Source organism: Natator depressus, chromosome 14 (assembly GCF_965152275.1).
Source record: "Natator depressus isolate rNatDep1 chromosome 14, rNatDep2.hap1, whole genome shotgun sequence".
Lineage (NCBI taxonomy): Eukaryota > Metazoa > Chordata > Testudines > Cheloniidae > Natator > Natator depressus.
This window is the reverse complement of record NC_134247.1, coordinates 35,724,638-35,858,620: the sequence shown is the minus strand read 5'-3', so window position 1 is coordinate 35,858,620 and position 133,983 is coordinate 35,724,638. Positions and strand designations below refer to the sequence as shown.

Below are 133,983 nucleotides of genomic sequence, written 5' to 3'. Positions count from 1 at the left end.
GGGGGCTGGGAGTCAGGACTCCCGGGTTCTGTCCAGGGCCCTGGGACGGGAGTGGGGTCTAGTGGTTAGAACAAGCGGGCTGGGAGTCAGGACTCCCAGGTTCTGTCCAGGGCTCTGGGACGGGAGTGGGGTCTAGTGGTTAGAACAAGGGGGGTGGGAGTCAGGACTCCCGGGTTCTGTCCAGATCTGGAGTCTGAGGGTTTGTCTACACAGGAAAGCTACTGTGAATTTAAAGCTTCCTCCATTGGGTGATTGTTTCCTGATGTACCGTATAGAGACTCAAACTAAATGTATACCCCTAATAATAATTAATAAAAACAGTAAGAGGATGAGAAAATGCCACCATGGCTACACAGCAGAGCAAAAGAGACAGTTAGAGGCAAAAAGGCATCCTTTAAAAATTGGAAGTCAAATCCTAGTGAGGAAAATAGAAAGGAGCATAAAACTCTGGCAAATCAAATGTAAAAGTATAATAAGACAGGTCAAGAAAGAATCCCAATAGCAACTAGCTAAAGACACAAAAACCAACTGCAATTTTATTTAAGTATATCAGATGCAGGAAGCCTGCTAAACACTCAGTGGAGCCACTGGAAGATCTCAAAGCTAAAGGAGCATTTAAGGACGACAAGGTCATTGTGGAGATGCTCAATGAATTCTTTGCATTGGTCTTCACTGCAGAGGTTGTGGAGAAAATTCACATACCTGAGCCATTCTTTTCAGGTGAGAGATCTGAGGAACTGTCCCAGATTGAGGTGTCAGAGAAGGTTTTGGAACAAATTGATACATTAAACAGGTAATAAGTCACCAGGACCAGATGGTATTCACCCAAGAGTTCTGAAGGAACTCAAAGATTAAACTGCAGAACTGCTAACTGTGATATGTAACCTATCACTTAAATCAACCAATGTACCAAATGCCTGGAGGATAGCTTATTTAACACCGATTTTTTTAAAAGGCTCCAGAGGTGATCCTGGCAATTACAGGCCAGTAAGCCTAACTTCAGTACCAGGCAAACTGCTTGAAACTATAGTAAAGAACAGAATTATGAGACACATAGATGAACATGATTTGCTGGGGTAAAGTCAACATGACTTTTGTAAAGGGAAAGCATGCCTCACCAATCTATTAGAATTTTTTGAGAGTGTCAAAAAGCATGTGGACAAGGGTGACCCGGTGTACTTGGACTTTCAGAAAGCCTTTGACAAGGCCCCACACCAAAGGCTCTTAAGCAAAGTAAGCAGTTATGGGACAAGAGAGAAGGTACTCTCCTAGATCAGTAACTGGTTAAAAGACAGGAAATAAAGGGTAGGAATAAATGGTCAGTTTTCACAATGGAAAAGGGTAAATATCAGGGTCCCCAGGGATCTGTACTGGGACCTGTGCTGTTCAAATATTTATAAATTATCTGGAAAAGGAGGTGGCAAAGTTTGCAGATGATACAAAATTACTTGGGATAGTTAAGTCCAAAGCTGACTGAAAAGATTTACAAGGGGATCTCACTAACCTGAGTGACTTGGCAACAAAATGGCAGGTGAAATTCAATGTTGGTAAGTGCAAAGAAACACACATTGGAAAAAACAATCCCAACTATACATACAAAATGATGGGGTCTAAATTAGCTGTTACTACTCAAGAAAGAGATCTTGGAGTCATTGTGACTAGTTCTCTGAACACATCTGCTCAATGTGCAGTGGCAGTCAAAAAAAAAGCTAACAGAATGTTATGAAACATTAGGAAAGAGATCATAGAATCATAGAATATCAGGGTTGGAAGGGACCTCAGGAGGTCATCTAGTCCAACCCCCTGCTCAAAGCAGGACCAATCCCCAGCTAAATTATCCCAGCCAGATAGGATATGCCAGATAGCTAATAGGAAAGAAAATATCATAATACTACTATAGAAATCCATGGTATAGATTCATAGATACTAAGGTCAGAAGGGACCATTATGATCATTAAACAGTATGCCCACACCTTGAATATTGCATGCAGTTCTGGTCACCCTATCCCAAAAAAGATATAGTAGAATTGGAAAAGTTACAGGAAAGGGCAACAAAAAATAATTAGGAGTATGAAATAGCTTCCATGTGAGGAGAGATTAAAACAATTGGGACTGTTCTGCTTAGAAAAGAGATGACTAAGGGAGGATATGATAGAGGTCTATACGGTCATGAATGGTGTAGAGAAAGTGAATAGGGAAGTGTAACTGACCCCTTCACATAACACAATGACACTAATAGGAAGCAGGTTTAAAACGAACAAAAGGAAGTATTTCTTCAAACAACACACAGTCAACCTGTGGAGCTCCTTGCCAGAGCATGTGAAGGCCAAAAGTGTAACTGAGTTCAAAAGAGAATTAGATAAGTTCATGGAGGGTAGCTCCATCAATGGCTATTAGACAAAATGGTTAGGAACACAACCCCATCCTCTGGGTGACCCCAAACCTCTGACTGCCAGAAGCTAGGACTAGATCATTTAATAATTGCCCTGTTCTGTTCATTCCCTCTGAAACATCTGGCACTGGCCATTGTGGACAAGATACTGGGCTAGATGGACCATTGGTCTGACCCAGTATGGCCGTTCTTATGCCAGAGTTGGGTGAGATGATGTGTGGTATTGCCTACACCAGACGTTCAAAAATCATGTCAGGCTCCAATCACAAGATTGATTGAAAATCACTAGATTTTTGAAATAATGATCATTGATACTTTCTAGTTCTTATGTAGCACTTACCATCCATAGGGTTCTTTACAAAGGAGGTCAAAATCATTGATTGCCCCTATGTTACAGAAATTTTGAGTTCTTTGTCTTTGCCTTCTGGGGTTTGAGTCCTCAGGATACACTTGAGTCAGGTTTCCACATTTGTCTTTGTAACCCTAAGGGGCAGAAATGTACTTTTTTAACAAAATGAGAGCTGAGATTTTCATGTAATCACTTGGATACTTTGGTAATGGGGGGGCCACATAAGTTTGATAAATAGCTAGACTTGTCCCCAAGAGCTGGGGCTTTCCATAAAACATCAATATCATGAGACTTGTGATAAACCCATGAGAGCTGGCAGCATTGATTATGGGATGTGCCTGATCTCATTTAAGTTCTTATTGCCCCTAGAACGTTACTCGATATTGTTTCAGAGTAACAGCCGTGTTAGTCTGTATTCGCAAAAAGAAAAGGAGGACTTGTGGCACCTTAGAGACTAACGGTTAGTCTCTAAGGTGCCACAAGTACTCCTTTAGCTTTTATATAGCACTTTTCATTAGCAGATTTCAAAGAGCTTACCTAGGAGGTCAGGTGCATCATCAGCTCCTGTTTCCCACACCAAGGCTGGGAAGGGCTGTGACATAGTGGGGATTTTCCCTTGTTATGCTGTATGTGAGCCCATGTGAGTCTACTGTTTTGCATGAATGCTGTGTGTGCCTCAGTTTCCCAGTGTATTGCACCAATGTCTAGGTGGTGGGAATAAGGGTGAGTGACTTTTGCAGGGGCTGCTCCAGCTGCCTGTATGGATGCTATGGCAGCCCCTTCGTAACCTGAGACCCAGGAAGGGGATGCAACCAGGTGACTCTTGGCCAGGGAGGCGAGAAAAAAGGCTGGAGGAGGAGCAACAGGCGGGGGGGCCGGGGCAGGTAGCTGGAAGCTCAGTCTCCGCTGGCTTGGGGTGCAGGGGGAGGGCCAGAGCCCTGGCTCTGGGCTCCCCTCCCCGAAGATGGACTTGGCTGAAAGTCACTGATTTCTGTGCTAACAAGTTCTGTCCTACGCTGAGTTCCTGTTGACTAATAAACCTTCTGTTTTATCGGCTGGCTGAGAGTCACATCTGACTGCGGAGTTGGGGTGCAGGACCCTCTGGCTTCCCCAGGAGCCCTGCCTGGGCAGACTCCCTGCAGGAAGCACACGGTGTGGAAGGGGACGCTGAATGCTCTGAGGTCAGATCCAGGAAGGTTGAAGCTGTGTAAGCTTCTTGCCCTGGAGACAGTATGCTCAGAGAGAGGAGGCTCCCCCAGAGTCCTGTCTGGCTTTGTATGGAGTAGTTCCAGAGCATCACCCCAGTGACTCTGTGACAAGGGCCAACATCTGTCGGTTTCTTTGGCTTTGGTGCCTCACCTGCCAGCCACCTCAAGTGTAGGCCCATTTTACAGATGGAGAACTGAGGCACTGAGGTGAAGTGTGGTCAGCCAGCAGTTTGATTGTAAACTGTTCCCAAGAGGGACTGTCTTTCACTGTGTGCCTCTACAGTCATCCAGCAACATGGAACCTGGAACTCTTGGCACTATGCCTTACCCTTGTATAATGCTTTTCATCAATCTGAAAGCATTTTACACTGGAGTTCAATATCATTATCTCCATTTTACAGATGGGGAAACTGAGGCATGGAGTGTGACTTGCCCAAAACTCACCCAGCAAGCTTGTGACACAGCCAGGGATAGAATCCAGGCCTCCTGCACCCCACTCCTCTTTGCTATCCACTAGGCCACACTGCAAATAGCGATACATCCCACCTCTGCCTCAACTCGGATTAAGGAGTGTGCTGGGCCACATCCAATATCCTATTCTTATTCCAAAATATGATTTTTTTTAAGGTCACACTTTCTTTCAAAAAATATTAAAAGAGGGGAAATTTTTTAAAAGAGGGGAAAGTGCACAAATAAAGTGATAACTATTTCCAGAGCCATTGGGGAAGAGATTCTAGAAAGAAACTGTAAGTATGCCAGGGGGGTGGGGGGGAATCTATTTACATCGCAACAAAGGCTGATGCAGGCCAGGCAGAAGCTGTGCCCACAGGTTAGCGTCACGGGATCGCTGAAATAGTCGAGGCAGAGGGAGAGGGTGACTTCGTCCTGGAGGCTTTGGAGAGGGTTTGCAATAGGCACCGTGTCTGAGACAGAGAAACAGGAAGGAAACGTTAGTGCTTCTGATACATTCCTAGACTGCAAGGCCGCAGCCCTTTATCTAGAGGCAAGAGGATTTCTCTTCCCCCGAGGATAAATTGACCCCCCCGAGCGCTCTCCCATCGACTCCTGTACAGTACTCCACCGCCATGAGTTATTGCTATTTTTCTTTTTTTTTGCCAAGCGCGTATAGTTGAATTCGCGTAAGTTAAATGCGGGTATGATGCGACTCCACTGAGTGGCTCTTCTATCTAGCAGACAAAGGTCTAACAACATCAAGTGCCTGGAAGCTGAAGCTAGACCAATTCAGACAAGAAATGAGGCACAAGTTTTTAACAATGGGGGTAATTAACCATTAGAATAATTTAATAAGGGTTGTGGTGAATTCTCCAACATAAGCAATTTTTAAATCAAGGTTGGACATTTTTCTAAAAGGTCAACTCTAGTTCAAACAGGGATTGATTCGGGGAAGTCTTATGGCTTGTGTTACACAGGAGGTCAGACTAGGTGAACACAATGATCCCTTCTGTCCTTGGAATCTATACATCTATTCAATCTATTTGGTGTTCCCATGGAACATTTAATTGGATGCTACAAAGAAGCATGTTCGTGCATGGGTTAGAAAAGAAAGTTTGTAGGAATAGTTGCTATAATAGGGAGTGTTACCTAGTGGCTATGACACCGGACTAAGACCCTAAAGACATTGGTTCTGTTCCTGGCTCTGACTTGCTAAGTGACTTTGGGGCAGTCACATTGGTCTATGCCTCAGTTTCCCTATCTGTAAACTGGGGTTAATGATCCTTTGTAAAAAAAAAACTCCCATTGAAAAGTACTATTATTATTAATCAAGTGATGACATTACAAGCCAAAGCATAACTTAAGTACCATTGCTCCCTTCCCTCAAAACTTCTTATTTTCTATTAACTCTCTCTACTGGAAGATTGCCCTCTTTTTGGAATCCCCCCCCCCCCCCCCCGCAGAATGCCTTTTGTGTCACTGGCCCTTGAAATTGGGCAAAGACAAACAGCTGATGCCCTAAAGTGATCATTTTGCAACAGGCAGTAGCTGTCTTTCACTTAGTCAGTGTGTGTAATGTTTCCTTGTGCTTGTTCTTGTGTCAAGCTATGTGTAATGCTTCTGAAACCTAGATCTCAAGGCGTGTTGTAAAGAGAGATATATGTAACATTGTTCCCATTTTACAGATTGGTAAGGCTGAGGCACAGTGAGGTGAAGTGACTTGACCAAGTTTGCAAAGTGACTCACTGGCTTGAATTCACTCCTTTTGACCCCTCAGTCCAGTGCTCTACCTGTTGGACTGGGCTGCTTTCCTTCACTTTGTTACTGACTGACAAAAATGTGTTGCAGATCAAGAAAATTAATCCTTACTGTTTGGTCACCGATTAATTTGCAAAGTGACTACTTCTAAGCGCTTGGGAGGCTGAAAGGCTGAGTTAAGGTGATTTGGGTTTCCTAACTGTACATTTCCATAGCACAGTATCCTGTCTTCCATCAGGGGCCAAACCTACCACCCAACGTGGGGCTCCAACCCATGACCCATGAGACTGAGTCTCATGCGCTACCAACTGAGTTAGCAGAGCTGTGCCTATGATCTAAACTACCCCTCAACTAGTTAACAGATTTACTTGAAAATTCTTAGAAAATGAATTCCCTGCTCCAAGTCACTGCTATCAATTTTGTGGGGGGATCCCTTGCATTTTTCATTTGTACCAGAGCAAAGGACTCATTCTCTTTAAGCATAATATGTAACTCAGCCTTCACCATGGAGCTACAACTGGTACCTCTGTAATAAAAACCCATCCAACTATATGCTGTTCACAGAGAGAGAGGATTAGACCTCATGTCCCTATACCTTTTCCCTCCCCTACCACTGTCGGTGACCTGCAAGTAGGGTGACCAGATGTCCTGATTTTATAGGGACAGTCCTGATTTTTGGCTCCTATTACCTCCCCCATCCCCTCTCCCAATTTTTCACATTTGCTGTATGGTCACCCTACTTGCAAGTGGCTTCTGAATTTTTCCCCACAGAGTCCCCCCACCACCACTTTTCTGTGCTAAACCCACATACCCGAGCCCAATGATTGCAATTCATTAATAAGCTCTTTGGATCAGAGGCTATCTTTTTGTTCTGTGTTTTTACAGCGCTGAGCACAACAGGGTTCTGGCCCATGACTGTGGCTCCTATGTGCTATGGTAATAAAATAATAAATAGTCACTAGCCTCTGAGAAGGGTGGCAATATTGTCCCACTGAACTCCTTCCGGCCTAACCCATCCTGATCCTCTGTCACTCTTCTCTTTCAAGACCTGCCTTCTGCTAATACCGCCTATCATCTGCTCTACACACACAGTGTGTGTTTCTCTGTCCCAGTGCTCCTCATTGTGTCCGTGTCTAATACCTGATGCCTTTGCCCAGAGCAGCTGGGTTATAAACACAGCACCAGAGTCTTCTGTGCATTACAGACCCTTCTCCAAAACCAGAGAAATTCCCTCCTTCCTGCCCAGGAGTTTGGATACATTTTCCCAGATCTGGGATACATTTCCTATCCCACTGTCCTGACTCTCATATTTGCTGTGGCTCAGAAGGAAACTCCAGGGAGCATCTCTCTCACACACACCCTCCCTACCTTCTACTTACTTGAGTCAGAGCCCTGTGGGTCAATAGCGATTTCATCACCCAAGGTGCAGTTCTGGAACAGTCCGGTGCCCCAGCTGCAGAGCTCAGCTGTTTGCAGGCCCTAGATGGATCCCCTGGCAGCCTGCGTCCCAAAGCCTCCCCCTCACCTTGTCTGTCGAGGTACTTTGTAGCTCCCAGTGCCTTCCCAAACTACTTCACACCAGCAGTGATAAGAACATAAGAACAGCCATACTGGGTCAGACCAGTGGCCCATCTAGCCCAGTATCCTCTCTCCTGACAGTGGCCAATGCCAGGTGCTTAAGAGGGATGAACAGAACAGGCAACCCTACAGTGATCCATCCCCTGTTGCCCATTCCCAGCTTCTGGCAAACAGAGACTAGGGACACCATCCCTGCCCAGCCTGGCTAATAGCTGTTGATGGACCTATCCTCCATGAACTTATCTAGTTCCTTTTTGAACCCTGTTATAATCTTGGCCTTTGCTACACCCTCTGGCAAGGAGTTCCACAGGTTGACTCTGCGTTGTGTGAAGAAATACTTCTTTTTGTTTGTTTTAAACCTGCTGCCTAGTAATTTCATTGGGTGACCTCTAGTTCTTGTGTGATGAGAAGGAATAAATAACATTTCCTTATTTACTTTCTCCACACCCAGTCATGATTTTATTGACCTCTATTATATCCCCCCTTAGTCGTCTCTTTTCCAAGCTGAATAGTCCCAGTCTTATTAATCTCGCCTTTTCTGGGAGCTGTTCCATGCCCCTCATCATTTTTGTTGCCCTTTTCTGAACCTTTTCCAATTCCAATATATCCCTTTTGAGGGGGGGCGACCCCCACATCTGCACGCAGTATTCAAGGCGTGGGCGTGCCGTGGATAGAGGCAATATGATATTTTCTGTCTTATTATCCATCCCTTTCGTAATGATTCCCAACATTCTGTCAGCTTTGTTGACGGCCGCTGCGCACTGCGTGGCTGTCTCTCCCCTGTCCAAAACAGCAGGAGAAATAGCCTGGGCTAGCTGAAGCTGAGAGTGGAAAACTGGCCTGCACTCCCAGGGGTGGATGGGAAATGTAGTTCTTTTTCCTCCTTGGGAGCTCTCGCTCCCCCTTGAAAACTGTAGTCCTTCTCCACAGCTGGGGTCATCAGACAGCCGGGCTCAGACAATCCTCAGGCAGTGCAGTGCAGTGCAGTTCCCCCAGTTCTGAGCCCAAGCTCAGAGGCCAGCTAGTTTCCTGCAGCATCACCAGGGATGTATGATTGTGAGCCTGGAGGAAGTGAATAAGCTTTTCCCCCATGCATGCTGAGCATCCCGCGTCGGCCCATTGGGCCCTGTTGTTTTCTTGCTCTCCTGCGGAGAGACCTTCATTAAAGCCCCCACTGTGCTCAGCCTATGAGTTGGACTTTCTCCAGTGGCTGGAACCACTCCTGAGCCGGAGCCTGCAGGTGAGGGGAGAGACCCGGGGGAAAGGGCTGGGCAGGAAAGTGACGCTGCACAAACAGCCCCTCCTTGCCCCACCTCTGCTCCCGGGGGTCTGTGAGTCCCAGAGCTGCTGCCCTCCCTGACCCCCCCTCTCCCCGCTTCAGGCTCTGCTCCCCTGAACACTTGCAGAAGTCGAGCCAGCTCTGGGGAAATTGTATAAACTCTGCACTTGGTCTTTCTCTTGTGTCTGTGCCCTGCTCCTGCGCGCAATAAATGTGCGTGCAGGATCCTAGGTGGGGGTGGGGATCACCTCAGTGTCATAGAGAGGGGCCACTCTGTGACAGGATTGCTATGCCTGTGTAATATGCCAGGTGGGGGGACGCACCAAGGCCATGGAATACTACTACCTCGCTCTCGTACAGGAGTGACACCCACTTACTATCTAGCACTTCTCATCAGTAGAGCTCAAAGTGCTTTACGAAGGAGGTCAGTTATCACTGACCCCTTTTTGCAGAGGGAGAAACTGAAGCAAGCTCCAGTCACTCATGCCTCCTCTTGACCACCTGTGTATTTTTCTTCTAATGACTTCTTCATTTGCCTTCACATCTCCTCCAGTGATGCCAGAGGGACTGGAAAAATGTATGTGGGGTGGGAAAGCCACCAAAAGTTGGGGGGCAGCTTGGGGAGTCCAAGAGGAGCAGAGGAGTGACTCCCAACAAGAGCCCTCCCCCTACCTGTGCCCGGATGCTGCTCCCCATCAGTGCCCGTCCCCCATTCTGGCTCTGCTCACAGCAGCTATTTCCCCATGGGCAAGTGTGACTACTGCGTAGAGCAGGACACCTGGGTTCTTCTGCCACTGGCCTGCTGCAGGACTTTAGCCAGGTAACTTCCGCTCTCCAGGCCTCCGTTTCCTCATCTGTAAAACGGGGGTTAATGATAGTGTCCCAGCTTCCTCTGTGCTCACCGGCCACCGAGCGCCTATGCTTTCCAAAGTGTGTGTTTGGGTGCAGAATAGAATCATAGAATCATAGAATATCAGGGTTGGAAGGGACCTCAGGAGGTCATCTAGCCCAACCCCCTGCTCAAAGCAGGACCAATCCCCAATCAAACCATCCCAGCCAGGGCTTTGTCAAGCCTGACCTTAAAAACTTCTAAGGAAGGAGATTCTACCACCTCCCTAGGTAACGCATTCCAGTGTTTCACCACCCTCCTAGTGAAAAAGTTTTTCCTGATATCCAACCTAAACCTCCCCCACTGCAACTTGAGACCATTACTCCTTGTCCTGTCCTCTTCTACCACTGAGAATAGTCTAGAACCATCCTCTCTGGAACCACCTCTCAGGTAGTTAAAAGCAGCTATCAAATCCCCCCTCATTCTTCTCTTCTGCAGACTAAACAATCCCAGTTCCCTCAGCCTCTCCTCATAAGTCATGTGTTCCAGACCCCTAATCATTTTTGTTGCCCTTCGCTGGACTCTCTCCAATTTATCCACATCCTTCTTGTAGTGCGGGGCCCAAAACTGGACACAGTACTCCAGATGAGGCCTCACCAATGTAGAATAGAGGGGAACGATCACGTCCCTCGATCTGCTCGCTATGCCCCTACTTATACATCCCAAAATGCCATTGGCCTTCTTGGCAACAAGGGCACACTGCTGACTCATATCCAGCTTCTCGTCCACTGTAACCCCTAGGTCCTTTTCCGCAGAACTGCTGCCTAGCCATTCGGTCCCTAGTCTGTAGCTGTGCATTGGGTTCTTCCATCCTAAGTGCAGGACCCTGCACTTATCCTTATTGAACCTCATCAGATTTCTTTTGGGCCAATCCTCCAATTTGTCTAGGTCCCTCTGTATCCTATCCCTGCCCTCCAGCGTATCTACCACTCCTCCCAGTTTAGTATCATCCGCAAATTTGCTGAGAGTGCAATCCACACCATCCTCCAGATCATTTATGAAGATATTGAACAAAACCGGCCCCAGGACCGACCCCTGGGGCACTCCACTTGACACCGGCTGCCAACTAGACATGGAGCCATTGATCACTACCCGTTGAGCCCGACAATCTAGCCAACTTTCTACCCACCTTATAGTGCATTCATCCAGCCCATACTTCTTTAACTTGCTGACAAGAATACTGTGGGAGACCGTGTCAAAAGCTTTGCTAAAGTCAAGAAACAATACATCCACTGCTTTCCCTTCATCCACAGAACCAGTAATCTCATCATAGAAGGTGATTAGATTAGTCAGGCATGACCTACCCTTGGTGAATCCATGCTGACTGTTCCTGATCACTTTCCTCTCGTGTAAGTGCTTCAGGATTGATTCCTTGAGGACCTGCTCCATGATTTTTCCGGGGACTGAGGTGAGGCTGACTGGCCTGTAGTTCCCAGGATCCTCCTTCTTCCCTTTTTTAAAGATTGGCACTACATTAGCCTTTTTCCAGTCATCTGGGACTTCCCCCATTCGCCACGAGTTTTCAAAGATAATGGCCAATGGCTCTGCAATCACATCCGCCAATTCCTTTAGCACTCTCGGATGCAACTCGTCCGGCCCCATGGACTTGTGCACGTCCAGCTTTTCTAAATAGTCCCTAACCACCTCTTTCTCCACAGAGGGCTGGCCATCTGCTCCCCATGTTGTGATGCCCAGCGCAGCAGCCTGGGAGCTGTCCTTGTTAGTGAAGACAGAGGCAAAAAAAGCATTGAGCACAGTAGCTTTTTCCACATCCTCTGTCACTAGGTTGCCTCCCTCATTCAGTAAGGGGCCCACACGTTCCTTGGCTTTCTTCTTGTTGCCAACATACCTGAAGAAACCCTTCTTGTTACTCTTGACATCTCTTGCTAGCTGCAGCTCCAGGTGCGATTTGGCCCTCCTGATTTCATTCCTACATGCCCGAGCAATATTTTTATACTCTTCCCTGGTCATATGTCCAACCTTCCACTTCTTGTAAGCTTCTTTTTTATGTTTAAGATCCGCTAGGATTTCACCGTGTGAATAGACCTTGTCCATCTCCCCGCCAAGTCTCTGTCACATCTGATCTCTCTAGACCAGCTTAGACTCCTGTTGGGTCTTTCCCTGACCTCCTCCCAGCGAACCCTGCTGCATGTCTCAGGCGCTCCAAAGGGATAGGAGTGTCTAGCATTCCATTCTGTGCACTGTGGTGCCCCCGATGAGCCCTAGTCATAGGCTAGGGTCCCATTGCGCTAGGTGCTGTACGAACAATAACAGGATACATGATCCCCCCTGGGCTGCCACTTCCACTCTAGTTTCCTGCTGGGCTGTTATGTGGTGTGGGAACCTGAACACATTTTTGGAGGGTCGTTCCTGTGCAGGACTCCTCGGTTCTGCTCCGGGCTCTGGCACTGACCTGGTGCATGATCCGGAGCAAGTCACAGCCCTTCCGTGTTTTTTTTTCTCTCCTGCTGATAATAGCTCACCTTAACTGATCACTCTTGTTATAGTGGGTGTGGCAACAAAAATTTTCATGTTCTCTGTGTATATATATCTCTCTTTTTTCCACTGCATGCATCTGATGAAGTGGGTTTTAGCCCACGAAAGCTTGTGCTCAAATAAATGTGTTTGTCTCTAAGGTGCCACAAGTACTCTGCGTTCTTTTTACAAATAATAATGAGATTTACCTTTCTTTGTGAAGCGCTTTGAGATGTCTGGCTGAAGATCCCCATGTAAGTGCTGAGGGCCAGAACCCCAGCGGGTGTAAATTAGCATAGCTCCATGGAGCTAGATTCCCAGCTGATGTAAATTAGAATCGCTCCATGGGAGTCAATGGGGACCAGATCCCCAGTGGGTGTAAATTAGCATCGCTCCCTGGAGGCCAGATCCCCAACAGGTATAAATTAGCATCGCTCCCTGGGGGTCAGTGGAGCCAGATCCCCAGCAGGTGTAAATTAGCATCGCTCCATTGGAGTCAATGGGGACCAGATCCCCAGCGGGTGTAAATTAGCATCGCTCCATGGGAGTCAATGGGGACCAGATCCCCAGCGGTGTAACCAGCCATAGCTTCCACAAAGTCAGCCGAGCGATGCTGATTTACACCCGCCAGCATCCGGCCTGACGCCTGGCTCCCGAGGCCGGCGGGGACCAGCCCCTCTCCCCGCGGGGCGCTGCGTGGCACAGGGGCATGGAGAGCCCGGCTGCCGAGCACGGCCCTGGCTGGACCCGGATTCCCGACACACACTCCCCGCAGGCGGCTGGGGTGGGGGCAGAATCCCTCTGGCCAGATCCGCCCCCTTTGGGCCATGTTCTGCCCCGGGGGGAGCGCAGCAATGCGGATCCAGGAGCTGGTGCCACCAGAGGGCTCTGGTTATTGCGGAGGGACGGGAGGCTGCTCTGGCTTATGCCTTTGCTCTCTTCCTCTGTATTTGCTGCTTCTTCTCCTTCGCTCAGGATATCAGGGGGCTGAGCTTCCTGGGTCAGACGCTGAGTGCCAGCAGCTGCGTCCATAGTGACCCAAGAGCCAGGACTGAGCAGCTGCTGCGCCAGGGAAAGACCTTCAGCAAAGCGCCCTCTGCGCCCAGCCCAGATTGGGACTCTCTCCGGTGGCTGGGACCTGCCCCGGGCTCTGCCCACACCAGCTCCGGAGCCGGAGCCTGCAGGTGATTGAGAGAAAGAGAGAGAGAGAGAGAATTCAGTCTTGGCTGTGGCCAGACTGTAAAAATGGCTCCTCCTTACCCTCCCCATAATCTCTGCTCCCCGGGGGTCCGCGAGTCCCCGAGCTGCTGCTGTCACGGGCAAGCCCGGGCTCTTGCTCCTGTTTGCATGAGTGGATCCAGAAGTTAGCATTCTCCTCTGTGTGTGTTTGTGTGTGATTTAACTTGCTGAAGGCGGCATGGACTGCGGTTGGCTCTGGGGGGACGTAAATTGGATTTCAAAAAGCCCCCGTATGATCATGCACGGAAAGGTAGGATTTAATTAGCCAGCGCTCGCAAAAGTGTCTTTGCTAGAGAAGGAGAAATATGATGCCAACACCAAAAGAAAATGCAATCAGACATGAGAATCAGCTGCTAAAGCATAGGATTGAAGGGTAGCGAATACATTTGTAAAGAGCTCTGGCCCTTGGAATTGCAGATGAGTGAGCCTGATTTCAGTATCTGGAAAATCTCTTTCCAGCAATATTTAAAGACGGTTATAAACCCTCAGCTTTATAGGCTGATAGGTCAGTATTATGTGATCGAGACTTACCAGCATAGCTTCTGCAGAGCAACATCATGTTGCTCTAAGCTATCAGAGTTCACTAACACAGCGGTTCTCAACCTCTCCAGGCTACTTACCCCTTTCAGGAGTCTGATTTGTCTTGCATACCCCCAAGCTTCACCTCACTTAAAACGGCTTACTTAAAAAAATCAGACTTGAAAATGTAAAAGGCTCCCAGCACAGTATTACTGAAAACCTGCTTCCTTTCTCATTGTTATCATGTCATGAGAAAACAAATCAATTGGAATATAAATATTGTACTTACATTTTGCTGTATAGTCTATAGAGCAGTATAAACAAGTCATTGTCTGTATGAAATTTTAGTTTGTACTGACTTCGCTAGTGCTTTTTATGTAGCCTGTTGTAAAACTAGGCAAATATCTAAAGGAGCTGCTGTGTCCACTGGAAGGCCTCTGTGTACCCCCCCAGGGTACGCATACTCCAGGTGGAGAACTACGGCAAATAGTGGATAATGGAGAAGCAGTAGACAGGTTTAATTTGGACTTTCAAAAACTTTGACAAAGCCCCTCACAAAAGGCTATTAAGAAAACCAAATAATGATGGGATGAGAGGTAAAGTTCTATTCTGGGTTGGAAATTGGCTAAGAGACAGGAAACAGTAGGTATAAATGGCTAGTTAATATAGATACAAAAGCTTAATAGCAGCTCCAGACTAGGAGGTTTAATATATTAGTGATTTGGAAACGAGGTGGCCCCCTTTGCAAATAACTAACTGCAAGAGTTTTGAGTCAACAGTTAACTCTTAACCATTAACTAACCCAGCTGGGCAAATGGGCAAAAGAACATCTGTGTCAATGAATGCATGGCAATGCACAATGGAGGGAATGATTTGAACCTGCTGCTGGGTTGTAAATTGGTAGAAGTGGGTGAAAATAAACGGAGGCAATTTTCAGCGACTCAAGGCATGTGTTACCGACTCCACAGGACGTGCTTTTGTGGTTGACTAAGAAGTTTTGTGTTGGCTGCCCAAGAAAAAGGGTTTAAAGAGTAGAAAATAGTTTAGCTTTGAAACATCGGCTAAAAACCAGAGACAGATGCTCAGCTGGTGTAAATTAGCAGAGAGACACTGGACAGGAGCGGCTCGGATTTACCCTCTGCATGTGGCCCAGGCTGGGTGGGACTGGCACATGGAAATCACATGGGATACACCATCAACACACAACCCCTCACGATGCCTTTTCCACCGAGTCCCTGCTTGGGACAGACCACTACTTTAACTCTTCCTTTCTCCTTCCCCCAGGCTTTTGCCTCTTTCCCCACCCTGACCCCATCCTGCCCCTCTGAAATCGTGGGGTGTAATTCTCCATCTGCCTCACATTTTGTTGCAGCTCGGTCGCATCCGTGCAAAGCAAATGCAAAAGCTCCAACGTTCTGATCTGGTTGACTTTTGCACCCACCCTGTGTAGGTGTAAATGATCCACCCCAAGGGGCTAATTGTAACAAACTTAAAGACCTAAATTGTATGGCCAGAAGGGATCTCTTTGGTCACTAGTCAGACCTCCTGTGTAGGATTTCACCTGGAGATTCATGTAGTGAAGGTGGGGATTTTATTCTTGACCCCTGTAAAGAGTGTGTGTGTCACAGCACCCTCTATCCTCAGAGAGGATAAGAGGCTACTACTGGCACCAGCTGCTGAAGTTCCTCCTTTAGCTCAAGAGGCTCAAATATGTGCTTTGATGGCAGAAGATTCTGTGTTCAAATTCTGCTACTGACCCTTCTCTGCACGTGGCTCTTTCACAAGGCTGTGGTAATCCTTGTACCCTTAATTATTGGGCTCAAAGGAGATTGTTGTTGTAATTTGGTGTCCACGTGGATCTGAAATTTAGCCAATGGATTAGGGCCATTTCATTGGGGATAGGCAAAATGGAGGCTTGAATACCATGCAGCAGTGAAAGAGGACTGTGTTTTGTATATTGCTTGAAAATCTCACACTGTTTCAGGACTGAAGTTATGTAAACATTTAAATTAAGCCCTTTTCTCCAAATTTCCTGCACCAAATGCCATGAGATAAAATCGCAAGAATACAACATTGAGTTTCCAGCCTCCTAAACTGCAGAGATGCTTGAAAATGTGACCCCTATAGGCTCAAAAACCAGAAAGAAAATACCCCCTACCCCCCCATCATTTATCGTTATTTTTTAAATCTCATTATTTTTTGGTTGGGGCCTGAATGCTTTGGGGTTGGCAATACTGTAGTTACCCTTACCTTTCTGCTACGCTCCCCTCACACACACTGATATAACTCATGCTTAGTGTGGCTTTCTCCCCTCTAGTGACAGAAACATGTAGGGCTTTGAGCTGGCTCCTGATGGTGGGGCACACCACCTGGGTCTCTTACGTCTGGCAATTGCAGCTCATACTGTTGGATCTAGAGGTTGCAGGTTTGAGTCCCACCCAGGAGCGGGAATCTTACCCTTCTGCTTCTAGCCAAGAGAGGGTGAGGGGTATGATGCCCTCAGTAGATGAAAGGGATCTGGTCTCTTCCCCTCCCTCCAGTCTCATCCTTGGCTGAGTCTGTTCCTGGCTTGGAATGCAGCACAGATGGGACCAGGGTGTGGGCTGCCAGGAGGATGCAGCCACCAGATGGAGAAGTTGAAGCTGGTTAGTATATACCAGTGGTTCTCAAACTTTTGTACTGGTGACCCCTTTCACATAGCAAGCCTCTGAGTGCGACTCCCCTTATAAATTAAAAACACTTTAAAATATATTTAACACCATTATAAATGCTGGAGGCAAAGCGGGGTTTGGGGTGGAGGCTGACAGCTCATGACCCCCTCCCATGTAATAACCTTACGACCCCTGAGGGGTCCCAACCCCCAGTTTGAGAACCCCTGGCATAGACCTTTCCAGATCAGCTGGTCTGTCTTGCATGCGCACCTGCTTCCCTCCAGCCCCTGTGTCAACAGCAGAGTAGCCCCTGGGTATGGGGGAGAAAGGGGGAGACCCCCCCCCAACACATTTTCCTGAGACTCCAGACTCCCCATTGCCCCTGCTCCACGCCTCCTGCTATCAGCCCCTTCCCCACTGAAATGAATGGGAATTGGGTCTCCTCGCTGTTTCTGAAAACTTCACCCCTTAGTTCTAGAGCTGGTCGGAGACACTGGGATGGAAACCTTATGCCACCGGAATATGCAGTTCTGTCATCAGATTGATTTGGGGGAAAAAAGGGAAGAAAACGTTTTGATTGTGTGTTTTGAAATGACTCGTTTTGAAATTGCCATCATATAATGCAAAATAGTAATGAAACAAGTCAAAACAAAACCTTTCAAATGCCCTGAAACGACTTTTTGAATTTTCCTTTGCCGAGAATTTCGAAATTTCCGGTGTTCGTGCCAACTCCGAACGCAGGTCCGTTTAGAAATCACGAAACCCTCTGTGACGTGGAACCTCCGTACTCTGCACAGCTGTGCTCGCTTACATGTCAGTGTTGGGCGCTTACATGGCCTTCGTTATTGTAGCACTTGTGCACTTTGCAATCACAATTTTTAACATCTATATTCATGCCCCTCCCCCAGTGCTATATGTTTGTCGGAGAAGCCAGGTCCAAGAATTGGGCTTTGCACTGGTGGTGGGGAGGTTTGTGAGGGTCCCTGCTTCCTTAGAGAGTTTATTCCACTGCCTTAGGCACCTCCAAGAAAGTTCTGATTCATGGAGGGCCACCAGCTGCTGTAATCAGGGTACCACCCACAGAGTCTACTTAATAACCAGGAACCTGATGCTGCAGCCTGGGCTGCTCCCAGGAATAAGAGGTAGGGGCTTAGCAGAAGCACATTAGGCCTGCACAGGGGAGGGAACGACAGTCCACCCCGGGAGGCAGAGGGCAGCCTGGCCCTGCGGCGCCTGCGCCGGCGGACTTACGGCTGGGGCGGCGGGTGCTGAGCAGGGGAGGTTTTGTTGTTGCAGAGGCCGGCGACCGGTGGAGGAGGCAGGAGCCGTGTCTCACCATGGAGCAGTACGTGCTGCTGGATCCCCGGCAGAGGGCCCTGTACAGGGATGTCATGCAGGAGAGCTACGAAACCCTGATGGCCCTCGGTAAGTAATCGCTTCCTCTTCTCCGTAGGGAGCCGCGAGTGGCCCCATTCAGGGGTCTTTCTTGCTGGGGAATCCACCCCCTGCTTCCCCCTATGCCCCAGAACTCAGGGATGTAGTGGAGAAGGGAGTGAATGAAGCCATGGGAGTGGGACAGTGGGTCCCAAGTGGTAGCTAGGGCTGGTGGTAGCTTGGGCACTACCAATTTCACGGCTGTGAAAAACATGTCACAGACCATGAAATAAGCCCTTCCCCATTCAATCTGATCTCCTCCTTCTGCTAGGAGAGCCCCAGCCAGCGGGCTCCTAGCTCCAGCTGCCCTGGGGAGGCACAGGACTTGTCCAACCCCTGCACAGCCGCTCGGGGGGCGGGGGGGGAGGAGAGCTCAGACCCACTTCTGGGAAGCTCCCTGATTGCTGCCTTCAGAGTCCAGCTCTGAAGGTGGCATGGAAGTGAGGGGGGCAATCCCGTGACACCCCCCCCCCCCAACAGATTTGTGACTCCTCCATGATCCCCTTTTGGGTTGGGACCCCCACGGTTACACCACCATGAAATTTCAGATTTAAATATCTGCAAACGTGAAATTTACCAGTTTTCAAATCCTATGGCTGTGAAATTTACCAGAATGGACCCTGAATTTGGTAGGACCCTAGTGATAACAGAGGGAGACAAAGGCGGAGGAAAAAGATATCCCAAAGGCAGGGCTGCAGAAGCCCGAAAAACAGGACAGGACATGTCCCAGGGTGCCAGAAGGGTCTGGGAGGGGAGGAGGTGGGTCCCTGCACTGGAGGCAGCAGAGGGTGTGAGGAGGATATGTCCAGGAGTGCGGGGGACAGGCCCCTCAGAGTTACTAGGAAAGGCAGCGGAGGGAGGCTGAATCTGAGTGGGAGAGCGGGCATCTGAGGGCTGGACACAGATCTCCCTTGAGGAGCTTTGGGGTGAGAATTGGCGGATGGGATAGCAGGGCTGAGCGAGAGGGGATCCTCTGGGGTGGGGAAAGGGAAAAGCAGCCTATTTAACAGGGGCAGGAGTAACGGGGTGGGGAACAAGCTAGTAGAAATGTGACTCCTCTCTGATGGGCTATGATGTCGTTGGGTTTCTTGAGCGGTGAGGAGAGAGGCTGAAGGCGGATAGGAGCTGAGGTCTCTCACAGAGGGGAGAAGGACGAAGGACCTGGTTGTGGCAGAGAGTAAGAGCCCCATGGGCTTCTGGGAAGGGGCCACTGAGGCTGAGGGAGGCGGGGGGGGGGCGTGGCAATGCCCAACCTGCTCTGATCTTGCTCGTTTTGTCGCTCGCCCTGTCCCCGAGCAGAATTTCCAATTTCCAAGCCTGACCTGCTCTCCCGGCTGGACCGAGGGGATGAGCCGACAGCCCTGGATCTTCACGTACCCAGAGGTGGCCGGGCAGGTGAGTCCCTCTCCAGGAAGGAGAGGATCCCTGCAATGTCACGCATGGCTACCCACCAACCCTGACTGAGCCCTGGCAGTAGCTCCCTCCCCGCGAGCGTCCGGATGGGATGCAGAGGCAGAATCGGTCCCCCTCCTTTTTGGGGTCGGGTTCTGGGGGGAGATGTGGCTGCTGGCCGTTCAATCTCCCTGCTGAGGGCAGACAGAAAGCAGAAGACCAGGAGTCCAAAGTGCAGGCAACGTGATGTTTATTGGCGTTAATCAGGCAAGCATAGCCATAGCTCTGCACCCTGGCAGAGCCTGTTTCCCCAGTGTCCCCATTCCCCCCTCCATAGCAGGCATAATTATACCTGTAGTGCACGCCCTTTGTCCAACCCCTTACCATTTATGGTCATGTGCCATTTTGGAGGGACTTCGGTCTGGGGGCTTCGGTACCACCTCTTTTGTACCCCATGGGAGGGGTAAGGAGTGAGGTTATGCTTCAGTCAGGGACAAGCATTTCTTTGGCTTGTTAGTGTTTCTTATACCCCCCTGCCCCACTCCAGTCCCTTCGCCCCTCCCGACTGGTTGCCTGACCTTGCCTTGAGATAGGATTTGAGGCAGTCTTCAAGTGTACGCTCGTATATTACACCCCCACTCTACCCAGCAACATTTTAGCTCTATTTCTTATCTCTTCCTCCCCCTCCCCCCATCTCCTTGTGGGCAGATGTAACACACAGTGTTCTTTGTTCACCCATATTAGTAAGAATATAAAAATATCAAAAGCCAGAAGGGCCAACAAGACCCAAAATTCTATCTCCAGCAAATATAGAGGCCTGAATGCTGCATTATCATCACAACGCTCCTCGGCAGTTGTGGTTTGTTCCCCTCGCCATGCAGGGAATGACTCGTGTCTGGGTCTCTCTCCCCTAGCAGCAGACAGCACCGCCAGTGGGAAAGAAGAAGAGAAACCCCAGGAAGCGAGCCCAGAGGAGCCGGCCCCGGGAAAAGCCGACGGCGCTGGGAAGGCTCCCCAAAGCCCCGAGGCAGGGGAGAAGCCTCCGGCTAACAGCGGGGAGAGCCCCAACACCTGCGCCGAGTGTGGCAAGACCTTCAGCCACAAGTCGGCGCTGGCCAAGCACCAGAAGATCCACACGGGCGAGAGGCCCCATGAATGCCCCGACTGTGGCAAGACCTTCATCCAGCGCTCGGACCTGACCATCCACCGGCGGGTGCACACTGGGGAGCGCCCCTATGCCTGCCCCGACTGCGGGCGCCGCTTCAGCGTCAGCTCCTCCCTGCTGACCCACCAGCGCACCCATGCACCGGGCGGAGAGAAGCCCAACCGCTGCCCGCAGTGCGGCAAGAGCTTCGCCGACCCCAACGCCCTGGCCCGGCACCAGAAGAGCCACCTGGGCGGCAAGCCGTATGAGTGCGGCGTCTGCGGCAAGGCCTTTGCCTGGAGCTCCCACCTGGAGCGGCACCAGCGCATCCACACGGGAGAGAAGCCCTTTCAGTGCGGGGAGTGCGGCCGGGCCTTCGCCTGGAGCTCCCACCTGGACCGCCACATGCGCACCCACGCGGCAGCTGCGGAGGAGGAGGAGGCTGAGGAGGAAGCCCCGCCCCCACCGCAGAGGTGCGCCGACTGCGGTAAGCGCCTCAACCACCAGACGGACCCACAGCGCTTCAAGCACAAGGGGACGCAGACCCAGGACGGCGGCGGGGTGGGAGAGGGGCCCTGCCAGGTCGAGGAGAGTGGCCCCGAGCGGCCCCACCGCTGCCAACAGTGCGGCAAATGCTTCAGCCAGAGCTCGAACCTGCTCAAGCACCAGCGCGTGCACACGGGCGAGCGCCCCTACGCCTGCCCAGACTGCGGGCGCCGCTTCCGCTGGGGGTCGGCCCTGGCCAAACACCGGCGCACCCACGCCCGGGAAAGGCCCGCCGAGGACCTGGCGCCGGCCCCTGACACCGGCGCTGCCGGCAAGCCGTACCCGTGTGGGGCCTGCGGGAAGAGCTTCGGCTGGATCTCGCACCTGGAGCGTCACCGGCGCATCCACACGGGAGAAAAGCCCTACCGGTGCGGGGAGTGCGGGCGGGCCTTCGCCGTCAGCTCCCACCTGGAGCGGCACCGGCGCATCCACACTGGTGAGCGGCCCTACCGCTGTGGCGACTGTGGCAAGAGCTTTGCCGTCAGCTCCACCCTGCTGGCTCACCGGCGCACCCACGCCACCCGGGAGGGGAGGCCTCACCAGTGCCCTGACTGTGGCAAAGGTTTCACCTCTGCTGCAGCCCTGGAGCGGCACCGCCGGCTGCACCGGGGTGAGAAGCCTTACCAGTGCAGTGTCTGTGGCAAAGGCTTCGCCTGGAGCTCGCACTACGACCGGCACCGGCTCACCCACACCGGAGAAAAGCCCTTCCCCTGCGCCCACTGTGGAAAGTGCTTTGGCCGCAGCTCCCACCGCAACCGGCACCAGCGGGCCCACGCCCAGGCCGGCGCGGAGAAACGGCATGTCTGTCCTGACTGCGGCAAAGCCTTCAGCCTCAGCGCGGCCCTGGCGGCCCACCAGAGACTCCACACCGCTGGCACCGACAGCCCGCTGTCCCTGCTGCCGCCCGCCTGGTGGGAGGCCGAGAGGAGGACCGGGACGACCACGCCACCGCCCGAGGCCTGGGCTGAGGATCCGGCCACCCGCTTCCAATGCCCTGTCCCCTCCGCTTCTCCGACTGCTTCCCCCCGGGCCTGGGCGACCAAGTCTCTCTCAGCTCCCGGCGCATGGAGGCCAGGGGAACGGGAGGCCAGTGCTGCTGCCCCTCTGGAGAGCTGGGCCCAGCAGCCTCCTCCCAACTCCTAACATGGCTAAGCAGGGTGTGTAGGGGGAGGGGGAACCCCTGTGTTTGGAGAGAGCCAGAAACGCCCTCTGCCCTGGATGGGGCTGGTTGGGGGACTGGCATGTTCTCCCCCCCAGCCAGGGGATTCTCTGCGGGTGAAGGGGGGGTGGAAGTTTGCCCCCTCACACCAGCAGCATGATTCACTGCTGATGCAGAAAAATGGCCCTTGAGCCGCCTGGTAGCTGAGACCCTCTTCTCCTCCCCCCCCCCCCCCCCCCCCAGAATGCCATAGGGCTAGGGGGTTCCCCCCACCCACCCCATACCCAGGTGGAAATGAGAGCTAGAAGGGAAGAGGGTGGAGGGCTGGGTCTGGGATAGGGACTAGATATGGGGGGAGGTGGGGTAGACATCAAGCAGGGGGGATGAGAGTTTGGGGACTGGGGGTGTAGGAACCAGAGGGGGCAGCAGACATTGGGTGGAGGGAGGGTGGGAAGCAGAGCGAGGTGGTGGGGCTGAGTGTTTAGGGTTCAGAGGGTTGGATGGGAAGCAGACGGAGCTTGCAGCGTATGGGCGTGCTGGGGGCAGGGGGGTATCTAGCATCGTGGGGTAGAGATGGGATTACGGAGGTGCCGCCCACCAATACGACTTTTTCCACCTGCTCCACTCCGTTTGCTTCTGTGCTGTTGCCCGCTCAGAAGGAAATGGGGGAGACCTCAGAGCAGACAGGCGTGGGGGATGTGGGGCAGAGGTTGGGAGAGAGAGAGTGGCAGGGCAGGGGGATCTGTCCCTGGAGTAAAGGAATGGCTTTGGAGCAGCACACGGTTCACCAGTGGGACTCCCTGCTGCTGGAGACACCTGGAGAAATAAGCGCAGTGAAGGGCCTCTGTGGCTGGGAATCTGCCTTGTTATAGGCAGATCAGGGATCCCCAGGAGCCATTGAAAGGAGGGGCCAGTGACCCAATGCCTGACAAAGGTGTGAAATTTGGCCCTAGAGCCACAGATGCACAAGCCCCGCTCCATGGGTCCTGACCCTCTTTCAGGATGTGAAAGGCAAGGCTCAGGACTCTGCTTTGCTCTCTGCTCCAGGGGGATGAATTCACCCAGGACCATGCAGCGCAGCAGCTGGTTTCCATGGGCCCTCCCCTTTGTGGGAGGCCTAGAACAGCCTTTGTGGACCCAGGGAATCCGATGTCAATAGCATTAGCTTTGGGGTGTCACATTTATATGATCCCCGCCTTTGTGTTAGCCTGGGAGGGGTCACATTTATACAGTTCCCCCTCCGTTCCGTTAGTTTCACGGTGTCATGTCTAAACTGTCCTTCCTTTCCGGAGCCTCCGGGCATTTCATTCATACTGCTCCCGTCAGATTCGGCGTGGCACATCCCATGCTAGACAAAGGTTGGTTAGAAAGGCTGAGCTAGTATATTTTCTATGTTGGCTGCACTAATGGTGGGTCTGACTGTGCTTCCCTGGGTGGGTGTCAATGGAAAAATCCTCTCTGGCCTTTTGGGGCCAGTTGGTTAAGTAGCGATGCTCACAGCTAGAGACAGAGACAGACCGAATTGGGGAAAGAAGTTACTGCCTGAGCTCTGCAGTGATGTCAGACAGTCAGGAGGGAGTGAAGGTCAAAGATAAGGGCGCTGGGAAACGACAGCGTTTGCTCTTGAGCCAGCCAGCTGAGAACTGTGAACTTGCTGCACTGGGACGGACAGGAAATGTCCTGTGAGTATCAGGGAAAGCTGCCCTGAATCCTAAAGGGCTACGCATGACACCCCAAGAGGAGGGAACAGTGTGGGAAAGGGGGTGTCTGCCGGTTCCTGAGAGGAAGAGGCTGGTCAGAAAAGAAAGCTGGGGAAGTCAACAGGCCAGGCCGGCCCTGAAACCAGACCAGGCTGAGTCCATCGGTGAGGAGGCCACAAGGAGTCGGGAACCCTGACAGCTCAGCTGCCGGAATCCACCTCCTTCCTGGGAGCGTGGCTGCTGACAGACAAGGGGCTAACACTACATCTCCTAGTTACCACAGCAGGTGACTCCTTGGACCCGGGTTCTCCCGGCCGCATCATTGGCTTTTGTCACTCGCTCGAGCGGTTTGTCTCAGGGAAGAGCCTGAAAGGCTGGTTTATTGTTGGGGGAGGTGGGTCCTGGGACAGAGATGGGTTGGGAATGGCACAGGGGTGTAGTTGGGCTGCGGGCACAGAGGTGGGACGAGGGTTTAACTTTTGACTTCCTTGCTTTGGATTAGAGGGTAATAAAGTAGAACGTAGTTTAGCAAAACTCAGTGTGTCTGGAGTCGTTCATAAAGAACAGGAGGGAGAGGGAGGGTGTGTGTGGTGGAGGGGGAGTGTTGGGAGACAGAAGGAAGTGTATTTGTCTTTGCTGCATCCATCTGTGGTGAGAGCCCAAACAATAATATCCAGCTCTTACTTAGCGCTTCTCATCCACAGATCTCAAAGCATTTTACAAAGGTGGTCATCAGTGGGAATTTTCTGTAATATTTTTATGAATCCTAGGCATACCTCAGTTTCCCTTGGTACGCTGCATTGCAACCCCATGAGTGCAAAAGGGTTAACGCTGCTCCTGGAACAGTGCAGGAGATGGGTGTGTGGCACCTCGCTGTCTAGGGGGAATGACTGGGTCATTGAGGAACTGATTGAAACAGACCCAGATCAACAGAGGATGCAGCAAGACAAAGTGAGACCCCCCAAGGACTGAACAATCAGTGCCTAACAGGAAATCCCAGCAGGCAGGATATGTGAACTGGACTAAGAGCTCCCCTTTTGGAGGGACACAGGAACTGTGAGCTGGGCAGACAAAGGGGAGGGGGAGACAGGGAGGGAGTCCATCACAGCTTGGCTCATGGCACTCGCTTGGACTGGCATAATTTCTGCCTCTCTCTGCTGCCCCGAGGCCTTTCAGATCTGGTGTGTCAGGTGACTAATAAATGGTTCCCTTGTTTAGGAAAGGCTGCTTGCATCTCTGCAGGACTCTCTGAGAGCCTGGTGCCCTGAAGGGCTGCCGTACAAGCCTCCCGCAAGAATCTGGCTCAGCTGGATTTGCGGGTAGAGAGAGACAGGGATCGCTACTGCCTAAGACTCACTCTCGGAGGCCGAGGGCCTGCCCTCTGGGTCCTGCACACTGAAGGGGGTCACTCCCCAAAGACTGGTGATGGTTGGGGGGGGGGTGGGAACGTAGACCAGATCTTGTGACTCCATGACAGTATCATTATCCCTCTTGTACACATGGGGAAACCGAGGCACAACAGAGCAACCTGCCTGAGGCCACCTAGCAGGCCTGGGGAAAAGCCAACAATAGACCCCAGCTCTTCAGAGTCACCAATAGTGGATTAGTCACTGGGCCAACGGGGCCCATCCACAGGGGCCCCAGCCAATGGGGGGCACCTGGAAAAATGGGCAACCACATCACCCTGACCTGCTCTCTGCCCACCCGCCGCTCCTGCCAGGGAGCAGGGCAAGCCCCCGTGCCCCAATCTCATTTCCCTGGGGGGGATGGGACCCCACTTGCTCTGGCCCAGGGCCCCACAAACCCCTAATCGGCCTCTGAGAGTCACAGTCCAGTGCTCTATGCCCTAGGCCACCAATGGTGGGAGTAAGTATAGGGAGTCTGTCTTCCATAGCACCAGCTGGAAGCATTCAAAACAAGCAGGAGAGAAGCCTCAAAATCAGGAGATTGCCATTTTTAAAAATCCCAGGGTTTTAAAGACATTTTTTTCTTCCCCTTCTGGTCTCTGAGCCCTTGGGTTATGCATGTGGGTCATGGTCTCAAGCTTTTTTCTGCAACCACAGAAGCTAGCAACTTACTTAAAAAGATTTTCCTACAGATTTTCCAGGAGCTGGGCACATACCTCGAGACTCTTAAAATGGGGAGAGTGGGCAACCTTGCTGTGCGTAAGATATGTGGATTTTCAAAAGTGCCTCTAATTTTACTCATCAACCCCTCTCGCCACATGCCCACTTTGCTGCCGAGCCCAGCCCCTGCCAGCTGCTGTGCACAGCTGCTGTTGGTCTGTGCAAAAGTGGGTACAAGGAACCAGGTGTGCAAGAGAAATTTCAGCTGCAAAGGAATCAGGCAGGTTTAGTCCCATGTTTATGCAGTGTCTAGATTTCATCCTAATTCCATTTTGACTGGAAACACTGCAGCTGGGAGGCTAGAGCCCCCTTCTATCCACCTCTGAGAAGAGAGACCCCTGGGGATGCTGATGGACAAGAGCTGGTCCCTCCTGTTGTTACACAGCTGTGGGGGCCCTGAATGCCACCTCCTTTCCAGGTAAGGGAGGGGGCAGAGTAGGGGGGAGATGGGGGGGGCAAATGATTTTTTTTTTTTGTGAGGGGGGGTTGCTGGTGCTGAATGATTTTTGGTAGGGTGTTTGAAGAGGGGAACTGGAGCCAATGGGTTGCTATGGCAGGGGTGTGGGGGTGATGCCCCCACAACCTCTGCCCGATGGAGTGACCTGACCTCCTCCCAGCCCCCTGTCTGTGCTCTGGTTGTGGGGCAGGAAAGAGGGGGAGGGTGGCAGGACAGCCAGGGAAGGGGGCTGTTCCCCTGGGAAGGAAGGGCCTTATGTGCCAGTAGTGGTAGATTAGCACTTAGTACAGCAAGGGGAGGGCTCCCTTAGGGCAGCTAATTAGCAAAGCCAAAAAACTTTCCCAGGTGCAGAACTTGGGGAGGGGGGTATGTTTTGCTGGCACGTCATCTGCCTGCCTGTAAGGTGGTGGGACTTCTCACATGGTGTCTGTGCAGCCCCTGGAATCACAGGGGGCCTGATCTCAGTTGGGGTCTCTCAGGGCTACCATGATGCACTGTAGCACCTAAGAGCCCCATCCATGGAGTAGGACACCGTTGTGCCAGGTGCTGTGCAAACACAGAACAAAAATATTGTCCCTGCCCTGCGGGGCTTACAATCTATAACAACAACAAAGGGGTGTGAGTAGGGGAGGCAACAGAGCCAAATTATTTCTGGGGTGTGTGGGGAGGGGGGAGACAGAACAGGAGCCAAATTATATGGGGAGGAGGGATATGAACCAAATGATTTTGGGGGGGGGGGGGGGAGACTAATGGGAAAGGGAGACAGGAGCCAAAAGGGGGGTGGGGTGGAACAGGAACCAAATGTGTTTTAGGGTGTGTGTGTGTGTGTGTGTGGATTTTGGGGTGCCACAGCAATGCCACAACCGGGCCAGGGAAGGATGCTGCAGAAATGCTTTAACTTTGCAGAAAAAAATGTTTCTTTGAAGGAACACAAACCCCAGCTCTTTAGTGGAGAAAATCACCCTCCCCATGGACCACTTCTTAGCTAAAGAGAAGAAAAGATAAACCAGCTTCAGGTGGGACACTGCCAAAGCCGGCCACATGGCATGAGACAGGATGGCTTGCTCTGGCTAGTTGTTGGCTGGTGGGCCTCTGTGCTCACAGCGACCGGAGTTCTCTACCACAATAAGACAGAAGCCCTGGAGAACATTAGCTTAATGGGGTTGTTCGGAAGATGATTGGCCTGGAGCCTGCAGCACTGACTTAGCAGCCTTGGCTAAGAACTCCATGGCCTATTCGGTGGTGGCAGATGGGAGCTTGGACATAAAACTCAGCCAGCAGCATCCATCTGTGGCTGCAGCCAGGGGCTTTGTGTGACAGAGATGTTGCTGGAAGTTATGCTGATATGGACATCTCAGCAGCGGGCAGCTCTGCAAACCTGGAGGAGATGCCTGCTAAAGCCCACGCTTCTCTGTGACAACTGCCTGCTCAGCTCTGCCTGTGATCAACCCTTTGATAGCTCAGCCTGTCTTAGAGAGCCACCTGCCCTGGGCAAGCCGGGCCAAAAGCAGCCGTAGGATGCAGGCAGACGCCGTGTGGAGGAGCGGGGCTATCTGCTGCAGACAGCTTGCAGCAGGCTCTGCTTCTGTACTATGTGATATTTGACTCAAAATATGCGCATGCTTCTCTACAAGCTCTCATTTTAACACAAGAACACCAGCTGCCTTGCAATGAGCTCTGGAGGTCAGATAATCTCCATTGGACTCAGAACCGGATTAAGACCTACGGTGCCATTTTCAAAGGTGCCATTTTCAAAAGTGACTTAGGCCCAGATTTTTAAAGGTATTCAGGAGTTGCTCTGTCACTGCTGACCTAGAGCCTCAAAGGTAGCTCCTTTGGGAACTAGGTGGCTAAATACCCTTTGAGGGTCCAGGCCAGCGTGTGACAAAGTGGGGATTTTGGTAATATTTTTATGATGGCTATGTATGACTCAGTTTCCCTCTGTGCTCTGCATAGCTCCCTAGTGGGTGCAAATGGGTTAAAAAGCTGCTCTTGGGGCAGAGCAGGAGCTGTAAGGTGTTTGTAACTATTGGGGGGTGGGCTGTTGGGGGGCGGGTATGACTGGGTCCTGAAAGGAATGGCTGAAACTGACGACCTATCAGTGGAAGATCTGGGAACTCCAATGGCCAGGATGTTCGCAACCAGCACCCCAAAGGAAAGAGATTGCCCCCTGCACACACACACACCCTTTGGCAGGGAAATGGAGCAAAGGCCCCAGCTGGAGAACACAGGGGGCAGGTGGCTGGGATACAAGGACAAAGGGAGTGAGAGCCAGACAAGATGCCTTTGATGGCAGCGTGGCTGAAGGGAGCCTTGGACAGGCTGAACTCTGCCTCTCGCTGTGCTAGCGTAGGGGCTCTCTGATTCTGTACACCTAGGGACTAATCAATGGTGACCTTGTTTTGCAAAAGCTGTCTGGTGACTCTGGATATAATCCCTGAGAGCCCTGAAGTGGCCCAATCCAAACCTCCTGCAGGAATATGGCTGGGTTGGATTCGCTGCAGGGAGCCATGGACAGAGACAGGGAGCGCTGGTGTATGAAGGCCATCTTGGGGTACGTCTACCTTCCCAAGACAGACCTGCAGTGCTGAGTCTCAGAGCCTGGGTCTCGGGCTGTGGGGCTAAAAATAGCACTGTAGATGTTCATGCTGGGTTGCAGGCCCAGACTCTGTGAGGGTCTTGGATCCTGGGTGGGAACACCTACATGGTTATTTCAGTCCATTGACCTGGCCCCTGAGACTTGCCTTTGCAGGTTTTTCTTTGCAGTGTCAACATACCCTCTGGGGCTAGGGGCCTGGCACACTAAAAGGGTCACTCCTACGGGTCTGGTTGCAAGGCAAGGCATAGATCAAATCCTGTGGCTCTGTGATGCTATGTCCCACCATCAAAGGTGATTCATTGACTTTCAGTGAGACTTAGGCTCTTATGTAACTATGTCACTCCTGAATCCCATAGGTACTTTCTGAAAACTTTATCCTTTGGCACTACTGGCCCTAACTCCCGTACTTAGTTGTTGTTTTTTTATAATAATAAGGTTCCTAGCCTTTGTGGTGGTTAAGCTCTAATATGTGACCAGAGTGTAACCCCTGTGGTGATGTCTGCCTGAGTCTGCAGAGAGGCTGAGACAATTGCTCTGAGATGGGGCGGTGGGGGAGCTACCTTATCCATCCCAATTTTAACTCGGAAACTTGACTGCTCTGGGGAGCCCTGTACTGCTATTGCCAAATTGGGGGCTCTGGGTTGGGCCCCTGGGTGCTGCTGCCCTGCATTGTGTCTCATCAGGGGCCCCTACAGAGAGAATCCTTTGAGTCAAGCCCAGGTGAGATCTCCACTTGCCTGAAGGCAGGGAACAGCAGACTCAGGCTGCTGAAAGAGGAGAGGCAGAGGCTTTCCATCAGCTGGCTCTTGCGGTGGTAGCTTCTGCTGCTAGCATCCCAAGTAGGGTGGGGCTGTAGTGTGGAGAGGGGCACAGGTGACATGGCTAGGACCCCGGCGGCTTTTAATCTGGCCCTAATTGCAGCAATTAGGGGAGTACATTCCAGAGTTGCCAACATCTTTATCACCGGTCTTGTGATATTTGATCAGTCTAAAAGCCCCAGCTCCTGAAGTCCTGTGAAACTCTCCACAATCATTTTTTAGAGAGAGAAGTCGTCATCCAGTCCCCTGTGTTGCAGAGAAAAGCTTTAAAATGTTAACCCCTAAAAGCTCAGAAAGCAAATACAGAGAATCCAGAATTAATTTTTTTTTAAGGGTTTTTTGTAAGTCACCTGTGACTTTCGGGGGCCCAACTCATGGTTTTTGAATACATGGGACTGGCAATCTGGAGAGTTGGGGATTTTACTATAAACGCACAACATGAGTTCTATGTACCAAAGGTCACCTAGGATAGTGATGCATGGCCTCACGGCATGGCTGCCTCCCCTCTGAACATGCTAAAGAACCTAAGAAAAGTCAAACATGAATCTCTTGAGTTCCACAGCCAGGAAATTCCCTCTACTGCTCCAGATCACTGTGCACCTACCTATCCTCCACCCCTTCAGAACCCCAGCAGAAAGATGCAGTCAGTCATGATTTGTGCTTACCTCGTATTTTCTCCACAGCGGAGCTCCAAGCACTTTCAAAGAAGGAGCCAGTGTCATGACTTTTTAATCCTTTAAAAGACGCTTAATTTCTTAGATCATGTCGACACGCAGACGTTGCACTGGTTTAACTTAATTTGGTTTAAAAGCCAATTTAAACCTGGTCTACGTTACAACATTAAATCAACCTGTGTCAACTTTGTTTTGCTTGTGTCCACACCTAAATTTGCTGAATTGGTGTAAACCACCTTACTTTGATTTAAAACTGGTTATATCAACACAGCTTGCACCTGAAAATTTGCTAGTGCAAGGTAAACCATTGTAAAACAGGTTTAAACCAACTTCAGAGTGTCCATACATAAAGCTGCATTGGTTGAATTGAATCACTTTAAAATGTCAACTTTAGCACTTTACATACAAAAGTTGTACCGTTTTATCTATACCGGTGTGGACAAAGTTATGTCAGGCCTGGTCTACACTACAAATGCTTTGCCTGTACAGATATACCAGCAGACCCTCTAGTGTAGACACAGCATATGATAACAGAAGCAGGTTTTCTTTTGGCATAGTAACACCACCTCCCCCACTGACATTAGCCACGTCAGTAGGAGTGCTCTTCTGTCAGCACAGCTGTTGGTCACACCCCTGACCAACATAGCTATGCTGCCAAAACATTGTAGTATAGACCTGACCTCAGTATAAAAGTACTTTTACAAGAATAGCTATACCTGGAGGGAAGGGGAATAAGACCATGTCTACGCTACAAAATTAAGTTGACTAACTTACGTCACCATACAGCTGCCGCAGTAATTGTATCACTTGTCCGTGTCTATACTTTGCTCCTTGTATTGGTGCGTGTCATCACTAGGAACCCTTGTATCAATTGTACTGTCAATATGGGGCATTGTGGGATGGGTCCTGAAAGCCAGTAACAATCAACTTAAGCAATGCAGTGTCTACACTGAGACTGCATTGACCTAACTACATCAACCTTGATTCTACGCTGCTCATGGAGATGGAATCATTGTAGCGGGGCAGTTACATCCACGGGAGAGAAATTTAAGTGTAGACACTTCCACAGTTAGGTCAAAGTAAGCTGCCTTGTTATCTAAGTTACATCAGAATAAGGCACTTTTATATCAATAAACTAGTGCAACTCGTTCATTAGAAAAATCACACTCCAACCATGATAATTACACCGCTATAAAAACCGTGCGTAGACAAGACCTTCATTAAACCAGCGAAACTCTGCCAGGCCTCTGAAATTTTCTGTAATTTTTTTCCCCCATTTGCCGTAAAATTTTGAGACTGCAGGTATTTTAATTTTGGGAGTTTGCAGGCGAGGGGAGGGAAGGGAAGGGGATTGAAAATTGGGCCACTGAATAAAATTGGGCCTTTTATTTGGTGGTCAGAATAAAATTGGACCACAGATTTCCACAGGTGCCTAGGGAGTTTGGGTGCCCAGCATGAGCTGCCTGAAAGGGCCAAGCTCCTGCCCTTCGGAAAATTAAACACCTTTATGGAGTCTCAAGGTGGACACCCAAAAGCTGTTCTTTTCTATATAGGTTCTTCTATTGCGCTCATCTCCCAAGTATCTGAGCGCCTTCCAGCTGGGCACTAAGCAACTTTGGTCTCTCATACACCACCCTAGAGGAGAAGCGTGTACAGTAGAGTGTCTTGTTTTGGTAAGGGTTTCTAAAACCAATATGCATGTCACTATATCCTTAAGTTCCAAATGGGAGGTCAAAGAAACCCTGCACTTGGAGTAGAAGATGTGAGGTTTAGTACTTGGGGGAGTTCAAATAGCTCCTCACTTATGAAAGGCTTGGCCTGTTAATGGGCTCCTGGTTGATAACTTTAACTGAAGAGAGAGTGCAGTCTCTCTCCCTTGCGGGGGATCCTAAATAAATATTCCACAGGAGTCCAGGGTTTGTCTGAACCAGCCCTGAGTTAATGGTACCTATTAGATCTACAACACTCCTGTTCAAATTAAACAGACTCTATTCCAATGAGTATCGTGCCGTATTTCTGATCATGCCGTATTTCTAATCGTGCCGTATTTCTAATCATGCCGTATTTCTAATCATGCCGTATTTCTAATCATGCCAAGTATCCTGGAGGCTGTAAGGCTGGTAAAACTACATTCTATTTTATTTGCCTCCAACAGAAAGCAAGAAAAGTCACAAATAAACCATCGTCTACGACTCAGTGGTGGAGAACTAAACTCAGCACGACGCATTCCAAAAAAAAAACAAAACCAAGAACGCGGCCACAAACAGATCCCAGCTCCCGGAAGCGTCAGACGGACGTTCCTACAGGGGTTGGGAAAGGACAGGCCTCTGGGGAGCCACGCTGGGATCTGGTGACAAAAGGAACTGATTCCGTCCTCAGGAAGCTCAGTTCTGCTGGAGAAATGGCCTTGCTGCGGCCGCTGCCTGCCCGGCACAAACCCCTCATCTGCTGGCAGCTGCTCTCACAGGCAAGGGCAGGTCACAGCAGCATCTGCAGCTCCGATCCCTGTGGAGGCTTTTCTCACCCTGCGGATGTTAGCCCAGAACCTCAATGACATTTAGGCTCCTAAAATCCACTGATATCAAAGGAATAAATACCTTTGAGGGTCTGGGCCATCCTGGGTATGTTGCAGAGGGGAGGGGTGTGACTGTAGCAGAGTCTCTGTTTAAATCTCCATTATCCCTACACAGGACCCCATAGCAAATGGGGGGCGGGGGGAGATGACTAGCTGGCCTGCCAGGTTTTTTGTCTCCCTCCGTGACTGGGGGCGGGCCAGGACAGTTGATTTCTTCAGCTTCCTTCTCATCTCTGCCCAGCCTCATCCTTTCAGAAATCAGGGGGCACTGCCACCCTGCCCCCACCACCACCTCCGTCACTCATCTGTAGCTCTTTAGAATTCAGGGATGGCTTCCCCTGACATTTCTTGCCTGTCCACAGTGCAATGAGTTCACAGTTCTCAGGCTCAGCTATCTGGTCTGCATGAGCTAACCCTGCAGTCTCCCAGTTCTGTATCCTCCCGACTGCATCTTGCATCACTGCAGGGAACAGGCAGTAATTTCCTACCCTGTTCCTGTTGCTGCCTCTGGGAGGGCGACGGCGATGCTCACAGGTTAACAGCATGGGAGGCGACAGTGCCAGGATGACGCTCAGAGATCAGTGGGTGGGAGGTGACAATATAAATGTGACACTCATAGGTAACAGGGTTTGGGGCTACAGTATAAATGTAACACTCTGAGTGGTTGAAGTGGGATTATCTGCCTACAAAGGCTTTTCCCCTCTTCCTTGGGAAGCGCCGTAGAAACCAGCTCTTCTCCATTATGCTGTGTGAATTCATCCCCATGGCACAGAGACTGAGGCAAAGACCTGTCAGCCCAGGCCCTTGGCCTCTCGTGCTCTGAGCTAGGGTCAGGCGCAGGTGGGTCTCTGTCTCTATGGGAGATTCACACATGCTCTGAGACATCTGGAAATACCTTTCGAGGGACTAGGGTTGCCACCCCTCCAGGATTGTCCTGGAGTCTCCAGGAATTAAAGATTAATTTTTAATTAAAGATTACATAATGCGATGAAACCTCCAGGAATACATCCCACCAACACTGGCAACCCTACCGTGAGACACAGGGAATCCCAGGGCAGCTGCTCCAAGGATAATTTATGCCGCATCTGAGTGTCACGTTTATATTGTTCCCCCACTGTTAGCCTCCATGTATCACATTTATACTGTCCCCCCACCCCATTAGCCTCCATGTGTCACATTTATACTGCTCCCCAACCTCATTAGCCACCAAGTTTCACATCTATACCATTCCTCTAGCCTGTTAGCTTCTGAGCCTCACATTTATACCATTCCCCACCACACACACGCTTTTTAGCCTCCGACTGTCATGTTTATCCTATCCCCCTTTCGCTCCCTCCACCCTGCAGCCCAGTCCGTGCATCCCCTCAGGGTTCCTCCTCCCCATGGCTCCTCTGGTGTTTGATGAGGTTGGCCCGGCGAGTGAATCCTTTCCTGCACTGGGAGCACTTATAGGGTTTGCCGCCCATGTGGGTCCGCTGGTGGATGATGAGGTCAAGAGTGAGGCCGAAGGCCTTCCCGCACTCGCTACACTTGTAGGGCCGCTTGCCCAGATGGCTGCGCTGGTGCTTGGTGAGATGTGAACTCTGGCTGAAGGATTCCCCGCACTCAGGGCATTTGAAGGGCTTTTCTCCGGTGTGGATGCGCCGGTGCCGTTCCAGGTGGGAGACCCAGGCGAAGCCTTTCCCGCAGTCGCTGCATTTGTAGCTCTTCTCCGCTGCGTGGCCCTGCTGGTGGGCCAGGAAGGCGGCGTTGTCCCCGAAGCGCTTGCCGCAGTCCCCGCACTTGTAAGGCCGGTCGGGGGAGTGGGTCTTGCGGTGCTGGAGCAGGTGGGCCTTCTGGGCGAAGCGCTCCCCGCAGCTAGTGCAAGGGAAGGGGCGCTCGCCCGTGTGGACCCGCCGGTGCCGCTCCAGGTGAGAGGCCCAGACGAAGCCTTTGCCGCAGTCACCGCAGCGGTGTGCTCTCTCCCGCCGGTGGGAGCGCTGGTGCCGGGCCAGGGCCGGGCCAGCCCGGAAGCACTTCCCGCAGTCACCGCAGCGCAGGGGTTTCTTGCCCAGGTGGATCCGCTTGTGGCGGGCCAGGTCCGAGCTCTGACAGAAACTTTTCCCGCAGTGCGGGCAGCGGTAGGGGCGCTCTCCTGTGTGGCTGCGCCGGTGCTTTGCCAGATGGGAGCTCTGGCTGAAGGATTCCCCGCACTCAGGGCATTTGAAGGGCTTTTCACCGGTGTGGATGCGCCGGTGCCGCTCCAGGTGGGAGGCCCAGATGAAGCCCTTGCCACAGTGGCTGCACTTGTGGGGTTTGTCCGCCGCGTGGCCCTGCTGGTGGGCGGCCAGCTCGTCAGGCTGGGCAAAGCGTTTCCCGCAGTCACCGCACTTATGGGGCCGGTCGCTGGTGTGGGTGCGGCGGTGCTGCAGCAGATGGGAGCTCTGACTGTAGCTTTCCCCGCACTCGGGGCAGCGGAAGGGGCGCTCGCCGGTGTGGATGCGCCGGTGCCGCTCCAGGTGCGAGGCCCAGATGAAGCTCTTGCCGCAGTCCTGGCAGCGGAAGGGTTTGGCGCGCTCCTCGGTCGGCTTGCCCTTACGCTGCCGGCCCCCAGCCGCCCCACACTTGAAACTCTTCCTGCAGTCGCCACAGCGAGTCTGGGCCACGGTGCCCTTCGGCTTCCTCAGGCCTGGACCGCGCTGCGTGGCTTTGTCATGCTTCTTCCCTGGCTGGGCTTTCTTTTGTTCATCGGAGCCGGCAGGGCTCTTTTCCCACTCAGGGTTCTGAGACGTGCGTGGTTCCAGCTCCTCTGAGCCTTCCTCCTCCTCTTCCTCTTCCTCCTCCTCAGCATCCTCCTCCTCGTTGTCGCTCACCAAACCATCAGCTGCTGGGATAAAGGGAGAGAGAGTCCAGGCATGAGTCACTCCCTGCACGGGGGGGCGGGGGGGGGAAGGAACCCGGATTTCCCCAAAGAAGAGAGAGGAAGGGGTTTATTCTGCCTTCACATCCCATCTGAAGACTCCAGGGAAGGGAGCTGCTGCCAGGTATGAGCCAGGACGGTTGGGGAACCATGACTGACGTCTGCCACAAATACACATCTGGAGTTAGTTGAAAAACGACAATTATGATTTGTGAGAATTTTTTTTAAATGTTTTTTAATTTTAATGTTGTTTAATTTCCCACACCAAAAATGTCACTGTAAGAACATGAAGTCAGAAAAGTCACAGAATTTAAGGCTAAAAAGGGACCCACTGGGACATCTAGTCTGAAATCCCTTTCCCTCAATTGTCAGTTTTCGAAAAACCATCTGCAGTTTAAAACTTTGAGCTGTCTCTAAAAATGTTCAGTTTTCATAAATCAACCAACCGACCAACCATTTTATTGCAAAACAGTTTTTTTAAGAAAGGCAGATTATTTTGATTTTCCAGTTTTGGGCTGAAAAAGTGGAAATTTTGACCAAAATGAAGATTTCCTGCAAAAATGTTTGTTTTCGTGAAAACGCTCCTTTTTTTGGTCCTCCCTCTTTAAAAAAAAAAAAAAGTTAATGAGCAAATTCCAATCAGCTATAGCCACAACGTCTGCTGCGGGCTACAAACCTGACCCGGGTGGGAGGAGGCAGAAGCAGGGAGCTCACAGGAATTCCAGCGGCTCTGTTGTTTGTGCCCCGTTGACCCAGGTGGATGGGCCGGGGGAGTCTGATTCACCCGGTTGCTCACCTGCGTGGGCTCCGCGGGGGCTCTCCCGTCCCTGGAAATCCCGGGCGGATGGCTCCTCCCCTCGTTCCATCCAGGAGATCAGGTCGGGTTTAGAAATCGGAAATAGTGCTCGTGGGGGAAAAACAGGTGATATCAGGGTTCATTAGGTGTCTCTACTCCAGCTCATTGCCCTCTGATTCTGCCTTTCTGGCTGCCCCTTGTCCTGGGGATCTCTTTTCTTCCCCTGCTCTTCGCTGGCTCAGCTGTTCAACAGCTGAGTCCCTCTCTCCTGGCCTGGTCTCTGTGATGTGTTCTCCTTTCTCTTTCCGATCCAGGCCTCATCTCATTTCCCTGTCCCCCAGTTCATCCTCCTGCCCCTGCCACTCACAACTTCCCTAACTCCTCTGGTCTCTTTCTCCCCTTAACTCTACTGACTCCAAGCTCACAGCCTTCAAGTCTATGCCTTCTTCTTCTACACTCGCTTACTGTCGTTCCTCTCTGTCCGTCTCCTCCAAACCTCCTGTCCTCTGGCCTATCCTCTGGTCTTTATAGCCTGCCCAGCCCTAAAAGAAGACCATACACGTTGCTGTTCTGTCCAATCAGCGGCCTTGACTGCACCAGAGAAATTAACCATGCTAAGAGCCGTTTCAACCTCCCTGCATGCTTGTAGCACGCCCTGGGTCCACTTGCAAACGTGCTGGGCACAGTTATGACCTGGGCTATGTGAGTAAGGACTTTCCAGGTCTGAAGTCTGACCTGCATTAGTCTTCTTAGCATATGTGCGACATGCCTCAGGGGGCATGTGACCAGGGTTCATCACCGAATTGGGCACGTTGGTTGGATCATTAGCTTCCCCGGGCGGGTACTGACGGGGAGGGCGATGTGAACACTGATCAACGCCCCATCATGATGTTAGTGCTGCAGGGAAGGTAAGCTAGGCAGAACTGTCCGACTAGTCCTGCGGCCGAACCACAGCTGGTCCTATGGACACTGCGCTGGGCTGGCAGTCGGGATGCCCGGATTCTATTCCTGGGTGACCTCGGGCGAGTCACTGCCTCTGTTTTCCCTCCCACCCTTTATCTATTTGAAGTACAAACTCTTCAGGGCAGGCATCCCCACCAGCTAGGTTTGAAGGTGAGGCGAAGTACAACAGAACCCCAATCTTGGCTGGGGTCACTCCAAGTAACAAAAATAACAGCAGCGTCCGTGGACTCTCCACCTGTCGGAGAGGCTACCCAGAGGGCACTGCCGTTTGGGAGGTGAATGCAGGACAAACCTGCAGTGGTTCAGTAAGCCAGGAGACCGCTGAGACTCTTGGGATTACAGCTGTTCAGCTCGAATGGCTTCATTCTCTGGTGTAGATCAAAGGCCTTGACTGTGTCATCCTGCTCTGCGCTAGGCCGAGCCATCCTCCCCTTTTGTCCTCTGCCTCCGTGGACACCTTCCTTCCCCCTGGCCTAGAGCATGTAGACTATCAATAAATAAAGCAGATTTTGCACTAAATCTATAAATGACTCAGATTTCAGTTTGCTGTTGTTCACAGGGCTGTATTACGGACCGTTCGCAGCAGCCAAGGAGCAGCAATGTGGTCAGTAAGGAGACCCAGGTTTAATTCCTGGTTCTTCCACTCATTTTACCCCAGGCCTCCTCTGTAAAAAAAACAGAGCTAATGATGCTCTCCTGCAAAAGCTGGGAGAGCCAACCCAGAGCTGTTTGTGGTGGGAGCGGGGTCCAAGCACCTACAACCAATGTTAGCATGTCTGGGACCATCCAGGGTGCCTGAATTCTCATGCATTAGCCTGGGCGGTTTGGGGCCCTGACAGACACCATCCAGCCCGTTCCTCCTGGTTACTGAACTGGGAAACTGAAAGTATCTTTACTTTGCCTCAGATCTTCAGTTCACCACCTCAGTTTCTTCGGATTCCTCCTTTCAATCCCCATCGCCTCCTGCCTGCCAGCCCTTCTTATCCCGCGCCATAATCTCTTTCCTCTGGCGCCTCCCCTTTCAGGCAGGCCTCTGTTCCCCTCCATTATAGATGATTTCTCCATCTCCCCACTCCCTCCATCCCAGCTCCTAAACACCTTTGAGGTTCTGGGCTTCTGTGCTCTGCTTCCATCCAGCCCAACCTCCCCCCTCTCCACTAGCCGAGCTAGCAACCAGCTCCTGGCCTGGCCTATCCCCCCAAACACATCCTCATTGCATTCTCCACTGCCACAGCCTGGACCCCATTTCCCCCCAGGCCTTCCCTGAATGGAGAGTCCAGGACACCGTTCCCTCTGCGTCCTCCTCCCACTGCACTCTGGACTTGTGGCCTCTGTCCTCAGCCCCCTCCTTGCTCCACGGTTTTGGCCATTGTCTGGTCCCCTCTGCCTCTCCCCAGTATCCCCTTGCCCTGGCATCAGACCCCTCCTCCCACAGCCTCCAGCTCCCATGGAGAGAGCAGGTTGAAAAATGAACAAATAAATTGATATTCAGGCAAAAAATTGCAAAGTTGTTTTCATCTCAGTGTCCCATAGTTTTTAAAAAATTCAATTTTCTCCCAAAATGTGTATGGAAATTGTTCATTTCCATTGTTCATTTCCCCCCAAAATTCCATTTCTTGGGAAACAAAAAAATCCTGTTGATAATGGTTTTGATCAAAATTTCAGGAAAACAAGTATCCAAAAAAAATGCCCCCCCTCCCAAACCAAAAAACCAAAAACCTGACAATTCTTTGAGGGAAAAAAATTATTTTAGGGAGGCGGGGAGAAGCCGTCTCTTCCTAAGAAAAACCATCTGGTTTGAGAAAAGTTGACCACCTCTAGCCCTGTGTCCTTTCCACTTATCCAGCTCCTGCTGCTCCTTAATCCTACGACAGCTCCTCAGTCTTCTCTTCACTATCAGCAAAGCATAGTTCTCTGTGGCAATTTGCTTAGGATTCATGAAACGTTTAATACTCAATCAGTATCAAGGATTCCCGTGGGGCTTTCTAGCCACACAGGAATGACACCTGCTCCCTCACATCTGGCTTCCTAGGCTGCAGCTCCCTGCCTTTCTTCTCCACCCTGTCCCATCTTCATGAAGAGGGGAAAGCAGGGCGGGTGGGTGGGAAGGAGTGGATTTAAGTTGGAGAGAAGAGAAGGGAGAGATGAAAAGAGTTCCTCACCCAGGGACATCAGGGTCTCATAGCTTTCCTGCATGACGTCCCGGTACAGGGCTCTCTGCCGCGGATCCAGCATCACCCAGGGCTCCATGGTGAAAGTCACCTCCTCTAACGTCACCAGTGGCTGTAACGACAAACGCCCCCTGCTCAGTACCAGCGGCCCGTCTCCCATATTTTGCACCTGTCACCGAGTGTCTGGCTCCTTGGAAAAGAAGTGGATCCAGCACCCATATACCAGGGGTGGCCAGACCTCCCGATAGCAGGGGCTTTGTCTTATATACACAGCTACCCTCCCCACTCCCTGAAAAAATGGGTCCCAATTTTTCACTCTTGCTATCTGGTCACCCTAGCAGCACAGGTGTGTCCCACTGGGGCTAATCCATGGAGACTCGGGAGCAGGACGTCTGCTCTCAGGGAAGGGCTCCCAAGGAAGAGCCCTGCTGAGGTGCAGGGGGGAAGCTGCAGAGAATTAGAAAGGTTTGCTGGCTCTTTCTAGGAACAGGGAGAAAGACTCAGGGAAGGGGCAGGTGAGAGACAGCTGAGAAGAGGCTGAAAGAGGCAGGAGGGGCAGGTGAGAGATGCCTGAGCAGGGAGCGGGGTATGAGGTGTGTCGTTCAACTGCGTCGAAGGAGTTGTGTGTACCGGGGGGAATGGACTGTGTTTCGGGCTATTTTGTACCGTGTGGGATAATAAAGGGTAGGGGTAATATTGGATACAGGAGAACATGTGGTGGAGTCTGAGAAGGGGAACCAGATGGTAGGGTGCCTGCAGGGACAACGTCCCTCAGAGAACAGGCCTGGCTTCATGCAGGTATACCAGGGGATGAATCTGCCGCGGCCTTTGCATGGACAGAGCCGGTCCTTTCGCTCGGGCCTAGACGGTGGCCCTTTGTCCCCGTTCATTGCAGACCCACCTCCCATGCAAATCAGCCAACACCACGCTGCCTCACCCTGCACTTTCCTCTCTTTGGCCGCCCCAGCTCCGTAGCTGCTGATCAGTCCCGTGTTTGGGACCCTCAGGGCTGGTCTACACTGAAAACTTACATCGGTCTAACTATGTTGGTCAGAGGTGTGAAAAATACACACCCTTGAGAGATGTAGTGAAGCCAAGCTAACCTAACCTAGAGAGCGTTAGGTCCATGGATGTGGATTAGCTACAGTGACGGGAGAACCCCTCCTATTGCTGTAGTGAGCATCTACACGGAAGCCCTACAGCGGTGTCACTGTAATATTTAAGTGTGGATGTGCCCTGAGAGCTCCCTGCCATACAGAGGAAAGGGCTGAGTCCCAGGTATTCCAGGGTTTATTCCTTTGACAGGTTAATGTCTACACCCTCCCCAACAGGCCCGTTCCCAAAGCTCAGACCCGGATTCACACAAGTCGCAGCAGACTTGTCATGCCCTTTCCTCCCTTCCTTCCCCTGGTGCATTTACTGTCCTTTTCCTCCTCCAGCAGCAAGCTAAAAATACCCCCACTGAGCTGAACAGAACTTGCTCCATGCCCCAGGAGGGCTGGGAGGATCTGGAGCGAAACTGGGCCATTATGCTGCAGCCGGTCAGGCTGAGAAGGGCGACTGGGGAGGTTTCAGAAGGCACTTGAGTCCACTTCGCCCCCTATGCTTTTTCCTTGCAGACAGACACTAGGCCGGGGTGGGCAAACTTTTTGGCCCGAGGGCTACATCTGGGTTGCGAAACTGTATGAAGGGCCGGGTAGGGAAGGCTATGCCTCCCCAAACAGCCTGGCCGCGGCCCCCTACCTGCCCCCTCCCACTTCCCGCTCCCTGACTGTCCCCCTCAGAACCTCCGACCCATCCAACCCCCCCACCCACTCCTTGTCCCCTGAGCGCCCCCTCCCAGGACCCCCCGCCCCTAACCGCCCCCCGAGACCCCATCCCCTATCCAACCCCCCCCGCTCCCTGTCCCCTGATTTCCCCGACCCTTATCTATACCCCCGCCCCCTGACAGGCCCCCTGGGACTCCCATGCCTATCTAACTGCCCCCTGCTTCCTGTCCCCTGACTGCCCTGACCCCTATCCACACCCCCACCCCAACTGCTCCCCAGGACCCCACCCCCTATCCAACCGCTCTCTGTCCCCTGACTGCCTCTGGAACCCCCTGTCCCTTATCCAACCCCCCCCCCCCTTACCATGCTGCTCAGAGCAGCAGGAGCTTACAGCTCAGGGGAAGCTCAGGGGCAGGGCAGGACGGTCCCGCGGGCCGGATGTGGCCCGTAGTTTGACCACCACTGCACTAGGCTCTGCCATAGGTACTGAAACTAGGGGTGCTGGGGGTGCTTGGTTTGAAGTCATTTCCATCATTTAAAGGGTTTACAGTTTTGTTTAATGGCTTTCAGCACCCCCACTGTACAAATTGTTCCAGCACCTATGGGCTCTGCCTTGCTGGGAAAACACTGAGGGCTTGTCTACACGACAGGTTATGTCGGTGTAACTTATGTCGCTCGGGGGGGGGGGGGGGGAATAAGCCATGCCCCTTGAACAATGTAAATTACACTGCCCTAAGCTCCGGTGTGGACAGCGCTATCTGGGTGGGAGAGCTTTTCCTGCCGGCATAGCTACTGCCTCTTGTGGAGATGGTTTTATTATGCTGACGGGACAGCTCTCTCCCATCAGCTTAGAGTGTCTTCACCAGACGCCCTGAGCAGCTGCGCCGCTGCAGCGCTTCGAGTGTAGACGAGCCCCCTGTGTCACTTTAGCAGACCCGGCCTCTCCCATCAGCACTAAAGCCACACAAACATTTTAAACCCTGCCAGGAACAGAGTCTCTTACCCACGTGTTAGAAAAGAGCAGAACCCAAGAAGCCGCCTGTTTTGTGAGATTCCCCTTGAGCACAGGCAGAACAGCACAGGGACCAGGCAGAACTGGCTTTTCCTCTCTCTCTGCTCCTCACCTTGTTCATGAGAAAGTGAATCTTCCCAGGAACGCTGCAGTAAATGGGTCTGGACAGGTTTGGCTCCCGGGGCTTCCCAGTGTGACACTTTCACGACTGGCAGTTCGGTCCTGCCCTGCTCCCAGCAGGGATCCCTGCTCCCCTGCAGAAGGGGCATGTGTGTGTGGGGGGGTGTTGTATGGTGCTGGGTTAGGCAGCTGGGGGGGCTCTCTGCTCCCTCTGAACCCAACAGCAGCCTATGGGAGAGTGATAACAAGCAGGGGGCTGAATAGGAAGGTCTATAACCTGGCCATGGGGACAGAAGGTGGGGTAGCGACTGAAAGGTGACTGGACAGAATTGGGGAGGCTGGTGGAGGAAGGGGTAAAATGGGGGGGGGGCCTGCCCCAGCTTCCCTACAGCCCTCCCCAGATCCCTACAAGGCCCACCCTAGCCTGCCTCAGGATCCCCCTACACCCACAACAACCTGCTGCCCCGGTTACCCCAGGCTCCCCACACGTTACCTAGGGTGCTACGGGCTGTCCCCTCCTCAGTGGCCTCTGACTCCCTGCAATACCCTGGTCCCCAAAGGTGCTCTGGGTTCATCCCCACCCCCCTTTGTTTGGGGAGATGTGGAGAACCCCCAGCACTGGTTCGAGACCTAGGGGAACCCCCCAAAGGGGAATCCTCTAACCATGCGTCACTGGCAAGACTCGTCACCCAGAGACTGGGCGCAACACTGGGCCCCTTTGGGAGCCCATAATAACCTCCCTCCCCACTGATTGCTCCTGCTGCCCCTGCCAGTCTCTCCCCGCATCTCCCTCCTGCCCCCTCTCCCCTCCCCTCGGGCTGGGAGACTCGGTCCCTGGCCCGAGCCTGGGGCGGTCGCTCTCCCGGCGCTGGCTCGTCTCCTGCAGGCGCTCAGGGGGGCAGAGCCCGGGGGGTGGGGGTCAGGGAGGGCAGCAGCTCCGGGACTGGCAGACCCCCGCCCCTCCCCCAGGAGCAGAGCTGGGGCGAGGAGGGGCCGTTGGTGCAGAGTCACTTTCCTGCCCGGCCCTGGCCCTTTCCCCAGGTCTCTCCCCTCACCTGCAGGCTCCGGCTCAGGGGCTGGTGTCGGCAGAGCCCGGGGCTGCCCAGGGGCTGGTTTCACCCACCGCAGAAAGTCCCCCCGGCTGGGCCCAGAGCGGGGTTAATGCAGGTTTCCGACGCTCCGCAGCAGCGGCTCAGTCTGGGATCTCGGGTCACAATGGAGCTGGCGCCCGCCGCCACTACCAGTCACCCTGTCTCGCTCCGGAAACCAAACCCCGGTATCCGGGCCGGTGGAAACACAGAGCGCAGCCTCCCCGAGCCAGAGCCCTCTAGAGGCCGCCGAGACAGACTCCGCTTTCCCCAGCCCCTCCGCTCCCTGGCAGAAGCTCATGCTCTTTCCAGATGTGTCTCTAGCTGCAGCCCACAGCACCATGGGATCCAGTGCCACACGGGCTTTCACCGAGCCACGGCATCCTCCTCCCAGCGGTGCTGGGACGCAGGCTACCCCCATGCTACAGCTGGGAAACGAGGCACAAAGAGTCTAAGTGACCTGGGATAAAAACATAAGGGCCATACTGGCTCAGACCAACGACCCATCTAGCCCAGTAGCCTGTCTTCCAACAGTGGCCAATGCCAGGTGCCCCAGAGGGAATGAACAGAACAGGTGATCATCCAGTGATCCCATTCCCAGCTTCTGGCAAACGGAGGCTAGGGACTCTATCCCTGTTCATCCTGGCAAATAGCCATTGATGGACCAACGCTCCATGAACTTATCTAGTTCTTTTTGAACCCTGTTATAGTCTTGGCCTTCACAACATCCTCCGGCAAGGAGTTCCACAGGTTGACTGTGCGTTGTGTGAAGAAGTACTTCCTATTATTTGTTTTAAAGCTGCTGCCTAGTAATTTCATTTGGTGACCCTTAGTTCCTGTGTTATGAGGAGTAAATAACACTTCCTTATTTACTTTCTCCACACCAGTCATGATTTTATAGACCTCAGTCATATCACCCTTAGTTGTCTCTTTTCCAAACTGAAAAGTCCCAGTCTTATTAATCTCTCCTCATATGAAAGCTGTTCCATATCCCTAATCATTTTTGTTGCCCTTTTCTGAACCTTTTCCAATTCCAATGATGAGCGAGACAAGGTGGGGTGAGGTAATATCTGTTACTGGGCCAGCTTCTGCTGGTGAGAGACAAGCTTTGGAACTTAGGCTATGTTTACATTGGCATTTTTGTGACTAAAACTTTTGTCACTCCAGGGTGTGGGGAAAAAACAACCCCTGAACCAGTAGCGTAACTGGGGGGGAGCAGGGCAGCGGCCGCTCTCCCACTGAGCACAAATGGAGCCTTTTTAATTTTTTGGTGCCTTTTTAATTTTTACTCACCCGGCAGTGCTCCGGGTCTTCAGTGGCATTTCGGCGGCGGGTCCTTCACTCGCTGCGGGTCTTCGATGGCATTTTGGTGGTGGGCCCTTCAGTGCCGCCGAAGATCCGGAGCGAGTGAAGGACCTGCTGCTGAAGTGCCACCGAAGACCCGGAGCACCGCCGGGTGAGTACAAGCGGCTGGCACCTTTTTTTATGTCCGCTCCCACTGACAGAGCTATCGTTGCTCGTTAAGGGTGGTTTAATTAGCCAACAGGAGAACTCAACACAGGAGACCTTATAGCGGCACAGTGCCATTGAAAAGTCTGTAGTGTGGACGTAGCCTCAGTCAGTAGACAAAGAGTGAATTGAACCCATATGACCTAAATGTAAGGCTGGCAACCCAAACCACTGAGCCTTTCTTTCCTTCCTAACTAAATTAGGCTTTTAACAGTTTATTTAATGTGTTTAGAATCTCCTTCCCAACCCTTTTGTGAGACAAAACATCTGAAAACCCATCGCTGGATTATGCTCTTGTTTACTCCAATTGCTGTCCCACTGAAATAAATGTAAAGATGCAGACTGTTGTTATCTTTTCAGGCTAAATGGCGCCAGCCCCTTGTGAGGCTAATTCTCCTCTGTCTTGACCTTGTTGTCCTCATTTACACTTAAAACCCAAATCAGAATTCTCCACTCCCTCACTCACACCAGAGGCTTTTCCCCTTGTGTTGTCATTTACATCAGCAGTAGCACTTTAGAGATTGGGTTAAACCTTGAAGCATGAGGTTTACTATCCCTGACAGAATGTGGTGTTGTTCATTGAAGCAGTTCTGGATATTCTTGTTCGCCATATAAATCCTGCTGTGTTCTTGTCCTCAACAACTTCCTGTAGCAATGAGTTCCGCAGGCTAATTGCAGGTGGCACAAAAAAGTATTTCCTTATTGGTTTTGAATTTTCCCACCTTTTCATTTCATTGCATGTCCCCTTGTTCATTAGAATGGCTCTACTGGGTCAGACCAATGGTCTATCTCGCCCAGTATCCTTTCCTCTAACAGTGGCTAATGGCAGGTGCTTCAGAGGGAATGAACAGAACAGGTAATCGTCAAGCGATCCCGCTTTCTTCCTTTGCTACAAGACAGGAAGAACAGAAATTCCTGCACTGCTACCTCATTATCCACTTTCAAATCCCTTCTCAAAACTCTGCTTTGCTGGGATGTAAAAAAACCCTCAAACCTCAACCATGTTTTGGTCTTTTTCTGAACTGTAGAGACCATTGTCTATCACGCTGACCAATAGTGTCTCGGGATGGGGGGTGTTCAGGGGAGGGTGCGGGAAGAGATGGGGCGGAAGCAGAGCAGGGACGGGAAGAGGTGGGGTGAGGCATTGGGGGAAGAAAAGAATGGAGTGGGGGCAGATCGAGGACAGAGCAGGGGCAGGAAAAGGTGGGGTGGGCGTGGGGCATTGGGGGAAGGGGTGGAGTGGGGGTTGAGCACCCCCCAGGACAATTGTATTTCGGTGCCCGTGTCCATACCCATCTGGTATCTCTTGTTTCATACTAAGTTTCTAAGACCCTTAAGGCAGGGACTATCTTTCTGTTCTGTGGGTAATGTCCGGGAGTAAGGCAGGGCAAAAGGGAGTCCTGATCAGAGTTCATACAAGAAGTCTGATCACGGTGAGATCCAATCCAAGGGGAAGGCACAGCAAGGGTGAGGCAGAGTCAGGTGAGGCCAAGTAGCAACTAGCAAGGCAATGGCCTGTTACACAGACAAGGCTAGTAGCAAAACAGGAAATTTATAGAGTCGCCAGGCAATCAGGGCCAAGACTATGTGGCCAATCAGGAAGTGGGTCATAGAACCCTGGCAGCTGGCCCACACAAGTCTGTGAGTTCCCAATCCCTGGCACTCCAGTGTGTTGGTGTAGCACAGTGATAAACCTGTAATATGTCTCCTCTGGCTCTTTGCAGCACACAATATTAAAACACTGTGTGATTTAATTATTAACCAATCTAAGTTATTAACCAATCTGGATGCTTTTACTATGTCCTTAACCAATTAAGTTAGCAACTTGCACCAAGTTATTAATTTATTTGCTTTGAGAAATATATATATATTTCTGAGGTCTGAGTAGCACTGGTGAAAAGGGCTGTTTCCCGAAAACCCTGTGGGCCTGGATTCAAGATCAGCATTTAACTGTATGCTTGGACAGCAACTAGTACAAGAGGATCCTGGTCTATGAATATGGCACCTAGGTGTTAGGACAATTATGTCCCCTTACAGTCATCTACTTTCTAGAGTAAACAATCTCAATTTTTTTTTTTCAAAATCAATGGCGTTAATTAATCAGGGAGTGAAATACTATTCACAGCAAGGGTATCAGAGTTTGGCCTATCCCTAAGGATGATAGATTGACTGTGGATAGTACATTTTTCCTGGCAGATTAATTCCACAACAATTTTAAAGCCACTGGGAAAATACGCAAGTTGGATGTTTTTAAGCCATTATTAGATTGCTCAGCGCCACTTGCTCCTTTAATTTCATAGTCTGGCAATGTCTCAATCCCACTTATTTTAAAATTAAAAATCTGTGAGCCTGATTCCTGCTTGTAAACATCTTCTGTTGTGGGGCAAAAGGAGTCTCGTATTAGACGCCAGGATGAGATCTGTCTGGGGGCAGATTATCCCACATCTGCTATAGCAAAGCTCTGACATCTTCTGGAACAGTCAGAGACAGGATACCGGGCTAGATGGACCTTGGAACTGACAATATGAATATGTGTAGCAGAATCTGTCCTAAGTGTACAGTGGACACAGAAATCATCCACTGATGAAAGAACTACACATACAGCAGTATCTTTCTTTGCTCCAGTCACTGAAAACAACGAATAAATGGCACTGGGCCATCACAGACTGTATTCTTCACTTTTTTCTTTTCTAATTATTATTATTTATTTGTATTACTGTAGTGCCTAGGAGGCCCAGTCAAGGGCTATTTGTGCCAGGTGCTGTACAAACATGGAACAGGAAACAAAGAGTATACAATCTCAGTATAAGACAAGAGACAACAGATGGATACAGAAAGGCAGACCCAGGAGTACAAGGAAACAATGGTACAATGTTGGTCAGCATGATCAGCAGTGTTCTTAGCACTCCAGCAGCCTAACCACTATCAAGTTTCTTTGCCAGCTTCAGTAATGAAAAATTGTGTCCAGAGCAAAGCAACCTATTAAATATTTTAGTTCTCCTCCTGCCTTTAAGATTGTCTGCGAGATGAAACAATGTGAAAAGCACCTAGGCCCCGATTCAACAAACACTGAAGTTTAAGCATGCGAGAAATCTCAATTGACATTAATGGGACTACTCTGCGTTTGTGTTTGGCTGTATTAGGGACTGACAGAGTTTATCACCATGAGATCTAAGCACTGTGCATGGATTAAAGCAGTAGTCCCAAAACTTTTTCAGTCATGCCCCCACCTTACCCAGTCTGCGCCCCCCTCGGAGTTGCAGTCAAGAGCTGGGCCCAGTAACTGAGCTGCAGCCAGGCCAGAACAGTGGTCAGGAGCCGTGGCCAGGAGTAGAGCCGCGGTCAGGGCCAACGCTGGAACTACAGCTGGGGTCAGGGCTGAAGGCAGAACGGGGCTGAGTGGTGTTCCCTTCCTGCCCCCCACCCCCGTGGGGACTGGCCTGGGCCCTGCTGTGCCCTCCCGAATGTTCCTCTGTGCCCCCCTAGTGGGGCGCACCCCACCGTTTGGAGACCATTGGATTAAAGAAACAACAGTCAGGCTGCCTGGATGAAGTGATCTATTTAGGTACGGTCTATTGGTATTGGTATAATAATTCAGATAGGGGTGTGATTTTTTTTTTTTTACTGAAATAGTTATACAGGAGAACCTCAGAGTTACAAACACCAGAGTTATGAACTGACCAGTCAACCACACACCTCATTTGGAACCGGAAGTACGCAGTCAGAGACCAAAAAAAAGCAAATACAGGACCGTACTGTGTTAAATGTAAACTACTAAAATAAAAAGAGAAAGCAGCATTTTTCTTCTGCATAGTAAAGTTTCAAAGCTGTATTAAGTCAATGTTCAGTTGTAAACTTTTGAAAGAACCATAACGTTTTGTTCAGAGTTACGAACAACCTCCATTCCCGAGGTGTTCGTAACTCAGGTTTTACTGTACTGGTAAAATCCCTAGTGTGTAGGCAGTTATACCAGCACAAAAGTGCTTATTCCAGTATAGCTTATTCCCCTTCTCATATGGGAATAAGCTATAACAGCATAGGCACTTGTATATCGTTATTGCTGCCTCCAGGCTAGGGAGGTTGTTCTGGTTTAACTGCACCAGTATAGCTAAAGCGGTACAACTTCTGAGTGTGTATAGAAGGCCTAAGGCTTTGAATCATGTGCCCCTTCCCGTGAAGTATCTGGCCATTGATGCAGACGGAAATCGATAGACCACGAGTCTGACCCAGTGTGGAAATTCCTGCGCAGTGCAATGCGATTTCTTTGCGCTTGCAGCAAAGGGGCAAAAGGAACAGGAAGTCACTTCGCATCCAATAAAGAGGAGCCACTCTGAAATCTCTCACTCTCACCGCATGTGCTGCTTATTCCGTTTATTTAAAAAATAAATAGATCAATCAAAGCTAATTCTCATAGTCAGTGAGACCTAAACACCTGAATCTAGCCACAGTAGTAGCTGAGTTTGTAAAAGCATGAGGATTTCGCTTCTATACTTACAGGGGGCGGATCAGTGAATCCAGGCTAAACTATACTTATATTTCAGTAGCACCACTTGAGACCAAGGCCTCATTGCACCAGGCGCTGTACACACAGAGACCAAGAGATAGTCCCTGCCCTACGCAGCTTACAATCTAAGTAGACAAAAGAACAAGGACCATCCCTGTTTTACAGATGGGAACTGAGACCCATAGAAACTAAATGCCATGTATTCAAAGAAGATTAAAGGAGCTGGGAACTGAGTTCCAGCTCTTCAAAGGTACAGGAGAACCCCACAGTTACAAACACCAGAGTTCCAGACTGAGCAGTCAACCACACACCCCATTTGGAGCCGGAAGTACGCAATCAGGCAGCAGCAGAGACAAAAAACAACAACAAAAAAGCAAATACAGTACAGTGCTGTGTTAAACGTAAACTACTAAAAAAAAAAAGGGAAGTTTAAACAAAAAGATTTGACAAGATAAGGAAACTGTTTCTGTACTTGTTTTGTTTAAATTAAGATGGTTAAAAGCTGCATTTTCATAGAATCATAGAATCATAGAATATCAGGGTTGGAAGGGACCCCAGAAGGTCATCTAGTCCAACCCCCTGCTCGAAGCAGGACCAATTCCCAGTTAAATCATCCCAGCCAGGGCTTTGTCAAGCCTGACCTTAAAAACCTCTAAGGAAGGAGATTCTACCACCTCCCTAGGTAACGCATTCCAGTGTTTCACCACCCTCTTAGTGAAAAAGTTTCACCACCCTCTTAGTGAAAAAGTTCCTTCTGCATAGTAAAGTTTCAAAGCTGTATTAAGTCATTGTGCAGCTGTAAACTTTTGAAAGAACCACCATAACGTTTTGTTCAGAGTTATGAACAACCTCTGTTCCCGAGGTGTTCGGAACTCTGAGGTTCTGTTGTACTTAGGTGCCTAACTCCTATTGAAATCAATAGGCCTCAGTTCCCAGTGGAATTCAGCTTGCTGTCTCCCTTAGGGGACTTTGAGAACTCCCTGCCTAAAGTCACACAAGAAGAATATGACAAAGTCAAAACATGAGCACAGATATCTTGGGACCCAGTCCAGTGCCCCAACCGCTAGCTCAGTGATACTCAGACCTCAGTGAGTCAGGAGCCAAATTAGTGATCAGCATTACTCAAAAGAGACACAGCAGTGTGAATTCATTGTTTCATTTACTATAGTACTTTATGTTCAGGTTTAAACAGTATGACAGGGGAAATATTTAGTTTTCTATCTATCTATCTGTCTAATTCTCACAGTAAAATGACTGATCAAGCATTATTATTTTATCAACTACAGTTGTAGTGACAGAAATCTTAACGTTACTTAAACCGTGCTTATTCAGCCCTACAACCGCTCTTCATGAGCAAGGAAACACGTGATCATAGTAAAAGCATCCTGACTGGTTAATCATAGAATCATAGAAGATTAGGGTTGGAAGAGACCTCAGGAGATCATCTAGTCCAACCCCCTGCTCAAAGAAGGACCAACACCCACTAAATCATCCCAGCCTAGGGCTTTGTCAAGCCGGGCCTTAAAAACCTCTAAGGAAGGAGATTCCACCACCTCCCTAAGTAACTCATTCCAGTGCTTCACCACCCTCCTAGTGAAATAATAATAAATTATTATTATAAGTTATTATAATAATAACTGAAATAATAATAACGTAGTGCATGTTTAATAACTTAATTGGTTCATAACATAGTACAGTAGAACTCAGAGTTATGAACACCAGAGTTACAGACTCACCAGTCAACCACACACCTCATTTGGAACCAGAAGTACTCAATCAGGCAGCAGTGGAGAAAAGACAAAAATAAAGCAAATACAGTACAGTACTGTGTTAAATGTAAACTACTAAAAAAATAAAGGGAAAGCAGCATTTTTCTTTTGCACAGTAAATTTTCAAAGCTGTCAAGTCAATGTTCAGTTGTAAACTTTTGAAAGAGCCACCATAACATTTTGTTCAGAGTTACAACCAACCTCTGTCCCCGGGGTGTTCGGAGCGCTGAAGTTCTACTGTAAAAGCGTCCTGATTGGTTAATAACTTAGATCGGTTAATAATTAAATCACACAGTGTTTTACTATCATGTGCTGCAAAGAGTCACCGGAAACACATTAAAGAGCCACTTGTGGCTTGTAAGCCCCAGTCTCAGTATCATCATGCTAGCCCATCCTTCCTCTGGACTACACCTCCCAAAAATTACTCATCAACTTGCTTAATTGCAGCCCCGTTTCTCACAATTAGGCCTGGAATTAAGGTTTTCAGGGAGAGCCGACCATGTGGCAAGTCGGAAGTGGAGGCAACAAACCATTCTTAAGTTAGAAAATTTCAACTAGAAGTCGACATTTCTAATCAGGGTAGTTTATTTTAATGCTCTGGAATTCAAACAAGCCTTATAATGGGACCTGGAATACAATCATGGTGGCAGCATGGTCTAGACCAGTGTTTCTCAACCTTTTCAGGTTGGCAACCCGGACACAGGGTGATGCTGGCCTTTGAGGGAGTGGGGGCCCGTGTGACTCATCAGGGGACTCCTCTCTCTCGTATGCAGGAGTACGCTGAGAACACAAGAGGCCCAATTCAGCTCTGTGTCGTGAAGCTGCGCTCCCCCCAGACTGCAAAGCTGTATTCAATTGGAGCAAACACCAGGTCCAATACAGGTGTACGAAGAGGCAGTACAGGAAGAGATCTTCATTTCCAGGTGTTCCGGGTGAAGCCGGTATGTCCAGCTATGGTCAAGGTTGACTCCCAAGTATGTGACAGCTGGAACGAACGACAGTGACTGTCCTGGGCCATGGATCGAGAGGACCCCTCATCAGGCTTAAGAGAGGCCATGTGGGTGGTAAAGGTGTGAGAGACCTGATGAGTCAGGGGGCAGGTGAGAGCTGTCAGAGATCAGGAGACTGAAGGAAGCCTCTGGGGAAAACCGGTCATTCCATCCAGCTGTCACATACTTGGAAATCTAACCCAACCATAGCCGGACATACCAGCCTTACTGTACTGTACTTGCTTTATTTGTTTATTTAGGTCTCTGCTGCTGCTTGATTGTGTACTTGCGGTTCCAAATGAGGTGTGTGGATCACCGGTCAGTTCCTAACTCTGGTGTTCCTAACTCTGAGGTTCTACTGTGCTTGCAAACTGAAAAAACCCATTCTTCACACAGCTGTAATCACAGCACATTAGTTAAGAAGTACTGGGCTAGTGGGGTGGGCACTAGTCTGGAACTCAGAGCACCTGGGTGTTATTCCCATCCCTGCCACTGGTCTCCTGCATGACCTTGGTCAAGTCACATCCTCTCTTTGTCTTAGCTGTGCAATGAGGATTTATAGGCTGTCCTCTCTGTATCTGTTTTATTTAGATCATGAGCTCTTTGGGCCAGAGGCTGACTCTCTCCGTGCCTAGCACAATGGAGCATCTATGTCAATTTGGGTGCTATTGCAATGTTAATAATTGGCTCTGCAGAGGCTAACGTGTCCTGTGTAGAGCTGGGCAAATTTTTTGGGGGACAAATAATTTATTCAGTGAAAAATACCTGAAACTATTTACAGATGTGACACGAATAGTTTCAGCTATTCACAAAACGAAGGAGCTGCTGCTGACCCCCCCCCCCGCCATGTTTAGCCCACTGGTTCGGATACTCACTTTGGCTGTGGGAAATCAAGGTTCAGTTTCCTCCCTTTGCCAGAGAAAGTATTGGAACAGGGGTCTCCTATTTCTCGGAAGCATGACCTAGCCAGTGAGCCGTGGGATATTCCAAGGTGGGGCTCCCTAGATCACTTCTTGGGCCAAAAAGAGACACCAAGCAAGGCAAAGAGTGGGTGGGACACTTACCCAGGCCATGAAAGACCCAGCTTCAAATCCCTGCGGTGGAACATGTCCACAATGGGCTTTATTTTCAAGTCTCCAAAAATTTTAGATCTGGTTTCGCCCAGACCAAGTTTTTTTAAATATTTTTATTTCTTTTAGAACTGCCCCCACTCTGAAAACATCGATTATCCACCCACCCCCGCAGTCAGGGCTGCGGATCGCGCCTCTCTGCCAGGTGCACTCGCCGATGTTTCGCCAGGGCCGATTTCTGACTGAAGTTCCTCCCGCAGTCCGCGCACTGGCAGGGCCTCTCCCCGGTGTGGGTTCTCCAGTGAACCCCCAGATGCGACCTCTGCGTGAAGCCCTTCCCGCACTCGGGGCATGTGTAGGGCTTCTCGCCTGTGTGGATCCTGTGGTGCGTCACGAGGTCCGATCTGCGGCTGAAGCCCTTCCCGCACTCGGTGCATTTGAAAGGCCTTTCCCCGGTGTGCAGTCGCTGGTGGATGAGCAGGTCAGAGCTGCGGCTGAAGCTTTTCTCGCACTCCGGGCATTTGAAAGGCTTGTTCCCAGTGTGGATCCCCTGGTGGTGCAGGAGATTGGACCGCACCTTGAACCCTTTCCCACACTGGGCACAGCGGTAGGGCATCTCTCCTGTGTGCACCCTCTGGTGGGCAAGGAGGTGCGAGCTGACCACGAAGCGCTTCCCGCAGTCAGGGCAGTGGTAGGGGCGCTCGCCGGTGTGGGCCCGGCGATGCTGGACCAGGTACGTGTTGCGGGTGAAGCGCCTCTCGCAGTCAGGGCATTGATAGGGTCTCTCGCCCGTGTGGCTCCGCTGGTGTTTCATGAGGTCGGAGCTCTGGGCGAAGGCTTTCTCGCACTCGGTGCACCGGTAGGGCCGCTCCCCGGTTTGCACCCGCCGGTGGTGGAGGAAGTTGGACCTCACCTTGAAGCCTTTCCCACAGTCGGGGCACGTGTAAGGTGTGGCAGCGCTCTGGGTTTTCTGGTGCTCTGTCAGGTTGGAGCTCTGGCTGAAGCCCTTCCCGCACTTGGGACACTTGTAGGGTCGCTCGCCCGTGTGGGTCCTCTGGTGTTTGATGAGGGAGGAGCTGTAGCCGAAGCTCTTCCCGCACTCGGCACAGTGGTAGGGTCACTCACCCGTGTGGGTCCTCTGATGCTGGACAATGTCCGAGCTACGGTGGAAGCTTTTCCCACAGTCAGGGCAGGCGTTCGGTGCCGGAGGGGTCTTCATTGCATCTCCGAGTCCCTTCGGACCCCCTCCACGTGGGGTTGATTGGCCATTTCTCTGAGGCCTCTCTGGCCTGCGCTGGATGTCACAGGTGTCTCCATGCTCAGGACTCTGGGAAACATCCCCATCGGATCTTCTTGATGATGTCCCCTGTGGTTCCAGGGGACTTGGACCAGGACCTTGCTGCTGAGAATTCTCCTGGCTCTCATCCACCGTCCCCTCACTTGCTGGGATAGAGAAAGAATCCAGACAGGAGCCAGTCCCTGTGTGGGGTGGGGGGAGAGGGAAGGAAACCTCAGAAGTGTGGAACAAACCAAAATAGCTGCAACAGAGATGAAAAAATCAGGAGTTGAGTCCTCCCAAACCCTTCCCCAGCGTAGTAAGAGGAAAAGACCAATTCTGCCGCCACATCCCTGGGGGAGCTACAGCTGGTTGTCAGCCAGGAAGCCATGAGCCAGGGCTGCCATGAGGATACGACACCTGCCGGGGACAAAATGGCCTGGGTGAGAAGGGGCAGAACTAGGGGGGCTCAGACGGGCCTTTATGGGAATCCCAGCTGTTTCCTTCACTCACCGATGGCACGTCTCTGTCGCTTTAAGCGACTCCTCACCTGCGTGGGTGCCTCTTGGGATCTGCCTTTCCTTGGATCTCTGAAGAGCTGGGAGCTCTTTCCCTTGTCCCAGCTGGGAGATCACATCGGGTTTAGCCATCAGAAAACCCTAGTTATTGGCACCAAAACAGGTGAGATCAGGTTTTGTCGTAGATTTGCAGGATATTTTATTTAAAAACCCATGTTTTGACTCCTGGCCCATTCTGGGCATGTAATCGGAACACAGTGGGATGTGTTCATGGAAAAGAAAACATTTGCCAGGAGGGGTCTTGTAGAAGATCTCCGCTACATCAATCTGTTAGATAACTCAGATAGCCCCATTATTGTAGTATCTGAGCCCCCCACGATCTTTACAACACCCCTGCAAAGTAGGGAAGTGCTATTTTGGGAGAGATGGCCACACAACGGGGGTTTGGTGGGTCAGACACATTTCTGGTGTAAATCCACTTTCTGTACCTGTAGGGGATTGAGAAACTTAGGCAAGCGTGAGTCCCGCTCTAGAAATCATAGAGTCATAGAATATCAGGGTTGGAAGGGACCCCAGGAGGTCATCTAGTCCAACCCCCTGCTCAAAGCTCAAATGGCTGTGTAGACAGTGCATTGGAGTTGTGGCTTGGGCTGGAGCTCAGGCTCTGAAGCCTACCCTCACCCCCCCCCCCCCGGACAACTTCAAAGCACTGGCTATACAGCTATGTTTGTGAGCCCTGCTAGCCCGAATCTGTCGAGCCAGTCTGGAAGGCTCAGTGCTATGGGCTGTGTAGACACAGCTATAGAAACCAGAGCCATGTCCAAGGATGCAGGATGGTCTGGGGAAGAGAAGGGTACAGTTATCAAGCACATTATGGAAGCAGCTAGAGACCCCCATGGAGATCAGCACCCCATGGCTGCACAGTGCAGATACATAGGACAAGACAGCCTGGGCTCTAAAGAGTTTACTATCTAAATACAAGCGATGAGACGAAGTACTAACATCCCCATTTTACAGAGGGGGAAACTGAGGCATGGAGCAAGACTTAGGGTACGTCTTCACTACCCATCTAGACGCGATAAATCGATCCCCGAATCGATGCCTGTACTCCACCTCGGCAGGAGGAGTAAGCGGAGTCGATGGGGGAGCTGCCGCGGTCGACTCGCCGCCGTGAGGACGGCCAGGTAAGTCGAACTAAGATACTTCGACTTCAGCTATGCAAATAGCGTAGCTGAAGTTGCGTATCTTAGTTCAAACCCCGCCCCCGCAGTGTAGCCCAGGCCTAAGCAACTTTCCCGAGGTCACACAGGGAATCAGTGGCAGAGCTAGGGACAGAACCCAGGTGTCCCAGGCCAGTGCCTCAAGCAGAGAGCCATCCTGCCAACCCGGGATGCGTTGATTGCAGAACTTTAGCTATGCTCCGAGAAGTGCTGGCTGCACCAGGAGTCAGTCCCAGGCAGGGCATCAAGCCAGCACTGCTGCTCCGGTCTCCCAGAGGTTATGCCGGGCACTGGTGGTTACAATTCTCATTCCTTGCTCACACCCTCCCCTAACCCCATGGAGACTCACTGCTCTCTGCATGTTACATTTCGGTTCACCCAGAGCACAGCTGCACACTTAGCCAGTGCACGGACTGGGGTCTGCTCCCTGCTCCCCTCGGGCTGGGAGACTCGGTCCCTGGCCGGGTCCCGGCCCGTTCGCTCTCCCGGAGCTGGCTCGGCTCCTGCAGGCGCTCAGGGGGCAGAACCTGGGGGGGTCAGGGAGTGCAGCAGCTCTGGGACTTGCAGACCCCCGCCCCCCCGGGAGCAGAGCTGGGGCAAGGAGGGGCCCTTGGTGCAGAGTCACTTTCCTGCCTGGCCCCAGCTCTTTCCCCCGGGTCTCTCCCCTCACCTGCAGGCTCTGGCTCAGGGGCTGGTGTCGGCAGAGTCCGGGGCTGCCCCAGGGGCTGGTTCCACCCACCGGAGAAAGTCCCCCCACGGCTGGCACAGAGCAGGGTTAATGCGGGTTGCTCCCCGCACAGACCCCGCTGGGGAGCAGCAGCGGCTCAGCCCGGGCTCAGATGCAGCCACCACAGCCTCTGACCCAGGAAGCTCAAGCCAGGCAGTTAACAGAGACCAGCCTCCCCTCCCTGAGCATCACTAGAGCCCTCTTGCGGCAAAACCACTGCCTGGCTGTGGTGGAGCAGGGCCCAGAGGGAGCTGGAACAATGTGTACAGTGGAGGTGCTGAGAGCCATTGAACCAAACTGTAAACCCCGGATATCATGGAAACCGCTTCAAGTGAGCAGCCCCAGTTCCAGCACCGAGACCAGACCTGGCTCCTTTTCTCCTTCAACGCTGAGCCAGGCTGATTCTGAACAGCAGAGCCCCAGCCCCCCAGCTCTGCTCATCCCTCACTGGCCCCTCACTTCTTGCCTCTCTGCCATAAACTGCCCTTGTCTTTTCAGCATCTCCCCATATAGAAATCTCTCCTCAGATCCCCAACCATCTCCTGTCTCTATCTGCTCTCTCTCTGTTTTTGCACTATCACACTCAGAACACACACCATACCGCAGGGGAAGGTTACCTATCCTATATATCCTGGCAGTAGGATGTTTGCATTCCCTCCCTTAACACAGCCTGATGTTGGGAATCATTAAGAAAGGGATAGATAATAAAAGAGAAAATATCATATTGCCTCTCTATAAATCCAGGGTATGCCCACATCTTGAATACTGTGTGCAGATGTGGTCACCCCATCTCAAAAAAAGATATATTGGAATCGGAAGAAGTTCAGAAAAAGGCAACAGAAATTATTAGGGGCATGGAACGGCTTCCATATGAGGAGAGATGAATAAGACTGGGACTTTTCAGCCTGGAAAAGAGACGACGAATGGGAGATAAGATAGAGATCTATAAAATCATGACTGGTGTGGGGAAAGAAAATAAGGAAGTGTTACTTATTCCTTCTCATAACACAAGAACTAGGGGTCACCAAATGAAATTACTAGGCAGCCAGGTTTAAAACAAACAGAAGGAAGTATTTCTTCACACAACACACAGTCAACCTGTGGAACTCTTTGCCAGAGGATGTTGTGAAGGCCAAGACCATAACAAGGTTTAAAAAAGAACTAGATAAATTTATGGAGGATAGGTCTATCTATAGCTATTAACCAGGATGGGCAGGAATGGTGTCTCTAGCCTCAGTTTGCCAGAAACTGGGAATGAGGGACAGGGAAAGGATCACTTGATGATTACCTGTTCTGTTCATTCCCTCTGGGGCACCTGGCTTTGGCCACTGTCGGAAGACAGGATACTGGGCTAGATGGACCTTTGGTCTGACCCAGAATGGCTGTTCTCATGTTCTTATGGCCTCCCCCTCCCGCAACTTTTGGCCTCCCTCCACCCCACAAGTGTGAGCGACGAGGGAGAGGGGACAGAGAGGAATGAGTGGGGGTGGGGTCTTGGGGAAAAGGTGGCCCCTTTACACCCTACTCCAGGGAATTCAATGCGGGGACACCAGAGCCCCATTTCAGCCCCACCAGCTTCCTTTGCTTCAGGGGTGGGTCCCTTTCTTCCCCCCCGTCCTGAAGGAGGGGAGGAGACATTCCCCAACCCATGTGACTCCATCACTCTCGTGCTTCCCTCAGGCTGTACCTGGGGACGAGGGACAGAGCTTAGCCCTTGGTTGGGCTCCCCAGGATGGGGAGTGGATCCCAGCTGACCTTCCCCTGGTGCCAGGAGACTGGCGCCGCTTGGAGTGCTGGGCTGGACCCCCGGGATGCAGCTGGGGTGTGATCCCCCTCTGGAGGGGATGTTGAGCCACAAACAAGCTGGTCTGAGGGGGTAGCACTGTGTCGCCTCCACTCAAACTTGACCACTGCCTACTCGCTTGGTGAGGGGGGTCCCCTGAGGGCAACAGATACCAGGCTGGGGGCAGGTGCCTGAGGGATGCCTGAGGGAGAGAGACCCCCTTGGGTGAGGGGCCTGAGCCAAGATCCTATGGGTGATCACACCAGGGGGATGTCATAAATATAAAAGGAAGGGTAACTACCTTTCTGTATACAGTGCTATAAAATCCCTCCTGGCCAGAGGCAACATCCTGTTACCTGTGAAGGGTTAAGAAGCTCAGCTAACCTGGCTGACACCTGACCCAAAGGACCAATAAGGGGACAAGATACTTTCAAATCCTGGGGGGGGGGAGGCTTTTGTTTTGTGCTCTTTGTTTACGTGGTTGTTCTCTCTTGGGACTGAGAGAGGCCAGGCAGAAATCCATCTTCTCCAACCCATCCTAATCCAAGTCTCCAATATTGCAACCAGTATAGGTAAGCCAGGCAAGGCGGATTCGTTTATCTTTTGTTTTATGTGCATTTCCCTGCAGGAGGTTAACTATCCTGCCTTTAGGTAGAGAAAACTCCAGCTCAAAAAAGAAAAATCCCTTTGTAAAAAAACTAACACCTCTGTCTCCAGGCAAATAGACAGAAAACCCTCTAGCTGCTCTCAGCTTAAAAAAAAACCTCTTCAGGTCTGTGCTTTTGGTTCAAAATGATCCCACCGCTCTGCTACCATGTCAGGGTTCCTTCCCCACTCTGAACTCTAGGGTACAGATGTGGGGACCCGTATGAAAGACCCCCTAAGCTTATTCTTACCAGCTTAGGTTAAAACTTCCCCAAGGTACAAACTTTGCCTTGTCCTTGAACAGTATGCTGCCACCACCAAGCGTCTTACACAAAGACCAGGGAAAGAGACCACTTGGAGACGTCTTCCCCCAAAATATCCCCCCAAGCCCTACACACCCCCTTTCCTGGGGAGGCTTGAGAAGAATATCCTAACCAATTTGTTACAAAATCATCAAAGACCCAAACCCCTGGATCTTGGAACAATGGAAAAATCAGTCAGGTTCTTAAAAGAAGGGTTTTATTAAAAAAAAAAGAAAGAAAGGTAAAAATCATCTCTGTAAAATCAGGATGGAAAATGTGTTACAGGGTATTCAGATTCAAAACAAAGAGGATCCCCCTCTAGGCAAAACCTTAAAGTTACAGAAAACAGGAATAAACCTCCCTCTTAACACAGGGAAAATTCACATAAAACAAAAGATAAACTAATCCGCCTTGCCTGGCTTACCTATACTGGTTGTAATATTGGAGACTTGGATTAGGATGGGTTGGAGAAGATGGATTTCTGTCTGGCCTCTCTCAGTCCCAAGAGAGAACAACCCGGTAAACATAGAGCACAAAACAAAAGCCTTCCCCCCCTCCCCCGCAAGATTTGAAAGTATCTTGTCCCCTTACTTGCCCTTTGGGTCAGGTGTCAGCCAGGTTAGCTGAGCTTCTTAACCCTTTACAGGTAACAGGATGTTGCCTCTGGCCAGGAGGGATTTTATAGCACTGTATACAGAAAGGTGGTTACCCTTCCCTTTATATTTATGACAGGGGACATGATGGGGGATCATGTCAGGGTGCTGCTGGGGCATGGGGCTAACCCCAAGGACCTATGAGGGACCCACACTGGGTGGCTGGAGGATGGGGTTCACACCAGAGGGCGGCGATGCTTCTTGGTGTCTCATTCGCCTTTCTACCCACACACATGGAGAGTCTGTGCTACCTGTCCTGCGTTTCTCAGTCACTGCTCGCACGCCGATCCTCACTCTTCAAAGTCACCTGCAAAGGGATGTTTTAACATTGAGTTTGTGCTTTTATTTAAAATGATGTATAAAGGAAACCTCAATTTTAAAAATCCACCTCCCCCGCTTTTTCTGAACTGGGCAATATCAGGACATCTGAATCAGACGCCCCTGAGCTTTGCTGGCAGTTGGAGCCTGAGACATGTGAACTGTGAGCTTTCACATATTCGCTGAAGAAGCAGAGTGTCGGACCGCTAACAAAGACATGTTTTCTCCCAAATGTTCAGTTTTCACTGGATTTGAATAAAGCACAACAAACTGCAAATCTTCAAAACCCATGAGTCAGGTCCCTCCCAAGATCATGAGATTACCTTGCAGATCATGAGATAGATAAATAGATAGATTAGTTAGATTAGATAGATGATGGCTTTTTTAATTTGCCTTCTACCTTTTGAACTTTTATGAAACAATCAGGTCAAATTTGCAAGCTTTCCTCTGCAACCAACAGGGCAAGAAACTAACCAGCCGTGAATAAATCTAGGTTGGAAATTGGAAGGTTTCTAACCATCAGAGAAGTGAAGTTCTAGAACAGCCTCTCAATAGTCATAGTGGGGGCAAACAACCTAATTAGTACTAAAATGGAGCTTGATAAATTCATGAATGGGATTATATGATGGGATTGCCTGCGAGAGAGTGGATTTCTCACTAGCCCAGAATGGCCCTTCCAGTCCTGTGTTCCTGTATTTTTATAACTGAAAGCTGAGACTTTCGTGGAATAACATGAATTCAGGAGCTGGGGCTTTTGGAAATGCACCAAAGATTGCAAACCTCACGATGCAATTGTGGGAGTTGGCAACATTATAAAATAGTTGTTAAAAACAAAGGAAAGATTCTGGTTTAGCCTGGTTCTTTTAATACTGACGGGATAAATAATGTAGTATGTTAACCTTTTATTGTAACTTTGCCTTAATAAAAAGGTTTTTTGGTTTTGTTTTTAAAAGGAAAACAGTTAAATAATCTTACTAAAAACCCTTTGCTTTCTTCAGGGTGATTTTATCCCTTTAGAGTCCAGGGACACAGTGATTTTGTGTGCGTGTCTGTGTCTGTGTGTGTGTACATGTGTTCGATGCTTCTGCAACAGAGCTCATAAATAAATATATACTAAATAACAGAAATGCCAACTCTCTGGATTTTAATCACCTCTCTTGTGATATTTGGGATTTTCCTTAAAGTCCCAGCTCCTGGACTCCTGTGATCATGGGAAAATCTCTGCTTTCACTTAGAAAAGGGGGTATGTTTCTTTTAAAAACAAACAAACATAAAAGCCCTCTAAACCACACCAAAACAACAAAACCCATGCCAAAGAAACCTGGAAAACAGAACTCCTTAAAGGTTCCAAAAAGTAGAAAGCAAACAAAAGGAACCTCGACCTTTTAAAACCTCACCCTTTTTAAGTCCATCTTGTGATTTTCCTATGGTTTAGCTCGTGATTTTTCCTGTGGCAACACTGGGTTCATAAAATCCCATTAACCCTTAACAGCCCCTCACTGGGCATGTGATTCAGCAGAAGGGAAGTTCTCGGTCACGCCTTCCCTCATCACGAGGTAGGCAAGAGGACTCCGGAGCTGGGGCTGCAGCGAGGAGGAGGAACCAGGCTGAGCTTTCTCTGCTCTCTGCTGGGGGTTTGCTGGACCAGGCAAGAGCTGGAGGGTCACTGAGCTGCAGAAAGAGCCGCCTCCCCCGGCTGGAGGCTCGCTGAGCTGGGTGGGCCTCACCCAGCATCTTTATTAGTTCGCCCCCCCAGCCTGGACCAGGGCGGCTCCATCCAGTGAGTGTTGCAGCTCGGCTTGGTATTGAGGGGAACAGGAAGGGGCTGGAGCTGCTGGGGGGAGCGAGGAGAGGCTGTGCGGCTCCTGGATGGGACTCGATGCTTGTGAGCCCGGGCTGAGCCGCTGCTGCTCCCCAGCGGGGTCTATGCGGGGAGCGACCGGCATTAACCCCGCTCTGTGCCAGCCGGGGGGCGGGACTTTCTGCGGTGGGTGGAACCAGCCCCTGGGGCAGCCCCGGGCTCCGCCGACACCAGCCCCTGAGCCGGAGCCTGCAGGTGAGGGGGGAGACCCGGGGGAAGGGCTGGGGCCGGGGGGGAAAGTGACTCTGCACCAACGGCCCCTCCTCGCCGCAGCTCTGCTCCCGGGGGGGCGGGGGTCTGCGAGTCCCAGAGCTGCTGCTGCCCCCCCCCCCCCGGCTCTGCCCCCTTGAGTGCCTGCAGGAGCCGAGCTAGCTCCAGGAGAGCGAATGGCCCGGGCCGGCCAGGGACCGAGTCTCCCAGCCGAGGGGAGGGGAGAGGGGGCAGGAGGGAGACGGGGGAGAGCAGGGGCAGCAGAATCTGGAAGGTTTCTCTGCAGGGTTGGAGCTAGGGGGGAATCGAGGTGTGAAGTGGACTCAAGTCCCATCTGAAACCTCCCCACTCCCCTTTCCCCCCCGTCAGGCCGCAGAACAACATCCACGTTTCACTCCGGATCATCCCGTCCTCCTGCGGGCCAGGGCAGGGAAATGGCTGGAGCGGAGCCGGCTCAGGTAGGGGGATTTCTCAGGGAGCTGCTGTGGGTTTGTCCTGTAGAGAGAGGGGCAGGAAATACCCAGGGTTGGGTTGGGACAGGGAATTTTTATTTACAAGGGGTGTGATGGACCCTGTTCATGCCTGTTACTGGGAAGCAGGAATCTCCTCTCTTGGGTGGAATGAGACCTGACCCTGTGACAAACTGGGGCCAGAACTGCCACATTTGGAGCAGCATCTTTGGGTGACTTTTTGTGGTTGTGAGCGTGCGTACCAAAGGAGCTGTTTCTGATTTGGCCTCTCTCCGTCTAATAATAATACGTTAATGCTCCTCCTTTCACCCCAGGCTTTCACCTACCTGGGAGCTAGGCTGGTCTTGTTATCCACATTGTACTGATGAGGAACTGAAGGACGGGGATGTGATGTAACTTTGCAGCCGTGTTGCCCTGTTCTAACCACTAGGCCACACCCCTGATTCCCACGTAGTCTCTTTGCGCTGCTGTTTCTGTAATGCGGATGGGATGAGGGCCATGCGTGTACGAAGTCGGAAGGGCCGGCAGGTCAAGACAAGACTTGATTTGATCTTGCAGCATCAGAAGCATTTTCCACAGCCGCAGCTCTCTGATCTGACTGTCCTTACATTGCAAAACAATTGCCAGGAGCTGGGACTGGACAACAGGGGATGGATCACTCAATAGTTGCCTTGTTCTGTTCATTCCCTCTGAGGCATTGGCACCGGCTGGAAGACAGAAGACCGGGCTAGACGGACCATTGGTCTGACCCAGGATGGCCATTCTTATGTCCAGAACAGCAAGGAAGAGGCAAATCTGGGTGTGATGACAGGGCAGGTGTGCATGGAGCAGTCTGGAATGAGGGACCAGTTGGGATGCAAATCTAACTGGGGGGGTTATGGGAACTGTCAGGACATAATGTGTTGGGGAATGGAGCAGACACACCAGTCTGGGTCCCCAGTGGCTGAGCTGGTGGGATTGGGGCTGAGGCAGCAAGTGCTGAGTGGCGAATGCCTGTTGTTTCAGGGACCGGTGACCTTCAAGGAGGTGGCTTTGTACTTCACTGACCCCGGTCAGAGGGCCCTCTACAGGGACGCCATGCAGGAGAACCATGCGAACGGGACCTCACAGGGTAAGGGAGGGTGTGTTTTCCCATCGTTTGTTAGAAACTGTATAGTCCCTGACGTGCCTTGGGCAGCTGCAGCTCTGGGATTGGCCTAGGTCTCCAAGATTTCTGGGATGAGGCCAGAACCTCCATGCCTCCTCCCATGGGACAAGAGATTTGGAAATAGAATGATCTAAATCCTGTCTCCACCTCCTGGGCTTTCAAAGGGGCAGAGAGAGATTTCCCCAAGGGGTCCATGAACGTGGTCCATGAATGTTCCCCCTCCAGCCAAATCCCAGAACATTCTTGCTGTAAATTTTTAGGACAGTTTAACCAACCAGGGTCTTTGCCACTCTGCTGTCTTGTGAACAGGATCTCCGATTCCAAAACCCGATGCTGTCTCCCAGCGGCAACAAGAGGCAGAGCTGTGGGTCCCAGATCTCCAAGGCTCTAGGGAAAGGGAGAACCCGAGAGGAGACTGCCCAGGTGAGGAATCCATGAAACTGACACAGACGCCATTGGTGAGTGAAGGAGACAGCTGGGATTCCCACAAAGGCCCCATGAGCATCCCCAGTTCTGCCTCATCCCCCCCTGCCCCAGTCAGGATTGTCCGCCACGGGGGTCATACCCTCATGGCAGACGTCGCTCGTGGCTTCCCACCCGCCTCGACCGACAGCTGGCAGAACCTCCCTCCGGGCTGAGTGTTCAGCGGGATGCAGAGATAGAATTGCTCCTCCTCAGGGGAAGGGCTTGACTCCTGATTTTTCAGTCTCCCCAGCAGTTATTTTGGTTTATTTTCTCCCCTTTGCCATTCCCCTCTCTGAGATTTCCTTTCTCCCCAGTGCAGGGGATTGACTCCTGTCCAGATCACTCCACTCGCCTCGGGGAAATATTTAGGACCCGCAAAGACTCCCTGTTGCGCAAGGGCCCGCGCCCCAGGGAGAGACTGAACATGTGCAAAGACTGCGGGAAGAGCTTCCGTCGGCGGTCCAACCTCCTGGCACATCAGAGGACCCACGGGGGCAAGAGACCCCACCCGTGCGCCGACTGCGGCAAAACCTTTGGCGCCTTCTCCAACCTCCTGCGGCACCAACGTGGGCATGCCGGCGAGAAGCCCTACAAATGTCCCGACTGCGGGAAAGGCTTCGGGCACAGCTCGGCCTTGGTCACCCACCGGCGGATCCACACCGGAGAGAAACCCTACGCCTGCGGGGACTGCGGGAAGCGCTTCAACGTGGTCTCCAACCTGGTGCGTCACCAGCGGAGCCACACGGGCGAAAAGCCCTACAAGTGCCCCGACTGCGGGCGGCGCTGCAGCCAGCGCTCCCACCTGGTCACCCACCGGCGGCTGCACACCGGCGAGCGTCCCTACGTCTGCTTGGAGTGCGGGAAGTGCTTCAACGTCAGCTCGGACCTCATCAAGCACCGGCGCATCCACACCGGGGAGCGGCCCTACGCCTGCAGTGACTGCGGGAAATGCTTCAGCGGCAGCTCCAACCTGCTGACCCACCAGCGGCTGCACACGGGTGAGCGGCCCTACAAGTGCCCCGACTGCGGGAAAGGCTTCACCATCAGCTCCAAGCTGATCGCCCACCAGCGCACCCACACCGGCGAGCGGCCCTACAGCTGCGCCGACTGCGGGAAGGGCTTCAGCGACCGGCCCCACCTGGCCCGGCACCAGAGCGCCTCCCGGCGCGAAAAGCGCTACAAATGCTCCGACTGCGGGAAGGGCTTCACCACCAGCTCCTACCTCCTCACCCACCAGCGCAGCCACACCGGGGAGACCCCCTTCATCTGCGGCGACTGCGGGAAGAGCTTCGCTGTGGTCTCCAACTTGGTGCGGCACCGGCGCATCCACACGGGAGAGAAGCCCTTCCGGTGCGGGGAGTGCGGGCGGCAGTACAGCCAGAGAGCCCACCTCACCACCCACCAGAGGGTGCACACCGGGGAGCGGCCCTACGTCTGCCTGGACTGCGGGAAAGGCTTCAACGTCAACTCCTCCCTCACCAAGCACCGCAGGACCCACACCGGAGAGAAACCCTACGTCTGCCCCGACTGCGGGAAACGCTTCAGCCAGAGCTCCAATGTGATCACCCACCGCAGGCTGCACCACGGGGGGCACGGTGCCCTTGGTGCCGCGGCTAGGGCCAGCCAGCGGGAGTGATCCCCCGCCAGCCTCTCTGGGGCCAGGACATGGCGGCAGCTGACTCTTGGGCTTTGTCAGATAAGAGCCTTTTGCTGTTGCAGATCCAGCTGTCTGGAGACCCCGCGCCTCCTGCTGATCTGATGGGGAGGCTGGAGAGAGAGACACACACACCCGTCTCCTCCAGGGGAGGGTGGAGTAAGAACCCCCTCCCCCACTTCCACCAGTGCTTCCATCACCCTGGAGTGGACGACTCCTCTGTTCCCCACGGCACCTGGCCGCTCAGCGCCCTGAGGTTGGGGGAGCAGAGACCTTCTCTCCGGACACCTTTGCTTAGTTTCCTGGTTCCGTGTCCGGGTCACTTCCGGTCCCACGTAAATAAAAAAGTTCCCTCCCTGAAACTTCCTTGTGCTTTCTTGAGAAGCTGGTGGAGCTTGTCTGGAGCCCTGCGTGCCTGGGAGGGGTGGGATTACGGAGCCCTGCGTGCTGGGGAGCAGGGTGGGGGGAACTACAGAGCCCTCCTCTTGAGTGCTGGGGAATTAGGGAGGACGTGCTCAGTGGGTGAAGATTATTCCCAGAGTCGGAGGCCAGAAGGGATTGTGATCATCTAGTCTGACCTCCTGTGTAACACAGGCCATAGGACTTCCCTGGAATGGTGCCCGTTTGAACCAGAAAAAACATTCCATCTTGATTTAAAGATTTTCAGTAACGGAGACTCCGCCATCACCCTCGGTAAGTTGTTCCGATGGTGAATTACTCGCACTGCTAAAATGTGTGCTTATTTCCCATCTGAATTTGTCTAGCTTCAACTTCCAGCCACCAGCATGCAGGCAGAGCCGTCCCTAGGGTATGGCCAATTGGGGCGACTGCCCCGGGCCCCGTGCTTGAGGGGCCCCGCCCTTCGTGAGGAGGCGGGTGCCCGGCGCGGAGGTGGGGCGGGCGGGCGAGAGGGGTGAGGAGGTGAACAGGGAGTCGAGTGGCGGGTGGGGGGGAAGGAGGAGCCCCCCTACTAACCTCCCCCTCCCCCCAGTGCCTCCTGCCCATCGGTGGGCCCCGCTGATCAGCGCTTCCCTCTCCCTATCAGCACCTGCCGCCGATCAGCTGTTTTGCAGCATCTGGCACTGGTGGGGAGGGGAGAGGCACGAGGGTGCAGTGCGCTTGGGGGAGGGGGTGGAACTGGATAGGGAAGAGGCGGGACCGGAAGGGTCAGGGGTGGGAAGAGGCGGAGCAGGGGTGGGAAGAAGCAGGGCAGGGTGGGGCCCTGGGGGAAGGGGTGAAGTGGGGGCAGGAGCTGGGGGGAGCACCCCCCAGCAGATAAGTGCCGACTTTCTATGTCCCGGGCCCCACACCCTGCTCGGGATGGCCCTGCCTGCGGGGAGATGGGTTATGTGGGGAATTAGGAAGTTGCAGGAGAAGAAACACAGGGCTAGAGCCTCTGCTGGCGGACAGGGGTACTGCTCTACTGGAGGGGTTGGGGCAGCACTAGTTGATGATGATACCGAGTTCTTCTATAGGGCTATTCATCCAGAGGTCTCAAAGTGATGGAGGTGAATGCCATTGTCGCCCTGTTACAGATGGGGAAGTAACTTGCCTGGGGTCACCGGCCAAGCTGGGGATTTGGGAAGGAGGAGCCTGGGAACTACAGACCAGTCAGTCTGACTTTGATCCCTGGGAAGCTACTAGACCAGGGGTGGCCAAACTGTGGCTCGCGAGCCCCATGTGGCTCTTTTACAGTTCAGGTGCAGCTCGCGGAGCCCCCCCACCCCCCATTCTCTGCCTACCAGACTGCGGGGTGCGGGGGAGCTTAGGGCTTCTGCCTTTTGGCAGGGCTAGGGGCTTCTGCCAGAGATGACTGGTGGCTGCTGAAAACAGTGTGGGGAGGCACAATTTAAAGGTTTGCCCCCCACAACAGCTTGAGTCATGCCCCCCAAGCACACCCCCTCTTATCCTCAGCAGTCCCTCCTACAGCTCCCAAGTGTTTGCTCTGCGTGGAGAGGCAGCAGCAAACAGCTGGGAGCTGCAGGAAGGGGTCGCTGCTTTAGCTCCCCAAGGAGAGGCAGCAGCGAAAGCAACGGCTCTCCTTGCAGCTCCCAGATGTTGGCCGCTGTCTCTCCCCACAGCCGCAGCTCCCAGCTTGCCAGCTCCAGCAGCTGCCATGCAGGGAGGTGGTCAGGCAGCACCATGTGACTGAGCAGGGCCTGCAAATCCTGGCAAAAATCTGGGGGAGGGTATGTGACCCTGTGTGCCTCCCTCCCCATGCGTCACTTCAGGATTCTGTCCAGCAGGAAGGAAGGTCTCAGGGCTTCAGTCCCACAGGGCACGCCTGCTGGGGCTTGGAACTTCAGCAGGAGCAGGGCTTCAGCCCCGAACCCTGGCAGGCATCTCCCACGGGGCTGAGGACTGAGATCCCCCTACCTGCAAGGCTGAAGCCCCAAGCCTCGGCAGTCACGCCCCGGCTCTTGAACTTCTGAGGATTGTCGTATGCGTCTTGGAGGGTCAGTAAGTTTGGCCACCCCTGTAATAGAGCAATGTATAACATTCAATTTGCAAATACCTGGAGGATGAAGGGGTAATCACAAGGAGCCAGCATGGATTTACTAAGAACAAATCATGCCAAACCAGCTTGATTTCCTTCTTTGACAGAGTAACTGGTTTGGTGGATGCGGGAATGTGGTGGACATAATTTACCTGGACTTCAGCAAGGCTTCTGACACAGTCCCTCTGCACACTTTGATAAGTAAGCTGGAGAAATGCCGGCTTGGCAGAACTACCATTAAGTGGATATGTAATTGGTTAAACAACTGCAGACAAAGGGTAATTATTAATTGAATGATGTCAGATTGGAGGAAGGTCTCGAGTGGGGTTCCATAGGGATCTGTTCCATGTACAGTGTTGTTTAACATCTTCATTAACGACCTGGATGTAGAACTAGAGAGCATGCTGATCAAATTTGCAGATGACACATTTTGGAGAATAGAGCTAAAGTTCAGAGGGATCTTGATAAATAGGAGAACCGGGCTATAGACAACAAAACGAAATTCAAGAAAGGCAAATGTAAAGTGTTGCACTTACTGAAGAAGCACCATATGCACAGATACAGAATGGGGGCTAACTGGCTTGGCAGCAGCACTGCTGAGAAAGACCTGGGAGTTATTTTGGATCAGAGCCTCAATATGAGTCAGCAATGCGATGCTGTTGCAAAAAAAGCAAATGCAACTTTAGGTTGCATTAACAGAGGCATAGCATGCAAGTCGCAGGAGGTGATAGTACCGCTCTATTTGGCTCTGGTTAGGCCTCAGCTGGAGTGCTGTGCCAAATTTTGGTCACCAGTGTATAGAAAAGATGTCGAGAAACTGGAAAGGATCCAGAGGCAAGCGACAAAGATGATCAAAGGGATGGAATGCAGCCATCGGAGCCAGGGCCGGCTCCAGGCACCAGCGTTCCAAGCAGCTGCGTGGGGCGGCAGTGCGAAAGGGGTGGCAGCTCCTCTAGCCACGGTGGCAATTCGGCGGCATCTTCTCCCTTTTGCTGTCCGCGGCGGCAGTTTTTTTCACTGCTTGGCGCGGCAAAAACTGTAGAGCTGGCCCTGATCTGAGCAAAGGCTGAAGGAACTGGGTATATTTAGTTTGGAAAAGAGGAGATTAAGGGGGGGACCTGACAGCAGTCTTCAAAGGCTGCCATAAAAAAGATGGAGAAACGTTGCTCTCTCTTGCCACAGAGGGCAGGACAAGAGGCAATGAGTTCAAACTACAGCATAGCAGATTTAGATTAAATCTCAGGAAAAACTTCCTAACTCTAAGAACAATAGGCCCATTGAACAGTTGCCTCAGGAGGTTGTGGAAGCTTCATAGAATATCAGGGTTAGAAGGGACCTCAGGAGGTCATCTAGTCCAACCCCCTGCTCAAAGCAGGACCAATCCCCAATTTTTGCCCCAGATCCCTAAATGGCCCCCTCAAGGATTGAACTCACAACCCTGGGTTAGCAGGCCAATGCTCAAACCACTGAGCTATCCCTCCCCCTGGGCTGGAGACTGCAGGGGCCGGTGACCTTTGAGGAGGTGGCTGTGTATTTTATGAAGAGTGAGCTTTGCTGGACCCTGCTCAGAGAGCCCTCTACAGAGACATCATACAGGAGAACTATGAGACTGTGACCTCGCTGGAGTTTCCAGTTTCCAAACTGGATGTGATCTCCCAGCTGGAACAAGGGGGCGGTCCATGGGTCCCAGATCTCCAGGGCTCAGAGGAACAAGAGATCCTGAGAGGTGCCTGCACAGGTGGTGGGATGGTGAGTGAGAATGAGGAACAGAATCCTCAGCAGAAGGATGCTGAGCATGTGGACCTGCACGGGGTATTGTTGCAAAGATCCAAATGGCATGTGTCCAGGAGTCATGAGCAGTGAAAAAGTTGTGAGAGACAGCACAGGCCAGAGGGGCAGCAGGGAAACCAGCCAGAAGAGAAAGTGGGTAAAATCCACTGATAGTCAGGGAACTCACAAGGACCTCAGGGGAACCACAGGCCAGCTTCTTCACTGGAGGTTTTCAAAAGGAGGCTAGAGAGCCACCCATCTTGGATGGTTTAGACACAACAAACCCTGCATCTTGGCATGGGGTTAGACAAGATGACCCTTGTGGACACTTCTAATCCTATGGTTCTGTGATTCTATGAATTGAACACCCTGGTCCCAGGCCAGTGCCCTCTCTGTTAGGCAATTAGCTCCCCTTATAATGCACCTGTTTTGCATTACTCCCCAAAGGGCTAAATGCCTCCCAGTTGAGGATCTCATCCCTGGCAGAATACCGCAGAACCACTTCAGTGAACAAGCCTGTGACTTTTGAAATGTATTCTCTTTGGCTGTGTTCATTGTCACTTTTCCCCTCAAGCAGATTGATCACCTGTGACAGGAAAACTTAGAAGCAACTTTCTAAGGCCTTGTCTACGCAGGGAAGTTATTCCAAATAAGCTAGGGTATGGATGTAAAGCACAAGAGCTATTCTACAATAATACCCTGTGCAGATGCTTTTATACCACATCAAGAGTGACTTTTTGTGGTTTAGTTTAATCTACTTCCAAAATCATTTGGCAATAGCTGTTCCAGTCTATTTCCCTATGTAGACAAGCCCTTGGTCAACCACGACTATTTGGGGAAACCAGAGTGGGGATCACAGCCCAGGTGCTGGGTGAAGCTAGGCACAGATCTCTGGAGCGAGACATGGCTGGAGTATCCCTCTCCATGGATAGAGAAGGGAGGGGAGTCCCTCCCATCTGCCTTCTGTGCCTGGGATGATCTTGTTCCTCCCCTGCCATGAAGCAAAGGACTTAGAAGCTGGGGCTGCAGCAGGAAGGCGGAGCCGAATGGGGTCTCTGTTCCTCCACCTGCCGAGCCGGAGAGCGGTACCGATCAGGCTGGAGTAGGCTACTGCTGTCTCCTGACCCCAGAGACAGGCAGCCGGTGACCGAATGCCCCCTGACATTCCTGAGAACTGCAAATGCTCTGGGGATGGGACGGGCATTTGTTTATTTGTAAGGTCTATTCACACAGTGGAGTATCTGATGCACAACCAGGTTGGATCTCTGCTGGAAGCTCTTCTCGCAGCCCAGGCAGGTATAGGGTCTCTCGCCTGTGTGGACTCGCCGGTGCATCACAAGGGACGAGCTGCAGCTAAAGCTCTTCCCGCATGTGGAGCAGGCGTAGGGTTTCTCCCCATGTGCAGCCTGCGATGGCTGGTGAGCGCCGAGCTGCTGCAGAAACTTTTCTCGCAGTCGGGGCACTTGTAAGGCCTCTCACCCGCATGGGTTCTCCGGTGCCGGACGAGAGCGGAACCGTGGCTGAAGCTTTTCCTGAAGTAGGCGCAGCTGTAGGGTTTTTTCCCCCGTCTGCATCCTCCGGTGCCGGATAAGGCGCGAGTTGCAACTAAAGCTTTTCCCCCACTCAGCGCACCTGTGGGGTCTCTCCCCCACCAGGCTGCTCGGCTGGGTTATGCTTTTGTTGAGTTCCTCCAAACCTCCCACATCATGAGTGGATTTATCCTGACTCATCCCCAGCTGGTGTTCTTGCAGCCTTTCTGATCCACACTGAGGTTCACAGACTTTTCCCTGCTCACAACTCTGTGAAAAGTTCCCTTCGGTTTTTACTGATGGCATCCCATGCAATTCCCCCCGTTCCAGGCTTAGGGACACATTCCCCTCTGATTTTATTGACACTGTCCCATGAGGCTCCGCTGGCTCAGGGCCTTCCTGCTGAGAATTCTCCTCCTTGTTCTCAGCCACCGTCAAGTCACTTGCAGGGACAGAGAGAAACCCCAAATGCGAGTCATTCCCTGTGCCGGGGAGACAGGGGATCTCAGAGAAGGGCAAACCTCAAAACAAAACTAACTGTTCACATACAGAAATCAGAAGCTGATTTCCCTTCCCCCGGAGGAGAGAGAGGGGAGAGGACCAGTTTTGCCTCTGCATCCATCTGAACACTCAGGGGGAAGGGAGCTAAGGCCAGGTGTCAGTCAGCCAGGGCAGGAAGCCATGAGTAACGTTGACACCGGCTGGGGACAGCTCTGACCTGGGTGAGATGAGGCAGAACTGGGGGGAGCTCAGGAGGCCTTTGTGGGAATCCCAACTTTTTACTTCCTTTGTCAATGGGTCATTTTAACCAATTCCTCACCTGTGCAGGTACCCCCTGGACTCTCCCTTTTCTCTGAGCTCTGGAGGTCTGGGATGCATGGGTCTTCCCCTCGCTCCAGCTGGGAGATCATGTTGGGCTTAGAAATCAGACACCCTGCTCAGCGGAAAGAAAATATGCATGATCAGGGGGAAGTATATCTCCTGATAATATGCCCTATGTAGAACGCTCTATTATTTTGATTCAGCCTCCTTCTGTATTGGGGGTGGGGGGGAGGAGGAATACATGGGAAGTGTACATGGTAATACTGGGGGTGAGAAACGTTTGCATGTGTAGGGGCGAGTGTTGTTCCTCTTGTAGGGGATTCGGGAATCTTCAGGCATGGGCTGACACAGTCTTGGTGCTAAGCCCTTTGTCTGGTTCTAAACCTCCAAAGGCCTCTCTATGGATAGGGTGAAGTCCAGGCAGGAAGGGACCAGGGAGTCTGTGTGAATGCAAAGTTCTATACAGCCCTTCTGCCTCCTAGGGGGAGGGATTAGACTCCCTGCAGAGTTTCTGAATTTCCTGGGAAGAGGGTGTGGGAGTGAGTCTCTCTCACAAGGGTTCTGGGGAATAAAGGGTTGATACTCCCCTGCTCTTAAATCTAAGGGACCAACAGCAGTTAAAAGAAGATCAGAGTAGATAGGGAGAAGTCACTGATTTGGGTGCCTGTCATCACAGATCCTGATATTATGGGGTGTTGCTACATTTCATCAATATGACATGATGGGATGCAGCAAGGAAAAGAGAGGGGGGCTCCCACAAACCCAGGAGAGGGGCGGGAGAAAGGAGAGATTCTTCTGGGCCTGGAGGAGAGGATGGGAAAATGTGACTCCCCACATTTTCACTTAAACCTTGAGGACCAGGAAAGAACCCCAAGCAGAAGCGGATGCTGGCACTCCAGAGACTCCACAGCAGCTAGTCACAGAGGGGACAGGGATCCTTACATAGTGAGGTCACTGTCTCCTAATTCTCCTGCATGACATCCCTGTAGAGGGCTCTCTGACTGGGGTCCAGCAGAGCCCCCTGCCCCTCAGTGAAGTACACAGCCACCTCCTCGAAGGTCACCAGCCCCTGGAACAACGATGGCAAAGAAAAAAGGTGAAAGAAATTTAACTGGTGCCATTATCAGTGCCCGACACAGGAGCTCTGAGATGCATGAACTGCTCCATTCATCCCAAATGGCATGTTGACCTCAGACTCCGAGGTCGACACATTAAACGGCCACACTGTTAACTATTTCAGCTGAGAATCAAAGCCCACAAGGAAAGCAAGGACAATCATATCATGAAGATCTGCACTATCTACTGCAAAAGGCACATAAATTGGCCACCACAATTTGGTAGAGTTCCCTCCGAACCTGTATTTTCCAGGAGCCCAGCATCACAGAACGGGGTGCAGGAAGAGATGGGGCCGGCTAGATGATCAGTTCTTGTGAGAGAGAATATCTGATTTTTTTTAGTACAAATTATTGGGGAGGGAGGGAAAAATATCGCTCACCAAAGGCAATAATGTATTTAAGATCCGCCCTGGCAAAAGGGGCCCAAGCATATGGCCCAGAAGTAGGTGAAGGGAAACAGTTTCCTGAACAAAGGGGCGGCCATAGACTTTCTGTCTAATGTGACTTATTGGAGACGAAGGAAAAGCCAGAAGAACCCCTCATGCGAGGGGCAGAAGGACATGCGGCAGTCTACCGCAGCCCTGAAAACAATACGCCCGATCATCTTGGCACATGGACAGAGTTCATAGAGATATAAAGGTTCGCCCCAGCTCCAAGCTTGACAGCAAACAAGGAGAGTAGCACGGCACTTTGCTAACCTTGTCAGCTTGCACCAAGTCAAACTTGCCAGGCAGCCCACATTCTCTCTCTCCATCACTGTCCCGGGTGCTCTCAACTTTTCCAGACTCCTGTACCCCTTTCTTGCATACCCCCAAGTTTCACTGCACTTAAAAATGACTTGCTTACAAAATCAGACATAAAAATACAGAAGTGTCACAGCCACACTGTTACTGAAAAATTGCTGACTTTCTTGTTGTTACCATATAATTACAAAATAAATCGATTGGAATATAAATATTGTACTTACATTGCCATGTACAGCATATAGAGCAGAATAAACAAGTCATTGTCTGTATGAAATTTTAGTTTGTACTGACTTCACTAGTGTTTTTTATGTAGCCTGTTGTAAAATTAGGCAAATATCTAGATGAGTTGATGTACCCCCTGGAAGACCTCTGTGTACCCCCAGGGGTACACTTACCCCTGATTGAGAACCGCTGCTATAGAGAAACCCCAGCCACTGTAATATCAGAGCAGCCCTTGGACTGGGTCTCTCCAAGCCAATACACAGGCAGACCCTTTCCTGCATAACAGCCTCTCGCACCCAGAGGTCATCACGTTACCCAACATGTGCCCAACCCTGCCCTCCTCCCTCGGCTCCAATGAGGAGGGATTCTTGGCTGAGGCTGGCAGGAGGGGCCCTGCATTTGCCATGTTGCTCTGGGCAAACCAATCCCAGGTAAACTTGAGTGGGAGGCTGTACCTACCAGTGGCTCTTTGCTTTTTCTCTCCCTATAAGCTTTGTCGTCTTCTCTCTTTTTCCTCAGACAGGCCAGACACGCTTGTGACATCTCCTGGAAGAAAGGGAGTGGGGGGGAGGGGAGAAAGAAGGTGCTTTTTTACAAACTGCTGCCAATGGCCACCCAACTGCCAGATTTCAGGGCCCAGTCCTGCCCCGCAGATGCTGGTACACCATCTCCGGCACTCGCTCACACAGATCCCAGGGCAGGAGGAGGCCCTCAGGCTTGTGGGTTTGGCAGCTACAGTGAGGCAGATGTCAGAGGGGCAAGGCCATGGGCCAGAGAAAAACAATGGCAGCTCAAGCGAGAGGGGGTGTGAGTGCAGCCCCAAACCACCAGCTCCAATCATCCCTCCCCGCAACCAGCCTTAATTCCAAACCCCTTCCCACCCCCCCCAACTCGCCCCAGCTCCAAACATCTCTCCGCAGACCAGTTCTAAACACAGCCACCAATCAACACCCCAGCTCCAACCATTGCCCCATAAATCAACTCCCACATACCAGCTCCCTGCTCCCCCCACTATCAGACCTCAACTCCCCCCAGTTAGAATCAGTGTCCAGCACAAATCCAACGTCCAAATATCTCCCCCTCACACAACCCCACAAAACTCCAGGCTTGCCACCTGCCCAGATTTTCCCCAGATGAGGGCTCAGCATCATCCCAGATGTCCTGGGTTTTGTACCTGAGAGGTGGCAACCCTAACCACCAGCACCCCCTAACCTGAAACATCCCAGCTCCAAACATCCCCGCCATGCCATCTCCACACCCAGCTCCTGCCCCCCCCACCCAGAATGTCCCACACACCCCAGTTACAAACAGTGCCCCCAACAACCAGCTCCCAACCTCCCCCAGTGACACCCCCTAACCCTCCAGCTCCAACCCCCCCCCCCACACACACAGGCATGCCCACACACTCCAGTTAGAAACAGCACCCCCCCCACCAACCAGCTCCCCAGTAACACCCCCTAACCCTCCACCTCCAACCCCCCCACCAGCATGTCCCACACACCCCAGTTACAAACAACGCCCCCCCAACAACCAGCTCCCAACCTCCCCAGTGACACCCCCTAACCCTCCAGTTCCAACTCCCCCCACACCCCAGTGATAAGCACCCTCCTCGCACCTCCTAGCTCCAACCCCCCACTTCTGAACAGTCTCCTCCCCCAACAGCACCCGAGCATCCTCCAGCTCCGCACAAACCCCTTGGAGATCCGCTCCCCCAGCTACCTCCAGGGGGTCCCCGCCGTGCTCCCCAGCTGCCCCCAGGGCTGCAGCAGGCTCCTAGCACCGCGGGCAGCACTGGCTCTGCTCCGCTTCCTCCCAGGGCTGGGGCCCGGGGAGCGGCGCCCTGCATGCAGCAGCCGCCGGGTTTGAACTGCCAGGGCTCAGGGGAAGGTTTTGCAATGGGACATAGTGGAGGGGGTCTCCTTGCCGCGGATTGGTTGGTGCCTGGGGCCTCTCCAAAGGTGTGTGTGGATCCAGCTGTAGTGAAAACCAAATCAAAACCGCCCCAGGCTGGGAAGCTCTCAGGCCGGGGGGGATGGGTAGGGAGTCAGGACACCTGGGTTCTATTCACAGCTGTGTGGGAACAAGGCTCCTTCCAGCCTGAGAAAGTCCCTGTGAGTGTTGCTACCCGACTTGGTATTGAAGGGCACAGGAAGGGGCTAAACCAGCTGGGCTCTAGCCGCTGATGCTGGGAGGGCAGGAGCTGCTGGGGGAAAAGGAAGAGGAATCGGAGCTCAGGCGGATCCTACATCTGAGTTAGTGCTAAAGCCTGGTGGCAGATGCTGCTGCCTCTGTTGTGACCTGGGAGCCCGGGCTGAGCAGCTGCTTCAGCGGGGTCTGTGCAGGGGGAGACCTGCATTAACTCCCCTCTGTGCCCAGCCCAGGTGGGACTTTCTCCGGTGCTTGGAACTAGCCCCTGGGGCAGCCGCGGGCTCTGCCGACACCAGCCCCGGAGCCGGAGCCTGCAGGTGAGGGGAGAGACCCGGGGGAAAGACCCTGGGGCCGGGCAGGGAAGTGACTTTGCACAGCCTCAGATCTGGCAGTCCCAGTCTCTTGTTATTTTGTGCTTTTCTTAAAGCCCCAGGTCCTCTAGTCCAGTCCAGTGTTCTCAACCAGGGGCACATGGTATTCCTGGAGGTACGCAGAGGTCTTCCAGGGGGTAGATCAACTCCCCTAGCTATTTGCCTAATTTTACAGCAGGCTACATAAAAAGCCTAGTGAAGTCAGTACAAGCTAAAATTTCATACAGACAAAATGAGAAAGGAAGTAATTTTTCAGTACTAGTGTGTGTTGACACTTTTGTATTTTTATGTCTGATTGTGTAAGTAAGTCATTTTTAAGTGAGGTGAAATTTGGGGGCATGCAAGACAAACCAGCCTCCTGAAAGGGGGACAGTCATCTGGAAAGGCTGAGAGCCACTGGTCTGGTCCAGTGTTTCTCCCGCTTTTTGGAGACTGATATGCTGCCTTTCTAACCTGTGTTTGGGAGATCTCAGGGCAAACCCTGCCCTTCTAGTCCAGGCATTAGGGTGTGACTCTCTGCTGTCATTACAACTCAGCTGCTTGCCTTCATGGTTGCACAGAAAAGCTTGATGACTTGAGTAAAACCCAAAAGCCTGAATGCACACAAACAGAATCTGCAATTTTTTTAATTTTTATTTTTAGCAAATGTCATGATTTTGAGGGTCTGGCTCACAATTTTGGGGTTGTCTGCACCAAGAGCCAAACTGCAGGAGAGAGCCGCTTCAGGGGGACCATGAATAAGCCTCAGTGGGCTATCCCGTTTTGTCAGAGGAGTTGTCAGGGAGGGGGTGAAAAATAAGACCGAGATGCAGGGAAAAGAAGATGTGTGGGAGAGACAGCTTGAAATGTGGCAGATTTAGCCATCTCTGTGCAGTTAGGGCAATAACATGGAGCGGTGAGAGAGAGTGTGTGTGTGTGGGTTTATTCCTTATTTACACATCTGACCCCATTTCTGTCCTGTTGCCCCCCCCCGCCCCCATACACACACACACACCCGAGCTGGCTACTGCTTCCAGTGATCAGTAGGGCCCTACCAAATTCATGGTCCATTTTGGTCAATTTCACGGTCATAGGATTTTAAAAATCGTAAATTTCATGATATCAGCTATATAAATCTGAAATTTCACAGTGTTGTAATTGTAGGAGTCCTGACTCAAAAAGGAGTTGTGGGGAGGTCGCAAGGTTATTGTGGGGGGGGCGGGGGTTGCGGTACTGCTACCCTTACTTCTGCACTGCTGCTGGTGAGGTGGCTTCGGAGCTGGGTGCCCGACCAATAGCCGCTGCTCTCCAGCTGCCCAGTTCTGAGGGCAGAGCAGAAATAAAGGTGACAATACCATGAGCCCCGCAAAAAATAACCTTGCGGACCCCCCTGCAACTCTCTTTTGGGTCAGGACCCCCAATGTGAGAAACACTGGTGCCCCCCCCCGTGAAATCTGGGTAAAAGCACACAAAAGACCCGATTTCACGGAGGAAGACCAGATTTCATGGTCCGTGACGTGTTTTTCATGGCTGTGAATTTGGTAGGGCCCTAGCAATAAGCCATGGGGTTCCCATAGAGTTCCACAGGGATGGGTAAACGTCCCCAGTATAAAAACACTGCCAGGGCTAATGTGGACCGGAAATCTTTAATTCCTGGTTTTCAGAGGTTTACACAGAGTTGATTCAATGGTCTGGAAGCAGACGAGGTGGGTCAGTCACCTTAGCTCTGTGTTTTGGGCAGTGAAATTTCCCTTTGCTATGCGGAGGGTTTAAAAATGTCTTTGGGAGAGTCTGGGTCTGGGGTGTAATAAAGTGACCAAGTGATTTCCCAGCCAGGCAGAGTCTCTCTGCAGGGAAAGAGCCTGTTGAGAATTGGGGTGTGAAATGGACTAAAACTCCTTCTGCAATTACCCCAATCCCTCCTCTTGCCCAGACAGGCTGCAGAATAATATCCACGTTTCGCTCCAGATTGTCCCATTCTCCCAAGGGGCTGGGTAAAGGAATGGCTGTGGTGAAGCCAATTCAGGTAGGGGATTTCTCAGGGACCTGTCCTGAAGGGACCAGGGCAGAAAATACACAAGAGGAGAAAGAGAGGGGGACAGGATGTGAAAGAAACCTGCTGGGACTTGTTGGATCTGGGTCCTGGTTTATAGGAACAGGCCCATTGCAAGGGGGCAGAATTCCCCCAATTTATGGAACAGTAAACAAACCCCTGGAGAGAAACTGGGAAAGTTGCTAGCCTCTCCGTGTGGAAGCTTGAGCCCAGTAGTCAGAGGCTACTATGAAATATGAAGGGGCCACCCAGCTGTGAGGCCCAGGGGAGCTGCCCTATCCCCTCACATCCAGCAGCTAGCAATGGGGAGCGTATTGGGATTCCCACCCGGGCTCTGTCCCTGTCCCCTGCTTGGCGCCTCCATCTCCTGTATCAGCTAGTAGGTGTGTGATTAAATGTGATGGCACCACCCTCCTCTGTCTTCTGGGAAGGACAAGGAGCTCTCTCTTTCTCCCCACCCCCTGAAGCCTCCTGGCTGCTCTGGCCCTCACAGAGCTTCCATTTTATTGGCCCTCCTCCCCTGTGACTAGTGGGATTGTGGCTGGGGCAGCAGGCACTGAGTGGGTGACTGTGGCTGTTTCAGATGCCAGTGACCCTAGGGGAGGAGGCTGTGTATATCACCGAGGGGCAGGGGGCTCTGCTGGACCCTGGTCAGAGAGCCCTCTACAGGGACATCATGCAGGAGAATTACGAGACAGTGACCTCGCTGGGTAAGGGATTCCTCTCCTTTTGATTTACCCCTGCGGGAATTCTGCGCATCTGCGGACATGCAGAATTCATCTGTCTCCTATCATTTTGTATTTTCCCGCATAAAAAACGTTTTTGCCTCAGAAGTGCTGCAGTTCCGCCTTTTACCCACCAGAGGCCATTGTGGCGCCAGAACAGCAGCGCCACAGCGGCCTCTGGTGGGCAAAATGTGAAACTGCAGCACTTCTTGGGCAACATTTATTTTATGCGGGAAAATACAAAATTCTCTGCCCAGTGCAGCAGAATTCTCCCAGGAGTAGAGTTTATCACAGCACCCTGCCCTCGGATCCAGGTCAGGACAGAGAGGGGCACCCAGGGCTGCTGGGGGATCACAGACTGGGGTTCAGAATGGGACAGACTGGAGCATGGGCTTAGGAGTGGGGTGACGGTGTTGAGTCTGGGGAGGGGGACGGCAGAGACCCATAGGGATGAGAAGTGCAGGGACAGGGGCAGACGTGCCTGGCTGAATGGGAGAGGCTTGGGGTCAGCCAGGGGCTGCATGGGGGAGGCTTCCCAACACCCTAACAATCCCCCTCCCCCCAAGCAAAGAAAAACCACATACCCACACCCAACACCCTCCAGGTTCACTCCTAGGCTCCTTCCCTCTCTCCCAGCTCTTCTGTTATCCTTGACTCCCCTAAACCTTTGCACTGCTTCTGACAGGTGCAGGAAATACAGTTCATTTCAATTTAAATGAATTACACTAAGTTCTATATTAATATGCCTCGTAAGGAATCTATTTGTAAAAAAAAAAAAAAAAAATTACCAGAATCTTTTTTTTTCTTTTTTGGATCTGCATTGTTACAGACATACTTGCTGACAGATATTTTGAAATAAATTACCAAAATATTTGTAACTGGCATGATTATATTGTGTTATTTTGACAAATAAAATATGCAGAATTTTGCATTGTGTGCAGAATTTTTATTTTTTTTGGTGCAGAATTCCCCCAGGAGTATTGATTATTAGAAGCTGTAGGGTCTGTGATGTGCCCAATTTGACTTCTGCTCAGGTCCTTTCCTGGTCTCTTAGGCTGTAGGGGATTGGGCCCCGTAGTCCCCTGGTCTGGTGAGAGAGAGACTTTCAGCTCTCTTTCAGAGACTTTCAGAGTCTTTCCCATGGGACAGGGGAGTCAGAAACCTAAGGGAGATCCTACTTCATATCCACCCCCCATAATTTACATGGGAGCAGAAGCTTCATCTTCACCTGTCTGTATTCACTGTCTCACACAGAACCCCAATTCCTCTCCCTTCCTGGGACTAGGTCCATTTGTGGGGTGGGCCCTGGCCTCTGCAGGTTTAGAAACAGGCAGGGACTTAATATCAGAGCTGGGTCTGAGTTAGCATGTCCCCCAGAAACTCCTACTGAGGTGCAATATCTCTCCATACAGACATCTGCCTCTCCCATGGGGGTGGGGGTCAGTGACCACATTCTCCTACATTCACATTTCACACACACAGCATGGGGGCTGGTTAAAATCAGGGAATGTTCTTTGTGACTGATATTCTACAAATATATAATGCATCCTGATCTTGCCTGATTTCACTCCCTGGGCAGGATTTCTCCTTCCCAAATCTGATGTGATCGTCCGGCTGGAAAGAGGGGAAGAGCTGTGGGTCCCGGATCTTCAGGGCTCTGCAGAGAGGGAGATGTTGAGAGGTACCTGCACAGGTGGGGAACCAGTGAAGCGGATGTAGGGAGCCATCAGCTGAGATTCGCTCAAAGACCTCGTGAGCTCTCCCAGTTCTTCCCCACCATCTCTTACGCCCAGCATGTGCCATACCTTCATGGCAGACGTCACTCATGGCTTCCACTGATCCTGACTGACATCTACCAATAGCTCCCCACTGACCTCTCTTTCTAGTGTCTAAATCAGGTTCCTTTTTTTCTCAACCACCCCAGTGGTTACTGTGTTTCATTTCCCCAGCCCCCCCAATTTGCTATTCCCTTTCTGAGCCTTCCTTTCTCCCCAGTGCAGGGAAGGACTCATGTCTGGATTCTCTATCCCGGCAGGTGATGGGACGGTGAGTGAGAAGCAGGAGAGAAATCCTCAGAAGGATGATCCTGAGCAAGCGGAACCACATGGGACGTTATCAGGAAGAGCTGAAGGGCATGTCTCCCAGGACCCCGAGCAGGGAGAAGGCTGTGGGATTCAGCACAGGCCAAAGAGGCAGCAGGGAAATCATCTATCGGAGAAAGGTGGCAAATCCAACAATGGTGTGGGAGGTTGCAAGGGCCTCAAGGAAACGCCAGCCCAGCTGAGCAACCCAGAGGGGGAGAGAAGACACACGTGTACGGAGTGCGGAAAGAGCTTCAAACGGAGCTCCAACCTTATCACCCATTGGAGGATCCACACCGGGGAAAGGCCCTACAAATGCTTCGACTGTGGGGAAAGCTTCAACGTGAGCTCCAACCTCATTGCGCACCGGAGACTCCACACGGGGGAGAAACCTTATACGTGCCCCGACTGTGGAAAAAACTTCATCGTGAGCTCGCAGCTCACTATACACCAGAGGATCCACACGGGAGAGCGACCCTATCGGTGTCCCGAGTGCGGGAAAAGCTACATCCAGAGCTCAGCCCTGGTTAAGCATCGGAGAACCCACATGGCAGAAAAACCCTACAAGTGCCCCGAATGCACAAAAAGCTTCACTGTGAGCACCGCCCTCATTAGGCACCAGAGACTGCACACAAGCGAGCAATCCTATACATGCCCCGAGTGCGGAAAAAGCTTCGGTGTAAACTCAGACCTTATCCGACACCAGAGACTGCACACAGGAGAGAGGCCTTATAAATGCCTGCACTGTGGGAGAAGCTACACACAAAGCTCAGCTCTGATTAGGCACCAGAGAATCCATACAGGAGAAAAGCCTTATAAATGCCCCAGTTGCGAGAAGAGCTTCAGCCAAAGGTCAAATCAGATTAAACACCAGAGAATCCACACAGGAGAAAAACCGTATCGATGCAGCGAATGTGGAAAATGTTTTAGCACCAGCTCAAATCTCGTAACACATCAGAGACTCCACACTAGAGGCTATTAGGGCTGACCAATGTAGATAACTTACATTTGTCAGTTGCCATCTTGGGTGTTACATATATTGATCTTGTGTTTAACCAGGCAAGACCAACCCAAATCATCTGGCCTGTGGGGATTCTGCCTAGATCTGCAGCCTCTTTGCCAGCCTCTACAATTCTGGATACTGCCTATATACTCTGGACTCAATGCCACCCCTGTGAAAACTCAGAGCTCCGCCGCTTGCCAGGGATTTAGGTGGAGCATCTCTGCATTCTTGGCCCCATCCCCGCACACTGGTGGGCATACACCCAGATACCCCTGTGTAAACTGTGGGTTAGGCTCTGTCTCCATCATGTAACCAAATACCACCCCCAAAAGAGTCTTGAAGATACCAGATGGGAGCCACCCTCTGGGGTTGAGGGTTCTTCCTCCTGCCTTGGTCTTAGGTCCTCCTCCAGCTCTGTTCTTCCTGTGTAAACCCAGTATAGCGTAAAGGGATTGGGAAGTGTCCCTTTAAATTGTATGTGAGGGCCTTTGCTGACCCTCACTGTCTTCAAGACCAGAACAGTGGTATAGGTATGTACCTAGGTCTTGCATGTTGAATATATGTACAAAACACAGCTATTTGGACTCCACTGTGCTTGTGTAGTTTCTCCACATTACGTATGTTATGTAAAGAGCAAAAGACATAACAGTTGTAGAAAGGATGGGATCCTAATCCAGGAACAGAGTGAAATAGACAGTGACTGCACTTAAGAACAGCCATACTGGGTCAGACCAATGGTTCATCTAGCCTAGTATCCTGTCTTCCCACAGTGGCCAATGCCAGGTGCTTCAGGGATAATGAACAGAACATGCAGTCATCAAGTGATCCATCCCTTGTCACCCATTCAGCTTCTGGCAAACAGAAGCTAGGGACACCATCCCTGCCCATCCTGGCTAATAGCCATTGATGGACCTATCCTCCAAGAACTTATCTAGTTCTTTTTTGAACCCTGTTATAGTCTTGGCCTTCAGAACATCCTCTGGCAAAGAGTTCCACAGTTTGACTGTGCCTTGTGTGAAGAAATACTTCCTTTTGTTTGTTTGAAACCTGCTGCCTATTAATTTAATTTGGTGACCCCTAGTTCTTGTGTCATGAGACGAAATAAGTAACACTTCCTTATTTTCTTTCCCCACACCAGTCATAATTTTATAGATCTTTATCTTATCACCCATTAGTCGTCTCTTTTCCAGGCTGAAAAATCACAGTCTTACTAATCTCTTCTCATGCGGAAGCTGTTCCATACCCCTAATCATTTTTGTTGCCCTTTTCTGAACCTTTTCCAGTTCCAATATATCTTTTTTGAGATGGAGCAACCACATATGCACACAGTATTCAAGATGTGGTTGTACCATGGATTTATATAGAGGCAAAATGATATTTTCTGTCTTGTTATCTATCCCTTTCCTAATGATTCCCACTAGTCTGTCAGCTTTTTTGACTGCCGCTGCACACTGAGTGGATGTTTTCAGAGAAAACTTGCTGGGACTGTAAGTTAACTGCTCATTTAGAGAGTTGTTTTTTTTTTTGAAGTCAAAAATATGTGGCTGTTTGGGGGAAATGGATTTGTTTGATAGCTCAGTAGAGACTTGCACACCTGTAGCGAGAGACTGGAACAATCTATAATTTCTAATGACATAACTGATGAAAGACAGGTGGCGCCTGTTAAACCCACCAAAAAATAACCATTGCTGAGATGGTTGAAACACTATAAAGATCTAGGTCATCTGGCAAGGCCTACCAATGCAAATCCTTGCTAGGAATTTTGTGTAGTGGCCAGGGATTGATACATACAGTAAACGCTTTGTTATCCGGCACTTTATCAACTGCAAAGCTCTATTAACCGGTATTTCTGATCTCTCCCAATTCAAGTCTTCAGTCTAATAGCCAGGACTAGTTTACTGCCCAGGAGGTTATGCAATTGCACATCCTGCACTCTACTTCTATGCAAAAGAGGCAGAAGACAAGGCAGCAAGCAGATATCAGGAATTTATTCAAAAAGCAGCTTCCAGGGTGTGTCATAGGGTCATTACAGATTCAGCCCAATCTCCTACACCTTTCAAATCTACAGTGATAATTGATGTTGATAATGCTGACCGTGAGGCCCTGCAAGATCCTGAAGTGCCTTCTGAATCATCAAGGAAAGATTAAATTATGTTCAGTATAGCTTTAGTGTTCAGTGTATTTTTAGTGATCTGGGTGTAAGCATTGCACTACCCATAGTGATATGTAGTGTCATAAGATAACCTTCTGTATAGAAAACTTTCCCTGTATACACCTAAGTGCTTCAAAAAACCAAGCACTCTGCAGTGCAGTACTATCTGTATACTCTTTTATACTTTATTCATTTTATTGTATTCTAATTCTTTGAAAATTGGTATTCCATTGGTAAGTATAACACTTAGTTCACTGGAAGTTTTGATTAACCACCACCCCCATTCCCCCAACATGCCGGATAACAAAGCTTTTACTGTAAATGGCAAAACAATGCAAACCTTGTAAGCGAAACATAACACACTCTTGAACATGATCCTTGGGAATAGTCCACTACTGTGTGACAGTGAATCCACAGAGACTATGCTGGGCTATTTGGGAGATATGTTTTTGATAGCAATAGATGCCCATTTTAAGTGGCTGGAAATATTCTGTTTGAATTCAGTTTGTTCAGCTCAGGTGGTAGAAATTTTAAGACGGTTATAGTTGTCGAAGACAGAAGGTCCTGAGCAGATTGTAAGTGACAATAGAACCAATTAAAGAACATAAGAATGGCTATACTGGGTCAGACCAAAGGTCCATCTAGCCCAGTATCCTGTCCTCTGATAGTGGCCAATGCCAGGTGCCCCAGAGGGAATGAACAGAACAGGTGATCATCAAGTGAGTCATCCCCTGTCACCCATTCCCAGCTTCTGGAAAACAGAGGCTAGGGACACCATTCCTGCCCATTCTGGCTAATAGCCATTAATGGACCTGACCTCCAAGAGCTTACCTAGTTCTTTTTTGACCCCTGTTATAGTCTTGGCCTTCACAACATCCTCTGGCAAGGAGTTCCACAGGTTGATTGTGCATTGTGTGAAAAAATACCGCCTTTTTGTTTCTTTTAAACCTGCTGCCTATTAATTTTATTTGGTGACCCCTAATTCTTGTGTTATGAGAAGGAGTAAATAACACTTCCTTATTTACTTTCTCCACATCCAGTCATGATTTTATAGACCTCTGTCAGATCCCCCCTTAGTTGTCTCTTTTCCAAGCTGAAAAGTTCCAGTCTTATTCTTTCCTCATACGGCAGCTGTTCCATACCCCTAATTCATATCCAAAGAGTTTAAAGTGTATGTCAGATAAATAGTTATCAGACGTATCACATCAGCTCTTCACCATCTTGCCACACAGGGATTACTGGAATGGTTTATCCAGCCATTCAAGCAAGTGATTTGGATTATGCCTCTGGATAAAGGTAACTTACAACACAAGACTGTGAATTTTCCCTTGGCCTATAGAAATGCAATAGGTACTGCAACAAATCAGACGTGAGTGATGTTGCTGATGAGACATCATTTAATGTCTGGACTGGACTTGTTAAAGCCCGAGAGACATTTATAAGATACCGTCTGATCAACTGGGCGCAAAAAGTCATCCTGGATTGTGCAGTTTTCATGTGTGAAAAAGTGTCTTAGTAAGAGACTACAGAGGTAATTTATGGAAGCATGATGTCACTGACCAGCGCACTGTCTAGTGGGTAGAAGTGGCACCAAACAGGTCATGGAGAAGATATCAGCACCAGGTTTTTAGCACACATTCACCGGGATGTCCTACCCCAGTGATGCCTGTTGAAAATAGCCCGCCTATGATACAGCCGCAGCCACAGACTCGTGATAGCACCAGTGAGTCTCACGTCCCAGTTTCTACTACAAGTGACCCTAACATTACACAGCAGGAAGGTGTTGCTGATACAGCTCTCCAGAAAACACAGGCACTGTTCCAGAGGCTGTCGTGATGCCTGTGAAATGTCATCTAGACAAGGAAGTCATAAACCACCTCTCAGACTGAATTTGTAGCATGTTGTATATTGAGTTATAGCAGGAGTGAGAATACATTTGTAACTTTTCTATAATATTATGTTAAGGGAGGAGGAGAATATATTGTAGGTGATTCCTTTAAATGGTTTGTGAGCCCTCGAGTGGCGCTCACAGTGTTCTATGCTTTAGGAGCAGTCAGAAACCACTTGGAGCAGCAGTGTGTATGTAACTGGGCCTTTCCTGTTTGGATAGATTTAGTTAACAATGGTTACTGGGGACACCCCACTGTGCCCCTGCGGTTTCTCCATGCGCAAAGGCTCCAAAACAGCCCAGGAGGAGGGGGAGGAAGGCCCTTGTTTAAAACTTTTTAGCTCCATGATTAGGGTACTGACCTGGGTTGTGGGAGGACTCCTGGTTCCAGTCTTTTCTCTGCCTGATGAGAAGAAGGGATCTGATCAGTGATCTGCCACCACTGGACTATAGAGCAATTCTCACGTTTTCTTTGGCCTCATTGATGTTACATTATTGAATTAAAGTGGAACAACTTCAGTAGGAGAGGACCTCCCCCCACCAGAATATCCCATAGCCTGGTGGTTAGAGCTCTCACCTGAGCGGTAGCCGATCCCTTCTCCTCACTAGATAGAAGGAGGACTTGAACCTCTGTCTCCTAGGTGAGTGCCCTAACCACTGGGCTAAAGGGACAGCATCTTCTTGATTGCTCCCTGCAGGCGAATGCCTGTCTCCCCCAAGCTCACGGATCACTCTGGGGCTGAGGCACCTGGACACACAGAGAGCAGCGGCAGCAGTGCACATGCCCAGAGGGAACTTGTACAGCAAAAAGCTAGGTGCCGAGTGAGTTTAGGCACCTACAGGGTTGGGCGGCAGTTGAGTAGGGGTTTTGTGGATTGCAGCGGCTCCTAAAAATGGGATTTAGGCATCTAAATCTGCAGGTTAGGAGCCTAAAAAAGTCTGACTCTCTCTGCCCCACTTTCCCCCCCTCCCCGACCTCCCCACACACCAGGGACATCCCCACAGGAATAGAAACCTCAGCTGGGATACTTCTGTAAAATGCACCCTGTTCACTGGCTCCCATGAACCCAAGCTCTCTGCATTTCCTGCACTCAGAGCGTTGGTTTTTATGACTGGATCTCAACATCTCTCATGGAGTGTCTGCACTTTTCTACCAGCTTTAAAAAGCTGGCCTGTTGCTGGTTCCTAGGCAGTGGGGGAAGTTTTGCTTTTATTTCCTGGTTTTAATTAATAAAGTAGAATTTAGTTTGTCAAACTCCCGGAGTTGTCGGTGTTGGATAATGAGCAAAAATGGCCCTTAATAGAGTTGGCAGGTTCCTGGGAAGTCTCTTTGGTGCTTTATTTCCCCAGCCCTGGAACCCATCCACTGCAGACCCCCAGAACAGGAGCAGGGGATTGTTAACAGTTGCCCTGTAAATACAAATGTTGGGCTACCTGCTGCCTCCGTGGCTGGCTTTGCAGGCCCCAGATATGCCTTAGTGCATATTAGCTGGCTGTGGGGAAAGAGCTCTGAGGTAGGGAACGTGGGGACTCAGTGGAAAGCACTGGTCCTGATTGTCTCTCCAGGTTGTTGGGCTGAAGATGGAGGGTTTATGACAAAACACAGTGTTACATTAATGTTTGTTAATTACAAGGACAACATTTGAGATTTTACATCAACATGGGATATTTAGATAGAAAAATGTGCAAATGTTTTGTGAAAATATTAATAAATAGAAAAGGATTGAAATCTGGGTGGGGATTTTTATATAAAAATTCAATAACTGAGAAAAGGGAAAATATCTGATGGCTATTACAGTAACATTTGATTCTTGGAGAGAAGCACTAGAGACTGGAGAGGCTATCTCCGGATTAAATCATTGTAAAGAGCAGCAATATCAGAGCATTGATATCAGTATTACCTACACACACACACACAAAAGACTAAAGAATGTTATTAAGGTTGCTCAGGCAAGCACTCATAGCTGGGATGGGGCAGCATCGAGGGCAGTGATACTTCTGCCCCCTGGTACATATGCATTAATGCAGTCTAGTGCCAGGAACAGATTCTGCACTGTTCATTAATGCATGACCTTGCCTCACCCGGTCCTTTGGCCTGGAAGACCACTGCGCTCCCCAGAGTAGGATTCTTAAATTAAGAATAAATGCCCCCCTCTCCCCTGTGTCACCCACTCTTCTCCTCTCCCTGTTATTTCCCTAGCTCCCTGTCTCTCTCCTCTTGAGCTGGGAGACTGGGTCCTCTCTCCTCCTGGAGCTGGATCAGCTCTTGCAGGAGCTCAGGGGAGCAGAGCCCCGGGGTGTCAGTGAGGGCAGCAGCACAGCGATTTTATATACACAGAGAACATGAAACAATGGGTGTTACCATACAGACTGTAACGAGAGTGATCAGGTAAGGTGAGCTATTATGAAACCCATTGTTTCATGTTCTCTATGTATATAAAATCTCCCCACTGTATTTTCCACTACATGCATCCGATGAAGTGAGCTGTAGCTCACAAAAGCTTATGCTCAAATAAATTTGTTAGTCTCTAAGGTGCCACAAGTACTCCTGTTCTTTTTGCGGATACAGACTAACAAGGCTGCTACTCTGAAACGTGTCATTATATCCGCGGTTTACAGTTTGGTTCAATGGCTCTCAGCACCCTGACTGTACAAATTGTTCCAACACCCCTGGAGAGGAGGGGCCGCTGGTGTAGAGTCACTTCCCTGCCCGGCCCCAGCCCTTTCCCCCGGGTCTCTCCCCGCACCTGCAGGCTCCGGCTCAGCCTGGGTGGGGTTCATACATCCCAAAAGAAGCAGCAGCAAATAAAGCTGAGCCGATGCTCTGCTGATCCATTGACACTAACCAGAGCCCTTTAGTGGCCATAGAGATGCTGCTGTGCAGCTGTTAACACAGCTGAGATTGTTTCTCAGCTGCATTCAGTTCATTCATTGCTGTCACTAGTAGGGTGACCAGCTGTCCCATTTTTTGGGACTTTTTCTTATATAGGCACCTATTACCCCCCACCCCCGTCCCGTTTTTTCACAGTTGCTATGTGGTCATCCTAGTCACTAGGGCTCTTTGTTAATTAGTGCTAAGGCTGAGGAGGCTGCTTGTGCTCAGGATATTGGGGGTTGAGTTTCCTGGCTCAGACGCTGCTGTGTCCTCCATTGGGATCTGGGCTCCCCCAGGGTAGCTGTTTCAGGGACAGACCTTCATTAACGCTTCCTCTGTGCCCAGCCCAGGTGGGAACTTTCCCCTGGGGCAGCCCCGGGCTCTGCCAACACCAGCCCCTGAGCCGGAGCCTGCAGGTGAGGGGAGAGACCCCGGGGCAAAGGGCTGGGGCCGGGCAGGAAAGTGACTCTGCATAAACCGCAGGAGCACCATTAAGGGGACGGGGGTTTCCTTCTCCCTAAGCCTCCCCCACAAAACTGCTCACTTTTATTTTCAGTGTAACAGTCAGTGCTTCCCTTAGACATTTCAGTTGCTCCTGATGGAAATCAGAGGAAGATATTGGCCACACCTCTGCTTCTCACTCAGCAAATAAAATGTTTTCTTTCTAGAATTAGTCTTTGTACCCTGGGAATTTTTTTTTCTTAATAACATCTAAGATGTAGTGTCATATTATATTTTCATTAGGAACAGTTAAGAATCATCTGGTTGGGTCACTGTAGATACATACTCAGGATTTCTATATTACCTTATAAAACTGAACATTTTCCAGAGGTTAAAACAGGCTTTAAGCTCAGTAAATGCAAGATCAATTTTTAAGTTCATTTTTATGTTTTGAATCTTTACATCTTTAGTACCTTGAACTGGAGTGTGTTTTCATTTGTGCTGGAGAAATATCAAATGCATTGTTTAAATAGATTACAATGTTAAGACTTTATTTCTTATTATTGAGTAACATAATTGGAAAAGAAAACAGGTTGCCATTGGAAAAAGGTGATAATATTTTATCTACTGGAAATACACCTTCAGATGTATTACAGCTGATAGGAAATCTATGTTTGCCAATCTATTGTAATATTTTCTTTCCAATGATCACTTTAAAAGCTTTTTGGCTTTTCCTTTTTTTTTAAGCTAGTGCCAAAATGAATTTCTTCTCTAGTTTGTTAGTTATTCCATGTTTCAGAAGAATGTTTGAGGGGAAACTCAACTACTTTAGACTTCATAATTTTTTTATGAGAAATGAGATACAAATTAAGACTGCATATATTTGCTTGAGTATAGTTTTCCAAATGGTAATATAATTAAAATTAAAAAGTATGTGGGTGTTTGAGGGTGATTGGTGTGATGTTGTAAGGACAATGATATTGAGCAAATATTCAGCATGAATTTTATTTACCCATTAAAGTTATTAGTTTTTGTATTAAGGCTCCAAAACTGATAGAGGAAAGTAAAAGAAAAGTAACACACCCTGGAAAACATAATCCCACCTACACAAAAACAAAATTATGGGGTCCAAATTAGCTGTTACCACTCAAGAAAGAGATGTTGGAGTCATTGTGGATAGTTCTCTGAACACATCCACACAATGCGCAGCAGCCATCAAAAAAGCTAACAGAATGTTGGGAATCATTAAGAAGGAGATAGATAATAAGACAGCAAATATGATATTGCCTCTCTATAAATCCAGGGTACGCCCACATCTTGAATACTGCATGCAGATGTGGTCGCCCCCTCTGAAAAAAGATATATTGGAATTGGAAAATGTTCAGATAAGAGCAACAAAAATGATTAAGGGTATGGAACAGCTTCCATACGAGGAGAGATTAATGAGACTGGGACTTTTCAGCTCGGAAAAGAGACGACTAAGGGGGGATAGGAGAGAGGTCTATAAAACGTTGACTGGGAGCAGAGTAAGTAAATAAGGAAATCGTATTTATTTCTTCTCATCACACAAGAACTAGGGGTCACCCAATGAAATTACTGGGCAGCAGGTTTAAAACAAACAAAAGGAAGTATTTCTTCACACAAAGCATAGTCAGCCCATGGGACTAGTTGCCAGGAGATATTGTCAAGGCCAAAAACTATAATAGGGTTCAAAAAAGACCTAGATCAGATCATGGAGGATGGGTCCATCAATGGCTATTAGCCAGGATGGGCAGGGTTGGTGTCCCCAGCCTGTTTGCCAGAAGCTGGGAGTGGACAACCTGGGATGGATCACTCAATGATCGCCTGTTCTGTTCGTTCCCTCTGAAGCACCTGGCACTGGCGGAAGACAGGATACTGGGCTAGATGGACCTTTGGTCTCACCCAGTATGGCCGTTCTTATGAAACCTCAAGGCTTGGGATTGGGAATATTTTACTGCATTATCTCCTGATTGTTCTAAACTTACATATAAAATTAAAATATGGCTTTAACTGGTGTTTGTATATATATTTTTCTTTATATAGGAATCAGATACAGTGCTCCTGTCAGGTAATTTCTAGGCTATCATCTGCCAAAAGAAATAGAGTTTTCAGGTGCCTAAGTAGCTCCTGGAATCATGGTTAAAGTTCCTCTCCCCCTCACCCCCCCCCCATTCTGAAATGGCATCACTGACAATGACAGTAAATTTGTAGGTCCATTTATCACAACAGTTACCACAGAGGGAGCAAGAGCATCAGAGAAACCACTAGGAACCTGGGAGCGGGAGCAGGCATTTGGTGGGAAACGATGACCTGGGATGGAGGACATCTGAGAGCCTGCAGCTGTTGTGTCCATGGGGAAATGTCACAATTCTGCCTGGGAGTCACTGGATCCCGCACTGAGCTAGGCACGGAGCAGGAAGAGGGAAGAGACACTGGAGATGCTGCCAGGGAGGAAACGGGTTGCTCCCCATCTGGAAACATTCATGTATCCAGCCTCCCAGTGACCAGCTGCTCCAGTTCTAAGCAACTGCTGGGGCTCACGCCCAGCCAGGGCTCCTGGATTCTGAGGTGGTTTATCCCCTGCACTGATTAAACCTGTCGGACAAGGGAAGGGAAGAAACAGAGACTGAACCCAGAGTCACTCAGAGCCACAAGAACAAAGACGTGGAGGAGCCCAGATCCCCTTTTAAAACCAGATGCACAGAGACATCAGCAAAAGGGCTGGATTTGGGGGCATGAGCAATTCCAGCTGAGGGGCAGTGCATAAGGGAGGAACTGACCCAGTTTGGGACACCTGGCCCACCATCCCTAGAGCTCAAGAACACAGGAAACTTGTGGGACACCCACAGTGATGGGAGAATCACAGCCAACATTTTATTAGCATTTCTTTGAAAAACCAGAAACCAACAGAGGTAAAAACGTCAACAAGAAAAAGACTTTCCTGAAACCCACATTTCCAGAAACACAAGACCCTCTCATCTCCCTGACCATCCAGAAAATGGAGAAAAATCCTCCCAGGGCAGTTCCTTCAGGAATAACCCCAGCATGTGACAACATGAACAGAGCCTCTGCATGGAGACAGGGACAAAGGAATCCAGCTAAAACTTTCCCTTTGGCTTACTAAAAGAGTCTCCCACCAGGGAAAGCCAGGAAAGGAGAAGGGCTGCTGGTAGAAGGTCACAAATGTAACCATTAGCAGAGCTGGGAATGGAATGCAGGACTGCAGATTCATAGGTTTCACTGTCCTTCCTACTCTAACCCATTAGACTTACTCCTGGGGGAATTCTGTGCCATTGGACAATGCAGAATTTTGCAGAAAGTAATATGCACGCAGAATTTCCTTTCCCCCACAGAAATGGGTTGCAGAGCTGCTGGTCATCACTAGGGGCTGCTGGACCCAGTAGAGCCGAGACAACACCGCTGGGCGGGGGGAGGAGGGAGCTGGAGGGTTCCTGGCAGCTGTAATTCCCAGCATGCCCTGAGGGAAGGAGGCGGTGGAGTGCAGTAACCGCCACACAAGCCTGGGACCCAGCATCAGGCTTATCCCTGGGCTTTGTGAGGGGGGGAAAGGGGCAGGTGCCTGGGCTGGGGGGGCACGGCTGGGCTCTGGGGGGGAAGAGATGCAGGTATCTGGGCCGGGGGGACCCTGTGGCTGGGTCCTGGTGGGCTGGGGAGGGCCTGCAGCTGGGCTCTGGAGAGGTAGGCAGGTTAGGTGTATGGGCTGGGGAGGCACATCTGGGCTCTGGAGGGGAGGGGTTGGGGGTGTCTGGCCCCCCGGCTGGGCTCTGGGGGATGGAGGGGGCAGAGAAACAGGAACTGGGTTGTCATAACGGTTTCTTTAACTCTCTACTCCTGGGGGAAATTTTGTGTATGTCTGTATTGCTACAGACATACTTGCTGACAGGTATTTTGAAATAAATTACTAAAATAATTGAAACTGGCATGATTATGTAGTTTTATTTGGACCAATAAAATTTGCAGAATTTTAAAATATTGTGCACAGAATTTTTATTTTTTTGGCATTTAATTTTTTGGTGCAGAATTCCCCCAGGAGTAATTAGACCCTACTCCCCACCCAGAGTCCTGATTCCTAAACTCCCTGCTTTCACTATTACACCATACTGCCTGCACAGCAACCGTGCAATATCCCAAAGGTCTCACCTCCTCAGGAAACTCCCCATGAATTCCCAATCTCCAGCCCACCTCACTGCTGTAGAGATAGCCAGTACACTGAGCCCTGTTCTGAAATCCTGTCACTTCAGACCAGCAGCTCTCACTGCTTTATAACTACAGACCCACAGGCCCCCTTCACTGCTTCCCTGAATAACGTCCCTCTCCCTCTGTCCCAAGGGGCAGAGATGAGTCAGACACAAACTGCGACCAGGGATTTTTACCTCTTCTCTGTACTGTAAAGTGTGTGTGTAACCCACAGAAGTGTCACCCAACTCATCCCATTACCTGCTCCCTCCGACCATGAAACGACCAGCTCCTCAGTACCAAGAGTTCCCTCGTCCCTGGCCAACACCAATCATCCCCCACTGAAATCAAAATGATCCACTTGCCTTCTACTCCTATCCAGACCCTCCACATTTACACTTTGCTGCAGGAGGACGCAGACCCATTTGCCCCCAGCGAGAGCTCCCACCACCTTCTATCCTGTGTGCAGTTTCTGGTGGGATATTTGAGAACCTTTGCCTTGTAGCTTTTCCTACAGACAGAACACACATAAGGTCTCCCTAGAGTGTCAGTTCTCTGATGTTTAATAGGGACTGAGCTGTAACTGAAGCTTTACCCACAGTCAAGGCAACTATAGGGTCTCTCTCCCATGTGCACTTTCTGATGTGTAATGAGATGTGAGCTACGACTGAAGCTTTTCCCACACTTGGGGCATTTATAGGGTCTCTCTCCAGTATGTACTCTCTGATGTGCAATGAGGTTTGAGCTACCACTGAAGCTCTTCCCACAGTTGAGGCATCTATAGGGTCTCTGTCCTGTATGGACATTCAGATGTGCTATGAGGTGTGAGCTACAACTGAAGCTTTTCCCACATTCAAGACATTTATAGGGTCTCTCCCCGGTATGGACTCTCTCATGTGTAATGAGGTGTGAGCTACAACTGAAGCTTGTCCCACAGTCGAGGCATTTATAGGGTCTCTCTCCCGTATGGACTCTCTGATGTGCAATAAGATGTGAGCTACAACTGAAGCTTTTCCCACACTCGGGGCATTTATAGGGTCTCTCTCCCGTATGGACACTCTGATGTACAATGAGATTTGAGCTGCGGCTGAAGCTTTTCCCACACTCGGGGCATTTATAGGGTCTCTCTCCCGTATGGACGCTCTGATGTGCAATGAGGTTTGAGCTGCGGCTGAAGCTTTTCCCACATTCTGGGCATTTATAGGGTCTCTCTCCTGTATGGACTCTCTGATGCGCAATGAGGTTTGAGCTACGACTGAAGCTTTTCCCACACTCGAAGCATTTATAGATTTTCTCTCCCTTGTGGATTCTTCGATGTACAATCAGGTGTGGACTCTCACTGAAATTTTTCCTGCATCCAGCATCTTCATGCGGTTTTTCTTCAGCGCAGATCCTTGGGCGGATCACAGTTTCATTCAGGTTATTCAGACTTCCATCTCGGAGAGAGGATTTATTCTGTCTCTCCCCTTGGTGGTCTCCCTGCAGCCTCTCTGATCTGGGCTGACCCTCACAGGTATCCCCTTGCACCAGACTCTGGGAAACATCACCTTCAGATATTCCCAGTAAGGTCCCCTGTGGTTCTACTTGCTCAGCATCTTTCTGTTCAGGATTCTTCTCCTCATTCTCACCCACCAACCCCTCACCTGCTAGGACAGAGAGAGAATCCAGACATGAGTCCTTCCCTGTGTCGAGGAGAAAGGGAAGCTAAGGAAGGGGAATGGCTAAGGGGTGGAACAAACAGGAATATCTCTTGGGGAGACAGGAAAGACAGGAGCCATGAGTGACATCTGCTGTGAGGACACAGTACCTGCTGGGGATAATCCAGACCCAGGTGAAGTGAGCAGAAAGCGAGAAACTTGTAGGCCCTTTGTGGGAATCCCAGCTGGTTGTGCCAATAATGAGTGGATTGTGAATCCATATAATTAATTTCTCACCTGGGGTGGGGTTTCTCGGGATCTCCCTTTCCACACAGGCCTGTAGCTCTGTGACCCACAGTTCTTCCCCTTGTTCCAGCTGGGAGATCACCTCAGGTTTGGGAATGGGAAATCCTGCTCCAGGGAAAGAAAAGAGGTAAAACCAGGGTCTTACAGTTACTCGGAGACACAGATGTTTCCAGATGTGCTGTGCTGGGTGGGAGGGTGCCCTTGAATAAAACCAACAGATGGGGAAATGTTCCTGGAGACCATTCGAGCAGATCGGATGGTTCCTGGGAGATGTGCCGTTTCTTCTGCAGGGGATTCAAGGATCTCCACATTAGGGGATTTTAAGAATCTTGCATAGAACAAAACTTCATTCAACCTCTTACCCCTTTGAAACCCTGCTGAGACGAGAGCCCTTTCCAGGCACAGTGCCAGTCCTGGGAAGAGGAGGACACACAATCCCAGAATGTGAGAATGAGCCCATATTTAAAAAGACAAGAGGAACACACCACCCACACTCTCCCTTTGATGGGGATGGATTAATATCTCCACACTGTCTCCGAATTACCTCTTCCCTGGAAGGGGTATGGAGGTGACAGGCTGTCTCTCAAGCATTCTGGGGACTATGGGATTGATCCCCCTGAAATCTAGGGGACCAGGAAAGAACTCTGAGTAGAAGCCAATTTTGGTTAATTAGAGATCCCCCTACTTCTAATGCCTGAGGGGACAGAATTTCTTACCCAGCGAGGTCATGTTCTCATAATTCTCCTGCATCACATCCATGTAGAGGTTTCTCTGAAGTGGGTCCAGCAGAGCCCACTCCTCCTCCGTGAAATACACAGCCACCTCCTCGAAGGTCACCTGCCCGTGAAACAGCCAGAGTCCCCCACTCAGAACCTGTTCCCCCAGTCACAATGCCCCCAGCTCAGTCTCAGGCCTTGTGATGCGGGGTGCTCCCCACACTGGCCCTGGAAGAACTGAATTGGGCTAGCTGGGCCCAATCAGCTAATTAGGCTGCAAACAGCAGAACTTTAGGCTAGAGGCTGCTAATTAGAGAGAGGCTCACCTATGCAGGGACAGGCGGGGCCTATATAAGCCAGGAAGCTGGCTACAGACAGGGCAGCAGAAAGGCAGGCTGCAGTCATGCCCTGGGAGGAGGGAGCTTGGCTTTGCAAACCCAGTGAAAGGGGAGAACCAGAGAGGGTGGCAAGGCTCAGGGGAAAAGTAGCGAGGTATGGGGTAGGCCAGATATTGGCTGCGGATTAGAGGGCCCTTGAGCCAGGACCCAGAGTAGGTGGGGGGGCCCCGAGTCCCCCTACCAGCCACTGATGAAGTGGCACTGGTGGGGCAGTGAGAATGCCTGAGCCCCAGATTGTCAAGAGGGACTTCGATAGCCTGGATGGAAGGGGGGGAACACGTATGGTGACCCGGCCCAAGGGCTGAGTCATGAAGAGGAAACTGCAGTTCCAGGGGTGAGAGGGGTCCACAAGATGATGGGAGAGACACTGCTAGAGTGCAGCACCTGTCAGGAGCTAATCCCCAGAGCCACCAGGAGGAGGTGCCATGTGCAGTGGTCAACCATGTGATGGGTAAGGCTGGTAAATCTCCCTGATTTCTCTGGGGAAGAAGGGTAAAATTTCTCAAATTGTTCATTAAAAACCTACACTGTTTCTGTGGTGAAACTGTGATGCCCAGTGCTGTTGACTCCAGTGATTTCATCACAGGTCTCACAATATTTAGTTGAGAGTTATAAAATTATCCCATGATCTCACAATTCCTAGCACAGAACATAAGAACAGTCATACTGCGTCAGACCAAAGGTCCATCTAGCCCAGTATCCTGTCTTCCAACAGTGGCCAATGCCAGGTGCTTCAGAGGGAATGAACGGAACAGATAATCATGACGTGATCCATTCCCTGTCGCCCATTCCCAACTTCTGGCAAACAGAGGCTAGGAACACCATCCCTACCATTCCTGGCTAATAGTCATTGATCGACCGATCCTTCATGAATGTATCTAGTTCTTTTTTGAACCCTGTCATACTCTTGGCCATCACAATATCCTCTGGCAATTAGTTCCACAGGTTGACAGTACTTGCACTGTCCCCTGTTCGACATGGCTGCCATCTCCCATCACTTTCAGGAGGTCTGAAATCAAAATGGCCACCATTTCCCTACACATTTGGCATGTAGAAGTGAGGCTTCCCCTAATAAAGATGGCCACCACCTCCCATGGTTTTCTTTGAAACAGGAGCCATGCTCTCCGCAGGGAATATGGCTGCAGCTCTGTGCTTGGGAAACTGGATAGGAAACTGAATAGAAAAGGGAATGTGGGGAGTTAGAGGCAGAGTGGTGGTGGTAAAGGGAATGAGTGGGGAAGGCATGAGAGACGGAGGGGGGTAAAGTGTGGGTGTGGGGCGGATGGTGGGAGGGTGCTGTGTAATGTGGGGAGTGGGGTAAGGCGGATACAGGGTAAGTGTCAGGAGCTAGAGGGAGGCCGAGCGGAGTGCAGGGTGATTTGTGGGGGGCAGATTGACATTAAGGGGGTTCAGGAAGATGTGTGGGCTTGGTAGGGAAGATGGAGTGGAGGGGAAGTGGGGTGCAGGGGGAGCTTTAGGAGGCTTCAGGGGAAGGTGTGTGTTGTAGAAAGGAGAGGGAAGAGGTGCAGGAAGGAGTGTAAGGGGACTTAGGGTGGGCAGAGGCCTGTGGGGAAATAGCAGCTGTGAGAGGTATGAGACTGTGAAGGGAAAAAGAGGTGAATATAGGAGGTGGGGCAAGTTTGCAAGAGACTACCTGGGACAGAGAGAAGATATGGGTGCTGGGTAAGCAAGGGAGGTGGAGAGGGACACAAGGGCAGCTTCCCCTTCCCAGGGGGTTGAATCCCTCTGTCAGTGAGTAGTGTGGGGCTTCAGTTTTGCGTGTGCTGTGTTGCAGGTTGAGATTCCTCCTGCAGTGACACACACACACACACATTCGGGGGATGAAATTCCCCCCTACAAACTCAGACACCGGAAGGGAAATGTAAGTCCTTCCAACTTTCCTGCCGGAGGGGGAAGCGAGGCTCGACGTACCACTCAAAGGGATTTCTCCCTGTGTCTGTGATGCGATATCTGTTGGACACTGCAGCCGATCCATTCCAAAATTCAGGGAATGTGCTAGGGATCCACTGGCAGCATCCTGCTGATTGGGTGAAAATGAAAACCAGAAAAGCCTGATTTAGAGACCAAATCCAGCTGCAGGCAGAGGAATCCCTCTGGTGCTCCCTGCCGCTGTGTGCACATCACGGGCAGTGGCTGAGCTGGCTGCATGGCGAGATCGTACAGCCTGGACTGTACCAGACATAACACAGCCTTAGAGGATGGCTTTTGGGTGGGACCTGCAGGGGGAGGCGCGGGGTTGCGGGGGAAGCAGAAGGCACTGCGGGGATGGAGGGGAGGGGAACCAGTGGGGGGAAGGAGTGAAAGTGGAGGAGTGACGGGGAGGGTGTGGGGGAGGAATGAGGAGGGAAGATGGGGAAGTGGAGGGGACAGCAGGGGTGTGGAGTGTGGCGGGGAGAGCGGAGGGAGTAGAACACAGCCTGTTTCTAATGAGCCCCAGGTTTAATCAGCTCACCCTCTGCAAACATGGACTCTGGAAGGATAAGACCCGTGTGGGGGGAGGGGAGTACTAAAGTGAGTTCGGGGGGAGGGGGTGAACTTCTGGGGTCAGGTGGGAAGGGGATGGGGGAAGAGTAGAGAGTAAATGGAGGGCAAAGGACAAAGCAGGTCTGAGTGCCGGGCTGGGAGCTCTGTAACTCCCATGACCCCCATCTCTGCCTCCGAATCCCTCCTACCTTTCCGACACATCCCCTCCCCACACACCACATTGCAGCCTACAGAGGAATCGCTCTGCTACCTCCTGCTGGGTTCGGGACTTGGGGGCCAGGAGTGGGACCTTTGGGCATAGGCGTAGTTTGACTTCTATCTGGGGGGGCTTGGGCCAGCTCCGCACAGCGGGATCCAGGGAGGGAGCGCCACCTCCACCCCCGACTCACCTCAGCAGGCCACCCACCTGTCTGGGGCTGTGTGCCGGTGGCTGCTCCCCGAGGGCTCTGCCGGCCCCAGAGCTGGGTCCCCGCCTGGGCAGCTCTGACTGGCTGCGTGAGCAGTCAAATGGGGCTGGGAACAGAGGAGCAGCCACAACCCCGGGCACCAGCAGCAGACAGGGGAATGCCCTGGCCGCCTGCTCCAGGACACCAGCCAGAGCAGCAGCTGCCTGCACTGCCTGGCTCTGGCTTCCCACCTACAACCTGGCCAAGGGTCTGAGCCGGGCTGGGGGAGAGGAGGAGGTTGGGGGGCTGGCCCCAGGCCTGTCCCACTCTGGATAAGGCACTGAAATTTGGAGGGGCAACCGCCTTGTGCCCCCTTAAGTCTGTCCATGGGCTCAAGGTTTCTGCCTGCATCGGGGCTTCAGCTCCAGCACTTCCAGCTTCACTGCAGGAAGGGTTTCAGCCCTGCAGGGGGATGCTGCGGCTGAGGTCTTCAGCCCACGGGGGGCGGGTGCCAGGGCTCGGGGCACCAGGGGTTAGAGATGGGGCCCCATGATGCCCCCAAAAGGGCTCATGGACCCACAGGGAACAAGGACTCCCAGATGAGAACCACTGCTCTGAGTGTCCCTAGCCTCTGTTTGCCAGAAGCTGGGAATGGGCGACAGGGGATGGCTCACTTGATGATCACCTGTTCTGTTCATTCCCTATGGGGCACCTGGCTTTGGCCACTGACGGACGACAGGATACTGGGCTAGATGGAATTTGGTCTGACCCAGTCTGGCCGTTCTTATTCAAGCCCATCCCCTGACTTTCCAGGGACCTCATGGCTGCTGTGCAAGGGCAATGGGCCTCTGATATTGGCCCATCCAGGGTTTTGTGACCTCACACGGGGGAATATCCCCCAACCCCTGCTGGTAATGTCACTGGATTTCATGCCCCACATTCACAGAACCCAGAAGAAAGATTTCATTTCCTGTTCTCCTTCTGTTTTTCTTTCCCTGCCCCCTGCCCCCAAATTCTGTCCAGACCAAACCCACCATCTCCTACCTGAGCTTGTTCCACTTCAGCCATTTCCTTGCCCTGTCCCCTGGGAGGATGGGGCAATCTGGATCAAAACACGGGCGTTATTCTGCAGCCTGTCAGGGCGAGATGGGCAATGGGGGAGGTCTCAGAAGGGGCTTTGGTTCATTTCACACCCCAATACCACCCCCACCCCCAGCCTCTTTCCCTGCAGACAGAGGATCTAGACTCTGCCAGGCTTGGCAAACACTTGGTCACTTTATTACTCGCTTGAGCCAGGATCAGCCTTTGAATTTACACCCACAGTTCTGCACCCACCGTTATTTTCCAGCCACTCCTCTCCCCCTCTGAGTGTGCAAAGGGCATCCGTGTGCACCCAGGACACTGCCCTGGCTGGGGGCACATTCGGGGGCTAATTTATAGGCACGTGTCACTGTTTTACCCCTTTCATTGCTGGGTTTGGGGCAGTGCCCCTTTTCTGTGGGAAACCAACTAACCCAACACCCCGCCACAGCCCTGCCCTTCTCTAGGGCTTTCCCTCGGGGGCTCTCAAAGGGCTTCACCCCATTCACCCCCTAACCCCTGCGCAGTGGGTCCGGCTCAGGCCCAGCCCAGGGACAGACCCAGAGACCCTGCCCGAGGGGGACAGACAGCGGGGACCCAGCCCCCTGTGCCCCTGGCTGGCGCTTTTCTCCAGGACCCCAGAGATCTCCCAGCGCTGTTTCCTCTCCCGGCCCCAGCGCGGTCCCCCGGGTCTCTGCATCCCCTGCAGGCTCCGGCTCGGGAGCTGGGGCGAGAAGAGCCCGGGGCTGCCCCAGGGGCTGGGCACAGAGCGGGGTTAATGCAGGTCTCTCCCCGGCACAGACCCCGCTGCAGCCGCTGCTCGGTCCCGCTCCCGGCTCCCAGACAATGGAGGGGGCAGCGGCAGCGTCTGACCCGGGAAGCTCCGACCCCGAGCAGAGCGAGAGGCAGCGAGCCCAGCCTCCGTCCCCGAGCAGCCTCCGGAGCCCCCTGGTGGCCCCGGCTAATGAAACCCGCTGCCCGCGGGCTGGGAAGGTGGCCCGAGTCTCCGAGCGAGGGCTGCCGCCCGGATGGTGCCCGGGGGACAGGAAGGGGCTGGATCAGCCGAGCGCTGCTGTATCCGGGGTGGAAGGGGGAGAGTTCAGGGCTGCGAACGGCTTCTGCGCTGCAAAAAGTGAATGAAAATTAGAGTAACGCTGCTCCCCAGCGGGGTGTGTGCGGGGAGAGCCCTGCATTACCCCCCTCTGTGCCCAGCCGGGGGGACTTTCTGCGGGGGCTGGACCCAGCCCCGGGCTCTGCCGACACCAGCCCCTGAGCCGGAGCCTGCAGGTGAGGGGAGAGACCCCGGGGAAAGGGCTGGGGCCGGGCAGGAAAGTGACTCTCTGATCTCACAGGCCCTGGGAACCTGCTGCCTTGTGAATGTGCCTGCAGCAGGCATCTGATCTGCCTTAACAGAAATGAAGCCCCTGCCCTCAGGTCCTGTCAGGATTTGCCCCAGGGGCCAGAGCAGGAGGAAGAGGTAACGGGGCTGCAGAGGGACCGTGAAGGGGCCCTAGGGGGGGTTGCCCTTTGTCTCTCTGAGGAAGTGAAGTTATCAGGAAGGCGAAGGTTGGCAGATTGAACCAGCTCTGCCCAGTTAGGGAAATAGAGAGACAAGGTGGGTGAGGTAATAGCTTTTATTGGACCAACTTCTGTTGATGAGAGAGACAAACTTTGGAGCTACAGGGTGCTCTTCATCAGCTATGGCTATAGCTACACTACCATTTATGTCGGTCACTCAAGGGTGTGAATAAGCCACCCACCTGAGTGACATAAGCAGGGCCGTCCCTAGGGGGGTGCGGGCCCTGGGACAACCCCTGCCCCTACTCCACCCTTTCCCCCAAGCCCCCACCCCGCCTCTTCCTGCCCCTGCCCCGCCTCTTTCCGGCTTCCACCCTCTGCCCCGAGCGATGTTAGGAGCCAGCGAGGTGGGCTGGAGTCGCTGCTGCCGCTTCCCGCCAGTGAGTATGGGTCTGACCCCTGCTGCCGGGGCCAGGCCCCCCCACTAAGCCGCCGGGCCCGCCTGGCCCTCCGCACCCTAACCCCTCCCCCCGGCCCGCCTAGCCTCCCCGCACAACACGCACGCAGAGCTGTCCCTGTGGGACCCCTCTAGAAACACACCCGCTCAATGAGGATTCCCTCTTTACAATTACATTATGGGATCTGTCAGTTAGCTAGTTTTTAATCCATTTAGTGCGCGCCATGTTGATTTGTATCAATCTAGTTTCTTTAATTTAAATGTCTTGCAGTATCAAGTCAAATGCCTTACAGAAAATCTATTACATCAGTGCTATTACCTTTATCAACCTAACTCGTAATCTCATTTAAAAAAAATCTAGTTTAACAATATCCAAGGGTATCTGGCTGGTGAATTCTTGCCCATATGCTCAGGGTTTAGCTGATCGCCATATTTGGGGTCGGGAAGGAATTTTCCTCCAGGGCAGATTGGAAGAGGCCCTGGAGGTTTTTCGCCTTCCTCTGTAGCATGGGGCACGGATCACTTGCTGGGGGATTCTCTGCTCCTAGAAGTCTTTAAACCACAATTTGAGGACTTCAATAGCTCAGACATAGATGAAAGGTTTTCCGCAGGAGTGGGTGGGTGAAATTCTGTGGCCTGCATTGTGCAGGAGGTCAGACTAGATGATCATAATGGTCCCTTCTGACCTTAGTATCTATGAATCTATTTACCATATACCTATGTTGATTGACACTAACTATATTACTCTCTTTTCATTCTTTAAGTCTCATATCAGCTGTTCTGTTATTTTGCTTGGGATCGATATCAGGCTGATGGGCCTATAATTACCCACATCATCCATTTACCCCTTTGAAGAACAACATTAGCTTTCTTCCAGTCCTATGGAACTTCCAACACCTTTTGAAAATTAACATTAAAAGCAGAGGTCCAGATTCACAAAGGTACTTAGGCACCCAACCCCCAGACTGAGTTGCCTAAATCCTGTTTTTAGGCACCACTGTGATCTGCAGAACGCCCACTCAGCTGCCGCCTAATCCTGTAGGCAGCTAACCTCATTCAGCACCTTTGTTTTTGCGGGAAGAGCTCCCTTGGTGCCTATGTTTCTGTCTCTGGGCACGTGCATCACCCTAGGTACCCAGACACCTATCTCCTGCCTAAGCCTCAGTGCGATTCACAACCTGAGGGACAGTAGGTGGCAGAGCGCTGAAATCTCCTAGGGGGCCTGATCTGGTAGGTGTGCTTAGAGGTGGCCTAGACCTACATAAAACAGCCTTGAGAGAGCGAGGGGGAAGGCACACCTCCCTTATAAGAGGTGGGAGACCACCCATTCAAGTTCCTCCTCTGGTTGCTGAGGGATTTGAACAGGGATCTGCTATCTCCAGGTGAGTGCTCTTAACCACTGAACTATGCGATGTTCTATTGTGGGTCATGCTCAGTCTTGCTTGTTGAAGTTGTTCCATTTTAATTAAATATTAATATTAAAAGCACTCACCTGAGAGGTAACAAAATCCCTTCTCATCAGGCAGAGTGGGGAACTGAACCAGAATCTTCCACACCCTGGGTGAATGTCATAATCACCAGGCTAAAGGTTGTAGGGGAGGGCCTGCCCCCCACCTGTTTTATGTAGATCTAGGCAGCCTCTGAGCATGTCTACTAGATCAGGTCCTGCACGCAATTTAGGCGGAGGAATAACTTTCTTCCCTTGGTTCGTGGATTGCTAGCAGAAGTAAGTGACCCCCTGCAGCCCGGATTTAGATGCCTAGCTTTGTGAGAGGTTTGAGACGCACCTCTCTCATTGGCATCTCCCACTGGCTGGCTTAGGCAGCTGCCCACCTAGGGCGCTGGCTTTTGTGGATTCCATTCTTAAGTGCCTATTGCACAGGGACCTCAGGCATGTAACTCAGACTTTGTGGATCCCAGCGTTATTCTTGTGATTTGCCAGGTGCCTAAAAGTTAGGTGTTGCAACACTCGGTGTCACGCTGCCTAAGCCCCTCAGGTTCTGTGGTGGCCAATTCCTTTGTTTGTTGAACCTGGGGTAGCAATGCTTCCTGAATCTGGTTATCCAAGAACACCTCTGATGCTCTGAAGTATCTGTGCCAGCATAGCCACCAACTAGCACTTCATCCAGAGGAAGTCCCTTCTGGCTTCCACCAGGTCAGAAAACATGGCACATCTGTGGCAGATCCGAACCACGGTGCCATCGCTGGCAATCACGATAATGAATGTAGAACTGTATGTAGGAAGAAAGCCTCTCCTGCTTCCTCTCTAAACTGCCTTCAAAATGTCCCTGTTTGCCTCTCCAGTTCATCTGGCAAATGACAAGTTAAAAAAATAATAATAATAAATGTTTTCTTTATTTACCTTCTGGTTTCTGAGACGTGGTGGGGGAGGGGGAGAGTTGCCTGGCCCCAGCATGTATGTGGGAGGTGATGTGTGTGTGTGTGCGCACGTATCACATCACAGTGACAAAACTCCACCTGCAACAGTGTGTATGGGAAAATGCTGCCTCACCCACTGACTCTCCCCTACCACGGGGATGGGAGAGATGTCCTTCAGCCCCTCTCCACCCACCTCCCTTATCACTAGTTTGCCTCCTCTCTTCCCCAGCCAGTCTCCTGCCCACTCCACCACAGCTCCCCAGAGTCTCCTCTCCCCACCTGTCCTCTTATTCACTGTCTTTCCCTGTCCAGTCTGCTACCTCTCACAGCTGCTATCTCGCCTGCCCCTGCATGCCCAAATCCCCGGCACCTCATTAGCCTCTCTCCAGCTCCCACCCGTCCCCCTGTGCCTTTTCAGCCTCCCTGTAGCTCCCCATATTTCCGTGTATCCTCATAGTTTCCCATCCAATCTCCTAACCCCAGAGCTGCAGCCATATTCCTTGAGGAGCAGGGCTTCAGTCTCATTGAAAAAAATGGGAGCTGGTGGCCATCTTTACTAGGGGCAGCCTCACTTCCACATGCCAAAATTTCAGGGAAATAGTGGCCATTTTGAATAAGGGCAGTGTGAGTCCAGCCCCCCTGAAAGTCATGGAAAGATGACAGCCATGTGGAGCAAGGGGAAAATGTGCGAGTTCTATGCCAGGAATTGTGAGATCTTTGTGAGAAACTTCTGAAAATCCCAACTAAATATCATGAGAGTCATGATAAAATTACCAGAGTTGGCATCTCTGGGCATCACATTTTCCCCACAGAAACAGTGTGTTTTTAATGACAGCTTTGAGAAATTTCCCTTTCCGAAGAGAAAGTTCCCTTTTGTCTCTGGGAAGGGGGATTTTGCAGCCCTGCCTGTGACTGAGCTGGTGGGACTGTGACGGGGGCAGCAGGTTCTGAGTGGGAGACTCTGGCTGTTTCAGGGGTCGGTGACCTTTGAGGAGGGGGCTGGGTATTTCGCGGAGGAGAAGTGGGCTGGGCTGGGCCCCCATCAGAGAGCCCTCTACAGGGACGTCATGCAGGAGAACTATGAGAACGTGACCTCGTTGGGTAAGGATTCCTGTCCCCTTGGGTATTAGAAGTCCTGGGTCCATTTCTGCTCAGGGTTCTTCCCTGGTCCCTTAGATTTCCCTGGACCCAGCACACCTGGAAAACAACTCGGTATCAGAATCATGGTAAACTCCTGGTCTTGTTCAGTTCTGTGTCATCTCACCCAGGTGCGGATTATGCCCAGCAGGTGTCATAGCCTCATCGCAGACGTCATACATGGCTTCCCACGCACCCTGGCTGACACCTGGCAGTCCCCCACAGTGTTCAGATGGGATGTGGAGCCAGAATTGGTCCCCTCCCCCAGAATTTCTCCCCTGGGAAAGGGTTTGGGGGAAGTCCCCTGCTGATTTTTCAATCTCCCCAGCAGTTATTTTGATTTTTTCCCCCATTTGCCTTTCCCCTTTCTGAGGTTTTCATTCCCCCAGTGCAGGGAATGACTCCTGTCTGGATTCTCTCTCTATCCCAGCAGGTGATGGGATGGGGAATGAGAACAAAGTGGGGAATCCTCCTCAGGAAGGTCCTGAGCAAGTGCAACGGCACAGAGCATTATCAGAGAACATTTCCCACAGTCCTGAGCAAGGAGACACCTGTGAGAGTCAGCACAGGGCAGAGATGCAGCAGGGAACCCACCCAGGGAACAGACAGGATAAATCCACTCACCAAGGGGGCAGTTTGAAAGACCTTAATAAAGACTTGATGCAGCCGAGAATCTGCACCAAAGATAAACTGTATCAATGTGCTGAGTGTGACAGAAGCTTCAATCGGAGTTCAAACCTTCTTGTCCATCAGAGAGTCCACACAGGAGAGAAACCCTATAACTGCTCCAAGTGTGGGAAAAGCTTCAGTGATGGCTCAGCCCTGACTAAACATCAGAGGATCCACACTGGAGAGACACCCTATGTCTGCTCTGACTGTGGAGAAAGCTTCAATCAGAGATCAAACCTTACTGTACATCAGAGAGTCCACTCGGGAGAGAGACCCTATAGCTGCCCTGACTGTGGGAAACGGTTCACTCACTTCTCAAACCTTGTTAAACACCAGGCAATCCATGCAGGAGAAAAACCCCATAAGTGCCCCAACTGTGGGAAACATTTCAGGTGGAGCTCACAACTTATTAAACACCTTGTTTTACATCAGCGACCCGGCAGGGGAGAGGAACCCTATCGCTGCTCTGACTGTGGGAAACGCTTCAGTTATAGCTCACACCTTAATAGACATCAAATTATCCATACTGGAGAAAGACCCTATAAATGCCCCGACTGTGGGAAAAGCTTCAAGCTGAGCTCCATCCTTCTCGTACATCAGAGAATCCACACAGGGGAGAGGCCCTATCACTGCCTTGAGTGCGGGAAAAGCTTCTGTGACAACTCAGGCCTTATTAGACATCGGAGAATCCATACCGGGGAAACACCCTTTCAATGTTCTGTCTGTGGAAAAAGTTTCACTCGGAAATCGCATCTTATTTCACATCAGAGAACTCACACGGGAGAGACACCCTATAAATGTTCTGTCTGTGGGAAAAGCTACAAGGCGAAGGTCTCTCTACTGTCCCACCAGAAACTCCACACAGGATAGCATGTGGCACGAGCGCTCCCTGTGAGGCAACGGGTCTCTGCCCTTCCAAAGCAAAGTATAAATATGCAGCATTTGCAGATGGTCTGGGTTGGGCCAGCAGTTGGGTGGATGGTTTGAGTTTCAGTGGGGAGTGGTTGGTGGAGGCCAGAGGAGGCGAGAACACTGGGTAAGGTGGGAGATGGGTCATTTCAGGGTCTGGGGACAGCCGGCAATGGGATTAGTGGGGAGACATTTCTGCAGGTTCCCCACACACTTTCCAATGTAGAAAAAAGGTAAAAATGCCACATTGCAGTTTGCATCTGAGTTGTCTCTGTAGCTCCTAAGGCCTGTTGGGGCAGCGGCAGGGGGATTTATTCAGGGAAGCAGCGAGGGGCCCTGTGAGGCCATAGTGATAAAGCAGAAAGCTGCCAATCTGAAGTGACAGGATATCAGAGCAATTCAGAGTTTGTTGGAATTCTCTTGTAACGCGGCACAGACTCACCACCGCTGCGCCTCCTGCTGGCTTGCTCTGGGAATTAGCTCATTCAACTATGTAGTGCCCTCTGCAGGTGGAGTCTTGCCCGTTGTCTGCTCAGCTGTGTTGTCTCCACCACTGGGACATGTGTCGTTCTCTAGACTGTGGTGTCCTCTTCAGGACACCGCCCTCCAGCAGTGCCCACTACTCCATTCTCCCCCCTTCCAGAGTCATATCAGCAGTCCTAGTCCACACCTGCCTTCATGGCCACCTGCCACCCCAAAGTCTAGTCCCTTACCTCAGGGACAAGGTGCAGTCCATGGGCCACGCTCCCTCATGGCAAGGTGTGGTGCAAGGGCAGGGACCCAGGCATGCCTACTACTCTGGGCTCCAGCCCAGGGACCCTTGAGTGGCAGCCGCTTGCTGCCTTCCTCCACTCCCCATCACTGCCTGCCTTCCCTGAGCCACTTCCCCGTAGCCCTAGCACCCACTCAGCCCTTGTTTCAAGGCCTGCAGTCTGGCAGGGTCAGCCAGAGCTCCCACTGCTCTGCTACCCTGCCCAGCACTGCTCTGTCCAGGGTGCCACTCCTTCTACCAGGAGTCAGTCCTCCTCCCTTGCTAGTCAGGGAAGACTCCTCTTTCCACTGTGCTGCAGCCTTTATATAGGGCTCAGCCTGGTCCTGGTTGGCTGCCCACAGGCCCTTTCTGATTGGCTGCCCATCTGTGCAGCCTCTCTGGTCTACTTTAACCCGTTTTCTCCTGGAGTGGGGCAGCCACCCCACTACACCTCTGCAGACAGTGTGGGGGAAATTTTGGAATTCATGGTGGAGATTCCCCAATGAGGTGGGGTTTTGCACTGTTCCTATCAGGGCAGTATGGTATAATAGGGAGAGTAGGGGGAATCGGGACACAGGGCCCTGGCTCTGAGAGGGGAGTGAGGTCTAATAGGTTAGAGCAGGGACGACTTTGAGCCCTGACTCCTGGGTTCAATAACCAACTCTGCTAGGTGTCTCCCGGTGTGATCTTGTACCAGCCACTTCCCCTCCTCTCTGTGCATCTATTCTTTCCTCCCTACAACCCATGTAATAGCAGTCACTCACCTCCCTGTGGAGTTATGAGATTGTCACTAGTTACTGTGTATTCAGTGGCTCAGGAGAAAAGAGGCACCATGGGAGGAAAGTTGCATTATTACCATTCCTGTATTGTATTATTATGGGACATTCTCCCGTTGCTTGCCGGGTCGCTGTCAGGGGGAGTGTGTTACTGAGCTGAAGGGAAGGGTTTTAGCTAGGTTCCCTTGTCCTTGTTCTCAGGCACAGGCTGTTACACACTCAGATTATTCCTGAAACAACTGCCCCGGCTGGGAGTTTCTCCTTGTTTCAGGATGGTTGGGGAGGGGAGAGGGTCTCATGTTTTAGGGCATTCAGCTTTCAGGTTAATCTGCATTTCTCAGTGAAGTTTTTACCTCAATGGGTTTTTGATTTTCCAAATAAATTCCTGGTCAAATGTTTGTTGTGCATCTCTACTTCATCTCTCAACATATCCCTGGAATTTCCTCTGTTCTCCAGCTCTGGGCAGAGTGCCCCACACTGGGTCAGTTTCCCCCTTATTTGCTCCCGCTTAGCAGGAATCGCTCACTCCCTGTATCCAGCCCTTTCGCTGATGTCTCTGCCCGTGTGGCTTTAGACGGGGGGGTTGATTCAGGCTCCCCATGTCTTTGCTCTTGCGGCTCTGAGTGTCTCTGGGCTCAGTCTCCATGTCTTCTTTTCCTCTCTCCCAGGGGTTTAATTGGTGCAGAGCATAAACAGCCTCAGAGGCAGAATCCGGGGGCCCTGGCTGGGAGTGATCTCCAGGGGTCACACAGAGTTGGAGTGGGGCTGGTCCTGAGAAGCTGGATACAGACGCTTCCAGAGGTGGAGCAGCCCATCTCCTCCCTGGCAGCATCTGCAGCGTCTGTCCCCTCTTCCTGCTCTGTGCCCAGCTCTGTGAGGAATCCAGTGACATTTCCCAGGGCCACAGAGCAGCTGTAGGGCTCTCAGATGTCCTGGCTGGATTCCATCGCAGGCCTTCGCTTCCCATCAGATGCCTGGATCCTACTCCCAGTTTCCTGGAGGTTTTGTTGATGCTCTACCTCCTTGCTGTGGTAACTGCATCACTGTAAGACTCTAAGGGACAAACCCCCTTTCCTCAATACTCTGCTGTTCTCTGTGCTAGAGCCCAGCTCCATTGCAAACTAGGTCCATAGTGCTTCAATTCCAGCCAGTGTAGGGTTCTCGACCAGACCTGGACAGTGCTACCAGAACTCAAAAAGTAAACCAATGGGGCAAATCCTACAGATAGGTTCATGACGCCAGTTGTGTAAGTGGGGGGATGGTTCCGCTATTGTGCAGAACTTTTCTGGCTTCCGCACTACCCCGGTGGAATCGGACAGCGAAAGTATCTGAGTCCTCGCTCCAACTCCCTTTTCCCAGCATTGTAAGAGACAACAGTGTGTAACCCACTAATGCCCCTTTGACTGGAGGTGTTAACAGGCCACTTGACATGGAATGGTCTCGTCTAATATGTGTTAACTACTTCCCATAAATCTATTCCACCCTGTATTTAGTTGAGAGACTCTGACTGACCAGTTGCAATCGGGCAAAGTTTCCACAGTGCAATTGACACTTGCTTCTCCACTGTCAGTGCAGCTCTCATTTTGGTGTCCCTACAGGGCTGGGGCGAGTTTTGTAAACAAATCCAGGAATGTGGCTTTGCGCATCCAGAAGTTCTGCAGCCACTGCTTGTCATCCCACACCTGCATTAAGATGCAATCTCCCCAGTTGGTGCTTGTTTCTTGGGCCTAGAACCGGAGCTCCACCATCTGTGACTGACCTGTGACTAGAAAAGGAGGACTTGTGGCACCTTAGAGACTAACCAATTTATTTATTTCTAAGGTGCCACAAGTACTCCTTTTCTTTTTGTGAATACAGACTAACACGGCTGCTACTCTGAAACCTGATCTGTGAATGCCACCAACAAGCTTGAATTGGTTGTCGCTCTGTCCCACAGCCATCTGTTCTGCATGGACTCCTCATCTCCCCCATGTCTATTCTTGTGGCTCTGCAAATACTGCAGGATCATGCACCCTGGGCATGCAATGCTCATAACAATAGTGCAGAGCTGTGCATGCTCTATGCTTCCATCAGAGATGGCAGACAGTGAGGAGGGCCATGCGGGTTTGTGGGATATAGGAAAAAAGGTGCAAAAATTATGGGATATATATAAAATTATGGGATGGTGAACATTGCATTATGGAAAGTTGATCCCATGCTCCCAGTCACCCCCGTGCGACCCATTTGGGCTCCACCGTGCGTTGCCAAAATTTTCCAAAATACAGTGCGGTGGACAGTGGCTAGTTGCACAGTGGGATTACCTATCCACGGTGCACTGCACTCTGAATGAAGCTCTCCTGGTGAGTGCGCTCACCACCAACACAAGGAGCCACGTAGGCACGCACACAAGTGACGTTAACTGCAGCAACTATATTCTGGTGTAACTTGAGTTAACATAAGTTTGTAGTGTAGATACGGCTTTAGGTATATGAATCATTTGGGAGAGGTAACAGCAAAACTATGAGGCTAGGCCAAGATTCACTCAGGGGATTAGGCTCCTACTTTTGTGGATCTGGGCCTCCTGTACCCGAAAGGCCCAGAAACAAAAAGGCACATAAAAAAGAACCCAATATTTATTTCTTTTTAAAATTCCATGACTTGAGGGCCTATAACTCATGATTTTTGAATTCTTGTGGTTGTCAAGCAGTCTTTGGGTTATAGATGCGTGTTCATTATGTTGTGAACGCCAAAACTATAACTGGGTTCAAAAAAGAATTGGATAAGTTCCTGGAGGATAGGGCCATCAATGGCTACTAGCGAAGGTGATCAGGGATGCAACCCCATGCTCTGGATGTCTCTAGTCTCTGTTTGCCAGAAGCTGGGAGTGCCTGTTCTGTTTATTCCCTCTGAAGCACCTGGTATTGGCCACTGTCAGAAGACAGGTTTCAGCGAATGCATCTGATGAAGTGAGCTGTAGCTCACAAAAGCTTATGCTCAGATAAATTGGTTAGTCTCTAAGGTGCCACAAGTACTCCTTTTCTTTTTGTCAGAAGACAGGATACTGGGCTAGATGGACCTTTGGTCTGACCCAGTGTGGCCGTTTTTATGTTCAGTAAAAATTATAGTAGATTTTTGCCTTTGATGAGGATTTAATAGCAAATTGTATACTGCCCTTAGTGAATATTTGGGAACCAAGTTCTACACACAAGCAGAGACATGCAAAAAAGCAGTAAGGGCTGGATTGAGATGCAAAACAACAATTATGAAAGGCAATCCCCATTGGTGGAGCAAATGAAGATGTTTTGACACCAGGCCAGGAGATCAGTCAGACTGGAAGTCACAGGATCCAACAGAATACACTTGTGCTATAAAAATAAAAATTTAGAATTAAAAATTCCAAATTAAAAATCACAGGAAAAGCCTAGGAAGTGCTATACTAGAAACACAGACGTCATTGCTAAAACTACTCGCCACTATTTACTTCTGAATATTTTCAGGTTTCAGAGTAACAGCCGTGTTAGTCTGTATTCGTAAAAAGAAAAAAGAAAAGGAGTACTTGTGGCACCTTAGAGACTAACCAGTTTATTTGAGCATGAGCTTTCGTGAGCTACAGCTCACTTCATCAGATGCATAGCATATCGTGGAAACTGCAGTTTCCACGATATGCTATGCATCCGATGAAGTGAGCTGTAGCTCACGAAAGCTCATGCTCAAATAAACTGGTTAGTCTCTAAGGTGCCACAAGTACTGAATATTTTCAATGACTTGCTGTTAAAATATAAATTAAATAGCACAATGACATCCATCTGCACAGTGTTGACAGAAGTAAACGATGAAGTGCTAAGAGTAATGATACTGTAAAATTGGAGCAAAACTGTATTTAAAATAGATTACAAGAAAGGGAGCGCAATTCAGGGAATCCCAGCAGCAGATCAGACACATTTGTCAGCGGCCAGGAGGCTCTACGCAGACATATAAAGTGATAAGGGATTCTTTTAACTACTCAGGATGTGTGACACACAGTTTTTGGGGGGTGTATGTAAAATATTTCACTGGAGCAAGTCTCCTGCAGCATCTCAGCACGTTGTATCAGATGGAGGAGCGGCTGTGTCTCGGCATGGGGATACCCGTGCCTTTAAGAACCCAGCCCTAGGAAGCCTGTGCTGAGACCTACTGTCCTGTGCAAGGGGGAATAAAAAAGTCCCTTTGCCCTCACCCTATTTTTGCAAACGCAGCAGGTGGCTCATCCCATTGGGGTAACTGTTGCCCATAGGTGCTGGAACTAGAGGTGCTGCTACACCCCCTGGCTTGAAGTGGCTTCCATGACATCCAGGGTTTACAGTTTGGTTCAATGGCTCTCAGCACCCCCACTGTACAAATTGTTCCAGCTCCCCTGCTGTTACCCCCTCTGCCCCTCCCTGTGCCCCAGGGCTTTGCCCTCAGCCACCATCTGGCAGCACCTCGCCCCTGGGCTTAACCCTGGCTCCCGCCTACCCACCCCCATCTTCGCTCCCCTCCCGGGAGTGAGAGCAGCAACTGCAGGCTCCTCAAGCAGAACAAAAGGCCCAGCCAATGCAAACTCCTGCTTGGCTCCTGGCTGTCAGGAAGTCAGGAGCAGCTGGGTTGGCATCAGAGCTGCTGAGATACTGGTTCCACCTCCTGACTGGCAAGAACGGCAGCAGCAAATGCAAAACACAAAGGAGACAGCAGCGGTCACTTTGCTTGCCTGGCTTCGCCTCTTCCCCCTCCCCACCCCGGTGAAAGCCCCGCCGCTTGTTCCTCCTCCCTCCCCGCCAGGAACCGGAGCCAAGCTGCTTGAAAGTCACTCGCTCTTCTCCGCCCACCCCTCCCTGGCCTGGCTATTCTTTGCTCAGCCAATAGGAATGCAGAGGTGTATCTGGCAGCGCCAATAGCAGGGCTGGGGGCTTCTGCTGCACTTTTTTCAAATTCATTCTTTTCATTAAAAAGAAAAGGAGGACTTGTGGCACCTTAGAGACTAACCAATTTATTTGAGCATAAGCTTTTGTGAATTACAGCTCACTTCATTGGATGAAGCATAAGCGAAAGCTTATGCTCAAATAAATTGGTTAGTCTCTAAGGTGCCACAAGTCCTCCTTTTCTTTTTGCGAATACAGACTAACACGGCTGTTACTCGGAAGCCATTCTTTTCCTTGAAACAAACAGGCTCCCTGGGGGTGGTCTGGGGAAGGAAGCTCCCTGCTTCGGACAGAAGATGCCTGCTGCAAATTTCATCATGATCTGCCTAGACTGACCCTCACACGTTACAAAGGCAGGAGCAAGCCCCTTGTGGCACCAGTAGACACAGGGCTGCTCCGGCAAGGGAGGAGGGTGCTGCTGCCCTGCACACATTCAGGGGATAATTATCCGCACAGCTAGCCCAAGTTTCAGGCTGCAACAGCAGCACTGGAGAATGACCATCTGGGATCTTTCCCTGCTGTCAAGAAACAAATATGAGGGGTCACGCCACAAATATTACTTACATTACACTTAAAACTTTCCCATTTTTTCCAATTCTCCATTTTGGGGAATGGCAGTATCCCAGTGTGGCCATTTATTCTGCCAGTTAGTCCCACTTGTCTGTGAGAGTTTTTCCTTTGCCTATACTGGGCTTTGGGTCAGGTTACCAGGTAGGGCCATATAGGCTGTTACACACAAATTCTGATTCCCCTGTGAATGCCTTGATCTTACCAAATCTCCTCAGGGTTGCACTTTTCTAGGATCTTCCCCCCCAAACACAATTTGAGGAGCTACTGGTCCTTTTGTGCAGATACAAGCAACTGCTGCCCTTAAGCAGCCATTTTATAGGTGTGTGTCTGCTGTGCTGTGTGTCTTTCTCTTCCAACTGGTAAGTAATCTTAGCTCCTGTTTACTTACTCTTCAATATTTCTGCGGGTGGCAGAGTCTCACAAACTTGAGTACCATCTGTGAATTTCACTGATATGATGTTTACTCTCTCAAATCCTTCCAACTTAATCCTTTGTGTTTATCATAACTATTTGTATAAACCCTTCAGGGCACATAAACCCAAGCCTATCTGAACAATTTGTAAGATTTGGCTGCCAAAATTTATAGATCTATGCTGCTAACATCCATCATTTAATTATATAGTGACTTTTTAAGAGGTTTTTTTTAAAGTTTGGTACCTCAGCTACTTTTGAGCCATCATTAATTTCACCCTCCCCCATCATTTGTTAATTAATGCACATACTTTCTCTCTAATGCTACTTTCCCCCTGACAAACTTTTAAATGTTCATCTTAACCCCTGTAGTTTAGTGTAAGGGGATTGTTGTCCCCTTACTCACATTCAGTGGGGGTGTTTTGGTTGACTAGCTCCCTGTACCAAAAGGGGAAGGGTCAATGGGAAATCAGGACCCTGAGACTGACAGTCCCCAGTGGCAATGGGGAGAGGCCAGTGCTCCAGGTCAGCCTGATTGACAGGCTAATCAGGGAGTCAGGAGGCGAGGGGGGTCCTGTCCTCTGTGTCAGCTGGAATTGCCTGCGTCAGACAGAATGGGGCCGAGCTAAGGAGAGAGCAGGGGCCCAAGCTGAGCTAGGGAACAGAGCCGTGCCAGCCAGTGGGGCCAGAAAAGCAGCCCAGAGAGAGCAGATCGTGTGCTGGGAGCAGAGCTGCAGCCACAGAGCCAGAGGGCCCAGAGAAGCAGCTCAGGGGTCTGGAGGCAGAACAGCAGCAGCAGCAGCCCTGCTGAGGCAGAGTGGAGCTGGGGCTGGAGCAGAAGCAGTCTGGAGCCAGGTGTGGTGAGCAACTGGGGCCAGCCGAGCACAGGAAGACATCCCCAGCCAAGGGTCCTTGCAGGCCAGACTGGGAGGGGGATCTTAACCTGACGGGGGGCTGATGCTGGGAAGAAGGGTCCCACCACCCAAAGCCCGGAGGTGCGTGGCCACCACCAGAGCAAGTGTCCAACCCACAGCATCCCTGCAGCACAGCCAGGGCCTGAGAAGGAGGCCTGGGACCTACAAGGAACAGACTGTGAACTGCCCTGACATTCCAGAGACACTGTTTGTGACGTTCCCTGACACAGAGTGGGATGATGTGTTTTCCTTTAACCTTTTCCATTTTTTCTTATTCTTTTTTAAATTAATTGTTGATTAAATAACTTGTATTTGCTTTAAATTGTATGTAATGATCAGTGGGTCACGGAAGTGCCCAGTGCAGAGAGAGTACCCCGGAGTGGGGACACCCTAGCCCCTGTCCTAGGTGACCACAGCAGGGATGGGGGTTGAGCCCCCCAGGAATCCTGGGCCCAGACTTGTTGGGGTTACGAGGACTCTGCCAGACAGGAGAGTGGAAGGGGAGTCCTCAAGGGCAGGGAGGCCTCTGGGTAAAGGAAGTGGGAGTGAGGACTCAGATCCTTTTGCTAGCCCACTTCACCGGGGTAGTGCAGAAGCCAGGAAAGTTCCCCACAATAGCGGGACCATTCCCCCGCTTACATTAGCATCAGCTCATTTATGTTAGTGGTGAAAGACCAAGTTACAACACAATCTGAAAATTTCTTTCATGATGAATTAGAAAGATCTCCAAAAATGTCATGCCCAAGAATAATCTAGAGATCATGCAGCTACTATGCTGGCCCTGTATGTGATGGAAACCACTTCAAGCCAGGGGGTGCTGCACCCCCAGTACCCCTAGTTCTAGCACCTATAACTTATTTAAAAATAAAACAACCTAAGTTATAAAACCATAGACTACAAAAGGTTCCAAAACCTTTTAAAAAAGGCTCTGTATCTGACTGAAAATAGTTCTTAGACCAAGATTCCTGTGCAGTGTTTGAAACCTAAACACTGGCGCACTAGGACATTACAAGTGAAATGAATTAAAAGTTGTAGAACTGATTTTTTTCCATTGTCTACACTTAGATAAATGCAGAAAGTAAAGCACAGCCAGGCTGCAAGAGCAGAACAGAGAACTTGTAATCTTTCCCTGCTGTGAAGAAACAAGCCTGAGCTGCCACCACCACAAATATTGTTTAAATTACACTTAAAACTTCCCAATTTTTTCCAACTTTCTAATTTTGCAGTAAATGTCAGTACCCCAGTGTGGTCATTTATTCTGCCATTTGGTCCTACTTGTCTGTGGGAGTCTTTCCCTTGCCAACAATGGGCTTTGGGTCAGGTCCATCAGCTGTGACATAGAAACACCGATTCCTTTGTGAATGCCTGGCTTCTACTAAATAGGAATTAGGAACAGTGTTCCTGTCAGCTAATTTCTAAATTATTACCTGCAAAAAAAAACCCTAGCATTTTCAGGTGCCTGGAATGGAATAACGTAGCCCCTGGAATGGAATAATGGTTAAAGTCTCACACACACACCCCCGGGGGACCGCGCTGGGGCCGGGAGAGGAAACAGCGCTGGGAGATCTCTGGGGTCCTGGAGAAAAGCTCCAGCCAGGGGAACAGGGAGCTGGGTCCCCACTGTCTGTCCCCCTCGGGCAGGTCTCTGGGTCTGTCCCTGGGCTGGGCCTGAGCTGGACCCACTGCCCAGGGGCTGGGATGCTGCAGGGTGAAGAACTTTGAGAGCCCCCCAGGGAAAGCCCTAGAGAAGGGCAGAGCTGTGGCGGGGTGATGGGTTAGTTGGTTTCCCACAGAAAAGGGGCACTGCCCCAAACCCAGCAAACAGTTACATGTACCTGTGAATTAGGCCCCAAATGTGCCCTCAGTCAGGGCAGTGTCATGGGCACAGAGCTGCAGCTGTGCACATGGAGGCCCTTTGCACACTCAGAGGGGGAGAGGAATGGGTGGAAAATAACAGTAGGTGTGGAACTGTGGGTGTAAATTCAAAGGCTGATGCTGGCTAACGCGAGTGATAAAGTGACCAAGTGTTTTCCCAGCCTGGCAGAGTCTAAATCCTCTGTCTGCAGGGAGGGAGCCTGGGGGTGGGTGGGTATCAGGGTGTGAAATGAACTAAAGCCCCTTCTGAGACCTCCCAATTGCCCTTCTCACCCTGTCAGGCTGCAGAATAACGTCCATGTTTTGATCCAGATCGTCCCATCCTCCCAGGAGACAGGGCAAGGAAATGGCTGAAGTGGAACAAGCTCAGGTAGGAGATGGTCCGGTAGCTGCTGGTGGGTTTGGTCTGGAGTGAATTCGTGGGGGGACAGGGAAAGCAGAAGGGGAGGAGAAGAGGAAATGAAATCTCTCTGCTGGGCTCTGTGAATGTGGGGCCTGAAATCCAGTGACATTTCCAGCAGAGGGTGTGGGGGACATTCCCCCATGTGAGGTCACAAAACCCTGGATGTGCCAATATTGGAGGCCCATCGCCCTTGCACAGCAGCCATGAGCTCTCTGGAAAGTCAGAGGGTAGACTTGAATCTCAGACTGTCTCTCTCAAGGAGGAAGCAGCATGGGAAGTTGCTGCCCATGGGCTGTGGTCTGTATAGGCAGCAGCTGGGGATGGCAGGGAAATTCCTCTGTAGGCTGCAATGTGGCGTGTGGGGTGGGGATGTGTAGGAAGGGTAAGAGGGATGCAGAGACAGAGATGGGGTCATGGGAGTTGCAGACGACCCCAGCCCTGCACGCAGGGTTGCTTTATCCTTTGCCCTCCATTTATTCATTACTCTGCCCCCTCCCCTTCCCATCTGACTCCAGAAATTCACACCCCCCAGTCCATATTTGCAGAGGTTGAGCTGATGAAATCTGGGACTCATTAGAAACAGTCCCTGTTCTACTCCCTCCCATCTCCCCCCCCCCCCACACTCCCCATCCCCACTGTCCCCATCACATCCCTATTTCCCGTCCTCAGGTTACTCCTCCCCCCCCCCACTCGTTCTTTACCCTTCTTCCCCACAGAAAGCAGGGAGATTTTCTAGCCCTCCCTGTAATGGGGTTGACCCACGGCATGCAGCACCTCCTCCTGGCAGCTCGGGGGATTAGCTCCTCCTCTGTCAGTGTCTCTCCCAACATCCTGCGGGCCCCTCTCACTGCTGGAACCGCAGTCTCCGCTTCATGACTCAGACCTCGGGCCGGGTCACCATATGTGTTCCAAGGTATCAAAGTCCCTCTTGACAATCCGGGGCTCAGGCAGTCTCCCTGCTCACTGCCCCACCAGTGCCACTTCATCAGTGGCTGGCAGGGGGGCTTGGACCCGCCCTCTACTCTGGGTCCCAGCTCAGGGGCTCTCTCATCAGCAGCCCAGGTCTGGCCTACCCCATACCTCGCTGCTTTTCCCCTGAGCCTTGCCACCCTCTCTGGTTCTCCCCTTTCGCTGGGTTTGCCAAGCCAAGCTCCCTCCTCCCAGGGTGTGACTGCAGCCTGCATTCCCGCCGCTCCTGTCTGTAGCCAACTTTTTGGTTTATATAGTCCCTGCCTGTCCCTGCATAGTGAGCCTCTCTCTAATTAGCTGTCTCTAGCCTAAAGCTCCCCTGTTGGCAGCCTAATTAGCTGACTGGGCCCAACTAGCCCAATTCAGCTCTTGCAGGGCCTGTGCTGGGAGCACTCGCAATCTAGGGTTGTGAAACCTCCTGGTTTCGCCAGGAGTCTCTTGGAATCGGGCTTGATCTCCCGGAGGCTACTGAATCCAACCGAGAAATTTTAGGCTGCTAAAAGTCTGGTGGCACAGCGGGGCTAAGGCAGGCTCCCTGCCTGCCCTGGCCCTGCACTGCTCCCGGAAGTGGCCAGCACGTCCCTGCGGACCCTGGGGGCGGGGGTCTCTGTGTGTTGCCCGCACCCCGAATGCCGACTCCGCAGCTCCCATTGCCTGGGTACTGCGGCCAATGGGAGCTGCAGGGATGGTGCCTGCAGGCAGGGGCAGATCACAGAGCCTGCCCCTGCTCAGGGGCAGGGCAGGCAGGGAGCCTGCCTGAGTCCCGCTGCGCCGCCGCCTGGGAGACGCCTAAGGTAAGTGCCTCCCGGCTGGAGCCCACACCCCTCACCCCCTCCCACACCCCCTCCCCCAGCCCTGAGCCCCCTCCAGCACCCAAACTCCCCCCCAGAGCTTGCACCCCACACCCCCCCACACACCAAACCCCTACCACAGGCTCAGCCTGGAGCCCTCTCCCACACTTCGAACCCCTTGGCCCCAGCCCAGAGCTCGCATCCCCTCCTGCACCCCGACTCATTGCCCCATCCCAATGAAAGTGAGTGAGGCTGGAGGACAGCGTGTATCGGAGGGAGGGGGGATGGAGTAAATGGGGCAGGGCCTCAGGGAAGGGGCACAGGCGCGGCAGGGGTGTTTGGGTTTGTGTGATTAGACAGTTGGCAACCCTACCCCTATCACGCTGCCTGAAACTGAGCTGGGGGCATTGTGGCTGGGGGGAACAGGTCCTGAGTGGGGGACTCTGGCTGTTTCAGGGGCTGGTGACCTTCGAGGAGGTGGCTGTGTACTTCACAGAGGAGGAATGGGCTCTGCTGGACCCATGTCAGAGAACCCTCTACATGGATGTGATGTAGGAGAATTATGAGAACATGACCTCGCTGGGTAAGGTTTCCTGTCCCCTTGGGCATTAGAAGCAGGGGGATCTCTGATGAACCAAAATCAGTTTCTACTCAGGGTTCTTTCCTGGTCCCCTAGATTTCAGGGGGATCAGCCCAGTAATCCCTGGAACTCTTGAGAGACAGCCTGTCACCACCATACCCCTTCCAGGGAAGAGGCAATTCGGAGACAGGGTGGAGATGTTAAACCACCCCATCCAAGAGAGAAGATGGGTGGTATGTTCCTCTTGTCTTTTTAAACATGGGCTCATTCTCACATTTGGGGATTTTGTGTGTCCTGCTCTTCCCAGGACTGGCTCTGTGCCTGGAAAGGGTTCTGGTCTTAGCAGGGTTACAAAGGGGTAAGAGGTTGAATGTCTTGTTTGACAGCTGCTTTCAACTACCTGAAGGGGGGTTCCAAAGAGGATGGAGCTAGACTGTTCTCAGTGGTACCAGATGACAGAACAAGGAGTAATGGTCTCAAATTGCAGTGGGGGAGGTTTAGGTTGGATATTAGGAAAAACTTTTTCACTAGGAGGATGGTGAAGCATTGAAATGGGTTACGTAGGGAGGTGATGGAATCTCCTTCCTTCGAGGTTTTTAAGGTGAGGCTTGACAAAGCCCTGGCTGGGATGATTTAGTTGGGGATTGGTCCTGCTTTGAGCAGGGGGTTGGACTAGATCACCTCCTGAGGTCCCTTCCAACCCTGATATTCTATGATATTCTATATTCTATGCCAGGTTCTTAAAATCCCTCAGAGTGGACATCCCTGAATGTACACATCTCCTAGGGACCATTCATTCTGTCCAAAGGATATCCAGGAACATTTCCCCATTTGTTGGCTTTATACAAGGGCACCCTCCCACCCAGCACATCTGGAAACATCTTTGTCTCTGAGTAGCTGTAAGACCCTGGTGTGACCCAGGGTGTCTAGGGAAGCCCTCACTGAAAATGCCAGGGGCAGGGCAGGCTGAAAAGAGGAGAGCGCTTACTCCCAAAACTGGTGGTTAACACTGAAGTTAGACTCACCAACCAGTCACGAACTGTGCTTCTGATCCCCCACACTGTTTATCAAGAAACTGAAAAAATGAAATCACACAGCCCCCTTTATTGCATTCCAGTTCTCTGGCTCCCAATCACCATCTAGGTCCAGTAAAGTGAGAAGTTATTTAAACCTTCTGACCCCAAAGGGCCAGCCACATTACCAGATCAGTATTAGTTTGGATGTTACCCAAAATACCATGCTGCCAGCCAGTCCTTTAGTGTCTAAAACTAAAAGTTTATTAGAAAAGAAAAGAACAAGAAGAGAGTTGTTAAATGGTCAAGCAATCACATACACACATAAGACTTCAAAGTCCAAATATCAGGTTCTTAGCAATATTGGTGAGTTACTGGCTTGAAAGTCCCTCTGGAACACATCCACAGCTTGGACGGGTCATTCAGTCCTTTGTTCAGAGCTTCAGTTTGTAGAAAAGTTACTCCAGAGGTAAGAAGCTGGAATGAAGACAAAATGGAGATGATGCAGCTGCCCTTTATATTTTTTTGCCATGTGGCTTGTACTTCCTGTGTCCCAAACACAAGCTGCCCAGCACATGGTATGTAAAAGCCATAGAATTCTCTACCATAGGCATGGCCCTACATGTCTTGCTGGCTCATAATGTGTAGTCCCTGGCTTCTTTCAGTGGGTTCATTGTACAGCTGATGACCCTTGATGGGCCATCAAACAGGCTAGGCAGTGCTGACGCCAATCTGTCTGGGGGTGTCACCCAGAAACACAGCACAAGTTTTGAAATACAGATGTACCCTACACCTCTATAACTCATAATACAAAGGTGATACAAACATATAAACAAAATTATTATACTTGGCAAATTATAACATTTTCACAGACACTTTACATGGCATATCTGGTCAGATTCCTTACAATTTTATAAATTTGGTATCAACAGTATCTTAAAATGTCTCCCATATTTCATACAGCGTCACACCTGTTTTCACCTCTTTTCTTTCCCTGGAGCAGCATTTCCCATTCCCAAACCTGAGGTGATCTCACAGCTGGAACGAGGAGAAGAGCCACGGGTCACAGAGTTATGGGGCTATGTGGAAAGGGAGCTCTTCAAAAACACCTGCACAGGTGAGGAATTGGTTAAATGGATTCACAAACCATCCATGACTGGCATAAACAGCTGGGATTCCCACAAAGGGCCCGTGAGCTTCCTGCTTTCTTCCTCACCTCACCTAGTTCAGGATTGTCCCCAGCAGGTATTGTGTCCTCACGACAGATGACACTCATGGCTTCTGTCCTTTTCATCTCCGCAAGAGTTATTCCTGTTTGTTCCACCCCTTTTCCATTCCCCTTCCTGAGCTTCCCTTTCTCTCTGGCACAGGGAAGGACTCATGTCTTGATTCTTTTTCTATCTTAGCAGGTGATGGGTTGGTGGGTGAGAACAAGGAGAAGAACCCTGGGCAGGAAGGTCCTGAGCAAGTGGAACTGCAGGGGACCTTACAGGGAAAATGTGAAGAGGAAGTTTCCCAGAGTCCAGACAAGGGACATACCTGTGAGAGTCAGCCCAGACCAGAGAGGCAGCAGGGAAATCACCAAGAGGAGAGATCAGGTAAATCCACTCACCGAGATGGAGATCTGATTAACCTGAATGAAACTATGATCCAGCCACGAATCAGCACTACAGAGAAACCGTATGAATGTGCTGAGTGCGGGAAAAACTTCAGTTGGAGATCAAACCTGATTGTACATCAAAGAATCCACAAGGGAGAGAAACCCTATAAATGCCTCAGCTGTGGGAAAATGTTCAAGGGGAAATCAGACCTTACTAAACATCAGAGAATGCACAGTGGAGAAAGACCCTATAAATGCACCGAGTGTGGGAAAAGCTTCAGTCGTAGCTCAAATCTCACTGCACATCAGAGAGTCCATACAGGAGAGAGACCCTATAAATGCTCCGAGTGTGGGAAAAGCTTCTCTCATGGCTCACATTTAATTGTACATCATAGAGTCCATTTGGAAGAGAGACCCTATAAATGCCCCGAGTGTGGGAAAAGCTTCAAGCACAGCTCCGCTCTCTATAGACATCAGAGAATCCACACTGGAGAAAGACCCTATAAATGCACTGAGTGTGGGAAAAGCTTCACTCGGACCTCGGTCCTCACTAAACATTGGAGAACCCACACAGGAGAGTCACCCTATAGATGTTCTGTCTGTGGGAAAAGCTACAAGACAAAGTTGGATTTAATGTCTCACCAGAAACTGCACACAAGATAGAAGGTGTTGGGAGCTCTCCCTGTGGGTCAATGGGTCTGTGCCCTCCTGAAGCAGAGTGTAAATGTGCTGCATTTGAGGAGGGTCTGGGTAGGGTCAGGAGGTGGTTGATGATTGGGGTTTCAGTGGGGGGAGGTTGGCGGGGGCCAGGGAGGAGGAAATGCTGGGTATTAGGGAGATGGGTCATTTCAGGGACTGGAGGGAGCAGTCAATGGGATTAGTTGGGAGACATTTCTGTGGATTCCACCCACACTTTCCAATGTAGAGAAGAGGTAAAAATACCTGGTCACAGCTTGTGTCTGACCATCTCTGCAGCTCCTCAGACCCCTCGTGGTGGGGATAGGAGGACATTATTCAGGGAAGCAGCGATGGCGCCTGTGGCTCTGTAGCTATAAGGCAGAGAGAGCTGCTGATCTGAAGTGTCAGGATTTCGGAGCAGTGCACATTGTATGGCATATTTCCGGATACAGAGAGGTGGGCTGCAGGTCGGGGAATGCATGGGAGTGTTATCTGTGGGGTGAGATCTTTGGGGTATTGCACTGTTGCTCTGTGGGCAGTATGGTGTAATAGTGAGAACAGGGAGATTAGGAATCAGGACTCTTGGGTTCTCTTCTGCACTCTAGATGAGGAATAGGGTCTAATGAGCTAGAACAGGAGAGACAGCTATGAATCGGGACTCCCAGGTTCCATTCCCAGCTCTGCTAATATTTACATTTGTGACCTTATACAAGTGGCCCTTCTCCTGGATCTTCCTGCTAGGAAACTGTTTTAGTGAGCCAAAGGGAAAGTTTATCTGGTTTCCTTTGTCCCTGTTTGCAGGGAGAGGCTCTGCTTATGTTGTCACACATTGGGATTATTCCTGAAATACAGTAGAACCTCAGAGTTATGAACACCTCAGGAATGGAGGTTGTTCGTAACTCTGAACAAAATGGTATGATTGTTCTTTCAAAAGTTTACAGCTGAACATTAACTTAATACAGCTTTGAAACTTCACTATGTAGAAGAAGTATGATGCTTTTAACCATCTTAATTTAAACGAAATAAGCACAGAAACAGTTTCCTTACCATGTCAAATCTTTTTTTTAATCTTTCCGTTTATTTTTTTCATAGTTTACATTTAACACAGTACTGTACCGTATTTGCTGGGGGTTTTTTTTTGGTCTCTGCTGCTGACTAATTGCGTACTTCTGGTTCCAAATGACGTGTGTGGTTGACCGGTCAGTTCATAACTCTGGTGTTCTCACCTTTGAGTTACTACTGTAATGCCCATGGGAGGGTTTTATTTCTTATTGTCGATGGTCAGGGAGGAGAGAGGGTCTCTTGTTTCTGGAAATTCTGGAGTCTTTTTCTTGTTGACATTTTTACTTCTCTTGGTCTCTGGCTTTCCAAATAAATAATAAAATATTTGTGTGATTTTTCTCATCACCCTGGGCGTCCCACAAGTTTCCTCAGTTCTTGAGGGCTGGTGGGCAAACTGTCTCAAACCGGGTCAGCTCCTCCCTTATTCACTGCCCTTCAACAGGAATTGCTCATTCCCCATATCCAGCCCTTTTGATGGTGTTTCTGTCCATCTGGTTTTAAAAGGGGATCTGAGATCCTCCACGTCTTTGCTCTCACGGCTCTGAGTGCCTCTGGGTTCATTCTCTGTCTCTTCCCTTCCCCTGTCCCACAGGTTTAATCAGTGCAGGGGTTAAACAGCCTCAGAGGCAGAGTTCAGGAGCCGTGGCTTGGGCTGAGCCCCAGAGGTCGCTCAGAACTGGAGCAGTTAGTCTCTGCCAGGCTAGATAGCCAGATGCTCCTGGATGGGGAGCAGCCCATCTCCTTTTCCCCGACAGCATCTCCAGTGTCTCCGTGCCTAGCTCAGTGAGAAATCCAGTGACTCCCAGGCAGAATTGTGACATTTCCCCATGATACAGAAGAGCTGCAGGCTCACAGCCATTCTGGTTGGACTCCATCCCAGGCCTTCATTTCCTATTGGATGCCTGCTCCTTGTGGTTCCTCTGATGCTCTCGCTCCTTCTGTGGTAACTGTTGTGATAACTGGGCCTACAAATTTACCCCTTCCCAGAGCTTCCAAGGAAGAAGATGAGTGGTATCTCCTGTTGTGACACTCTGACCCTCAAAATAGCGCACTGGAACCCTCATATTCACTGCTGTGATAGGATTATGATATGTTTTGTACAATGCATGCCTTGTGAGGTATCTGATCTGTTGAACATTAATATCCTGTTTAATTGTATGTACTGTCACTGTATGTGAAGTTATAACAAATCGATAGCAATACTTTACTGAAATGTGTGGTAATTTGGGAATGCCCCCAGCTGGCCTTTCAGTGGCAATAAAGGAGCAACTGTCACGGGCCAGACAGATGTTGGTGGCCCACCAAGAAGAATCCACTCTCCGAGACTCCTCAGAGGGAGCACATATGCAATGGGGGCTGCCTAACCCCCATGTCACAGCAAGGATCCTTCTAGCACCTGTAGAGGAAGTATAAGTGAGGAATGATGACATCACCACTGGGCCTCTCTCCTCCCCCATCCCAACACCTGGAAGATCGTGTGGAAGATAAAGACTTTGAACTGGGGAGGTTAGTCCCAGGCTGAGAGGGAATTCAGTCTGTGTATTAAGAACTGTAAACTGCCTGGAACATCCAGCGGGGTGAGAAACTAAACTGCTTGATTAAAATCTTGCTTAGTCTGTAGAATTTAGACTGCAATTCTATTTTTTATTTCTTATGTAACCAACTTTGATCTCTGTGCCTGCTACTTACAATCACTTAAAATCTACCATTCTGTAGTTAATAATCCTGCTTTATATTTTATTGAAAACAATGTGTTTTTGGTTGAAGTGCTTGGGGAATCTAAGCTCAGGTTAACAAGGGCTGTTGCATGTCCACTACAATTGGTTGGCGTGGCAGACTAATAAATGAGCTTGCACAGTCCAAGGGAGTCTTGAGCAGTGTAAGACGGTACATTACTGGGGTGCAAGGTTGGGAGTTGGAGTGATTTTTCTGGTGCCTCTCTCTATATAATTCATGACTGGCTGAGAGAGCCTTCATGCAACGTAGCTGGGTGCGTCTCCACATGCTGATGGCTGAGTGATCACAATGCTTGGAGGGGTTTGCTGCTTGTCACTGGCAGAGCATTGTAAGAGACAGCCCAGGCTAGAGAGTTAAGGGGGCACAGTGGTACCCCAGTTCCACGTTGTTCTGTGTTTTTTTTTAAACGTGGTTGCATGCTGGTACACAGAAAGATGTTGAATCTCCCTCACCAGGGCTGGCTCTGTGTCTGGAAAGGGCTCTGGTCTCAGCAGAGTTGCAAAGAGGTAAAGGTTTGCACAACTGTGCTATGCCAGAGCCATAAAATCCCCCAGTGTGTGGAGATCCCTCAATCTCCTGCAAGGGAAACCGCATGTCTCCCAGGAACCAGCTGACATCTCCAGAGGGTCTCCAGGAACATTTTCCCTTCTGTTGGGTTTGTAGAAGGGCAGCCACCCACCCAGCACATCTACATCCACCTTTGTCTCTGAGTAACCCTCTGAGCCAGGGAGCTCAACACCAGTACCCGAGCAGAGAAAGAAGAGGAAGACAGCACAGCCTCCCCTCCTTAGCAAGAACAAGAGCCCTTTCATGGCAACAGCTAATGAAACCCCCTCACTACACTCTCCCCCTGGGGATGGAAACTGGGCTCAGGAGGGATCTGGCCAGAATCCTTCTCCCTGCCTGGAACTGTGCCCCACAGAGCAGCATCCCCTGCTGCCATCAGGGCTGTGTCTCATCTCATGGGCTCCTTTTGACTGGGGATCTCTCTGGATCCATGGGTCCCTGGTCACCTCACAATCTCTTCAGGCTCCTGATTCCTACCCAGATAGCAGTGCTAGGAGGGGGAAGCAAATGTAGAGGAACCCTGGCTCACCAGACAACTTACAAAGGGAAACCAGATTGACAGGGACACCTGCAGCAGGGGCTGGAGGACAGAGGGTAAGGCTGTGGGAGGGGACTGGAGCAGCAGGGATAGCTAAGCTAAATAACCATTTCCCCTCTCACCTCCCCTTTGTGTCTCATTTGTTGCTATTTCTTCCTTTCCCTTGTAGCTCTGTATCACTTTCACCTCCTGATCCTCTCCCTTCTCTACTTTCCTTTTTTTTGTTCTCACCTCTTTCACTCCCTCTCACACACACACATTCTCTGTCTCTCAGTCACATAATCTCTGAGCCCCACAACCCCAGGGATCTCTCAGCTGCCTCATGGTCTTTGGGCCACCTCATTGCCTTGTGGGGCACTCAGACCCACCCCATCCCATATTGGTCCACCCTCTAGCACGCAGAGCCTTCTCAGTCCCCTACCTGGGCTCTGTGCATCATCACACTCCTGCCTCTGAACACGCCCTGTCCTCGCTTCTCCACCGGCTTCTCACCACCAGCAAATCACGCCCATGCGGTGCCTGTAGCTGGGATCTGGTGATCCAGGACAGGTCTGGCTCTCAGCGACGTCTATTCCCCCAACCCTGAGGGTGAACTCTCCTTAGCAGTGGAAGTATCCCGGGGTGGGACCCGCAGCAGGGGGTCCTGCTCTGTGGGACATGTTCCCAGGCTGGGAGAAGGAGTCAGGCTGGATCCAGACACGTGCCACAATCCCAGGCCGAAGGCAGTGGGTTTCATCAGCTGGTGCCACCAGGGGGTTCCAGGGGCTGCTCAGGGATGGGAGGCTGCACTCACTGCCTCTTGCTCTGCTCAGGGTTGGAGCTTCCTGGGTCAGACACTGCGGTTGCCGCCTTCATTGTCTGGGAGCGAGACTGAGCAGCCGGTGGCTGCAGCGGGGTCTGTGCCAGGGAGAGACTTGCATTAACCCCGCTCTGTGCCCAGCCCAGCTGGAACCAGCCTCTGGGGCAGCCCTGGGCTCTGCCCACCCCGGCTCCTAAGCCGGCGCCTGTAGGGGATATAGACACCTGGGGAGACTGCACTGGAGCTGGGAGGGGAGGCCGGGCCCCTCTGCACTGCGCTGGGGAGATATCTGGGGAAAAGCTCCAGCCAGGGACACAGGTAGCTGGGTCCCTGCTGTCTGTTCCCCTCAGGCAGGTCTCTGGGTCTGTCCCTGGGCTGGCCCTAAGCTGGACCCGCTGCCCAGGGGCTGAGAGGCTGGGTGTGTGTGAATGGGGGTGAAGCCCTTTGAGAGGCCCCCAGGGAAAGCCCTAGAGAAGGACAGGGCTGCGGCGGGGTGATGGGTTCGTTGGTTTCCCACAGAAAAAGGGCACTGCCCCAAACCCAGAACTGAAAGGGGCAAAACAGTGACATGTGCCTGTGAATTAGCTTCCAAATGTGCCCCCAGCCAGGGCAGCGCAGTGGACACAGAGCTGCAATTCTGCACACGATGGCCTTTGCACACTCAGTAGGGGAAGGGGAGAGGAATGGCTGGAAATAACTGGGTGCAGAACTGTGGGTGTAAATTCAAAGACTGATGCTGGATCACGTGAGTAATAAAGTGACCAAGTGTTTTCCCAGCCTGGCAGAGTCTAAATCCTCTGTCTGTACGGAAAGAGCCTGGGGTGGGGGTATTGGGGTGTGAAATGAACTAAAACCACTTCTGTAACCTCCCCCATTGCCCTTCTCACCCTGACAGGCTGCCGAATAACATCTGTGTTTTGATCCAGATCATCCCAGCCTCCCAGGGGACAGGACAGGGAAATGGCTGCAGTGAAACATACTCAGGTAGGAGATTGTCTGCCAGCTGCTGGAAGGTTTGGTCAGAAATGAATGGGGGGAAAGAGGGAGGAAAGGAAAAGGGGAGGAGAACAGACCATGAAATCTCTGCTGGATTCTTTAAACGTGAGCCTTGAATTACATAAGAATGGTCTTACTTGGTCAGACTAATGGTCCATCTAGCTCAGTATCCGGTCTTCCGACAGTTGCCAGTGCCAGGTGCTTCAGAGGGAATGAACAGAACAGGCGATCATTGAAGGATTCATGCCCTGTCATCCACTCCAAACTCCTGGCAGCCAGAGGCTAGGGACACCCAGAGCATGGGTTTGCATCCCTGACCATCTTGACTAATAGCCATTGATGGATCTATCCTCCATGATCTTATCGGATTATTTTTTGGCCTTCACAACATTCCCTGGCAATGAGTCCCACAGGTTGACTGTGCATTGTGTAAAGAAGTAGTTCTTTTTGTTTGTTTTAAATTTGATACCTATTGGGTGACACCTGGTTTTTGTGTTATGTGAAAGAGTAAATAACACTATGTTACTTTCTCCACACCAGTCACGATTTTATAGACCTCTGTCATATCCCCCTTTAGCTGTCTCTTTTCCAAGCTGAACAGTCCCAGCTCCTACCCTTTGTTTCCTGTCTTTTAACCAGTTACTGATCCATGAGAGGACCTTCCCTCTTATCCCATGACTGATTGTGTTGCATAAGAGCCTTTGGTGAGGGATCTAGTCATAGGCTTTCTGAAAGGCCAAGATCACTATATCCACTGGATCACCCTTGTCCACATGCTGTTGACCCTCTCAAAGAATTCTAGAAGATTGGTGAGGCATGATTTCCCTTTACAAAAACCATGTTGATGCTTCCACAACAAATCTTGTTCCTCTATGTGTCTGATAATTCTGTTCTTTACTATGGTTTCAACCAGTTTGCCAGGTACTGAAGTCAGGCTTACCAGCCTGTAATTGCCGGGATCACCTCTGGAGCCTTTTTAAAAATTGCATTACATTAGCTATCCTCCAATCATCTGGTACAGAAGCTGATTTGAGTGATAGGTTACATATCACAGTTAGTAGTCCTGTGACATTCCCAGCAGGGGTGTGTATGTGTGTGGAAATTTGTCACTGTGAGAGAACAAAGCCCTGGACGTGCTGATATCAGAGGCCTGTTGCCAGTGCAGAGTGTGCCCCAGCCATCAGCCTCCTGGAAAGGCAGGGGATGGGCTTGCATCTCACAGGGGTTGAACCAGTCACTGCAGGACGGCACACTGCCTCTCTCACGCTGGCTGAGCTGTGCGCCCCTTGAGAGAGAGCGCCTTGTGACGTTGGTCCTGTGACATATGATCTGTATAGAGAACAGCAGGTGATGGCAGATTACGCTGCAATGTGATGGGTGGGGAGAGGATGTGTAGGGAGTGGGGAGGGGTAGTGGAGAGCAGGACGGGGGCCATATATGGGGGTCACAGGAGTTACAGACACCCCCAGCCCGGCACTCAGAGTATAAACAGTCCCTGTTCTATTCCCTCCTCTCTCCCCACCACATTCCTCACCCCAGTGTCCCCTCCACATCCCCATTTCCCCTCCTCACTCCTTCCCCACATTCTCCCCAACTCCCCTTCACTTTCACTCCCCCCCAGGGTCACTCCTTCCCCCCACTCTCACTGGCTCCCCTCCACCACCCTTATAGTCCCTGCTGCTTCCCCCCCAAACCCAACTCCTGCCCCTCCAGGTCCCTCCAAAAGCCATCCTCTAAGGCTGTGTTATGTCTGGTACAGTCCAGGCTGTATGATCTCACCATGCAGCCAGCTCAGCCACTGCCCGTGATGTGCACACAGCAGCAGGGTGCACCAGAGGGATTCCTCTGCCTGCAGCTGGATTTGGTCTCTAAATCAGGCTTTTCTGGTTTTCATTTTCACCCAATCAGCAGGATGCTGCCAGTGGCTCCCTAGAACATTCCCTGGAATTTTGGAATGGATCGGCTGCAGTGTCCAACAGATAT

General features: G+C 51.1%; 4 protein-coding genes across 5 annotated transcripts; 2 read left to right on the top strand and 2 right to left on the bottom strand.

Moving 5' to 3' along the window:
* The first annotated feature begins 13,385 nt into the window (after positions 1-13,385).
* Positions 13,386-22,672, top strand: LOC141998701 (uncharacterized). Of its 2 annotated transcripts, none has more exons than XM_074971653.1 (4): positions 13,386-13,565; positions 18,087-18,215; positions 19,524-19,619; positions 20,534-22,672. In XM_074971653.1, exons 2-4 carry the CDS (start codon positions 18,128-18,130, stop codon positions 22,447-22,449), a joined length of 2,100 nt encoding a protein of 699 aa, XP_074827754.1. In that variant the 5' UTR covers positions 13,386-13,565; positions 18,087-18,127; the 3' UTR covers positions 22,450-22,672. The 2 variants fall into 2 exon arrangements, with proteins under 2 accessions (XP_074827754.1, XP_074827753.1); XM_074971652.1 differs by having other exon boundaries at positions 20,531-22,672.
* An 8,139-nt stretch (positions 22,673-30,811) lies between these two features.
* Positions 30,812-77,987, bottom strand: LOC141998865 (uncharacterized). Its single transcript, XM_074971837.1, is given in 11 exon segments — positions 30,812-36,280; positions 37,110-37,217; positions 40,235-40,355; positions 44,200-44,220; positions 44,321-44,660; positions 54,259-55,552; positions 55,900-56,008; positions 61,449-61,504; positions 64,383-64,763; positions 76,483-76,569; positions 77,743-77,987. Coding segments are annotated over 7 exon segments (3,486 nt in total). The 5' UTR covers positions 56,000-56,008; positions 61,449-61,504; positions 64,383-64,763; positions 76,483-76,569; positions 77,743-77,987; the 3' UTR covers positions 30,812-34,778.
* LOC141998864 (uncharacterized) lies at positions 63,349-126,286 on the top strand. Its single transcript, XM_074971836.1, has 14 exons — positions 63,349-63,571; positions 63,956-64,044; positions 65,062-65,167; positions 65,513-65,626; positions 65,983-67,300; positions 67,982-68,015; positions 71,389-71,631; positions 77,686-77,883; positions 78,434-78,488; positions 82,879-82,992; positions 83,335-84,354; positions 109,162-109,970; positions 115,489-115,500; positions 125,834-126,286. Exons 1-14 carry the CDS (start codon positions 63,385-63,387, stop codon positions 126,284-126,286), a joined length of 4,752 nt encoding a protein of 1,583 aa, XP_074827937.1. The 5' UTR covers positions 63,349-63,384.
* LOC141998731 (uncharacterized) lies at positions 95,373-103,513 on the bottom strand. Its single transcript, XM_074971710.1, has 4 exons — positions 102,950-103,513; positions 98,617-98,737; positions 97,892-98,005; positions 95,373-97,603 (listed from the first exon to the last, which is right to left on the bottom strand). Exons 1-4 carry the CDS (start codon positions 102,971-102,973, stop codon positions 96,549-96,551), a joined length of 1,314 nt encoding a protein of 437 aa, XP_074827811.1. The 5' UTR covers positions 102,974-103,513; the 3' UTR covers positions 95,373-96,548.
* Positions 126,287-133,983: the final 7,697 nt, after the last annotated feature.

Bases quoted from the DNA above. Each gene is read 5' to 3' on its own strand.
- LOC141998731 (XM_074971710.1), bottom strand. From the start codon at position 102,973: ATGGCTGAAGTGGAACAAGCTCAG. The intron at 98,738-102,949 runs GTAGGAGATGGT...TTTCACGGGCAG, and splicing joins CTGAAGTGGAACAAGCTCAG to GTGACCTTCGAGGAGGTGGC. The intron at 98,006-98,616 runs GTAAGAAATTCT...TCCCTGGAGCAG, and splicing joins TGAGAACATGACCTCGCTGG to GATTTCCCATTCCCAAACCT.
- LOC141998701 (XM_074971652.1), top strand. From the start codon at position 18,128: ATGGAGCAGTACGTGCTGCTGGATCCCCGGCAGAGGGCCCTGTACAGG. The intron at 18,216-19,523 runs GTAAGTAATCGC...GTCCCCGAGCAG, and splicing joins CGAAACCCTGATGGCCCTCG to AATTTCCAATTTCCAAGCCT. The intron at 19,620-20,530 runs GTGAGTCCCTCT...TCTCTCCCCTAG, and splicing joins ACCCAGAGGTGGCCGGGCAG to CAGCAGACAGCACCGCCAGT.
- LOC141998864 (XM_074971836.1), top strand. From the start codon at position 63,385: ATGGGACTCGATGCTTGTGAGCCCGGGCTGAGCCGCTGCTGCTCCCCA. The intron at 65,168-65,512 runs GTAAGGGAGGGT...TCTTGTGAACAG, and splicing joins TGCGAACGGGACCTCACAGG to GATCTCCGATTCCAAAACCC. The intron at 84,355-109,161 runs GCTATTAGGGCT...TCTGCACCAAAG, and splicing joins TCAGAGACTCCACACTAGAG to ATAAACTGTATCAATGTGCT.